General features: G+C 39.0%; 1 non-coding gene across 1 annotated transcript; it reads left to right on the top strand.

Annotated features, from left to right (window-relative positions):
- Nucleotides 1-34,644: 34,644 nt before the first annotated feature.
- On the top strand, nucleotides 34,645-34,751 carry LOC132638983 (small nucleolar RNA R71). Its single transcript, XR_009582035.1, has one exon. It is a non-coding gene; the product is annotated as a small nucleolar RNA R71 (small nucleolar RNA).
- The last annotated feature ends 109,428 nt before the right edge of the window (nucleotides 34,752-144,179 follow it).

Here is a 144,179-nt window from a genome sequence, read left to right as displayed (position 1 = left end):
TGCTCTGATTGATCCAGGTTCTACCTTCTCATATATTACTCCGTATATCGCTGATTGTGTTGGGGTGAGACCCGAGCCAATTAAACCTTTCGAAGTATTCACTCCGGTTGGTGATCCTGTAATAGCGAGGCAAGTATATAAGAATTGTGTAGTCATTATACGTGATCGTCAGACAAAGGCTGATTTGATTGAACTTGAGATGATAGATTTTGACGTAATTATGGGTATGAACTGGTTGGCGTCATGCTATGCTAATGTTTGTTGCCAGACAAAGGTAGTTCAATTCAAATTTCCAGGAGAGCCCATACTCGAGTGGAAGGGTAATACAGTTTCCCCAAAGGGTAGGTTTATTTCCTACCTTAAGGCGAGAAAGATGATAGCCAAGGGTTATATTTGTCATCTAGTTCGGGTTCATGACACGGAAACGGAAGTGCCAACTTTCCAGTCGGTTCTGGTAGTGAATGAATTCCCAGATGTGTTTCCCGACGAGTTACCAGGTCTTCCTCTAGAAAGGGAAATTGATTTTGCCATCGATGTATTGCCGGACGCCAAGCCTATCTCTATTCCTCCCTATCGAATGGCTCCAGCAGAGTTGAAGGAGCTAAAGGCACAGTTGAAAGACTTACTCGAGAAGGGTTTTATTAGACCCAGTTCATCACCGTGGGGAGCACCGGTCTTGTTCGTGCGAAAGAAAGATGGGTCGCTACGAATGTGTATCGATTATAGACAGTTGAACAAGGTGACTGTGAAGAACAGATATCCCCTTCCCAGAATCGATGACTTGTTCGATCAATTACAAGGTGCTAAGTGGTTTTCTAAGATAGACCTAAGATCGGGTTATCATCAAGTGAGGATCAGAGAAGAAGACATTCCCAAGACAGCCTTCAGAACGAGGTACGACCATTACGAGTTCCGAGTGATGTCGTTTGGGTTGACAAACGCCCCGACGGTGTTCATGAATTTAATGAATAATGTGTTCAGGCCGTTCTTGGATCTTTTTGTGATAGTGTTTATCGACGATATCCTGGTATATTCTCGCACAGAGTCAGAACATGTAGATCATCTAAGAATTGTTCTTGGCGTTCTTCGAGATCGGGAATTGTATGCAAAGTTTTCAAAGTGCGAGTTTTGGCTAAATTCTATTGCATTCCTGGGTCATATTATTTCAGATGATGGTATCCGAGTCGACACTCAGAAAATAGAAGCTGTGAAGACTTGGCCAAGGCCTACGACGCCCACAGAAGTTCGTAGTTTCCTTGGGTTAGCAGGATATTATAGAAGATTTGTAGAGGGCTTCTCATCTATTTCAGCCCCGTTGACAAGGTTAACCCAGAAATCGGCTAAATTCCAGTGGAGTGATGCCTGTGAGCGTAGCTTTCAAGAGTTGAAAAACAGGTTGACCTCAGCACCAGTGCTAACACTTCCAGAAGGATCAGATGGCTACGTAGTATATTGTGATGCCTCCGGTGTGGGATTAGGCTGTGTATTGATGCAGCATGGGAAAGTCATTGCATATGCCTCAAGACAGTTGTGAAAGCATGAACAGAATTATCCCACTCATGATCTTGAATTAGCCGCGATCATTCATGCATTGAAAATATGGAGACACTACTTATATGGTGTGCACGTGGACATCTATACGGATCACAAAAGCCTTCAATATATTTTCAAACAGAAGGAGTTGAACCTGCGGCAAAGGCGATGGTTAGAATTACTGAAGGATTACGATGTGAACATTCTGTATCACCCAGGAAAGGCGAATGTAGTGGCAGATGCACTTAGTCGCCGATCGATGGGTAGTTTATGTGGAGTTCCTTCGGAAAAGCGAGAAATGGTTCGTGAGGTCCATCGGTTATCAAGTCTTGGCGTACGGCCAATTGATTCAGGAGATGCAGGTATTAGCGTTAATAACCCCACAGTTTCATCATTGAATCTAAAAGTGAAGGAACGACAATATGAAGATCCTCAGTTAAGCCATTATCGAGATCTAGCTCATGAAAAGGGAAAGTCTCCATTCGAAGTTTCCATAGAAGGGGTCCTTAGATATCAGGGCAGGTTATGTGTACCGGATGTGGCAAACTTACGCCAACGAATTTTAGAGGAAGCACATTATTCCCGGTACTCTATTCATCCAGGTGCAACCAAGATGTACCACGACCTTAAGTTGCTATATTGGTGGGATGGCATGAAGCGAGACATAGCGGGGTTTGTAGCCCAATGTTCAAATTGTCAGCAAGTGAAAGCCGAACATCAAAAGCCAGGAGGTTTATTGCAAGCAATGGAAATTCCTACGTGGAAATGGGAAGAAATTAATATGGATTTTGTGGTAGGATTACCCCGTACGCGAGGGAAGTATGATTCTATATGGGCGATCGTGGGCAGGCTCACAAAAACAGCTCATTTTCTCCCCACCAGTACTACGTATTCAGCGGAAGACTATGCTAAATTGTATCTCAAGGAGATTGTACGACTTCATGGTATTCCTTTGGCCATTATCACGGATAGAGGGGCGCGGTTCATAGCCAAGTTCTGGAAGTCCTTTCAAGAAGGTCTAGGTACTCGAGTTAAGCTCAGCACGGCGTTCCACCCACAGACCGACGGGCAAGCCGAGCGCACTATTCAGACCTTAGAAGATATGCTACGGGCATGTGTATTGGACTTTGGCGGTAGTTGGGATGAGAATTTGCCTCTTATTGAATTTGCCTATAATAACAGCTATCATTCCAGCATTCAAATGGCCCCGTATGAAGCCTTATATGGAAGAAAATGCAGATCTCCAATTGGATGGTTTGAAACCGGAGAAGTACAATTGATAGGCCCCGACTTAATCCAACAAGCGGTTGAAAAGGTTAAAGTGATTCGAGACCGACTATTAACAGCTCAAAGTCACCAAAAGTCTTATGCGGACAACCGCCGACGGGATTTGGAATTTCAAGCTAACGATTGGGTATTTTTGAAAGTCTCGCCAATGAAGGAAGTGATGAGATTTGGTAAAAAGGGGAAATTGAGCCCAAGATACATCGGACCTTATAAAATTATCCGTAAGGTGGGTCGAGTAGCCTACGAATTGGACTTGCCTTCAGAGCTCGAATCTGTGCATCCAGTGTTCCATGTTTTGATGCTCCGCAAGTGTATGGGAGACCCAACGAGCATAGTTCCGATTGCTGATGTGCAAGTAACAGAGAAGCTAACATACGAGGAAAGGCCCATTGCCATTTTGGATAGACAAGTACGAAGGCTTCGCAACAATGAGGTTGCTTCAGTCAAAGTTCTATGGCGGAATAACAATCGGGAAGAAATGACTTGGGAAGCGGAAGAGAAGATGAAAATCAAATATCCGCATTTATTCCACTCCCTGGAAGAAACTCAAGAAGAAACGTCGACGATATACGGTATGTATACTTTAGTTTTAATGTTTTTGGTCGTGCGTGGCCGTGTATGTGTTGATATTGTGATATAGCCCTGTGAGGCGATGATATTATGAGTCGTTATGGTAAATTAGTAGTGCCCAATTTACAAAGGGAACTCTGGCAAAATTTTTCTAGAATCCCCGAGTGTCGAACATTCGAGGACGAATGTTCCAAAAGGGGGGAAGAATGTTACACCTTGGAAATTTCTCCGTACTTGTATGAAGAGTGGAACGATGAAAAGTTCAGTAAATGATGTTTTATTAAGTCGGGAATGGCTAATTAAGAAAATTTTGGAAATAAGAAAGTCGCGGAAAATTTCCACCCAGTGGTCGTGTGTGGCACTATACGGCCCGTAAAGTGATTTATGGACCGTATAGTGCAATCGTCTTTCATTGCGTCAAAAATCTCAAGTTTCTGTTAAGTGTTGAGATGGTTAAAAACGACCCAGGATACGGCCCGTAAACTGGTTTACGGACCGTAAACTAGGTCGTAAACCACCAGGTCCCTCAGCCAAGACTTTTTGTAAATGTTGATATGGTTAAATACGACCCAGTTTACGGCCCGTAAACTGCAGTTTACGACCACTGTTCACCCGACGAGAATTCATTAAAGATCAGATTTGGGGATTATTAAAAGAGACTTAGACATCATGTTCTTCCATTATTCATCAACACAACTCAAGAGACCTCTAGAACTTTCCAAATATTTTCTCCACAAGAATTCAAGAGAATCACAAGGAACATCAAGATCAACACCACCAAACTTATGAAATCAAGTGTAAGAACACCATAAAAGATCATCCAGGTCAAGAAATCCCACAAAGGGTGGAACTAGGGTTTTGGCTAAGTGAAGAATCTCAACTTAAGGATTGTTCAACCTTCATCCAAAGTAAGTTTTATGATTATTCCATATTGTTTGAAGTATTGGAAAGCTTAGACACTTGAAATGTAGAAGGACATAGAAATGGGTCATTATTGAGTGAATAGTGTTGTAAATGAATGCAAGTGGAATTGAACTGCGAATATTGGAGTGTTGTGAGTACAAATACATTATGAATGATGTTTACATCATGAAACAAGCGTTAAACGCATGAAAACGCAAAGACGAGTCATAAGGCTAAAAATGGGGAAATTGGAGGAAAATGGTGGATTTGCTAAATGTACGTAAATGACGATGGTCGATTGTGATATTATGAGTAATGTTAGGAATGTTAAGAGTTGAGATAAAGCATGAGAAAAGTAGTATGAACGAAGGAAGCATTGTCCGACTTTCCTACAATTAGCGATACGTTCTTGTAGTTAGTTACTAATGCTGATCCAAATTCTCTTATGAAAGTAACGACGTGATATTGAAGAAGAGGAAGTGAGCGATAGTATAGCTAAACGACCAGGTATGTGAGGCTAGTCCTTTCCTTCTGATGGCATGAATCTTGTAGTATGAAATTGCTATTCTCTTCATGAGTTCCTATAGTCCGAAAGGCTAAGAGTCTAACTCCTTAATGTCTATATAAGATGAGGAATACGATATGATGATGCTAGTATAATGACGATGTTAATTATCGCTTACACTCACCTTATGTACTAGTTCCTTCAAGGTGAGGCAGAGTATCAATAGTTGTTCCATAATGGAATCGGGGGATCACGACTTTACGTCACCCCGATAGAATAAAGTTGATCTTGAGCCTTATGCATGTATTACAATGAGATAAGTATTTTATAATGAGTATATTATTATTATGAGAATTTTATGATAAGCATCACATGAGCATTTCACACCGTGCCTAGTTGGCCGGGCAGTCACCGCCAAGGCGGGCAGCTATACGGATACACCATGACCTTCGAGCATGGCCAGACACCACTAGTGGGCGACATGAGATGGTACCCCGGACGCGGGCTAATATTATTGATTATCACACCGTTCCGACATGGACGGGCAGCTTACATATGATGCATATATGTTATGAGGATGAGTATGAGTAAGATGGCACGCATGATTTCCTTTATGATTATCAGACAGATCCAGATATTTCATGTTGATGTGATCACTATATTGTTGATGTTTTCTTTCATTGTTTATGCTTCTCATACTCAGTACAACATTCGTACTGACGTCCTTTCTTCGGACGCTGTGTTCATGCCCACAGGTAGACAGGGAGGAGCGCTTGGTCCAGATCCCCAGTAGCTGTCCGCTGATAGATAGCACTCCATTGTTCGGAGGTGCTTATGTCTATTCTTTTGGTGTACATTTATATATGCATATTTTGGGCATGGCGGAGTCTTGTTCCGTCTATGTATTCATTATGTAGTAGAGGGTCGTAGATACGCAGTGTGGGTTAGATGGTCTCACAAGACGTTTTCATATGCATGTATATTATTTTGATGGCCGAAAGGCAATTGTATATAAAGTATTTATGTTTGCTTAAATATAAGTTTTCTACGATTAGTATGTCAAATTGATAAAAGAGTATTAAATGAGCGAGATAAGCAGTAGAGTGAGCGGTGCTCGGTAACTAGTTCCGGGTACCCGTCGCGGCCCCTAACTGGGTCGTGACACGGAGATTATGACCGAGGCCAGCCCAAGAGGGCTAGATCAGCTGGTCATTCTGGGGAGTCTCGAGGCGGACAACCTCAACAGCATACTAGACAGTCTTCTCAGCCAGCGCGAAGCGCACCCCCACAGTCTACTGGTGAGAGATTTGATAGCACAGGATACTCAGGAGCAGGACAAAGCTCTAGAGCCTCGGGTTCGCAAGTGAGTAGAGGTTTCAGTCAGTCAAAGCCACCCATGCCTTGGTGTTCTTATTGTGGAAAGCCTCACCTAGGGAGGTGTTATCATGCTATGGGCGCCTGTTTCTTTTGTGGTCGTCAGGACCATGTCTTGAGGGAGTGTCCGTTTAAGAATGGTCTCGGTGGTTTAGCGCAGCACACCGGGTCACTTGCTGGTTCATCTTCCCTTTCTGTAGCTATGCGCCCTATGGGGCGGGGTATGCCGACACCAGCGGGCCGTGGTAGAGGTCATGGCGGAGCTCCCGGTTCTAGCGGTCCTTCGAACCGCTTATATGCTTTGGCCAGCCGACAGGACCAGGAGGCGTCACCAGACGTAGTTACAGGTATAATACTCATCTTTTTCCGAAATGTGTATGCGTTGATAAATATATTTTTCCCTGGTTGCTAGTGGAATTGGAATGAAACCCAAATCGATAGAATCATTCGAGGTAGCTATTTATACAGCTAAAAAGTGAGTGTTAAGAATTTAAAAGGCTAACTCGGTAATTACATAATCAGAAAAATAAAAGACCCTCTTTAGATCGGAGTGGGACCCGCTACGAGAACTTTCTAAAAATTGTTAAGACCCCAACTTGCCCTAGACTACGTGAGAAGGGTTGTACGGGGAAGTGGGTGCAATTATACCAGCATTAACGCATCGAAATGCATTAAAGTTTTGAGGTTAAGTGTGCTAGGGCCAGAGCAATTTTGGGATGGGTGACGTCCCTAGGAAGTATAATAAAATCTCCACAAATATAGACATAAGGGACAAATAGTAAATTTGGGGTACCCTAAAGGAAATTAGAACATGCGGAGCGAATAGAAACCTTAAAGAGGTCGGGTAGATTAAGACAGAATAGGCCGGTGAAAAAAGAGATAGAGCGACGCAGCTTTGGAATAAGAGTAAGTTTGAATAAGCGTTTGGAGAATGTTTTGTAAGCGAAATGGTAGTAAATGTATGTGTATGCATATGACATCCCATTTACCGCTAAGGCAGATGTACTAATGCAGGAGCGACTCATGACAAATGAAAAAAATGCCCTAGCGGTCCTTCCTTCGCGGGAGCGGGACCGCTGGCGGGATATACCTACCGCTTCAGCGGCAACACTGGCAGTGACATTTCTTTGATGCCCACTCTCTAGAACAATTCGTGGAACCGCGTCGAGAACTTATCAAGCTAGAGTCAATCCAAATACACCCAATATTCACAACATTAAGATACCAATTGGACACACCAAGATACCAATTTAACCGAAGTAGCACGATTAGAAAGAAAGGAGGGAAATTTTCCTAAATGTCCTATAACCTTATGTGGATGGGCACGGACATCTACGTACCATTCCATGAGACTCTACTAGACATTGATCTTATACTTGTGAGATCAGTAACCTAGGACTCATACCAACTTGTCACGACCTATTTTAGGATCGCGCGGGCACCTACCAATCCCACCTCGGTAGGCAAACCCTCACCTAATAACCAAACTCTTTCATAATCGCAAAACATGATTGATTTACCCTTAAGTTAAGACATAAACGAAATGCGAAAATAAGACCAATATATATGTAAATAAAGTGGAAGTGTTTACAAATAAATTTTAATAAACCCGACTCCTTTCCCATGACCTGATCTAGACTAGTACAAGAGCGACTAAGATTGGAGATGATATTCAATCAAATATAAAAGACTCAACCTCTATCTAGGAATTAAAAAAATGGAGGTCTTCAAGATAGGCACCGTGCATCTTCGAGAAACTCCAAATCAACCAATTGCTGTAAAACCTCTACACCCCGAGAGGGATGTTGTCACGACCTGAGCCGATGAGCCGTGGTGAGTGCCCGAATACTACTTACCAAGCATCCCTAAACTCATACTTGCATCTCGCTGAGCAATATGGTGACCCATATAATTTATAATTGAGCTATACTAACTCCTGTATGCATCAAGAACTCGAAATCAGTATATATATACATATACATACATGCTGAGGATAACAGTGCAAGACGATTAGGCTGCTACATATGCCGTACAATAAAATAAGAACCGACAAGGCTACATAACATCTCAACTACACACAACTATCTACAGACCTCTATGGAATACTAGTTGTAGAACGGACAGGACAAGGCCCCGTCATACCCAGATATACGTGTCAAAATGACATACCAAAAGGGACTGCAGCTCCGAGCTAAGTGAAGCGCATCGTCTGTAGCTGAGCGGAAGGCCTACTGAGCTGGATCGCCTGTCTGGCTACCTGAACTTGCGGGCATGAACGCAACGCCCCGGCAGAAGGGACGTAAGTACGAAACAATGTACTGAGTATGTAAGGCAAAGGATATGTTATATCCCGTATTTTTGCACATTCGGATAATTTGAGATAATTGTTACTAGTAAGAGATAAGGAAATATTTTTGATCTTATTTAATACATAAGTTGTTCATGAAAATATTGATGCGGAAATATTGAGGAAGGCAAAGGGCGGAAATTTGGAAAATAGTTTCATGAATTACAAAAATTAGTCATGAAATAATTGGGCTTGGAAAAAAAAAAAAAAAAAAAAGGCCCAAGGTGGCCGGCCATAGGGGACATGGGCCAAGGCCCATGTGAAGGCTAAATTAGTAAATAAAAAGAGAGAGGGCCACCATTAATGAATGAAAAGCATGGAAATAATGTGTGTTGTGTGTGGCCGTGTGGGTATGGGTATAGCATTGTGGCCGTGTGGTGTTGTGTAGCGGGAAGAGATGAATTAAATTTTATTTAGTATGTTAGTTGTGTTGTTGTGGATCTTATGATGCAAATGGAAGTTTAATGGTCCAAATTGGCATTGAAATTGGTTGTGGGTTGTTGTAGGAAATTAATATGGTTTTATGTAATTGTGAAAGTGAAGTTGCTAAAGTATGAATTTTTGTTGTAGTTTATGAATTTGAAAGAAGGAAATGTGTTGTTGTAGCTTTTGTTGCATTTGGAAGGTTTCGGATGAAGTAGAGTATTGGTTGAATTGTTTTGAATATTGTACGGATTGTTTGAGGTATCCTTGAATAGTGTTTGAATGGTTTCGGATTAGTACTTGAATGTGCGAGCAAATATGAATTCAACATAAATGAGATGTCGTTGAAGTTGTAGGAAGAATGTGCTAATGTTAGTATGCGTTTTGAATCGATTGTGGATATTGCTAGAATAATTGTTGGTATTATTGTTGATATTTTGGTCGAGTTAAATTCTCGGATTTGTTGTTGTATGTTTGGCCGAGTTGCATTCTCTGGGATGTTGCATTTACAGGGGAAATGCTGCCGAAATTTCTGTAGATTAAGTGTTAGGTTTAGAATTGGACTCTAAGTGTTTATGGCTAATGTTTGGTATATATGAATATTGTTGTAGATCTTGCGAAGCGAAAGACTTAAGTTCGGATTAGCATAGAAAGCGGGAAAGGTATGTAAGGCTTACCTTTGTTTCTTTGGCATGATCTTTATGAAACGAGCAAATGACGTATATGTACGATTTTAAAGAAATTCCTGCTCTTAGAGCCACTAGGATGGCTAACGTTATTGATTTCCATAACCTACCTCATATGATTTTGATGCGTATTTATGATGTTCGAATATCTACTTGATATGTTTCCGAATGGTATTCGAAAGATAAACGATATGACTAAAGTCTTGATTTTCCAAATGCTAACACGTTCGACTATTCCATTGTGTCTTTGATATATTTTGATATGTACATATGATTCCAAAAAAATATATTTGATTTGATCTATACGATATCCGAAAAATACTTGATATGATAATTGCTTCGATTTTTCAAAAATGGCTTCTGAAATGCTCGTAGAAGGTTCTGTACTTCAAACGTCCATAACTTTCTCATACTAAGTCGGATCGACCCAAAACTTGTTTCTGAGCCTTCAGGAGTCGGTAAGTATCTTGTCTATCGAGTCTTGATTTATGTGCATATGGTTTCGCATTATTCTATTCGTGCAAGCCTCTGTTTGGATTTCACTGAGCCCGGGCCAGGATATGTTATCGTGCGCACTCCTCTGCATTGTTCACCGAGTCCCTCTCACTTGCGGGCCGGGACACGTTATATGTATATGTATATGATGATACGGGGATGGTGGCCAGGATGGCATATGATGACTTTATTCACCGAGACCCGCAATAGAGGGCCGGGACACGTTATATGTTTATACGGTATATGATGTTGACATGCATGATTCTATCCACCGAGTCCCTTAATAAAGGGCCGGGACACGTTATATGTATACAAGTTACATGATGTTGATATGCATGAATTTACCCACCGAGTCCCTCACTAGAGGGCTGGGACACGTTATATGTACATATGGTAAATAATGTTGATATGCATGACCTTATTCACCGAGTCCCTCACTAAAGGGCCGGGACACGTTATGTATATATATAAATTTGTATATATGTATGATTCCTGATTTGAAATATACTACTTCATTACATAAAGGAAACGTATTGATGATTTCACACAGTTATACTGGTTCTGTATCTCATGCCTTACATACTCGGTACATTTTCCGTACTGGCCCCCTCTTCTTCGGGGGCTGCGTTTCATGCCCGCAGGTACAGACGTTCACTTGAGTGACCCGACAGCTTAGGTCATCTATTCTGCTGCTCAGGAGTGCTCCTTTGTTCTGGAGCCTATATTTTGGTACAGACTCTTCTGTTGTCTATATGTATGTATATGTTCAGGGGTACGGCGGGGCCCTGTCCCGTCATATGATTCTGATATGTTTGTTAGAGGTCGTTGACATATATGTGGGTCATGGGTCGCTATTGTTCGGTTATGTCTGTGATTTGCATCTAAACGGTCCTATTTGCTATGACATCCTTAACGGCTTGTACGTATATATATACTTATGTATATGCTTTGAACGATATGTTCTATGATAGCCTTGGCGGCTCCTGTATGATGTGTTTGATATGTGCGACCGGTTAAGATAACATCTGCCCTTAATATCTGTCATAATTATTATATGTTGGATGTGGATAAGTCATGGATAGGCTGATTTGGTAAGTAAGTGTGTATGGGTGTCCAGCTCGGGCACTAGTCACGGCCCACGGGGTTGGGTCGTGACAAAAGTGGTATCAGAGTGGTTTGTCCTCGGAATGTCTACAGGCCGTGTCTAGTAGAGTCTTGTTTATCGGTGTGTTGTGCACCACATCTATAAACAGGAAGCTACAGGACATTTAGGATGTTACCTTTCTTTCGATCTTAGATCGTGTGATAGCGCTGTATTATTAGGATGGTTCCTTTCTGACGAAATGTTATGTTTTCAGCGATGCCTCCGAGAAAAGCGACGACTGCCCAAAAGGGCAAGTCAGCAGCAGTTGGAGAGACTAGCCAGGCCCAGAGAGTTACCAGGGCCCGTGCCCAGACTATGCCCGAGGTTATGCCCCAGTCAGCGGGTTCTGCTACACCCCCACCATTAGAGGAGCCTGGAGCAGCAGCCGTTGCCGCCATGGATCAAGATGCGGCTCCACCACTAGCTCTAGAGGCTCCAACGCCCGAGCCACTAGATCCTCAGCCAGGAGCAGAGAACAGGGCGATGAGAGATGCTGTACAGTTATTGACGAGGCTAGTAGCAGGGCAGGCTCGCAGACGCGGGCTAGGGGTGATGATGTGGATAGACGTGACAGTCTGAGGGTTCGTGATTTCTTGACCTGTAATCCCTCAGAGTTCTACGGGTCCAAGCCCGAGGAGGATCCCCAGGACTTCATTCGACAGATGCAGCGTACGCTGAGACTAGTCAGGGCTTCTGAGACAGAGTCTGTCGAGCTGGCTTCACATAGACTGCGGGATGTAGCGATTAATTGGTACGAGTCCTGGGAGCTGTCCAGAGGCGAGGATGCTCCTCTAGCTGTCCAGAGGCGAGCAAGGGTTGACAGAATTTTACAGCTGAGACAGAGGGGCAGGAGTGTTCGAGAGTACAGTCTAGAGTTTGACTCCCTAGCCAGATATGCGCCCACCATCGTGGCTGATATGACTAACAGGATGCACCGATATGTGATAGGGTTGGATGACTACCTGATTGATAGTTGTATGGCAGTGGCATCTCAGCTTGGGATGGATATTGCATGGCTGCAGGCATACGCACAAGGAATGGAGGATCGATATAGAGGGCGTCAGCCCGATAGAGATCGTGATAGGACGCAGCCCAAGAGGGCTATATTAGCTGGGTATTTTGGGGAGTCTCGAGGCGGCCAGCCTCAGCAGTAGTATAGCAGACATCCTTCGCAGTCAGCACGGAGTGTACCCCCACAGTCTACTGGTAAGAGATTTGATAATACAGGATATTCAGGAGCGGGTCAAAGCTCCAGGGCCCCGGATTAGCAGCAGAGCAGAGGGTTCAGTTAGACGAGGCTATCTATGCCTCACTGTCCTCGGTGCGGCAGGCGCCACCCGGGGGAATGTCCTCTCGCCACCGGTGCCTGTTTTTCTTGTGGTCGCCAGGGCCATGTTATGAGGGAGTGCCCGTTTAGGGGTGGTCCAAGTGGTTCAGCCCAGCCCACTGGGTCAGTTGCTGGTTCGTCTTCCCCTTCTGTAGCCATGCGCCCTACGGGGCAAGGTATGCCAACACCATCGGGCCGCGGTAGAGGTCGTGGCGGAGCTCCCGATTCTAGCGGTCCTTCGAACCGCATATATGCTTTGGCCAGCCGGCAGGATCAGGAGGCGTCACCAAATGTAATTACAGGTATACTACTTATCTCCTTCCGGAATGTATATGCATTGATAGATATATTTTCCCCCCTGGTTGCTAGTAGAGTTGGAATAAAACCCGAATTGATAAAACCGTTTGAGGTAGTTATCCATACAGATAGAAAGTGAATGTTGAGAATTTAAAAGGCTAACTCGGCAGTTACATAATCAGAAAGATGAAAGGCCCTCTCTAGCTTGGAGTGGGGCCCGCTACGAGAACTTTCCGGAAACTGTTAAGACCCCGACTTGCCCTAGATTATGTGAAAAAGGTCGTGCGGGGTAGTGGATGCAATTATATTAGCGTTAACGCATCGAAATGCATTAAAGTTTCGAGGTTAAGCGTGCTAGGGCCAGAGCAATTTTGGGATGGGTGACCCCCCTGGGAAGTGTACTAAAATTTCCACAAATGTGGATATGAGAGACAAATGGGAAATTTGGATAACCTAAAGGAAAATTAGAGTATGTGGAGTGGTTAGAAACCTTATAGAGGTCGCGTAGGCTAAGATAGAATAGGTCGCTGAAGAAGAAGGAAGCGCAACGCAACTCTGGAAATCAGAATAAGTTTGAATAGCGTTTGGAAATGTTTTGTGAGCGAAATGGTAGTAAATGTATGTGTATGCGTATGACATCCCATTTATGACTGTATCGCTCAATAGGTGAAGCCTGGCAACTAGTGTTACGATGTACGGAAGACATTAATTGGACGGAATTCAAGAGACAAAGCGAAGGTATGGTACAAAGGTTATGAAATAGACTGATATTGATTTCACTACAGGTAAGATTGGAAAATTCTCATACAACGATAGTTGGAAAAGAAAGAAAGTGAGTAAATGGAAGGTAAGGAGATCAAAATGTCAGAAAAAGTAATAGGTAAGAAACATGATTGAGCAAAACCTCCAGAAGAGCCGACGGGCAAGCATAAAACCATTTGCGTAGAAAATATAAGGGACAGGTCTGTAAGAGGACTAGAATGTGATAGTATAGGACAAAAAGAGAAACAAACTTGAGGAAGGTCGACGGTGGAAATAGGACAAGCATATGGAAGTACGGTGGATATTTTAATAAGTTGGCGATAGCCGACTGACTACTTATCAAAGGAAGGATAATTCCACAGCCATGTTGGTATAGTTGATTTGAACATAGAGAAGCCTTTCTGGAGGGTGACTTAAGGGTGGAACCGATTCGGGGCGAATAAAAGTAATATCTTACGAATTTCAGAGCTGATGCTACAAACAATAAGAGAAGAAAGCTATTCCCCAAGAAAGAGATTAAGGATACTGATGACTTAATTGAAGGGAAAAAAGAAGAAGAGAGTGGTTGGAAGAAAGTGACTGGAGACGGATATGCACCAAAAGGTTAATGACACTGTTAGAGATAAGGACAAAGGTGAGTCAAAATGGAAAAAGTAAGTGTTGGAAATGGATGCCCTTATAAGTACTCTAACTAAATACGAGAACGTAGTTAACAAGGAGATAGATAGGATAGACTCCATAATGAAGGGACTACAATTGTAAAAGGATCGCGGAAAGCGATGGGTACTTAAAGGGCATAGACATATATATAGACCCTCTTAATAAAGGGGGGGAGAACATACTAGATTTGAAACGAATTATGATGATCTAAGTTCCAGAAAAGAGCGATAAAGAGAGAAAGAAAGGTATACAGGCTAAATCCACAAGGTTAATGAAGAGGATAACAGATCCAAAAGACGCCTCGGGTGACAACAGTTATAATGAAGTAACAACAGTTGGTAGTTGATAACTTCCCGAAGAAAGGAAGCGCACTGCTTATATGAATAAAATATAAAAGAAGCCACCGAGTGTTAGAAGATAGTTCATGGACCATTAATCATACTAAACATGGGGGTATACGCTATGGAATTGAAAGAATAATTAACATGAAGCTATACCCAATTACAATTATAAAGAGTCCACGCTGGAGAACCATCAAGGAGTGACGATTAATGAAACGATCACCAATCCAAGGAAGTTACAGACAGGGATACTGGCATCGAAGAATGTGGGGAAAGGAAATGAGGAAACGTTGCGGCAAGAACCCAAAAATGTTGCGAATTAAGAAACTAACTAGGCTCAAATCATAAGTTGTCATGAGTATAGTCGGACTGCGAAGGATTAGAAGTGGCAAAGCAATATCATGTATATACATTTTGGATACCGATAAACTGGCCTTGGAAAGGAACATAACCATTATGCTCGTAGCGACAAAGTCATGATTGGATAAACACTTTGAGTGTAAAATTAAAAGGGAAAGCTCAATTTAAGATATAATAGACTCTATCAAATTGTCTGTAGTATTGGTAAGTCACCCATGAATCAGAGATATCACCGAATTAGAAGTGGTACATCTAGTCTTCCACGTGCCTATGCTTCGCGAATGTGTTGGTGACCCTTCCCAAGTGTTTATATAAATGACATCTAAGTGACAGAGAAGCTACCATATAAGGAATAGTCTGTGTCCATAACGGATGGTCAAGTGATAAAGTTATATGCCAAAGACGTGGTTCCGGTTAAAGTATTGCGGCCAAACAATAATAAAGAGGACACGATCTGGGAAGCCGAAAGAAGAAATGAAGAAGAAGTATCCCCACTTGTTTCTTATGCCTACAGGTAATCTAAATTCCCTAATTGGTTATATTGATTGGTGAATGAATTATATGTGCTGTCCATAAAAAGAAACTCCCCCGAAATGCTTGCAAGAACCTATAAGACTAGTTTAACATTCGAGGACGAATGTTCTAAGGGGGGGGGGGGGGGGGATGTTATATCCCGTATTTTTGCACATTCGAATAATTTGAGATAATTGTGATTAGTAAGAGATAAGGCAATATTTTTGATCTTATTTAATACAGAAGTTGTTCATGAAAATATTGATGCGGAAATATTGAGGAAGGCTAAGGGCAAAATTGGAAATTTGGAAAATAGTTTCATGAATTACAAAATTAGTCATGAAATAATTGGGCTTGGAAAAAACAAAAAAAAAAAAAAAAAGAGGCCCAAGGTGGCCGGCCATAGGGGACATGGGCCAAGGCCCATGTGAAGGCTAAATTAGTAAATAAAAAGAGAGAGGGCCACCATTAATTGTCATTTACCTTCAAGAAGATTCAAGAAAAAAATTTGAGAGCAAAGAGAAGGACATTTCGGCTAAGAACAAGATTTTTTTTTGAGCCATCAATCTTGATCCAAAAAAATATATTCTCCTTGTATTCCTACTAATTCAAAGGTCCTCTTCAACGTGGTATAATTGTTAAAGCAAGAAAGCTACTCTTTGTTGCTAGTCCAAATTCTAGTCAAGTGGAAAAATTAAGGGAAAAGGTGAGAATTCATATTCTTTTATATGTTATGCAAGGTTTATGTATGTTGTAGTATGTAGAAATGAATGAAAAGCATGGAAATAATGTGTGTTGTGTGTGGCCGTGTGGGTATGGGTATAGCATTGTGGCCGTGTGGTGTTGTGTAGCGGGAAGAGATGAATTAAATTTTATTTAGTATGTTAGTTGTGTTGTTGTGGATCTTATGATGCAAATGGAAGTTTAATGGTCCAAATTGGCATTGAAATTGGTTGTGGGTTGTTGTAGGAAATTAATGTGATTTTAATATGGTTTTATGTAATTGTGAAAGTGAAGTTGCTAAAGTATGAATTTTTGTTGTAGTTTATGAATTTGAAAGAAGGAAATGTGTTGTTGTAGCTTTTGTTGCATTTGGAAGGTTTCGGATGAAGTAGAGTATTGATTGAATTGTTATGAATATTGTACGGATTGTTTGAGGTATCCTTGAATAGTGTTTGAATGGTTGCGGATTAGTACTTGAATGTGCGACCAAATATGAATTCAACATAAATGAGATGCCGTTGAAGTTGTAGGAAGAATGTGCTAATGTTAGTATGCGTTTTGAATCGACTGTGGATATTGCTAGAATAATTGTTGGTATTATTGTTGATATTTTGGTCGAGTTAAATTCTCGGATTTGTTGTTGTATGTTTGGCCGAGTTGAATTCTCGGGGATGTTGCATTTACAGGGGAAATGCTGCCGAAATTTCTGTAGATTAAGTGTTGGTTTAGAATTGGACTCTAAGTGTTTATGGCTAATGTTTGGTATATATGAATATTGTTGTAGCTCTTGCGAAGCGAAAGACTTAAGTTCGGATTAGCATAGAAAGCGGGCAAGGTATGTAAGGCTTACCTTTGTTTCTTTGGCATGATCTTTATGAAACGAGCAAATGACGTATATGTACGATTCTAAAGAAATTCCTGCTCTTAGAGCCACTAGGATGGCTAACGTTATTGATTTCCATAAGCTACCTCATATGATTTTGATGCGTATTTATGATGTTCGAATATCTACTTGATATGTTTCCGAATGGTATTCGAAAGATAAACGATATGACTAAAGTCTTGATTTTCCAAATGCTAACACGTTCGACTATTCCATTGAGTCTTTGATATATTTTGATATGTACATATGATTCCAAAAATTATATTTGATTTGATCTATACGATATCCGAAAAATACTTGATATGATAATTGCTTCGATTTTTCAAAAATGGCTTCTGAAATGCTCGTAGAAGGTTCTGTGCTTCAAACGTCTATAACTTTCTCATACTAAGTCGGATCGACCCGAAACTTGTTTCTGAGCCTTCAGGAGTCGGTAAGTATCTTGTCTATCGAGTCTTTATTTATGTGCATATGGTTTCGCATTATTCTGTTCGTGCAAGCCTCTGTTTGGATTTCACTGAGCCCGGGCCAGGATATGTTATCGTGCGCACTCCTCTGCATTGTTCACCGAGTCCCTCTCACTTGCGGGCCGGGACACGTTATAAGTATATGTATATGATGATATGATGATACGGGGATGGTGGCCAGGATGCCATATGATGACTTTATTCACCGAGACCCGCAATAGAGGGTCGGGACACGTTATATGTATATACGGTATATGATGCTGACATGCATGATTCTATCCACCGAGTCCCTTAATAAAGGGTCGGGACGCGTTATATGTATACAAGGTACATGATGTTGATATGCATGAATTTACCCACCGAGTCCCTCACTAGAGGGCCGGGACACGTTATATGTACATATGGTAAATAATGTTGATATGCATGACCTTATTCACCGAGTCCCTCACTAAAGGGCCGGGACACGTTATGTATATATATAAATTTGTATATGTGTATGATTCATGATTTGAAATATACTACTTCATTACATAAAGGAAACATATTGATGATTTCACATAGTTATACAGGTTCTGGAGAGTTTCTATTTTTGGCTATGATCCCCTGTACTGTATCTCATGCCTTACATACTCGGTACATTTTCCGTACTGACCCCTCTTCTTCGGGGGCTGCGTTTCATGCCCGCAGGTACAGACGTTCACTTGAGTGACCCGACAGCTTAGGCCATCTATTCTGCTGCTCAGGAGTGCTCCCTTGTTCTGGAGCCTATATTTTGGTACAGACTCTTCTGTTGTCTATATGTATGTATATGTTCAGGGGTACGGTGGGGCCCTGTCCCGTCATATGATTCTGTTATGTTTGTTAGAGGTCGTAGACATATATGTGGGTCATGGGTCACTATTGTTCGGTTATGTCTGTGATTTGCGTCTAAGCGGTCCTATTTGCTATGACAGCCTTAACGGCTTGTACGTATATATATACTTATGTATATGCTTTGGACGATATGTTCTACGATAGCCTTGGCGTCTCCTGTATGATGTGTTTGATATGTGCGACCGCTTAAGATAACATCTGCCCTTAATATCTGTCATAATTAATATATGTTGGATGTGGATAAGTCGTGGATAGGCTGATTTGGTAAGTAAGTGTGTATGGGTGTCCATCTCGGGCACTAGTCACGGCTCACGGGGTTGGGTCGTGACATGATAACTGAAATTGAACTGGAAACAATACAATCTGAAGGCCTAAGAATGCCCTGAATATCTCACCTGACCTGTCTCATATGAAATGCAATATAATGCTATTATATATCTCACTGACCAAGTGGCCAGGCAACTGAAAAATCTCACTGACCCGTCGGCCAGGCAATCTGTCTCACTAACCAGTCGGCCAAGCAATCTATCTCACTGACCCGTAGGCCAGGTAATCTGTCTCACTGACCCATATGCCGGGCAATATGTCTCATTGACCCGTAGGGCAGGCAATCTGTCTCACTGACCCGTAGACCAGGCCATCTACTCACTGACCAAGTTGCCAGGCTAAAGAAAATTTCTCACTGACCAAGTGGCCAGGCTAAAGAAAAATATATATGTATATCATGCAGTATATTATGCATATGCTAAAAAACACTGATACTGTAACATGTTTCTTCTATCTCTCTATAAACTCAAGGACATAAGGAGGGGATATGGCGCCTCATAAAGAACAACATAACACTTGGAAACTATGCCACAATATGACAAGCTCTACTTTGACAAATCTCTACTCATAAGGTTCTTTACGCTCCCACCATATATGCAGTCATGCCAAGAAAAGAAGGAACAACCTTAACATACCTTTTCAGTCGTCTTAACTTTAACTGCTTAACGGTTATCCTCCCAAGCTAGTAAATCTACATTAAAAAGAATTCATACTATTATTAGGCTTATCGTCACATGCTTGTCTTAAGCCTTCAAATTAAATCCTCTTCGAATCTGTCGAAATTCGGGCAGCATCTCCCCTATATTATTTACTTCCTCCAAATTCCGAAACAACTCCCAAACATCATTAACAATACACCCATAATGTAATCAAGATACTACATGACAAACATATACAAATCCGTCCAAAACTTCCTTCGAAAATCAATCCATAAGCCAACAACATCAACATATCTATCTACGACCTTTATGCCATGTTTTCCCTTACTTTTAACCATTAAAATCCTCAAAAGAAACGACTTAATATCAAACTCAAGATGAAAAACATACCTTATAAATTGAAGAACTTCACCTCACACAATTCACCCTAAAGCTTATCCACCACAACTTCAATTAGAAGTATGAACAAGCTACTTCCATGAACTAGTTAAGGATTTTATGGCTTGATCTTTTCTTGATTTGATTTGGAATGGTTTGGAGTGTTAGAGAGATCTCATAGGGTCTAGAAGGTTCGGTTTTGGTGAAAATATTAGCCCCAAAGTCGTGGCCCTTCTTTGATTCGTCGAGATTCGTGGTTAATCTTACAAACCCGGGCTTAATTTGGTGTAGGAAGCCCTAAATTTGCTATATCTTGGTGTAAGAATATTGGATGAATGTTGTAGGAGCTTCTAGAGAAGTGTGGAGATGAGAAGTGGTGAAAAATGAGGTGATTTAGGTGACTTAAGGGGGTATATATAGTAGTCCAATTCGGTTTGGGCTGATGGGCTGAAATTGGTGGCCTTTTAAGTGACTTCTAGAATTTTTGCGTAGGTTCGCGGGCTTCTTGCAGTGCACTTTAAAATTCCCATAACTCCCTACTCCGATATCGTATTGATGAACAGTTTGTTGCATTGAAAACTACACTCGACGAACTTCATTTTAGGCTGTTGAAACACCTCAAAACTCTTGACATACCAGGAGATATACCCCTTTAAAGTTGGCCCAAAAGTTTTGTCCAAAATTCTGCCAAATTTTCAATAAACTTATTTTCTTCGGTTTGCTTGATCTGGAATCTTCTGAAACTTTCCATACATGATATTTATCATTAATTATACTTGATAGGGTCAGGTCTTTTGGTTCTAAGGTTATCCTTCCCGGTTACGATGTTACACCCCGGAAAAAAAAAATCGCGTTATCAAAACTGTAGACGGCTTAGTACGGGCCAAAGGGCCAATACAGCACGAACGCGCCCCCACGTGGCGCTACGCGCTGAACAAAAATTGAAAATCAAGTTCGGAATGAAGGTTGGGTTATAAGAAGGTAATAATAGGATATATATGACATTTGGAAGCCACATGGTGTAAATTAGTTCATATGTTAATTGACGAAAAGCCCTCGCTGCCGCGAGCTAAGTGGGACCCACATGTCGGAGTTTTATGAAAGATGTGAGAAGGGACATGTGAGTAGTATATGGAAAGTTGAGTAAGTCTTAAGAAGGATTCATAAGCCAAAAATGAGTATAGACCCTCCAAAGGGATGATTCAAGAAAACGTTTTTGGGTGATCTGACTTGGAGGGGCAAAAGCGGCATTATAAGTTTGGAATTTGGGAAAACCCCCAGAAATAAAAGTTGTAGAAAATTGCATTAGCTTTCCAACCATAGGTCGTGGGCCCTTACAAAATATCTGGATCAAGAGTTATGACCGTTTTACTGAACGAACATCCAGTCAGAAAATTTAGACCTGCGTGAACGCGCAGAAGGAATTTATTTAAACCTGCGCGAACGCGCCCAAAGGGGGAGCGAACGCGCAGAAGAAATTTTATGTCGGTTCCAGCCGAACCTGGAACGTTATTAAAAGGGGGTTATCCCCCATTTTTCAGATCAACACACATAAAAAACACTCCAATATTCCAGAAAATTCCCCAACTCCCCACCACCAAATTTTAGCCCAAACCAAGTATAATTTCCCAATTCCAGTCCGGATAGCGTATAGTTTTTGCTGCAAAATCATATAGCGGGCGTGTGGTGGCCTGAAATTAGCATGAAAAGGTGGAGATACAGCAATATTAAAGGGAGAAAGGTATGAATCTCTTCCTATTTGTGTTAATATCAGTTTATTTACGAAGAAGACGTGATTAAATGATTGTATACTGAGTTAATTAGTTATAAAAGTTGTAAAACAGCGTGTGGGCTGTTTTATGAGATATTTTGGAGTTGGAAACATTATAATTGATGTTGGTATTGTTGTTGGTTCCTGAATTAAGAATTTGGGCTAGGCATATAAACAAGGGAGGTGCTACCCGATTCTCGGCAGAAAATAAAAATAGTATAAATTGAAATATGGTACGAATGTGCGATGAAGAGGCTAATGTTTGTGTAAATCCTCTTAAATGTAGAGTTGCAAGCTTGGACAAATAAGCGTAGCTTAGGAAGCGGACAAGGTATGTAAGGCTTTATCCTTCCTTCTTTGACATGTCTTAGACATAATAGGGTTGGATACGGGCCTCGGGGACGATTCCATTCCTAGAAATCCGAGTTTGAATTTGACCCGTTTTCATTCAATAGAATTGAATCAAAGTCTTTATGCCTTGTTGGAATAAGTGTTGAAACACCTATAATTTTCCCAAATGAAACCGAATGACACTAAGATCTTCAGGAGTGATTCCATAAAGTTTAATGTACGTAATTTGTGTACGCCACCTCGACTTGACCCGAGGTGGACCCACAATCCCCGAGACCTACTTGTGTTGTCCTATTTGGTTCATTTCGTATAATAATTAAGGAAAAACTTTTGGCTATTGTTCCGAGTTCGTTGTGATTATGTATTTATCTGTTGAGTCTGAAACGGCAATTCGTATACTTATGGTTTCCGAAGTTCGGTTTAATATGTTCCCGAGTGATACTTGGAAGAAAGTCTGATTTGACTGTTGTTCCGGTTTTGAACTAACAGTTCATTTTGATTATCCTATTGGGTCGTGGTAAGAGATTTGTATGCATATGGTTATTTACGATTCCGCCCGTGCATTCTTTTATTACCTCTTTCGCCAAGTCCCGGGCCGGTTATATTATTGTGCGCACTATGTGATACTGACCACTGGACCCCTGACCGCGGTGTGTACGACATTGACCGCTGGACTCCTGACCGCGGTATGCCGCATTTGTGACACTGACCGCTGGACTCCTGACCGCGGTATCTGCGACATTGACCGCTGGAATCCTGACCGCGGCATGTCGGGTTTGGGATATTAACCGCTGGGTACTTGGCCGCGGTATGTGTGATAGTGACCGCTGGACTTTTGGCCGCGGCAATTGTGTGTTTGATTTTCTATTTGTATGAGACGGAAATGTTTTTCGAAGGAAAGCAAAGCATTTTAGCATTCTGATTGCCGTATTTGTCTTCCGGAACCTCTTATGTATGATTTGTACGTCAGATGCAACACTTTGGTATTCTGGCTATTGTGCTCACCCTCTGTACATTGTACTTCGGTTATGACTTCGTTTTCTGTACTTCATGCTTTGCATACTCAGTACATCTTTCGTACTGACCCCCTTTCTTCGGGGGCTGCGTTTCATGCCCGCAGGTACAGACTCACGTTTTGGTGACTCACTGGCGTAGGATTTCCATTCTGCGGTTCCGAGTGCTCCCTTTGTTCCGGAGCCGACATTTTGGGTACATACTCTTCCGATGTATATGCTTATGTTTATTCAGGGTACGGCGGGGCCCTGTCCCGCCATCTGATTCTGTTGTTCCGTATTAGAGGTCTATAGACATAGACGTGGGTAATGTACAGTTTTGTTTGGACGCGTTGTGTGATTGGGTTTGGGTGGGTCATCCGCCGTGGCAGCCCTATCGGCCGCGAGCATGTATACTTTGGTTCGTTATGTATAGTATGATAGCCTTGCCGGCTTCTATGCAGTATATATAGTTGCAGGCACCAGTGTGGAGCCACGTCTGATATTCATTATGTACGAGTCGTCTGTATGCTGAATCTGGTACATGAGCGCGTAGGGGTGCCCAGCTCGGGCACTAGTCACGGCCTACGGGGATGGGTCGTGACATACGACTTACGAGATCATAATTCATCCTTTACTTTATTGTTACGTACTTCCCATGGCTTTTACCTTTCAAACTTCACGGGACGTCTCCGATACTCCATTAATACGGTGAAATATGTTGCGTGCTCATGCCCTGAAAGTGCGAGGTGTAACAAATGTAGCAAGAGTAGTATCAGTACAACCCTAGTACTAGTAAGCATCATAGGCCGACAATGGTTAGAATAACATAACAGTAATAGAATCCACAAATAAACATAGTAGACTATCCTAAGTCAATTTATACATATAACCTACCACTAGTCCCAACAGATATAAAGGCTTTTATCTCATTAACGCACCTTTCGTAAACCATTTCCTTAACTTATATTATTACTCATACTCTAACTCATCTATATACTCATTTGGTAATCATGCTCAAATTTCACAAGTCAAGCTACCATTACAGTATTCATAGTTACTTTAAGAAAAGCTCCCTCGTCATTGTGGTATTCATAGCTCACCCAAGCCCAAGAAACCATACACATCCAAATTAGAGTCATCTAGTACCACCCTTAATCAATCTAGGGTCACAGCCTATGGTTATAGCAGCTAAACCCAAATGTGCCAAGTTCGAGGGTAACCATTCAAGACCAAAGTATAACTATGATATCTAATCCTTATCTAGTGACACATGAGGATTCCAACACGATCCCTATCAAACAATAGCCATCCAATCAAGCTCAACACACAAGAAAGATAACCAAATGCAATGGAGGTGTATGAAGTATGAATGCAATGCATATGCACCGTACACATGTACTCCGATGATGGAACATCACATCTCGGCGGGACTTGCGAAGTCCATGTACCAGTCACTTTGCACACAACCCATAGATGACTTTATATCCAACCAATATGCCTCATATCAGTCATTCCGCACACAACCCAAAGATGACTCAATATACAATAAGTCTCAGAATAGTACCGGTCACTCCGCACACAACCCAGAGATGAATCGTATCAAATGTGTCTCAATGCATCTGTATTTCCTTCTCACTTTCCATCCTTAGTGCCATAACAAGGCAATATCAATGTATCGTGGAAATGAGTATGAATACGATGCAATGTAATGTCAAATAACCAATTCAATCCCAAACAGTACCACATGGCACACGAGTAACATCAATAATAAGGCTACACAATAAGCCCCATAATGAAATCACAATTTTCATCTCAACATCAAATCAAAGTAAGGTACCGCAATATCATAATCATGATATATCACTAATTACCAATATCCAACGTCTCAACATCGCAACGAGCCAATAAATAAATAGAACAAGATAAGTCAACAACGCAACAGGGTCGCTAGCCCTCGAGTCATACAACAAGGCCCAGTCTGTGGAAATATCCAACTCAACTACATACCCGAAGGTTTACGTGCATTATCCGACAATATCATCTAAACATACGATTTGCTAATCGAAGTCTCACCATAAGGTAATCAAATTCAACAACTATGCCAGTAATACACACTAGCCACTTTTTATGATATGCAATCGATCTAAGTATCCATCCTAGTCTCTGAAATACTATACATGCATTCTCCGCTTCATCTAGCACGCGTATACGAAAGTCTAACCGGAGTCTACCAAAAAAGAAAGTCGTTACCTACCTCAAGGCTGAACAGGTGCACGAATATCCGCTTGAACTGCATCTTCCATTCTTGCAGGGATTTTGTAGGCCCGAGAAGTCTAGGAATGAGGGATAATTCCAAGAAAGCAATAATTTAGGAATTTAGGGTCATAGGGGTAAAATTGTCATTTTATGAATATCATTCTTGATTCTTAATTAATGCTATTTTACCTCTTTTTATAGAAATCAAGGTGTATGTATGTCAAACTTACCTTACAAGTTCATATTCCTCATTATCAAAGCCTGACAAGTTAACCCATTTGGACATATAAGGGTTTAGGCTTAGAACTTGTTATTAATCTAGGTATTGCAATAAGTAATTTATCTTTGAGTTACTACTTACTCTAGGTCAACAATATCACTATTACCCAATAGTCTCTTAAGAATTTTGAGAAAGAATCTTCATTTAATGATTTGCTATAACCGTAAATGGTGTAAGAAGAAAGAGAGAATTAAATGGAGTTGAAGTGAGGGATTTAAGGAGGTTACTTTCCTAAACATTCAAGTCTCTAGGGTTGAAATATCCTCAGGTGGCGGCTGCTGCTTTGGGAAATGAGAGTTTTTAGGTCAAGTCCTGAGAAGGGGCTTTAAATAGGTCAACCACTGTTCATTTACCGCTTTAGCGGTCAGTTAACCGCTATAGCCGTACTTCTTTGGCGACATCTAGACCGCAGAAGCGATCCACCAGGACTTACCCACTTCTGCTTTAGCGGAGTATGGGTCGCTGAGGCGTGACCGCTATAGCGGTCAGCCTAGCGCAGAGGCGGTCTAACTGGGTCCAATGATCGAAATTCGATATTTTAATTCCTACTCACTCGACAGGTCCAGTTAGGCTAGATGTTCACCAGGGATAAGTAACGAACCGAACAAGTCCAGGATGTCAAAGTTGTGAATCTTTCAGAATTACGATAACGACTAAACAGGTCATTACATGGGGTTGAGTACCCTAACAGGTGCCGGATGGCTCAACTCAGTCTGTCCTACAGGATCCGTACTGGAGAAAGCCCATGTGAAATGTGTCTCAATCACAGAGAGACGCGTGGCTTTCCTTACACGACGCTCCTCGTCCTCTATCTGCTCCACCCTTCCATCATCATCATCATCCTTAGTCTGTCTCTTGCCCTTATCTCGAGGTTGAGACTCATCCCTCATCAGCCTCCCTACCGGGACTAGTGATGCCAAGTCTATCTCTTATGCTGGAGGAGGGTTTGCAAGTGCAGTCCCTTTTTTCACTTGTAAGCACGTCGTTCTTCAGCTGAATTATCTCACTCTATACCATCCCAAGTCACCAGCGGGAGGAAATTTCTCCAATTCTAGAACTCGACTCTCACGACCATCGATCCGAGAGGGAATTTGCCGATGTGAAACAGTGAGAGACTCTCTCAAGGGATCTAAGGCCTTCTTGATTTCTTTGGCCACAAACCCTTCCAACTTTCGCAGTCGGCTGACGATCTGTTGATCAGGTCAATTTGCTTTGATGAAAGAGTCGTGGAAGTTCTATATAGTTAAGGGGATCAAGACACCCCCTAGCAGGACTGTGGGTGCTTGAGTGGCTGTGGAAGCAGGAAGAGCTATGGAAGTAGTCGGACTGGATGTGAAGCAGGAGTCTCTGATGCAGCTGATGCTGCCATGGCAGCAATATCTGGAGTCTCTTGAGTGGCCTCAAGCATAGGCTCATCCTGGTCCTGTGGATCTGACTGAGGCGGTATTGGTGGCAATGTAGGAACCATAGTCAATAACGAAGCACATCGATTCTTATCCTTACTCTTCATCAGGTCATAAAAATGCTTAGATTGGATTTTGTGTTATCTATGGGGATACAGCTGAACTCTCATTCTGAGGCATAGTCCGGTGATAAGACAGGGTTACACCAATGAAAGGTCAGGTTGCTGTGCACGCTGGTAGATTTCCCCCACAATAAGTTTGCCAATATCAATAGCATAGCGGGACATGACGGTTACTACAAGAATTACCCGTTCAATGGTGAGCTTATTATCAGACTGAGTGGGGTAGAATCGACTGATGGGGAAACTCCACCAGAATGTAGCCTCAAGGGAGAGCTCAGCCTTTTTAATCGAAATCTTGGGGTTGGTGGGACAACCAAGCTCTCCCCATGCAATTACTAAAGCTACACATGGTAACTTTCTAGTTGATCCTCCCTTTCACCTCATAATCTATAGTCAAGCTCGTCCGTATTTTCAAGTGGCATGAAATTATCCCCAAAGTAGAAGTAGTTGACGGCTCTACTGGAGATGTCAATTCTCAACCCTCAGATCGTAACCTTTGTAAGCCTTACCGATTTTTTTCTATTAAACTAGTTTGAACCGTTTGTTTGTCTTGGCCGCATAGGACGCGTAGAACTCCCTGAAAAGGATAAAAAAAATACTCCCCAGGGGGATGGCTGAGGAACTCCCATTTGCGGAATCCAATAATGGATAGGATGTTTTGGAACCTCTCCAACCCATCGAAGCGGATACACCTTTCCTCATAAATGCTTCTTCGTGGGCTTCCCTGCTTTACTTTATTATATGCCATGCTCAAACATTTCCCTTGAACCTTTCACAAAATAGCGAACTGTATTCTATGACCTTTCTTTCATTCGCAATTCATTCTGCCTCATGGCCTCTTCCACATTTGACCCTTCTTGAGTTTGTTGTCCCGGAGGGCTGGAACTCTGCCCACCTTCATGATTAGAACTACCATTAGGTGAGGAAGATTCCCCCCATCAGACTGGGGGATGCCGGAGTTTTTTCTGCCCTTCTCTATCTAGTGACCTTGACTAGAGGTGTGTCATCATCTATGTCCTCTACTTCAGGGTCGAGGTGCTGGTCACGAAGTTTCGATCTGATCTATGGTTGACCTTTGCCCCTACCCTGTGCAGTTGGTTATGCACTACCCCTTCTCACTTGATTTTTCGGGGCCATACTTGTGGAAGATACACTTAGTAAACCAGCAAATAGCAAAGAAACTATTTTTGTTTTTTGTTGTTGAAAACAATAGAAGAAAGAAAAATAAGCTAGAACTCAAAAAAAATACAACAGTTGGAGTTAGGTGGAAACAGTGGCCCATAAAATAGTTCATGGACCATGAAAAGTTTTACGGTCTATGAATCATACCATAAAATGGGAACAATAGACACAACTTGGAAAAGAATATTGATGGTGGGGTTTTACGGCCCGTAAATCTCACCGTAAAAGTGAAACAATGAGCATCTTTTAAACAACTTGGAAAAGCCTAATGACTGTGGGATTTTACGGCCCGTAAATCCCATTGTAAAAGTGAAACAGTGAGCAATTGTCTTTTATGGTGTTTCATGGTAGATTTTAACAGCCCGTAATTAAATTTACGGTCCGTTAATTCCGTCATGAAATCCATTTGCATAGCAGGATATTGGTTGTTCTTCCAAGAATCAATTCTTTGAATTATTCCTTTCACAACCCTGTTATCATCACAAATCATTTATTTTAGCTGCAAATTACACCCACACCACATTCAAACTCACATAATGTCGGGGGTTACTCAGAATTTACCCCCGTTTTAAAATATAGTTCTCTCAAGCATTCAATTAAATAGTTGATGGGCATAACGATCTTGGACTTCAAAGTTGAAATTTTTGACTGAAATGCCCTCCTACTCAATGAAATTTGCGATAACCTCATCCCCCATGAGTCCCACTAAGCACAAACACATCATTACCCATAACCCTTACCATACCAAATACGAATACGACCAACAAAATAACAACCACAAACAAACATTCACACTTATGCACATCCATCAGATGTTGTTTCTCACCACTATACTTAGGCGTCGTATCATATGAGAAAAGATGGTAAAAACCTCAACATACCTTATAGACTCTAAGTTGCTTAATTGAATTGGTCACTACTTGAAACGCACCACTTTGTGTGTGAATATGATGCACAAATGATGAGAGAGAGAGAGAGAGAGAGATATTAAGGAGGTGTATATGGACTGAAATACCTTGGATGATTAATATAAGGGAGAAGAAGGTGGAAAATTTAAATTGTGAAGGAGTGGGAGTGTCCCACGATCTATTTGGGTATTTAAACGCTCAGCTTTACAGACCGTAAATGGGTTTAAGGACCCATTTTACGGTCAATTACCTGAATTACTTAATGACGTGGCTGATTAATTTGACGGTCCATAAAAACCATCATGAAATGATTCACAGACCGTCAATGATGGCTAAATCAGCAACAATGAGACCTCTTTTCATGCTAAAATTTACGCTTCAATCTATGGTCCGTAAAATATTTCACGGGCCATAGATTCAGGCGTAAATCCATTCCAGTAAGACCTGCATCCATACTTCATTTGACAGTACAGTTCAAAGATCGTAGTTCATTTTACGACGGATTTTGCGGTCCGTTAATAAAACTTCTGCAACCTACATATTTTTATCCAATTTCATCCATTTTCCAATTCGTTTGAGTCCCACACGAATAAACATCAAAATAATCCAAACAAAATAAAATCAAACTACATGAATTTAAACTTAGGTTGCCTCCCAAGCAGTGCTTGATTTAACTTCGCGGCATGACGGTATTACCACCTCACATGGGATTAGGCGAGGATTTGTGCTTCAAGCGGTGCCTATCAACAATTTGGTCACCATCAATACAACCATGATGATGCTTCACCATTTGGCCATGCACTTTAAAAGTTCAAGTCCCATCTTCGGACACCAATTCAATTGCACTATGGGGTGAAAGACTTACCACTTTGAAAGGCCCGAACCATTTGGATTTCAGTTTGCCCGGTAAGAGCTTCAATCTTGAATTAAATAATAGGACCTCATCATTGGGTTGGAATTGCTTTAGGTCTTTTTATCATGATAATGCTTCATCCTCTCCTTGTACAAGGCTTCACTCTCATATTCTTGTTATCGAAATTCATCCATTTCATTAAGTTGAAACAACTGAAGCTTGGTTGCCTTATCCCAATCCAGATTTAGCCTCTTCAATGCCTATATAGCTTTGTGTTCGAGTTCGATTGGCAAATGGCACGCCTTAACAAAAACTAGCCGATAATGTAAAGTTCCAATGGGAGTTATAATGTCGTTCTATATGCCCAAAGAGCAACATCTAACTTCCGAGACCAATTGGTTCGATTTGCATTAACCATTTTGGCAAAAATACACTTTATCTTCCAATTAGAGACTTCCACTTGGCCACTTGTTTGAGGGTGATTGCGGTAGCCACTCTATGCTTGACACCATATTTCTCTAGTAGTCCCACGAAGGCCTTACTGCAAAATTAAGAACCAACACTACTGATAATTTCCCTCAGCGAGCCAAAGCGAGTGAAAATGTTCATCTTCAGAAAGCCCATGACACTCTTTGCCTCATTGTTGGGTAAAGCCACTGCTTCTACCCATTTGGAGACATAATCAATGGGCACCAGGATATACCTCATTCCACCAGAACTCAAAAAGGGACCCACAAAGTCAATCCTCCATACATCAAATAGTTCCACCTCTAGCACAAAGTTCATAGGCATCTCATTCCTTTTTGCGATTGCCCTTGTCGTTGGCATTGGTCACAAGATCTGGCCATCGTGTTTGCATCATGATAAATGGTTGGCCAATAATACCCACACTCAAACACCTTAGTCGCTGTTCGATTTATGCGATGATGACCCCTAACCGGAGAGTCGTGACAAGCCTTCAAGATAGCCATAACTTCAATTTCGGGAATGCAACACTGAATAATATTGTCGCTGCACATTTGGAAATAATAAGGCTCATTCTAATAGTAATATCGACACTCATACAAGAAATTCTTCTTTTGATACGCTTTGAACTCTTCAAGGATTAGATCGGTGACCAAGAAATTTGTTATATCGTCATAACGCAGTGCTACGTCACAAAACACGACCAAGAGCCTCTTATTTGGGAAAACATCATCAATTTCGAGCTCTCCCATTGGTCTACCAGCTTCTTTAAGCCTAGATAGATGATCCGCAACTTGATTCTCTAAACCTTTCTGATCTTTGACTTCGAAATTGAATTCCTGCAACAAGAGAACCAATTGAATCAATCCTGGCTTGACATCTTTCTTCACCATCAAATACCATAATGCAATATGGTCAGTGTACACCACCACATGGGACCCCAACAAATAGGCCCAAAACTTCTCAAAAAGCATTAACAATAGCAAGTAATTCTTGCTCAGTCACCCTGTAGTTCATCTGAGCACCACTAAGTGTTTTGCTAGTATAATAGATTGAATGCATGATCGTATTATGACTTTCACCAAGCACCACTCTAATAGCAAACCCACTAGTATCACACATGAGTTCAAAGGGAAGTGATCAATCAGGTGATACAATGACGGGAGCCGAGCCGCTCCTTAATTCTTCAAATGGTTTCAGGTACTTTTCCTTAAAATCGAACTTAGAATCTTTTTCAATAAGTTTGCACATAGGATTGGCTATCTTCGAGAAATCCTTAATAAAACGCTGATAGAATCCGGCATGTCCTAGAAAGCTACGAACTCCCTTGACAGAGATAGGTGAAGAAAGCTTGGAAATAACTTCAATCTTTGTTTGATTGACCTCAGTTCCCTTTTCGGAATTTTTTTGACCAAGGACAATCCCTTCCTTCACCATGAAGTGACATTTTTCCCAAGTTATAACAAGGTTGATGTCTTCACACCGCTTTAGCACTCAACCAAGATGGTCAAGACAATCATCAAATGAGTCACAACCATAGAGAAATCATCCATGAATACCTCCAAGAAATCCTCAACCATATCAGAAAAGATAGACATCATACATTGTTGGAAAGTAGTCGGAACATAAGGACATGTGAATGTTGTCTTCTATTGATCCTTTGAGGAAATATTGATCTAGTTGTAGCCAGAATATCCATCCAAGAAACAATAATATGACCTTGCAACTAGCCGATCAAGCATTTGATTAATAAAAGGCATAGGGAAATGGTCTTTGCACATCGCGGTGTTGAGTTCTCCCAATAGTCCAGCATACTCTCTACCCGATAACCATTCTGCTAGGAATAATCTTGTTCTTTACATTTGGCACAACTTTGATTCCACCCTACTTTGGAACACATTGTACAGGACTAACCCATCGGCTATCCGCAATGGGGTAAACAACTCCGGTGTCCAACCACTTGATAATCTCCTTCTTGACCACCTCCTGCATAGGTGGGTTCAGTCTTCTTTGATGCTCAACACTTGGTGAACTATATTTTTCAAGTTGAATTTTATGGTCACAAATTTCGGAGGGAATCCCCCGAATATCTGCAATAGTCCACCCATTGGCTTGCCAATATTCTCTCAAAACATCAAGTAACCTCTTCAGCTGCTCATCATTCAGCAATAAAGACACAACAAAGGGCAATAGATTATCTAGACCAAGGAACTCATATCTCAGATGTTATGGGAGATTCTTGAGCTCAAGCTTCGGCGGTTTAATAATAGATTGCTTGGCTAGAGGAATAACTCGATCAAGAGACAACTTCTTCGGTTGTTAAGAATAAAGGCTAATTCTTCAAGCGAATTCATTGTCTCCACATATCCCTCCACGTAATCAGCATCAAAATTAACCAAGATAGCCGCTATGGCTTTCCCAAGGTACTTGTCCTCCATTTTGAATTCAGCAGCCTCATCAACCACATCTATTGTGTCAATCACAGAAATGATTTCATAAGCACTTGGTAATTTCATCTCTTTGCTCGCTTGAAAAGTTACCTCCTCATCATTCACTTAAAAACTTGATTTCATTTTTTTCGGAATCCGTGAGAGCCCTTCCGGTATCAAGGAAAGGTCTTCCCAATATGATTGGAATATCTTTATCCACTATACAATTAAGAATCACAAAATCCATCGGGAGAAGAAATTCGCCAATTTGAACAAGAACGACATCAACAACCCCAACCGACCTCTTTATCGATCGATCGACAATTTGCAACCGCATGCTACTTTGCCTAGGCATCCTAACCCCGATTTTCTTGTAGATAGAAAGCGGTATTAGGTTAATGCTAGACCCATTGTCACAAAGTTATTTTGCAAAATCATGATGACCAATAGTGCAAGGAACAGTAAAGGCCCCTGGATTTTCTTTCTTCTGAACTTTGGCTCTGGAGATGATAGACATAATATGGTGAGTGACACTCACTCACCATATCATGTTTGATTGGTCACTTCTTCATCAATAAATCTTTCAAATATTTAGCAAAACCCTACATCTCTTGGAAAGCATCAAGGAATGGATTATTCATTGATAGCTGCTTTAGTTGATCATAAAATCATTGGCACTTAGCCTCCTCGGTCTTCTTCACCAACCTTTGAGGAAAGGGAGGTGAATATTTGAAAAGTTGAGTTAAGGGCCTAAGTTCTCCCGTTACCTTACCTTTTCCCTTGTCATTGCTCACCTCTTGAGCCTTTGGAATCTTCGAAACATGATCAGTTCAACCACACAAGGAGTTTCATCTTGCACTTTCTCAACGAGACTTGGCACCTCAACTAGTTCCTCTTCATCTTTTTCTGCTTTAGGCTCCTTTTCAACCGCTTTCGCACCCACACTTTTCTTTATTTTCCCACTTCGAGTAGTGATAACATTGCACTTGGCTATCTAATCACCACCACTACCCTTTGGGTTTGGTACTGTATCACTCGGGAGTTGTCCCCTTCCTAGAGGATATGGCTCTCTAGAAAGATCTCTCATTTGACATTCAAGCTCCTGACGGTCTTATTAGACTTATCCTATTTGGATAACACCTTCTCAAGCATGCTCTCCAATTTAGAACTCCCTTGATCATTTGATTGACCCTTTGACGGAACATAGGAATTTGTACTCCTATTCTCGAAGTTGTTATTGTTGTTCTAGTTCCCTTGGTTCAAACTACCATAGTCATTTTGCCCATATTGATTACCTTGCCTTTGTTGTTGAGGTTTCCACTAATTCTGGTTTTGACATTCGGACCCTTGATAATTCTGCCTTAAGTAACCCCGTGCGAGTTGTTAACATAGTTGGCATCTTCATATTGTATTGGCGGTCCCTTTTGATATGGAACCTCTGGAGCTTGATACATTCCCTTTGGCAAAGTCTGCAAGTCCTCAACTGCATTCACCTTCTTTGTCTCCTTCCCATCAAACCTCTCGGTCAGCAAAGTAATATTGGTTGCAAGTTGAGCCAGAGTTTGGTCCCTCTCTTGGTTTTCCATCATAATATTGTTGATTAACGGAGCCCCATATGCTACAACATACGTGCCACCTGAGTACCATGCTTGATTATGTGTTGTCAATCTGTCAAGCAATTGAGTGATTTGGGCATAAGTGTTGTCTATGAAACATCCATCGACTGCATTATTGGCCACAAATTATGTCATCGAATCTAACGCTGTGTAGAATTCTCCATTAATATGTTCTTTGGCTATGATTTGGAGACCGCATCAATTACTGCTTAAACCTCTCCTAAGCTTGATACAGTTGTTCCCCCAGAAGTTGCTTAAACTCAAAAATTTTGTCTCTGAGTTCCTATTACACCTCAGAAATTTCCCCGTGAACGTACAATGAATAGACTAATGAAGAATACGAGTATACGATGTTTTAATCAGAAGGGAATGACGTTTGACGACCCTAAGTAATATTTCAAAGGCAATGGGAATAAGAGATAGGTTATGCTCCACAATGACTGATTATATGTTTTGAAGACGTGAAAGTTGCAGATTTGCACTTTGGCCCAGTTGATCGTAAAATGAAATACGGACCGTAAAGTGGTATACGACCCGTAAACTGCCATGTCGTATTTCAACTTACAAAACTTCAACTTTCTGCCAAAGACTTTAATGGTTAAAAACGACTTGAAATACGGACCGTAAACTGAAATACGGCCCGTAAACTGAGTCGTAAACCACCATGTCCTCAGCCTGACTTTCTGGTTCTGTTATGCTTAAATACGCCCGCAGGATACGGACCGTAAATTGGAATACGGACCGTAAACTGGGTTTACGACCACTGTGCACTTCAACTACTGTTCATTCCAAATCAGATTTTAAGTCATTAAAAGGAGACCCAAGCTCATTAAATTTATTTCATTTCCACGATACTTCTCTCTAGAAACCTCTAGAATATTCTCCACTCTTCATCTACAAGAAAACAAAGGAAATAAGTGATCAATATCAAGCATCCAAGTGAATCAAGTGTATGAAACTCATCAAAGTTCGTTCAAGTTATGAAATTTCAAGAGAAGCAAACTAGGGTTTTGATGTAAGAAGAGTAATACCACTCAAGGCTTGTTCCTACAACATCTAAGGTAAGTTTTATGGCATTTACATGTTATTTAGGGTATGGAAGAGTTGAAACACTTGGATTATAGAAGGATGTAAGAAATGGGTCATGAAAGTGTGAATAGTAGCAATGTTGAGTAAAGGTTTGAATTGAGCCATAATCATTGATAATTTGTGATTATAAAAATGTTACGAATGACATTTAGAACATGGAGTAAGTATCCTATGTGAGAAAAATGCAACAATGAACCATGACCATGATTATGGAGAAATTGAAGACAAATTGTGAAATACAGATATTGTAATCGAATGATGAGTGTTGTCTATCATATTGAGAATGTTGTTATGAACGTTGAGAGTTGATATAGAATGTGGGGAAAGTAGTATAAACAAAGGAAATGCTATCCAATTTTCTCTAGAAATAGTAGCGCATTCTTATAGACGATTAACTAACGTTAGCGCGAATTCTCTCTTGAAGGTAGAAACGTGTTATCGAAGGAGAACAAGCAAGTGATAGCTTGGTTAAACGTCAAAGGTATGTGAGGCTAGTCCTTTCTTTCTAATGGCATGAATCCTATAGCATGACTCTCTTTCCCCTTCATGAGTTCCTATATTCCAGAAAACTAAAAGCCTATGTCTATGAATAGCTATATAAGATAAGAGACATGTTATGAGCCCTATGATGATATGATGATCCTATAATGATAATGATGTTATTTATTTCTCACACTCACCTTATATGTTAGTTCCTTCAAGGTGCGGCAGAATGTCAAAGAATGCTCCAAAATGAAATCGGGGGATCACGACCTTACGTCACCCTGATACAGTGTAGTTGTTCTTGAGCCCTATGCATGTATTATGATAAACATATTATGATAAGTATATTATGAAAAGCATACTATGATGAGCATGTATGACGATGATATAACACCACGCCTTTATGGCCGAGCAGTCACCACTAGTGGGCGGCATGAGATGATACCCCTGACGCGGGAGGCCTGGATGCAGGCTAATGTTATGATTATCACACCGATCCGATATAGACGGGCAGTTTATACATTATCACACCATACCTATATGGGCGGGCAGCTTATACATTTATGCATATATGATATGGCGATGAGTATGAGTAAGACAGTATGCATTACTTCTTTTATATTTGACAGTCAGATACAGATGTTTCATATTGATATTTCCTTTGTATCATTGTCTTATTTCATTGTTTATGCCTCTCATACTCAGTACAATGTTCGTACTGACGTCCGTCTTCTTTGGACGCTGTGTTCATGCCCACAGGTAGACAGGAAGGTGAGCTTGATCCTAATTCGTAGAAGCCAGTAGCTGATTGAGAGCACTCCATTGTTCGGAGGTGCTTGTGATAATTCTTTTGTGTATATTCGTGTATATGTATTTTGGGCATGACGGGGTCTTGTCCCGTCCTTATGTTTAGCACTCCAGTAGAGGCTCGCAGATACGCAGTGTGGGTTAGATGGTCTCACGAGAGATTATTATGTATATATATTATTTTTATGACCGAGAGGCATATGTATATAAAAGTATTTATGTTTCCATATGAAATATGAATTTCCTACAATTTGAGTATAAATGTGATAAAAGAGCATTAAATGAGTAAGATGAGTAGTAAAACGAGTGGTGCTCGGTGGCTAGCCCCGGGTACCCGTTGCGGCCCTTAGCTGGTTCGTGACAGTTCCGCTTTCTTGCTTGGAAGAAACCACTTCTTGAGAAGACATTCACCAGCTCACCCCAAGTATGAATATGATTGTGGGGAAACCTCTCAAATCAATCCCTTGCTTCACAGGCTAAAGAGTATTTGAAAATTCTCAATTGGCTAGAGTAACACCATTCTGGGTATGTGTCTGGCACATACCTATGAAATTCTTCAAGTGTTGATGTGGGTCATTGTCGGTAGAGTTTCAAAAATACCCTTCGAGCTTAAGCAATTGGTAGATAGAACTATCAATCATAAAACTTGCGGCACCGACCCTTGGAGGAACAACAGCGGATGCATATTCAACCTCCGACATGAAATCATCAAACATATTCTCGTCTTCAATAACTTCCTGTGGTTAGGGAACTACATGTCCAACTCGACCACCATTCACTCCACGTCCTCCTCCTCCTCCAGCCGTAATCACTTAGTTCACAACAACAACAAACAAAGTGTGATGGAATTTAAAAAGACTTGAAGTAAGCCACACAATATTTAGTAATTTCAAATCGTATTCCCAGCAACTGCGCCAAAATTTGATACGCTCAAATTACACCTATCAAATGGTGTAAAATGGTTACAACGTGCATTCCAACCTGAGCAAAATCTACTGCACAGATTCACGGACCATAAAAAAAATTACGGTCGAAGCGTAAAAATTCAAGAAAATTTTAGTTTTACGGTAAAGGCTACAGATTTACAGACCGTATATCATTTTACCGTTTGCAGATTATTTCATTGGGGGCAGCTTTGTCAAAATAATTTTCACGATTTGGACCATTATAAATAGTTGATGTAGGGTTCTTGTGGACCATTCTTGGTGAGATATTTGACGTGTTGTTCTAAGGCATTGAATACGTCATTGTTTTGAAGCTTTTGAGGACAAGAATACATCTTTTCATCGTCTTTCCTATTGTAAGCTTTAATGACTCGTTTAATGCTTTGTTTTACATTAAAGACTATGAGTAGCTAATTTTAATACTAAGGTTGTGGACCCAATGATGGGTGTTTAACATTGAATATATGTGTTTTTACTTATTTCCTATTCAAAATTAAAGTTGGTTGATGGTTGCAAACATTAACCTAATCTATAAAACCTTGTTTTACTTGCGAAGGAGAATTAGGGTTGGTAGGAATGAGTAACAAGGGCGTTAACCCTTGTTTAATAAACTCACTTAGGGATAAGAAGAGTTTACTTGGCACAATTTAATCGTTCTTAATTTCAACTCTTTTATATTTTTGAAGATCAAAGAGAGGAAATACTTTCTAACTATTTGGAAATAGTAGGAAGTCATTTAGAGATTAAGTGCATGCCATACAACAATCCATTAGAAGTATATCATATTAACATCTATAACATTACATCTCATCTAAAGGGAACACAACCTTGATTTATTAATCCAATTAATTACATTCAAATCAACATAGCTAGTATCTTTAAGAATTATAGAAACTCTCTTTACAAACTTACCGGAATACGAAGTAAGACTAAAAGTTAAGTAACACTCTACGATAGTAACCTCTTTACACTTTATTCCCAGTGGGATTCGAACCCAACCTAGTTAGGTTACAATATTTGACAACGTCCGCTTTACACCGTTTGTTAGATGTAATTTGAGCGCATCAAATTTTAGCGCCTGAATCCCGCAGGGAAATAAGTAAAACTATCTAATGGATTGTTGTATGGTATGCACTTAATCTTTAGCGTCCGCTTTACATCTCATCCCATTAGATGAGATGTAATGTTTTAGGTGTTAATATGACACTACTGGAAAATGGGCCTCTGGCAACACTAGGGAAACCGTTGCCATAGACAAAGGAATCGTTGCCATTGACCTATGGCAACGGATTACCATGCGTGACATCTGCTCGCGTGCCGATAGATCTATAGCAACGGTTCATGGGACGGTTCTAAAACCCGTTGCTATAGAATATTCTATAGCAACGGTTATTTGTCTATCTGCTGCGACATATTTTCTTTGTTAATTGGAACGGTTAAAAACAGTCCCCATAGACTCTTGTGCAACAGTTTGTTAGGCTATTGCAACGCCTAATTGTGGTTATTACAACGGTTATTGGACTTTATGCAACAGTCATTTTCCTACTGCTACGGTTTTTATTGATTATAGACAATTCAAAAATGTCTATTGCTACGGTTTTCATGACCTATTGCAACGATTACCATGTTTTATTTGGGTCTTGTTGCCACGGTTAGGTAAGCTATTGCAACACTTTAATTAAAATAACAACCTTGTTTAAAAATAATTTATAATGCACTACAAATTATATAAAATCACAAAATGAAACTTTTCATAATCCATATTGTCCACAAGCTAGTTTTAATATCCATAAAAGCAAAATGTTAAAACCCAAATACATAAAAGTTTTACATTTAAAGAGTTTGCATGAGTTCCAAAATGTCAATAGCAAAATATTCCTAGAACATCTAAAGCTTCAGCAAAAATCCAAAAATCTTCTCAGGTGATGTCTTCATTGCTTGCGTCTTCCCTTTCTTCATTTTCAACACCTTCAAGAAAATAATAATCAATGTCATAACTCTTTTCATTACTAAGGAGAGACTAATAAGAGCCCATTTGGATTGGCTTATGGCTTTTGACTTATAAGCCAAAAGCAAGAAGTTAGAAATTCTAGCTTGTGGCTTTTGGCTTATTTTTGTCATATTAGCTTAAAGACAAGTACTTAAAAGTCCTTATTTATTTTACCCAAATACTACACAAGCGCTTAAAAGCTATTTTAGCTTAAAATCGCCTAAAATAAGACAATCCAAATAGGCACTAAGAACAATGTTATAATAATCACACAAGAAAGATAATAATGAATGCTTTTAAAGTGCAGCATCATTTTGGGCTCAAGATGCATGGTAAGTCTCAAGGTGAAACATTTGTAGTATCTATGCTTTTAAAGTGCAGCATCATTTTGGGCTCACGATGCAACATCTTGCTTGCCTCAAAATGTAGCTATCACTTGCCATAAGATGCCACAATTGTGAACCAGGTAGCAGCAAGCAAACTTACTCAAAAATAAAACCTTTCATCTTCAGAAAAAATGCAACAATGCTTCAGCTAAACTCAGCCAAAATAGTAATAGCAACCCACAATAGGCAGAACAGCAGTAGCAGCTAACTTAGGAATAACACTATAGTGACATAGTAGTTTATAGAATAACAGAGATAATACGTAAAAGCAAGAATGGCTCAAAGGATGTGGGATAAACTTAGCTCTAAGTGCAGCAAGCCAGTAAGCACAACTTATCCAATCTCAGCTTCCTTTAGACGGCCTTAGAAGTGTAGAAGATTTCTCCAAGACTCAACAATAACTCAGGAAACATTTGGGGATTAGAAATTTCCCCAAGTCATGCAAAGAAAAAGGGGAAGTGAAGGATGAGTATCAAGCACTACATGTCTATTAACAAGCTAGCAACAATGGGAGCATAAAGTAGTTGATTCATTTGATAGATGATCACAGTTTGATCCAAGTTTGAGAAAATAGTTTTGAATAACAAAAGAATTGAAGTTGTTTTTTGAAAGTAACATGAACTATTAATCAATTCATTATTCAGCAGTCAGTCATTTAAGACCCTTAGCACATGAGAGACAGTTAGCTCACAAGAGATGCCATAACTCGTCTTCCAACAATATAGAGGTGACTATTACTTAAATGCAACTCAACAGATTGAAACATCTCAAAGAGTAAGGAACATGCATAGTAAACTCACTGGACATTTCTTCTTATAAACACAACAACTAAACTAGGCAGTCCATCAATAGGGGCTAGCATGTGATCATTAAGCAACTACTGAACTTAAAGAAATAAGGGAAATTCTGAACATGACATACTGCATAGATATGGTACGCAACACTGTAATCACAACAACAACAAATCAGTAAATTCTAACTATAGGAACTTGTTTTTCTCAGAATTTACATTTGCTAACACACCTAGGTTGGAACAAACTGTTTCACAGCCCTATTTTGCAAACAGCAGGAAGAAAGTGCATCACTTGATTATAGCACTCTAATCATGATTATTGTTAACAGACACAAGACTAAATACACATTTCAGAAATCATTCAGACTTCAAAAGAACAATTTCTAAGTGATATATGATCATTTGAGATACTTGACAAAACAGGGAGAAGACTAAGCTGAATTTACAAATTCTGGACTGAAACAGGAACTTTAAAAGAAGTCCCCTTTTTTAAGAATTCAGACCCTTGAGAACATACTTAGCCAGACTGAGGTTTGATATTCCAGCTGACTCTAAACTTTAAAACTTCATCCAATATTTCTTAAAAGAGAATAGGCACCAAAGAGAGATACACAAAATAAAGTCAAACACAAGTAACATGCAGCCTTGAACATGCTACAAAAACAGCCAGTTTTCTAGCTAAACCTCTTACAACGTCTGAAGGCCTAACAACATTGAGCAAATACTCTCCAAGTCTTCACTGCTTCCGTCCTTCCTTTGTTCATTTGTTTCACCTGCAAATTCAACAATTCAATGAATAGGAAAAGGGAAACGAAAACCCATTCTTCTCAATGATCAGTCATCCAACACTCTTGTACATAATGACACCAACAAGTTTATATAATAACCAACACATCATCTCATGCCATAAGTCAAAGACACCAAATTCAAAACAATTTACAGAGCCATAAATCAAATCTTTATCAATTAATGAAAGCAATTCCCTACATTAGGTAAAATGATCTTAATAAAAATCGCTAATTGTCTGGTACCTATTAGCATCCAACTTCATAGCAGATATATCATATTGACATGTAGTAGAATTACTTCAACCAAAATAGAATAAGAAAAAGGAGTACATGAACTATTAATCTAATCTTGTGAATGTAATATTAACTGGTACTTCCTCATGTAGGATCTTTTGTTGTAATAATGAGTGGATAAACCGGTAATTACTATAGAGTATTATCCTTGCAAATTAGGACTGCACAGTCTTGTACAAGGTCATGATTTAATTTGAATTTCAACATTAGAAAATTTTGAGCAAATGAATTGTGTTGTATAAGCACTATTGAGCTGTCTCCCTTCTCTTAGCTCAAATTTCCCAGTCTGAACATGCCCCCCCCCCCCCCCCCCCAAACAACACATCTCTCACACATACAGAGAAATAGAAAGGAGCACTATGGTAACAGATCCAAAGGCTTCACCGACGAGAAAATGCTACACTATTAAGCATATATTAGGCAGACAGAGATGAGAAAGACACATATATATTGAAAAGAAAAGTAATTCATAATAATACTTTCCCGAATAAATATTTTTAATTACAAAAGCTTTACATGATTTATAGTAGTACTTGTTACGTACATGGTTAATTTCTGATCACGTAGCACCATCATATTTTGGAACAAATGAATTACTATTCATTTATCACCATTCACCAGAAAATGAAATGAAGTAAAATTTAGTAAGACAAATAATAAAAGTACCTTGTAGATGCTAAGAGCCCAAGAAGTGCAAGGATGTAATTATGAAGACCCAAAAATTCATTTTCTCGGGTTCAGGTGGTTGTGCGAATTGACAGGAAACTACATCTGCATGTAGAAAATTCAGCATCCTAGAGAGTTCAATCACATTATCGTTTTTTCCCTTAACTTTTGCACTGAGAATCAGGAGAGAAGTAAAAGAATTAAGCCAAAAGCAAGTTTCCGTACGAACAACACTAGATGTTAAATTGATTAAATTTTATATCAAGAACTTAAAAAGAGCCTAAAGTATAAAATGCTAAAATCAAAAGAAACCCTTTATTTAAAGATAAAATGAGTACAAACTTGCAAACCTAAACACTAAAAGGTGTAGATAAAGTAATAACTATAAACCACATGTTTATTGCAAAGACGCTACAACAAACCTTGATCCTTTTGTACCTCGTGTATAATTCATACCATTCAATGTAATTTGAATTCGTCAGGCCACTGCATCAAAAAACAAAACCAATTGACACTTATCAGTAAATATGAAACAACATTTTCATTTATTTCTTTTTACAGATTTCAACAAAAACTATAATTCATTGTCCCTTTTCCATCTAGGACTCCAACAAAAGATCTTGTGAAGATAAAATTAAGACCAAATACCACTAAAATTACATATAACTTCATGTCTCCTGGACATCAAAGAAGAGTTTTGTAAAATAACATTTGGATGTAGATAATTAGTTGCTTCTAACAAATTGTTCGCCACTTTTGAGCACACATTTTCATCGTCTTATGGCGACTATATTACACTTTGTTTAAGATACTTTCCTCATCTAAATACAACCTCAATCGCTTTGAAGTTGTGTAATGTAAGCCAATTAAACGCGTAGGACAAAAGAAAGAAAAGACACATTTTATACAGCGAAAATGAAAAAAGTAACCGGTTGTGAAAAAATAGAGAATCTCAACAATTTGAGTCACTTAACCAAAGAAAGGTGACTGCAACAACTATATAGATTAATATGCTTCCTTGTTTTATCATTTCGGAACAGTAATTACTATACACTGAGTCAATATTTTAAGGATATTTCTACTCATCAAAAAGTAAAATTCAATAAAGTAGTGGAAAGGATTGGTCAGATATTACTTACTTAAACCACCTATGCAGTAATAAGATAGCTTAAATTACATATAATATATAGTAGCAACATAATAATGAATGCACGGATACAAATGAGTGCAGTACTCAGATGGAATTCTCTATCCTCAATTTTCCAGCCAAATTGAATCATATAAGAAAATTTTAGCTTAAGGAGTCTATAATCAAATGAACTCTGCTAGTTTAGCTAGCCAGCAAAACCACATCAATGTGAAACTAAAAACAATGATGAAAATAATTTTGGATGTGAATTGCATACTCACAAAAGGACATATTTTCAAAGAAGAATGGAGAGGCAAGTTTATAACAGTAATAGTAAGTCTTTGAGGCCTAGCACAATCAGCTGCCTCTAGCATGGCTTCATACAAGTTTTCAAGTGTTTTGTTCCCTATATGGCCAGCTTAAAGTTGGTGAATCAAAAAGGGGAAAAAGACAGCTAATTTTGATGTTGGAGGAGTATTCCAATTCTCAATCATTCGATGAATAGGAAGAAGAAAAATAATGGGATAACTACTAGTAACTTTACATATAAAGAAGCAAGCATTTTAGACATTAAATTTTCCATTCACAAGACTAAGGTACTTGCTATGAAATGGATTATAGATGAGCTATAAAAACAGGTTGCGCTAACAACATAACAACAAGATGGACGGGCTACTGAGAAATTTGTTGTAATTGAATATAATATTATGCATCCAGCTGAAACAATACTTCTATTGTGACACAGAGTGAAAAATAATACAAAATTTTACTTTTAAGGGATAAAGTTTAGGCGCACCAGAAAAGAAACCTTTATCATTAAAGGGCAGCCGCTATCTAAATTAAGCGCATCAGAAATTAATAAACTGTTCACATAACACACGGCAGCCAACTATTCAAAATCCTTTTTTCAACATTTGTTACAACCACAAAGGATGAAATGAGTTGGATTTACCTTGAAGTTGATGCATGAATTCCCGGCCGACCCAATGTGTTACTTGATTAATTTGGCCACTAAAACCTTCTTTAACTTTTCATAGCATATATATTGTCTCTGAAATTCAGATTGTAGGTATAAATTCTTGGACTATTACTAAAGCAGGGTAAAACAAGCAATAAATATGACTCTTCAACTCTAACTTAAAGCGAAAAGATAATACAGGCTGAAAGACATAGAATTCACTTTTTTCTCTATCTAGTAAGACAACAATATTCAAAGCCAAGGCACAATAAACCAATAAAATGTATTAGAACTGAACATTATGAACTCAAGTAGATGTAAACCTTATAAGGTAGATTAAATGAACAAACTCTTCTCTTGATTTCTCTCAATTTAGTTGAACATCCAAACATACGTAAAAGTGAATGGATATTTTTCTAGCTACCACAAGTTCGGAATAACATAGTATTATAAAATGTATTACCACATCCACCCTTTAATGCCCACTTTTGGCTAAATAACAATGAGATGTAGGAGGGAGTTTAACAACTTGATTAGTTAAAGCCATAATAAAATTCAAGTAGCACAAAAAAATTTCAACTTCAGGCTTCATTATCATAAAATATATTACAAGAAAAAGGAAGAACTTATCATAAGGAGCATTTAGAACCAAAAGCAAAAAACTGTAAAAGTGATCCACATTTTTACAGAAAAGAATAGTTTCTTTGAGACAAATTACAAAGTATTGGGAATATATGTTGTAGAAATTGAAGATTTATCTTCAATAAAAATTTCCAACCTCCTAAACAAGTGAGAAATAAAAAGAACAGGCACAATACATAAGGATAAGGAAAAAATATAGTAGAGAAAATAAAATGGAACAACAGATATTTAATCCTTGGTACCCTAAAGTCCTAGTGACATGGGTTTCACAACTAATTCCTACTAGGTCTTCTCCTTTTATCAAGCACATACCAGATTCCATGGTTATGTGTTAGAGGAAGCAATGACGGGTGTTGTGCAAGTGACGGGTGTTTCCATGGCGCTGCATCTTCTAGATCTGTTCGCCAAAAAGGTAATTATGTAAGGGTTTGTGGCCAAGAGCAACGAGGAAGCTCTGCGGAGGCGTGTGCCTTGCCAGAGATGTGGCCGTTGCTGGATCTAACCGGACTGGGTTTGTCGGCAGGCCTATGCATAGAGAAAATCGACTGGGTTTTCATTGATGTCTTCGAAGTAAGTAGAACCAAACTTGGGCATTGTTTTGCCTTTTCCTTTTTAATTTTAAGAGATTGTGGGTTTTCCAAATTAGGGTGGGAAAATAAGGAGGGAAGATACAAGCGTTGCAAGATTTTTTCACAGAGAACCGTCCCTATAGGTTTGTCTATTGTAACGATTACGATAACCGTTATAATAGAAAATTATGTGGCAACGGTTATTTGGATATTGCAACGGTTTTATTGTAGAAGTGTTCTAATATGTCTGAGAGTTTATTGCAACAGTTATATCAGTTGCAATAGCACATCTACAGCAACGGTCACAAAATCGTTACCAAAGAAACTATTGCCGTAGGCCTATTTTCTGGTAGTGTGATATACTTCTAATGGATTATTGTATGGTATGCACTTAATCTCTAAATGACTTCCTACCATTTCCCAATAGTTAGAAAGTATTTCCTCTTTATGATCTTCCCAAATATAAAAGATTTGAAATTAAGAATGATTAAATTGTTCCAAGTAAACTCTTCTTATCCCTCGGTGAGTTTATTAAACGATAACGCCCCGTGTTCTTGTTACTCATTCCTACCAACCCTAATTCATCTTCCCAAGTAAAACAAGGGTTTATGGATTAGGTTAATATTTGCAGCTATCAACCAACTTTAATGAATAAGAAATAAGTAAAAACCAACAACCCATTATGCATATATTCAATATTAAACTGTCACGCCCCAAAACCCACCCTAGACGTGACCGACATCCGACGTCATGAACAACATTGGAAGAACATAAAAGATGCAATAACAGTACTTGAACCCGCCAGGTTCAATATTCACCTCCAATAGTTTATAAAATAAATGAAAAAAAATCACGAATATATGAATTAAATCAGCGGAAATTTTTATTAATCAAATACTTAGTCAAACGTAATACGTGCCCGAGAGTTAATCAATAACTCAACAACTACCCACAAGAATGTATACTATGGAGCTTCTTAGATAAAGGAATAATAGTTCGACTCATCGGGACGAATCCCGGAAAACTAATAAAATGAATAAACAAATAAATAGGTTGTCCCACGAATGAACGTGTGGGCTCACCAATCAAAAGCAACAGCGAGTCCTTCCTACAAGCCCGGAGTATCAAGAGCCTGCTCTTCTCCGTTACCTAACATACCATCAAAAACAACAATGGTATGTTTGAGTACTTCGTACTCAGTGAATGCCTCGGGGACAATAAGTAATAAGAAAATAGAGTACAATAATACGTAAAGAAATCAGTCCTGAAAATCATGTGAAACCAATGCACAACACCAACAACAACATACCCAATGAATCCCATAATGTGAAACCAATGTAAGAACAGTTATTCAGTTTGTGTGTCTCAATAAGAATTATCAAAGCCGATTACGAGGCCTCTTATCAAGGTACAACTTCAAATAAGCCTTTCGATTGATCATAATTAACAAGAACAATTCCATGAGAAAATAAGAATATCACACATGCCAATATAGGCCCAAGAATCAAGCACATTAAAGGGGTGACCGTAGAGGTTCCCTTGTCACAGCGCACCACACCGAAATATGAAATTCAACGGTGGCTATCCTTCCTCCCTGATAGCTAGGCATAATCACACCCCAGGTAGCGAACCCGGAAGTGTCCACTCTTTCTCCCGAATGGCTAGGCATTATCACACTAGGATCCATAGTGACCACCCTTCCTCCCGAGTAGCCAGGCCAAATACAACAATCAAATTCATAGCATAGAAGCTGAATTATAGCATAGAAGCTAAGTCATCACTTATATCAGGTAGTCACATCAGCATTTAGCATTCAAGTTCCAAAATTCGTTATAGGGTATTTACAAGAGCCAATTAGTCTTTCAAGTATCAAGTTCAATCATCCATTAAGGGAATTTCTAGAATCATTTACTAACCCTTTAGTCTCATCATTAATCATCTCTTATAGAGGGAAGCAATCATAAATACATATATAGAATATACTACAAACAAGGTATAATGTGGGCTTGTCTCTCACGCACACCAACCACAATCAACTCATATATTTAGTTTTCAATAGGATGTGTACAATTCACCTTTGTAGTCAAAAAGAGTTTTTGAAAAGAGACATACCTTAATATGTTAAACAAAGTTTAACAATTCATTTTTCTAGTGAAGAACACCCAAACCCTATCTTGAATCACTTTAGGAAGAATTATGTTGCAAACCCTAGGTTTTAGTCACAAGAATCATGTTAAGAATCATAAGTTTGATGTTAGGACTGATAATCAACGATTAAGATGTTCTTACATTAGTGTTGGAGCCTTAGAGAGAAATTTTCGTCCTTAGGGTTTTTGAGAGTGAAAAGACTGGAAGAAAACTAAAATTTTGCAACTTATATAATTTTAGCTCGTCAGGCACATTTTATGGTGCAAATGATAGAGCGTCGAACAGATCGATGGAGCGTCGATCTGCGCCGTCAAATGGTCTTTATGCTAGGTCAATTCTTCGGTACAAACGACGGAGCGTTGAATAGATCGACGGAGCGTCGATCTGCTCTGTCAAAGTCATGAAATTTCCAATGAGCAACATTCTCTTCCTTACTTTCTACGATGCAAAGGATGGAGGGTCGAACAGATCGACGGTACAAAGGACGACCATCAAACCTCCTTTTTGCGAAACTGCAGTGAATTTTCATTTTGACCATCTCCTCTTAGGTCTTTAGCCTAAATTCATGCACGTAACCCACTACATAAGGTTCCAAAGGACTCATACAATGCTTTCACACTCTATACGGATTTACGGGATGTTACATAAACACCCATTCACATAACACCCTTCATTGGGTCCATAACTTTAGTATTAAAATTAGTTACTTATAGTCTTTAATGTAAAACAAAGTATTAAAAGAGTCATGAAAGCTTACAATAGGAATAAAGAAGATGAAAAGATGGAGTATTGTCCTCAAAATCTTCAAAACAATAAGTATTCAATGCCTTAGAACAACAAGACAAATATCTCAACAAGAATGGTCCACAAGAACCCTACATTAACTATTTATAATGGTCCAAGTCATGATAAATACCATGACAAAACGGCCACCCAACGAAATGATCTACGGACAATAAAATGACATACAGTTCGTAAATCTACAACCTCTACCATAAAACTAAAATTTTCTTGAACTTCTGCGCTTCCCTTTGACGGACCGTTAGTTGATTTACGGTCTGTGAATCTATGCCGTAGATTTTCTCAGGTTGGGATGCATGCTGTAACTGATTTACATCGGGCTTTGACAGGCTGTAGAATGATTTACGGTCCATAGATTTCAGCTGTGAATGCCCTCATGTTGAGATGTACACTGTGCTTGGTTCACTCTGCGATTGACAGGCCGTAGAATGATCTACGGTCCGTCTTTTCTGCCATGAATCTCAACCTTCAATTGACTTCTATTTTTCTTCACATTTTTTGGGATATTTTGACGTAATTTTCCCCACTTTTGCCATTCCGACTCTCAATACTTGAAACATCACAAAAACACATCAAAAAGACACAGACATGCTTGAAAACAAGTAAAACTCGCCGTTAAAAAGCATCAAATGTGTTGTAACTCCATGGTACATCAACCATACCAGTAGCAGTCCACTGAATTCCTTCTATGTTGAAATCTCTGGGAAGAACATTCTTGGCACTTTCTTGGATTAGGTTAAGCAACTTGTTCAACTGTTCTTCTTTAATTCATCTATAATCTGATTCTTCAATTTTGCAATAATTTCTTAGTTGACATGATACATTCAATGACTTGCACTCCCATGCATTCATTCTTTCCTTCGGGTATTGGATCTTGAGCTTGACTTAGCTTGGTTCAGTGGTGGCTTCATCAGATGTTCTCCCTGTGTGACTTCCAACTTGTTCAGTGATAAGCGTACATAAGACTTTGCTGCATTCCCTTTTCTTCAAGAGTGAATAGAGTTATTGTTTAAGCCACATATTGTGATTTGAGCAAGCACTATCCATATATCTTTTTTAGCTTGCTTTCTGTAACTCTTGCTTGCAAGAATAATCAATGATTAGTTTTAGGTACCGGGCAAGCTTGGATCCCTTTCCTTTTACAATAGGATAAATCATATCCTTCTTTGTCCATTCAACCAAAGCCCATGTGAACCTATTTCTTACACATGTTGTAGCCTTCTGATTGGCTTGGATTTTTTTGTTGCAATCTTCAGATTTCTTTCCTTATATTTATCTCCACTGGGCACTTGATCCTGCAATGTCCCAACTTACCACAAAGAGTACACAATTCCGCATCTGAGAATTCTTGTTTGGCCGTCCTATCAAATCCCAATCCCGTGGTTATATTATGTGTTTGACTAGTGAGATTTTAGAGCAATTGCGAAGCTTGAGTCCAAAGTCTTGCTTTTTCAAGATCATGCTTTGTTCCATGAAATTTGGAATTAATTTCTCTAGATTTTTCTTTCTGAAGATGCAACTCTTTTTAGTTCAGATTCGACCCTAAGTTGTTCACTGCTTATCCCTAATTTTCCCAATTTAATTGTTAGCTTAAGAACTTCAGATTGAAGAGCCAACACATGTGAACCAAGTTGAGCAACCTGTTCTTTCAACATACAGTTTTCCTTTTCAGTCTTGTCTTCACAAGCTTCACTATTCATTAGCTGATCTTTTAAGATTGTAAATTCACCGAGGTACTCAACTCCTTTTGTGCTCATCTCTTGGTATTAATCAATTAGGGTGTTCATCAAAGCCATTAGTTTCTCTCTTGAGAGCAGATCCAAATTGCCTTTAAGCCCATAGGTACTTCCCTTGATATCCTCCTCAGTAGAGATTCTGAGTCTTCAGTAGCCATGAGAGTAGTGTGGTTAGCTTCATCTTTAGATTCAACATCAGAGCCCTAGGTCCACCATACCTTTTGTGATTTCCTTTTTTTTGTCATTTATCTGCTCTTTCTTCTTTTCCTTCTCTACTTTTTCTCTTTTCCACTCTATTTCCCATAATGGACAATATTTCATGAAGTGATCAGTCTTCTCGCTTGTCAAAACTCCTTCCCCTTTAGAAGAATTATTTCTTCCATATTTATTTTCCTTTTTGAGGAATTTGCGAAAGTTTCTGGTAATGAAAGTCATCTCATCATCTTCTTCTTCTATGACTTTGAGTACAAGAGATCTTCCAGTGCCTGCTTCTTCATCTTTTGCATTCTCCATATCCATCTCAAACATTTCCAAATTCCCTACTAGTTCATCTAGAGATATGATTTTTATGTCATTTGCTCACTTATGGTTGTTACCTTCAGCTTGAATGACTTGGATAGAGTTCTTAAGATTTTATCTAATGAATCTTTAGTAATGATGGGCTTTCCAAGGGATATCAATTTATTCACAACGGAGGTGTACTTGTGAGCATTTCTGAAATTGTTTCTCCAGGCTTCATCCTGAAATTTTCAAAGTCGGTAGCCAATATAGCCTTTATGAATTTGCTTACTTGAGTAGTTCCTTCATAATCATTCTTTAGGGCATCCTAGATTTGGTTAGCAGTGGTATCCTGAGATTCTATTGTACTCATTCTAACGGTTCGATTTTTACACGGTGTTAAAGCATAAAAGGCTACTACGAACTCGCTGGTGCTCTTTCGGACTTTGTTTCGAAATAAAGAGTCACCACCTAATTTATAGGAAATTAGGAAAACCAGTTTTGAAGGGTTTATTCAAATACCGTGAAAAAACCTTTGTAATCCAGAGTTCTAGGTAAGGGTTCTGATGATCCCTTGGGGAAGGTGTTAGGCGCCCCAGTATTAAGGATCTGTACTATACGGTTGACCTTCGAATTTTAGTGTATGAGTATTTGCTAAAAACTGCTTATTTTGTGTTTATTTTCTCAAAAAAAAGGACTGCCAATAATAGGTTTGCATATCATATATATTTGAGATTTTTTTTGGATATATTCCCTTTATATACAGGGTATCATAGTTTTGGGTTTATAACATCTGTATATAAACAGTCTCCTTTTATGTATAAGGAGTACATTTACTTTGTGAAAGAAGTATAATAGAAGTGTTTGTTTTATTAAGATTAAGTCCATGTTATACACATACACTGGCTAGGGTCACTCCATATTGGCACGTTCAGTCTTATCCGGAACTTTATATTACGAATTGGTTCTTATATGTTATATGTTAAAAGAAGTATATCCCGTCTATAAATGCCCATCTTTTTGGGCCTGTTCTCGGCCAAAATTATGCAACATTTTGAAGATCTTTTGCTATCCTTAATTTTTAGGAAAGGAGTTATATTTTTGTTAAAAATCTGGTCTTTTACTTAAGAGTCAAGTATAGAACTGATCCAATTTGTCCATAATTTTATCGCAATTAAGGAAAACTGTTTAGGCCCCAAACCGTTTGCGTTGAGCTTCCTTTTATATGACTAAAACCGAGTGAATTTTGTAAAAAAAAAAAAGTTTGTAATAAGAGTCATTTGAGTTTGACAACTAGTTTTGGAAATGCCTTGTTTTGTCAAAAATGTTGCTAACTTTGAGTTAGAAAAACGGCATCGAGATTTTGACATCCCTAAAATTTTTAATATACTTCACATATAGAGTTGGTGAATGAGTCATGCCATGAAATTCTCTCTCTAGATGAAACCCTAACCCTAGCCGAAATCCTAATTAGTCTTCATACTTTTCCCGGCCATTATGGCCACTTTGGCCACTGGACAGCTTCCACCGGAGGTTGTCCAGCCTTCTCTGACACCATCAACATCCAATGCACCACCCATGCTACCAATATCTTATGCCAATACCCTAAAACCCCCGCAACACAAAATTACTTTGCCTACCATTCCTCAAAAACTTGTTACGTATCTGCATGGAGAGCCTAGGGTCTTGTTGGATAAAGAAGAGATAGAGAAGATGATTTTACATGAAAATCTACAATATGCTATGGTTGGAAATTTTTCCTATAGGTGGCCTGACATTAAAGAACTTAGGAAACTAATTCCAAAGCAATGTGAATTGAAAGGATAATGTCCTATTGGATTATTAAGGAATAGATATGTTTTGCTTCATCCAACGTTGGTAGAAGATTATGTTAACCTCTTGTCAAAACTAGCATTCTATATTAATCACATGAACTGGTGGTATCCCATGAGAACATTGAAGTAGGATCTATGGTTTGATCCTTATGAAGAAACTACAATAGCAATTGCATGGATCTTCTTTCCTTATCCGCCCCCAAACTATTTTGTTAAGGAAGCAGTGTTTTCATTGGCTTTAGCAGTTGGTAAGCCATTACAAGTTGACATGGCAACAAAAAATCAGACAAGACCGAGTTGTGCAAGAGTAAAGGTTGAAGTTGACCTGCTTAGTGATTTTCCTCAGAGAATCAACATTGGTATGAAGAAAAAAGGTATTGGTGAGATTATTGATAAATGGATAAAAATTAATTATGATCATCTACCTAAGTATTGTAAAAGATGTAAGTTACAAGGTCACAATGAGACTGATTGCTTCATTATTCATCCTGAATTATATCCCAAAGAAGAATAACATGAACCAGAGAAGGAACAAGGTGTTGATGCAAAGAATAGTCAATCCAAAATAGTTTTGGAGACTAAAGCTAAAGGTAAAATGGAGAAAAGTAGTAAAATCCCTGGTAAAAATGAGATTGTTGATGCTAGAGGTAAACATGAGGAGAAGAAGTTTCAGAAGAGAAGATATAGGGGTGGATATAATAAGCCTATACAAGGATGGAAAGCCAAGGAAGATCAACACAAAGTTGATGATAAAGGAGCTAATAAGGACGTAGCAACCGCTAACATGTTTGATGCTCTAATGAACACTGAAGATGACAGTGAGGAAGTGCTGACTAATGGATTGAAAAATAATGATGACAAGGGTGATTCAGTACATGTTGAGAAGATACCTGGTGAACAACCAAGAGAGAAACCAACAGAGGTGAAATATGATCCAACAGAGAATCCTAACAATAATAAAAAACAACAAGTACAGGCATCAACACAAGAGAAAGAGAAGGAATCTGCAAAACCTTGGGTGGAATCTTCCTTTGGAAAAATATCATCCAATGGTAAAGTTACAGGAAACGCATTAGAGCAGCTGAGTAGAGGATTCTCAGGATAATGCTTTCAAGGATAGTAGGGATTATCAATTTGAAGCAGTTGGTGGTTTAGAGATGATTATCTTTCAGAATTCAACATGTAAGAAAGGAATAATTGAGGAAGATGTAGAAAGTTGCACTGAACTTGGCTCAGTTTCTACTAATTTGGCACCTGACATTCCTCTGACTATTGTTGGGCCTGAAAATGATGGGAAAGGTGATGTAGAAGATATAAGTAAAAGAAAAGATCCAGATAAAGAGAAGGATCCAGACAAAAAGGATGAATATGCTATTATGGATCCAGGAATTCCAAGTTTTCAAGATGTTATTTCAGATACAGTAGAGGGAGATAGCTCTTTACCACATATCAGGGATTTGCAGGAGGATTCAACTATGGATCACAACATCAACCAAGCTGCTAGAGATGGGGATTTATCACCCAAATACATTCAGACATTAAAGAGTGGTGGAAAGAAAATTAGGCAGAACAATATGTTTCCACTACAGGTAACAACAAGGAGTAGTAAATCTAAACCATCCAATAACCATTGATTGATAAAATACTATTTTGGAATATAAGATTAGTCAACACTCAAAATTATTTTGAGAGGTTAACTGAGCTTAATAGGAGGTATCACTAATCACTCATAGCACTTATGGAACCTTTCCATGGGCCTGATGAAATTGAAAGTTATAGAAGAAGGTTAGGCATCCATAATTCAACGGTTAATATCTCAGAGAAGATTTGGATTTTTGGACTGATGATTGGCAAGCTCAGGTTATTATGGATTCAGTGCAACATGTGACTATTAAAATGACTCATGTCAACTTGCAGCAAGAAGCTTTTGTCACTATTGTCTATGCTAAATGTACTGCTATAGAAAGGTTGGAGTTGTGGGATTCTATTGACCAAGCTACACTAAACATTCAAAGAGCATGGATAGTAGGGGGGGGGGGGGGGGGGGACTTTAATGTAATTCTAAAAGCTAATGAGAAACTAGGGGGTCTTCTTGTTTATTTGTTTGAAACTGCTGACTTTGCTCACTTTGTTAATAACTGTGGTCTAATGGAATTGAAATACTCTGGTAGTAGATATACTTGGTGGAATGGCAGAACTGAAGAGGATTGCCTTTTCAAAAGACTTGATAGAGTATTTGGAAATTAGGAGTTCATGGATCTTTTCCCATCATCTGAGGTCTCACATCTTATAAGGCATGGATCTGATCATGCCCCTCTCCATATTGTGTGTAATACACAAAAGGAGGTGGTTGTTAAGCCATTTAAGTTCTTAAATTTTTGGTTTCAACATCCAAAATTTCTGGAATTGGTTCAAGACAACTGGAGTTTGGATTTTGCAACAAATCCATTTTCTGAATTTCAAGCTAGAATGAAAAAGGTGAAAATGGATTTGGCAAACTGGAGTAAGGATACATATGGCAATATTTTTCAAAAAATACCAACCATAGAAGATACTATCAAGGTGAAGGAACTGCAGTTTGATCTAAATCCTTCCATGTTGAAGAGAACAGATTTACATAAAGCTCAAGCTGAGTTAAATATCTACTTGCACTTTGAAGAAGAATATTGGAAGCAGAAGTCTGGTATGAGGTGGTTCAAGGATGGTGATAGAAATACTAATTTCATTCACTCCTATGTCAAATGAAGGAGGAAGAAATTGGCTTTGCAGAGGATTCCAAATAGTCAAGGGGATTGGGTTTCTTCTAATGATGATATAGGGGAGGAAGCAGTTACATTCTATCAAAATCAGTTTAGACAGCTGGATACAAGCATTGATTATGAGATGTTGAACAAGATTGCTGCTCTAATCTCTATAGAACAAAATGAGTCTCTTATTGCTCTCCCTAGTAATTAAGAAGTCAAGCTAGCAGTCTATGGTCTGAATGGTGACAGTACAAGTGGCCCTGATGGTTTCTCAGGCCATTTTTTCCAGGTCTGTTGGCATATTATAGGGGAAGATGTCACTAAAATGGTTAGAGCTTTCTTTTATGGGCAAGAGTTGCCTAGATTCATTACTCACACCAATCTTGGCCTAATTCCTAAGAAGGAAGTGGTCAATACATTTGCAGACTTAAGACCAATAACCCTTAGCACTTTTGCTAACAAGATCATCTCCAGAGTCTTGCATGAGAGGATTGTGACAGTACTGCCTGACATTATTGCTAACACTCAAACTGGTTTTGTCAAAGGTAGGAGCATTATAGAGAATGTGTTGTTAGCACAGGAGATCATTAGAGACATAAACAAGAGAAACAAACTGCACAATGTGGTAGTGAAGCTTGACATGGCTAAGGCTTATGATAGGGTGTCATGGATCTTTCTAACAAAGGTTCTGAGGCAATTTGGCTTCTCAGGGGTGATTGTAGACTTGGTATGGATATTGGTATCAAATAATTGGTATTCAGTGCTAGTAAATGGACAATCTCATGGATTTTTTCACTCTACTAGAGGCTTGAAGCAGGGTGACCCCTTGTCACAAACTTTGTTCATCATAGCAGCTGAAGTCTTGGCCAGAAACCTGAATAGTCTACATGAAAATACTGCTTTTAAAGGATATGGCATGCCAACATGGAGCCCTCAGATCAACCATTTATCATATGCTGATGATACCATACTTTTTTGCTCAGCTGATCCTATGTCATTGAACAAGATGATGAAGATCTTGAGGGACTATGAGAAGACATCTGGTCAGCTAGTTAACAATGACAATAGCTCTTTCTATGTGCATAATAAAGTTCTTGTAGCTGTGGTTAACAGAATTAAAAAGAAAACTGGTATGAGGAAAGGTTCTTTTCCTTTTACATATCTGGGATGTCCAGTATTCTATGGTAGAAGGAAAATTGTCTATTATGAAAGTCTGATAAAGAAGGTGATGAATAGAGTGATGTCTTGGCAAAACAGGCTACTATCATTTGGTGGAAGGTACATATTAATTGCACATGTTCTACAAACAATGCCAGTCTATTTATTATCTTCAATGAATCCTCTGAAAGGTGTTATAGACCAATTACATAAGATCCTTGCCAAGTTCTTTTGGAGTAATACTGCAGGTGTTAAAGGCAAGCACTGGGTGGCTTGGGAGAAAATGTGTTTGCCAAAGTGTGAAGGTGGTCTTGGCTTTAGATCACTGCATGATATATTCAAAGCCTTTTTTCCAAAACTCTGGTGGAATTTTAGAACTGACATTTCTTTATGGGGAGCCTTCATGGGTAACAAGTATTGTAAGAAGTTGCATCCAGTTATAGCACAGCCTAAAGGAGCATCAAATGTGAGATAGAAACTAGTGGCAGTGAGAGATGATGTAGAACATCAGATATGGTGGCAATTGAAATGAGGTACTTCAAGCTTCTGGTTTGATAACTGGACAAAATAAGGTGCTTTGTACTTTGTTGATAATGACCTGGTCATTGATGAGGAGATAGAGGTGAAGGAATTTATATCTGATGGGGAGTGGAATTTGCCAAAATTACAGGAATTTCTTGCTGAAGAAACTGTGGAATACATACAACATACCATTAGTCCAAAGCTGATTCAAGCTGATAATGATAAAGCTTGGTGGATGGGTGAAACAAATGGAAAATTCACAATCAAAAGTGCATGGGAGGAAACTAGACTAAAGCAAGATAGTCTTGAAGCTTATAGATATATCTGGTTGAAGGGATTGACTATTAAAATAAGTTTCTTTTTATGGAGAGTTTGGAAGAGATGCATAGAAACTGATGACAACCTTAAGAGAATGCACATCAATATTGTCTTAAGGTGCTGGTGTTGTCAAGACCATAAGCAGGAAACCATGTCCCATCTTTTTTTAACTTCTCCAATAGCTTTCAAGTTTTGGAAACAGTTTGCTTCTTGTGCAGGTTTTAATATAGAAGGTCTTCATTTGCATCAGATCATTATACTATGGTGGAAAGCAAATGCACCTTTAAAGTTACAAGGGATATTTCAAGCCATGCCAGCCATCATTATGTGGGAGATTTGGAAAAGAAGAAACTCAATCAAACATGGAAAACATACATCATATAGTAGAATGGTATACCAGGTTCAACAAGCAGTACATCAACTGATCAGAGTGAAGCATCCTTGGCTATGAAGAATTCAACTAGACTGGCCTGCTATTATAGACCTGTTGAGTAACTACAAGCCAAAACTGCATTATTGTAAAGTTATATGGAAAATGCCACAGCATGGACTGAAGTGTAATACAGATGGAGCTTCTCAAGGTAATCCAGGAATCAACTTATATGGATTTCGCATCAGAAATGACAGAGAAAATCTTGTTTATGCTCAGGCCAAGCAGATTGGTTTGGCTTCAAACATGATGGCAGAAACAATAGCTATCCAGGAAGCTATGAAGTATTGTCTAGCTAATAACATACAGAATGTTACCTTGGAAATTGACTCATTGGTTCTGAAAAACATACTGCAAGATGTGTGGAAGATCCCTTGGAAAATTGTAGAGAAAGTGGAGCAGATTCAGCAAATACTGGAACAGCTGCAGGTACAAGTTTTGCACACATTTAGAGAAGGAAATCAGCTGGCATATTTCCTAGAAAATGCAGCACTTGAAGTAGAGAATCAGCTGGAATATACTAGCTTTGAATCATTGCCAGTAATAGGAAGGAAGATACTAAATTTAGACAAGGCATAAATTCCATCACTGAGGATCAAAACAAGGAAGATTCAGCCTACTTGAAGATGAAGCAGTTATTTTTCTATTTTCTGATTACAAATTGTAAAACTATCTCTGAGTATGCATACTCAAAGATGGGGAGCAAATATTATTTTCTGTTTTCTGCTTTTGCTGTTGAACTTGATTATTACTAATAAAACATCAGGGGGCCATGTCTCCTGATAAATTTTGATTAAAAAAAAAGGGTATCAATTTACACTTGAAATAGTTTTAGGAATCCCTTTTTATACTTAGTTTTGAAAACGTTATGTTTGCCCGTGGGTTTTAAAAAAAACGCTCGGGGACCTAAAGTTATCTAAATAGCATATGAACTGTTGTCCCGGCTAATTCCAACCATAAAATATTTCCACTATAATATGAGTTTGATACAAGGTACAAATACATCAAAATTGAAATGAAAATCATATACAACAATGTAAATGGAGCCAAAGTTAGACTACGGGCATACCAAGCCCCCCCAGTTAGCCATTTTCACCCATGGGTGGGCCTTCTGCGCGCCTCGCTATTTTCTTTATCTTCACGGACTTGATTTTGAATGAATTTCCTATTGGGCCTTAGGGCCAATAGGTGGGCTTGACTGGACCCGATTGGTCATGAGAGTAAAGGGGCGAGAAAAAAAGAAGGGAACCGGTTAGACACTGAACTTATCAAACACATATTCATAAACATATACATATTTAACAAATATATGTGACCTATACTTACCCCTTTTGCTTCTAAAATAGTGTTCATTTTAATTCAAGATTCGGAATGATATGAGGACTGGATCCTAACCCTGTGTCCCTAATGTCGTACAAGTTCCAAGGGGCTTCTATGAACCCCAAGCATGGCAAACACCGAGAGGAATAGGACAACCCCGAACTACCACACCTTGCCTTGGATTAATGAAACTAATAAAGAAACTAAGAGAGTATAAGGCACTGGCAGTGCATTTTATCATTAGCACTCATAGAAAGTCACAATGTTCTTCAACGGAGAATGATAAATTGTGCAGCACACAACAATCATGAAGTTCCGTCATCAATCAAGCAATGGCATGTTCATATTAACACATAGGAGGTAAGTAAATGAGTCGGGCAGTTCAAACAAGTAGTAGCAGAATGGAAACAATCACTTTCAGTATGAAGCACAGCCTAGGTGGTATTTGAATGTGATAGAAAGTTGAGGCAATTTGAACTATGATGCATAAAAGGTTGTAAGCTAAGCATGGACCACAAGATGAAATACATGTCAGTTACAAACTGGGGAAGCAACACAAGCAACATTAATCTTAAAAACAAAAGGGGAGAACACAGTCACTCAGGCTAAGAATTGAGACATGGCATACAGATGGGGACAGGGCAAGAACTATCAGACAAAGTAATCTGCAGTAACTCAGTTGGCATGGAAATATTATCAAATGAGTAGGAGTGATTTTATAGGCTTTATAGAATTCACACTTCAAGCTTACAGTGACAAAAATAATCATTCAAATCAAGTTTTAACCTTAGGAGGCATCATTTCAAATAGATAGGCAAAGGCAAAGTCAAGGTAATAATCCAAGGACTCAATAGGTTGTGTGTGTATATGTGATCAAGTTCAGTAAGCAGATACTAGCAAAAGTATTCAATTCTATTCACATGAGTTCAGAGAGCACATTTTAAGAGAAGCCATGGTTCAAAGAAGTAAGAGGGAAGGGGCATACAAGATTTGTTACCAAAGAAAGGAAGACAACATCTCATGCTAACTCTATTTCTGTTTAGGCAGATTACACATGCTTAAGAAAAGGGGCAAGGACATTCATGTGATAGGTGTAGTAAAAGTGATGCAAACAAACAGGGAAGGCAAACAACAAATACCAAAACTATGTCATGCTTGAACCAAAATCCCTACAATATGCCATCATGATGCAGGGATCAGCTATGTGAGAACTAACTAAGAGCAGTAGTCAAATATGCAGGCAGTATATAAAGGTCATGAATCACTCCAGGGGGGGGGGGGGGAGCGCAGAAGTCATAGATGATCAATATGGTTCAAGTCAACAACTACGTGATAGGTACAACAAGGTGAGACAAATGCCCTAATGCAAGGCCCCAACAGTGGTTGATGGAAATATTCTTGATATTGGACACTTAAGTAAACATTGTATGTATAGAACATAGGTAAATCACCCTTACGTCACTTGAAACTCTCAGAGAAGGAAAATCATGATAAGAAGAGGACACACATCACATATGACAATCACACAGATCTTCCTTCAATGGCAAAAGCAAGTAGAAAAAGTGTAATAGTATAATATTTTAGTGAAAGCAAGCATAAAGTGATCAGTTTAACATAAGCAAGCGATGATTTAGATTGTGATGAAGCAAACAGGAGTAGAACAGGGCCCTAGATATTCAGGTTTCAGGACTGCAAAGTAAACGAACTAAGGTACAATGTTATCTGATTTCTAAAGCAAACATGACTTCATGCATGAACACAGAGGAGGCATAATAGAAACCCTTTCATGGGACACAGAACTAGATTTAGGTCATACTTACGCATAGGAGGGAAAAACAATCAAGGCAAAGGGTCTGCTAAATGGCATAGAACCAACATCCATTTTACTTGAGTAGGAGCCATGTTAGCTTAGGACAGAAAAACTAAGGTATCAAGCTTATTTTAAGCATGCAGGCTGGAAAATCAAGATATCATGTTTAAGCAAATGAATATAAGAAGCAACACAGAGCATGGTCCAGATTTCAAGCAAAACCAACAAACATTTTCAAAGCATGAAGACTAGGCAAGTTGTCTAAACATATAGGAATGCAGAAGAAGCAATAGCTTAGGAGATCACTAAGTGACACAGGGTTGTATACTCATAAAAATGCACCATGACAGCCTTAGTACACCTTGTAATATAGACCAAGGACCTTACAAGAGGCTAAACAAACAATACGGTATACATAATGAGAGTAAGTCATCCTAGCAGGCCATAACCCCTCAATAATAGACTAGCATAAGAGGCAAGGTGATAAGAATTTTAAAGGAGAAGCCTCATACAATCTTTAAGAGCCAGAACCAAGCAGAGGCAAACAATTCTTTAAATTTTTAATGTTGTTTCAAGCCAACTGATCCCTCTATTACCCAAATAAGTAGAATTCACACAGTACATAAAAAACACAAAGAGGATATGTCAAAGCAAGACTATATCATTTAGAATTTAGATTCACACAACGATTTCAGCCCAGCATGCCTCATTTAAACTCCATAATTAAGACACAAATAGCACAAGATAGCGCACAATAGGACATTGTGAACAAAATGACTTGAACCATCAAAGAGCCAAATTGGAACTACCTTATAATATGATTAAACTGTTACACCTCGCATTTTCAGAGCATGAGCATGCCACGTACTTCATCATATTAATGGAGTATTGGAGACGTCCCATGAAGTCTTAGAAGGTACAAGCCATGGGAAGTTCGTAACAATGAAGTAAAGGATGAATTACGATCTCGTAAGTCATAACTGGGAAGGACAACCTTGAAACCAAAGGACATGACCATTATCAAGTATGATTAATGATAAATATCATGTATGGATATTTTTGGAAGATTCCGGGACCAAGAAAATCAAAGAAAATAAGTTTGTCGAAAGTTTGAAAAAAAGTTAGCAGAATTTTGGATAGAATTTTGAGCCAAATTTGGAGGGGTATATATCCAGGTAAAATAGGAGTTTTAGGGTGTTTCAAAACCCTAAAATGCAGTTCGTCGAGTCTAGTTTCCAACACAACAAACCTCTCATCAAAATGACATCGGAATAGGGAGTTATGGGCATTTTAAGATAAAGACTTCAAGCGGCCAATTGGCTTCGACGGGTCCAACTTGAGAAGGTCGGTGGAACCGACTTATGAGGGGTATAAATACCCCCATAAACTCCATTTTTTCAGAATTTTACAATCTCAATAGTCCTAGAAACTTCCCAACACAACCCCCAAACATTTATAGCCCATTAAATCAAGAATTTAACAAGATTACACCAAACTAGTCCATGAAAGGTGATTGTTCTTGCTTCTACTTGATGTTGTGGTAAGTTTGGTCTTGAAGAAAGTTGGTGTGGCTGAATTTCTTCAAGTACAAGGTATGATATTCATCCTATCTCTTATGTTGAGTTGATTTAAAGGTTTAACAAGTCTTAAAAGTTAAATAGTTATGGAGAAAAGGTCATAAAGTGTTGTGTTATAGTTGTTGTGTTTATGGACTATTTTGAGCATGTTGTGGCCATGAGGCTAGGATGATTTACATGTATAGATATGGTATCTAATGTTGTTGGTGTGTTGATGATATTATGCTCCTTGATTGGGAAGAAAGGAAGGGTGTTTTGTTGTTGCATGTTAAACACATCGTGTGGGATGTTTTATGGAATATTTTGGTATTGATGATGATGTGGTTGATATTAGTATTACTATTGTTATTGTTGTTGTTGGTTGCTGAATTGAGATTTCGGGCTAGGCATATAAACAGAGGAGATGCTGCCGAAATTTCGGCAGATTCTAGAAAGGTTTAGTTGAAAGTTTAGCATAAGTATACTACGATGAGTCTAACGATAGTGTGAATCCTCTTAAATTTAGACTTATGAGCTCGGACGAATAAGTGCAGATAATTGGAGGCTGACCAGGTATGTTAAGGCTCGTCCCTTTCTTTCAAAGGCATGATTACTTTGTTATGATTCCATAAATGTTTCCATAACCTCCTTGTTTTCAAAAGCTAGAAGTTCATGATTCTTAAAGCTTCTCATGATGTTAAAGATGAGAATAATCCTATGATGATTATAAAGATGATGATGATTTTATGCTTAAAAGTTCCAAGCTTATGATTTCAATGTGAATATGAGAATGTTGGCTATTTCATGATTTTCTCAATTTTATTCATTTTTGTTGATCTCACCTTATAATGATTGTTCCTTCAAGGTGAGAAAGAGCGATGCTTATTATTCCATAATATAATCGAACGTTACCGACCTTACGTCACTCCGATAGAGTCATAGTGTTCTTGGGCTCTCATGCATGCTACTCATGTTATAATGTAATTATATATATATATATATATTTACATAACCGAGTCCCTTACTAAATGGTCGGGTACGATATATATTTATATAACTGAGTCCCATAATAGGCCGGGTACAGTATACAGAGTATATATATGCATGATTCACCACATAAGGTACAGATGCATTGGTATCCCTTGATTATCATACTTTTCTCCTATCATATTTTCACTCAGTCATGATCTTCATTACTGTACTTCATGCTTTACATATTCAGTACATTTTCCATAATAACTCCCTTTCTTCGGGGGCTGCGTTTCATGCCCGCAGGTACAGACACTCAGTTTGGTGATCCTCCAGCCTAAGACTTTTGCTCAGCTGCTTGGAGAGCTCCATTGTTTCAGAGCTTGAGTCATTTTGGTACAGATCCTTTGATATATACTTATGCATATCCAGGGGTACGTCTAGGCCCTGACCCGTCATATGTCACTGTTATATTCTTAGAGGTCTCTAGACATGTGTGGGCGGTATATATGTTTTGGTCAACTATATCGATGTAGTTCATTTTTGATACTCTTGTATATAGTGGCAGCCTTGTCGGCTTGCATAATTGGTTGTATTTTGGCTAGCTGTGACTCCTCAGGGGACAGGTTCATTCTGATATTTGACCTTGTGAGTCTACAACACGCTTTTACAGATTTTCATATTGTCCTTGGTTGCAGTCTGATTATATCTAGCAGGTTCGTATACGAGTGTCCGGCTCGGGCACTAGTTATGGCCCGTCGGTCTGGGTCGTGACTAATGTGGTATCAGAGCAATTCGTCCTAGGGATTGTCTATAGACCGTGTCCGTAGAGTCTTGTTTATGGGTGTCAAGCGCGCCACACTTATAAACAAGAGACTGCAGGGCATTCAGGAATGATTCACCTTTCTTTCTCATCTTAGATCGTGCCGTAGAGCTAAATTATAAGATGTGATGTCTCTGATTTTAACCCTAAATATTTTGATTACGGATAAGCAGTTGATTATGCTGCTATGAGGTAATTGATGAGAATTGAAGTTGTCACTCCGGACGGTATGTTTCTTGTCTTATTGATATTGATAGACTTTGATATGAGAACCTGAGGTAAATGTTATGGGTATTGTGATCGCCCTGCGAAGCATTGGATGTGTTTTCTAGGCTGTGTGCAGGAATGAGGCAGTAGGAAGTATAGAGGAAACTCTATCGAGATTTTTACAATTTGAATTGTTTGAATGTCTAGGCTATAGAGAAAGGATGAAGGGAAAATGTGACAATCGGATATTTGGTAAGTCATGATTGAATGAACCATTATGAGATGCTTTCAAAGAGAAGTTTTAGAATGATTTTAATTTAAAGGAAGAACCCTGGAGGGGAGAAATGATTAGTAATTCAAGGAGTTGGAATGAGTGCATTCGAGATTTCAAAAAATTGAGATTTATTGAAGATATAGGGAAAGTTGACATTAAGAATTCAAATGCACTATTATGATTTATAGATTGGTGAGTAAGAGTTATAGAAAAGATATTGATATGGAAAAGGAAGTTAACCAGTAGGGGAAAGCTTTACCCTAGAAGTTTATACATACATAAGACCAGGACGGGTTGATGACAGGCGCACAGACTCGTTTTATCGGACTCTCCTATATGATGTGAGTTTACATTGGGATTCAGAAGTCACCAGTCATTCGACTTCAAAGGGGTTTCTGAGTATTTGATAGTTGGTACTATTCTGAGAATCATTACGACTAATTTACTTCGGGTATTAATGATGACCTTGAACTCAAGAATGAGAAATGGATAGGTAAGTCGGAATGTAATTATGATTGTCTTCCAGATTGCTTATATGACTTCTAAATGTGATGTTGCGTGGCCCACGAAGGAAGTAGAGATTGCATCAACCTTAGGAATATGTGGTGTATTTCAAGCTAATCCTTATGAGAAGGATTCACCTCAATTTTTTTTATGGGTGTTGTGAAGGTTATTTGACGATAGAGAAATTAGGTGCGATATCGGCTTATGTGTAAGGAATGAAGAAAGTAGGTATACAAGTGAAGATAAAATATCGCAAGGATCGATTCGGTTGCTACAAGAAAGTAAATGATGTGACGTTGATTATTTTAGACAAAGAGGCAGGGTGCAGGTATGAGTAAAGATTTTTAAATAAAGTTATATCGCCAGGAGTTACAATTAGGACGTAGGAAGGTATGCTAGGAAAGCATACAAATTTATACATACGGAAAAAAAAATATGAGAAACCAGAATAGCCCGAGGGAAATTAGAAGCATATGAGCTTTAAAATTAGAATTCTCTTGCTAGCAAGACAAAAAGAGAGGGCAGATGTATTAAAGCCACAGATTCAGGATAATATCAAATGGTAATGGGATATCTTGCAAGAAAAAGGTGTTGAAAAGCAAAAAAAAAAAAAAAAAAAAAAAAAAAAAAGAAGAAGATAAGTCACGAGTGGCTACATCGAGTATTATGTATACCCTTATGATTGATGTTATGACATGTTAAAAGTATTGATTGTGTTGTATGTCAAAATTGAGGTAGCAAGCGCTACAGAGAGAACTAGGATTGGGTTTTCTCGAGGACTAAAGTCGGATAGCGGTAACGCGACTAATAATATAAGAAGGAGCATTAGGAAAAAGAAGGTTATGATATCATGAAGGGGAGAGAAACTTGGAAGACAAAAACGTACACCCATTGAGGGTCAAGTAATATAGATTTGAGGAAAAAGTTAGGATGAAAGTAGGAAAGCAGACGATAGGATCAAATTTAAATAAATCAATGGGAGATAGAGTAATGTTATACTTGACAAAGAATGTACGTGGGAACCCTGGAGCCAACCTATACTTCTTTATAATTAGAACCAAGGAGGTTGCAAATAATAAATAAAGGTGCATCCTTGAGAAGAAATAAATAGATCTTATGAGAGCGACGAGGGAATTTTAAACTCCTCAGATTTAACTAGGAGAATGGATGTGAACCCATGATTGGTACGCCTATTTAGGGAAAGAAATTACCTCAAGAAAATATTTTCAGCATCAAAAGGGATTCTCAGTCATAACGGAACACTTCAAGGTTTCCTAACCTAAGAGTAAAGGATGACTAATGGAAATAGGCGTTTTACGAGTAAAGGAAAACAAAAGAAAATATGAGGATTGAAGGAAGGAGAAGGTGTGTCAATGAAATGGTTAAGGGGAATTATGTGGCCGCCAACAACAAGGAGAAGGTTAGTGAATCAGTAGGCTTGCCCAAGGGAAAACAAATTTAAATTATAAGACAATGGTTGTGTGAAAGATGCAAAGATGCGATCATGAAGAAAAACCAGAAAATTTGAGATATATATATATATATATATATATATATATATATATATATATATATATGTGTGTGTGTGTGTGCACAAGTTGCAGTATCATAAAGGAAGATGAAGACTCGATGAAAGAAGAAGGAAAGGGTGTACTTTGTGAGGATTTCACAATAAGAACAAGAATCGACAAAACACTAGAAGGACTATGATGCATAGCTCTGATGCCAACAAGTAGTTAAGGAGAATTACGGGACAAAATGAGATAAGCTAGTGGAAAGACAATAAATAAGGCATTTGAATTATATCTGATATGTATAAGTATTTTGATTTGATACAAGAATTCAACTAACAAAAAGGAAAACAAGTTAAACCATGCGATGAAAAGTACTCCGGCATTATATGGAATAGAGGATTTGAGCATGACACGTACTTCACCATATTAATGGAGTATCAGAGACATCCCATGAAGTTTTAGAAGGTACAAGCCTTGGGAAGTTCATAACAATGAGGTAAAGGATGAATTACGATCTCGTAAGTCGTAACCGGGAAGGACAACCTTGAAACCAAAGGAAATGACCATTATCCAGTATGATTAATGATAAATATCATGGTTGGAGAGTTTCGGAAGATTTCAGGACCAAGCAAATCAATGAAAATAAGTTTGTCGAAAGTTTGGAAAAAGGTTGGCAGACTTTTGGACATACATTTAGGTCACATTTAGGGGGGTGTATCTCTAAGTATATTAGGAGTTTTAGAGTGTTTCAAAATCCTATAATGAAGTTCGTCGAGTCTAGTTTCCAACGCAACAAACCTCTCATCAAAATGACATCGGAGTAGGGATTTATGGCCATTTTAAGATAAAGACTCCAAGCTGCCAAATGGCTTCCGCGGGTCCCACTTGAGAAGGTCGGTGGAACCGACTTATGAGGGGTATAAATATCCTATTAACTCCATTTTTTCAGCATTTTACATTCTCAATATCCCTAGAAACTTCCCAACACAACCCCCAAACATTTATAACCCATTAAATCAAGAATTTAACAAGATTACACCAAACTAGTCCATGAAAGGTGATTGTTCTTGCTTCTACTTGATGTTGTGGTAAGTTTGGTCTTGAAGAAAGTTGGTGTGGCTGAATTTCTTCAAGTATAAGGTATTTTCTTCATCCTATCTCTTATGTTAAGTTGATTTGAAGGTTTATCAAGTCTTAAAAGTGAAATAGTTATGGAGAAAAGGTCATAAAGTGTTGTGTTGTAGTTGTTGTGTTTATGGACTGTTTTGAGCATGTTGTGGCCATGCGGCTGGATGATTTACATGTATAGAGATGGTATCTAATGTTGTTGGTGTGTTGATGAGATTATGCTCCTTGATTGGGAAGAAAGGAAGTGTATATTGTTGTGTTATGTTAACAACATCGTGTGGGATGTTTTATGGAATATTTTGGTATTGATGATTATGTGGTTGATATTAGTATTAATATTGTTGTTGTTGTTGTTGTTGTTGGTTGCTGAATTGAGATTTCGGGCTAGGAATATAAACAGAGGAGATGCTGCCGAAATTTCGGCAGATTCTAGAAAGGTTTACTTGAAAGTTTAGCACAAGTATACTACGATGAGTCTAACGATAGTGTGAATCCTCTTAAATGTAGACTTGCGAGCTCGGACGAATAAGTGTAGATAATTGGAGGTTGAACAGGTATGTTAAGGCTCGCCTCTTTCTTTCAAAGGAATGATTCCTATGTTATGATTCCATAAATGTTTCCATAACCTCCTTGTTTTTAAAAGCTACAAGTTCATGATTCTTAAAACTTCTCATGATGTTAAAGATGAGAATAATCCTATGATGATTATAAAGACAATGATGATTTTATGTTTAAAAGTTCCAAGCTTATGATTTCAATGTGAATATGAGAATGTTGAGTTATTTCATGATTTTCTCGATTTTATTCATTGTTGTTGATCTCACCTTGTAATGATTGTTCCTTCAAAGTGAGAAAGAGCGATGATGATTATTCCATAATATAATCGGAGGTTACAGACCTTACGTCACTCCGATAGAGTCATAGCGTTCTTGGGCTCTCATGCATGCAACTCATATTATAATGTAATTATATATATATTTACATAACCGAGTCACTTACTAAAGGGCTGGGTACGGTTTTTATTTACAGAACCGAGTCCCTTACTAAAGGGCCGGGTACGGTATATATTTACATAACCGAGTCCCTTACCAAAGGGTCGAGCACGGTATATATTTACATAACCGAGTCCCTTACCAAAGGGCCGGGCACGGTATATATTTACATAACCGAGTCCCTTTCTAAACGGCCGGGTACAGTATATATTTGCATAACCGAGTCCCTTCCTAAAGGTCCGGGTACGGTATATATTTACATAACCGAGTCCCTTACTAAAGGGCCGGGTACGGTATATATTTACATAGCCAAGGCCCTTACTAAAGGGCCGGGTACGGTATATATTTACATAGCCGAGTCCCTTACTAAAGGGCCGGGTACGGTATATATTTACATCGCCGAGTCCCTTACTAAAGGGCCAGGTACGATATATATTTACATAACCAAGTCCCTTATTAAAGAGCCGGGTACGATATATATTTATATAACCGAGTCCCATAATGGGTCGGGTAAGGTATACAAAGTATATATATATGCATGACTCAACACATAAGGTATAGAGTCATTGGTATCCTTTGATTATCATACTTTTCTCTTATAATCTTTTCAGTCAGTCATGATCTTCGCTACTGTACTTCATGCTTTACATATTCAGTACATTTTCCATCTTGACCCCCTTTCTTCGGAGGCTGCGTTTCATGCCCGCAGGTACAGAGACTCAGTTTGGTAATCCTGCAGCCTAAGACTTCTGCTCAGCTGCTTGGAGAGCTCCATTGTTTCGGAGCTTGAGTCATTTTGGTACAGATCCTTTGATATAACCAGGGGTACGGCTGGGCCCTGACCCGTCATATGTCACTGTTATATTCTTAGAGGTCTCTAGACATATGTGGGTTGTATATATGTTTTGGTCAACTAAATCGACGTAGTTCATTTTGGATACTCTTGTATATAGTGGTAGCTTTGTCAGCTTGCATAATTGGTTATATTTTGGCTAGCTGTGACTCCTCAGGAGACAGGTGCATTCTGATATATGACCTTGTGAGTCTACAGCATGCTTTTACAAATTTTGGTATTGTCCTTCGTTCCAGTCTGATTATATCTAGCAGGTTTGAATACAAGTATCCAGCTCGGGCACTAGCCATGGCCCGTCGGTCTGGGTCGTGACATAAACCTATCAACGTACTTTACTCATAAACAATCAATATAACCAACTAATCAATTTGACATTAATCAAACATTCTGAATATTCTAAAAGGGATCTAATATCCTTCTTCACAACCTTCAATTTCAAAACGAAAACACAATAACATTAACCAATACCATTTACACAAATCTAACAATCCCAAACATCAACCAATCAACAATTAATATCATAGCAACCAAAGCTAAAGCTAGAATACACACTAACACTAATACTAACTAAAAACGGAGAATAAACTAAATATTAACAGAAATTAAAGGGAAAAATCAATAAACAAAATAAGAATTACCTTTTGTAGGCACAGCCGAATCAAGAATGGACTTGAAGAGCTTCTTCCCTCTTCTAAAACTCAGCCACCAACACCAAAGCAGCGTAAATAAAAAAAAGATTTTTTTTTTACTCAGAGGACATTTTAAAACCTCAAAAATGCTAAAAATTTACACTCAAAGAGCTCTGAAATTGAATATTTTCTAGCGTAAAGCTCTTATTTTTGGATTTTCACCCTTTTAAGCTTGTTTCCGCTTGTGAAAACTTCTCCTTGAAACTGAATATGGGGTTCTATTTATATAACCCAAGAAACCACACTTAATCCCTAACCACCGATGTGGTACAAAATAGTTTTAACTAGTTTTACACTCAGATCTATCAATAAAGGGCTACGACTCAAAGATAGCAACAATCAACGGCTGCAACTACTCCTAAAAGCTGTAAAAATGAATAATAATAATAATAATAATAATAATAATAATAATAATAATAATAATAATAATAATAAAAGAAAACAAGGATTGTACCTTTAAGGGTTCGTTTGGATGCGAATTTGTGATAAAAATCCTGAAAAGGACGGAGCATTAACCACGGCTCATACACGCCATTTATCACCAAAAAAGGTAGAGCAGTGGCAGGGGGTAGGGGAAGACAGAGAGGCGGCTAGGGTTTACCCCTAGCCCCTCTTAGAACTTTGCAAATGAAGTCCTCCGTTCCTTTGTTTTTTCAAGAGAGAGTATTATAAAGGACGTAGGTCGGGTCAGCCCTAAATGGGCTGGACCTGGCCCTTTATTTTTATTTTTTAATTCAAAAAAGTTTTGTATATTATAAGCGTATATCAAATGTCTACATATCCGTGGGGCAGAAAAGGAATTTTAGTAAAATAGGTCATTATTTAAAGTATGTAATAGTAACAAGAAATAATTAAAACGAGGTCAAACAAAGACGTAATTATATTAACAAGCGGTTTTGACACTAATTTTGCAGAAATAGCCTTAAATTAACCCTTAATTGAATGAAGGTTGCAATTATGACCAACCTTTGTAATCAGTTGCAGAAATATCCTTGCAATTAACCATTTGCAAATATAGCCTTATTTTGATAATTAATTTATCCAATTAAAGTTATTTTACATTAATGTCCTTAATTAATTTGCCCATGGCTTGGACATTTCAATTAAGGCCATTTACAATTCAACATTTGCAAAATTGACCCCAGTTATATTGAACCATGAATTGGCTAATTATGATGTGGTCATTTATGCAAGAATAACAATAATTAAACTAAAATCACAATTTTAAAACAACTTCGCAAAAATTGGCACAAATATACACACGTAGTAATAATTTAGAGCTTGAGGGGTAAAATTGTATATTCTATTAATTATTCAAATTGCTTGGATATAAAAATAAAATAAATCGCTTTCTATCCATTCTTTGATTTCGCTGGATTAAATGAACAATTGTTTAAAATTGTCCTATTGCTGGCAAATTATAAAAATGCTGTAAAGATGCCGATAATTTTCTGAATAATTAATAGAGCCTTAAAGGTTGCCCTATTAATTTATAGAAGTAAAATATTAACCTGAATAATTATTAAAAATTATTCAGAATTTTTTGTGAGCGTGCAAAATTATCTTATTTATTATCCAAGGACCCTGAGTAAATAAAATAAATTGCGGGAGGTCAAAAATCAAGTGTCAACAGCTACCCCTTCGGTGTTCGGGGATGGCGAGATCATCTTTGAGCAACGAAATTTGACTAACCCTGATTTTGACCGACCCGATTCATTCTACCCTTTGAATTTTCACGCAAATCACATATGTGCGGCCGGACCCGGGCTGGTGGGTTTCCTACATATCTCGGGCTATATGAGGATTCAGGCCACTTGTAGTTCGACTCTATTAAAGACTTTTAGGTGCATAGAAGAAGAGTCCTGAGATCACCGGTGTTGTGCCCGATTTTTTTTTCTCGGACATTTTATTGGAGTGTGGCGGACTCTCTAGTCTTGAGACCGCCTACATATCCCTGACCTCTAGGAATCAGGCTATATATAGTTCGACCCGCCGGAGAAGAGTATGTCCCTTATGTGGGATTACCATGGGGTTTCCCGGTGTGTACCCGATGGGTCGCGATTTTTAGGAAAAGAAATCAAAAGCGAACAAATTTTGCTGAACGTGGGAGTGGGTAGCTTTCAGTCCTGGCCGGAGAGCTTGACTATCATGGGCACCCTCTCTTGATCGGCTGCGTAAGAAACGTTCCACGTTTGCTCTGCAATTTGTCTTGATCCTATTTAGCAGGTAGGCTCTCTTTCCGAGATTGTACACCTGCTTCCGAATTTCAACAATGTCGCAGATGTCTTCATGATATTCGTATGAATTGACCCCTCTGCAGCAAAAGTAAACATGCAATGGCAGTATGTAATAAAATGAATGGCCTTTTCAGCAGTATGAATGAATGAATGAATGGCCCTCTCGGCAGTATGAGTGAATGAATGAATGACCCTCTCGGAAATATGAGTGAATGAATTAATGACCCTCTCGGCAGTATGAGTGAATGAATGAATGACCCTTTCAGCAGTATGAATGAATGAATGGCCCCCTCAGCAGCAAAAAAAAAAGTGCAATGGCCCTCTCGGATGCAGAAAATAAACGTGTAATGGCCCTCTCGATAGTAGAAAATAAACGTACAATGGCCCTCTCGGCAGCAGAAAATAAACGTGTAATGGCCCTCACGGCGACAGGAAAGTAAAGAATTTAAAGGAACTTAAAGAATGGAAGAATTGAAAGGAATTAAAAGATACAAATATGGCCCTTACGGCTGGATGATCTTCCTTTCATCTGTAGTGTGGGTTGTGACCCTTGCAGCCGGATATGTGTCACGACCCAACCCCGTAGGCCGCGACTTGTGCCCAAGTTGGGCACTCTTACGTACCCTTATCCCAAATTCGCATAATAACAGAATAAGCAGCTGTAATAATTAAATGACATTGCTAAATAGCGTATAGGAGTGGATATAACGCACGATGACCGATAAGGCCGTCACAAAATATATAAACAACCCCAACGTATGCAAAACACACAGAACATATACCCAACCCACATCACATGTCTACAGACCTCTACAGAACGAAAATATAATCATAAGACGGGACAGGGCCCCGTCGCACCCCTGAATGAACATATACATATGTAACAGAAAAGTCGGTACCAAAATATGGCTCCGGACAAAGGAGCACTTCAAGCAGCTGAGCAGATAACCTAGGCGGGCGGGTTAGCCAAACGTGCGTCTGTACCTGCGTGGCATGAAACGCAGCCCCCGAAGAACAGGGGGTCAGTACGGAAAATGTACTGAGTATGTAAAGCAGAGACTGTAATAAATAAAATTAAAGACAGAACAGAATGTACGGAGAATGAACAAGATACATAGGAAATCAAAAATTTCATATCAAAAGTCATAAGTAATGCATGCAGAAAACATATGCCAAAGCCGGCCCCGCTATGGGACTCGGTGAACAGAACATGGGCGCCCCCGTCTCCGGCGCCATAACACATCATACTTCAGAGTAGGGAATATCTCCGAAACACATCATAACATTCCAAACGGCCATACCACATCACATCATCAGATATCAATATATGTACATGGCACATCATACTCCAGACCCATGTACGTGTCATACCTGCCTCCTCACATCGAGGCACGGCGAACAATGCAATGGAATACGCTTGATAACATATCCTGGCCCGGGCTCAGTGAAGGAAGCATTGAGGCATCCACGAGTGGAGTAGTGAGAAACTAAATGCAATACAAAATATCATACGTTCCCAGAGACTCAATAAGACATATCAGATGACCAATCGAAATAGTGAAATCGGACAGAATCATAATAAGTATATTTCAGATGTCATGATGGAGTACGGAGAAATAATATTTCTACGATCGTTTTCATGTTCCAAATTAGTTTATAGGACTTAAGGGATTATTTAAAATAATTTTTATTTAGTAGTTAAAACATTTCTTTGAAAGCCGCTCGAAGACAAGTCATAGATACGAAAGAGGTAAAATCGGGAATAGTGGGCCCACCTCAGTCAGTTGAGGTGGCGGACGTAAATTACGTATGCTAAACTTTATAATATCATTTACGAGGGTTTTAAGATAATCGGGTTTCATTTGCAAAAGTTGTGGAGGTTTAGATCACTTTTCTAGTCGTTTGGAAACTAACCAATTCAATTCTACTGAAAGAAAAGGGGAAGATTTCGGACGTGGATTCCGAAGAGTAGAGTTGTCCCCGAGGTCCAAATTCAAGCCTAGTGTATCTAGGACATGCCAAGGAAAGAATAGGGATAGCTTTACATACCTTTCTTGCCCTTTACGCTTGTCAAAACTCCGATCTCGTTTCGTCAAAAATCTGCAAATGGTCACTTTTACCAGTTACTATTCATGAGACTTAAAATTTCAACCTTGGTTTACTACTTGTCTACCGAAATTTCGGCAGCACCTCCCCTATAAATGTGACACCCCGAGAATTTAACTCGGCTCAAATATCAACAACCACAACCACAACAACATCAACAATTGGCTAGAATCACATACTAACATGAATAGTCATCTTTATGCATAAGCGACGACTTGCAACACATTTCACATTTTTAACCCAAGATGGATGTTTTCCTACTTATTCGCAAAATATACAAATTTTTTTCATCGAAACCATAATTCACCCAACACTTCTAGTTTTTGACCTACTTATTCATAACACATTTCCACCTTCCAAGTTCATCAACCAAAATCCTAATTTGCACCTTAACATCTTCATTATCACAATAACATAAAATCATTCCAAAATGGCATAACCTTCTACATTTCATTTCAACACCAACCTAAACCATTTTGCCTTCATTAACATTATAAGGATCACAATAACACAACTAACTTATTAAACAAAACAACTCCATCACCATTTCCCTTACATATAAGCCACGGCCAACATGCAAATTTCAACTTTATTCAACTCTCATTCAACTTTCATTTCCAGTACAAACTCACATTAACCACAACTATAATACAACTTAAAATTCAACATACCTACACTAAATATATTCGGCCACTTGCACACATGCACTTCCGCCATGCAAACTTCCATATTTCTATACATTCTACTCATTTACATATACTACAACACAAACAAACCTTCATAACATAAATAGAAGGGATGGATTCTTACCTTCCTCTTCAAGCTTCTTCACTCCACCAAATTATCCAAACGACGAAACCAATGGGCGATCTTCCGAAATAATTATACCAAGTTGTAGAGGGACCTTGAATTAGTAGGAATATAACAAGAAAACAATTTTTGGAGCAAGATTTTGAGGGGTGAATTTCCTATGGCCAAACCTGAAATGGTCCCTTTGAGTGTTCTTGGTTTTCTTTTGTTTTTCTCTCTTTCTCTTGTCTTGAAAATTCTAGAAAATTAACAAGCCTTGCCCCTTTTTATTAACTAGTTGGTCACATGATTAATCACATGACCAACTTGTTAAATTTGGGCCAAACAAGGCCATGGCCGGCCACCCTTCATGGGTTGGGCTTGGCCTTCTAATAATTTTTTTTTTTTGGCCCAATGACTTATGGATCAAATTTTGTAATTCCCGAAACTAATTTCCAAAATTCCAATTTTGCCCTTGACCTTCCTCAACACTTCCACATCAATATTCTTCATGAACAACGCACACATATCTTACTTCAAATCATCATGTGACCTTATTCCTTACAAATCATAACTATTTCGAATTTTCCGAACATGCAAAAGTACGGAGCATAACAATATGCCCCTTTATTTTTGTCATGAACCTTTTGGTTGAATATGTCTTTGTCATTCGCTTCGATATTTTCGGCCTGATGTCTTTGTTGTTTTGCTCTTTGTGCGGCCCTTTTGGTCGACATGCCTCGAGGTTCATTCATTTCCTATGCTTTAGTTAGGCGTATCCTTTGCCATTCACTTGTGGTGTTGTTCTCTCCAGACTAGGCCTTCACAGTTCTGTCGCTTTCATGACGGTTAAACGGTTTGTTCTTGCTGGGCTAGCCTTTGCAGTTTTGTCCTTTTCCTGTTAAGACTTGCATCCATAGAAAAATTATGAGTTTCCTAAAAGGCCGATCAGCATTGTTGTCCTCCCGTCTGGTGGCTTCTATGGACGTCCTTCTGAACCCTCTCGGCCTTGGTATTCCTAGAGACGGTTTTGGAGCGCGCTTATATTATTGAGTGTATATTTTTTCTCGAAATCTACAGTACAAATTAGCAAAGCATATTGTTCTATATATATATATATATATATATATATATATATATATATATATATATATTTTTTTTTTTTTTTTTTTTTTTTTTTTGAAAATCTTCTGTCATGACATGTGACTTTGAGTGCGGTCTTCCAGATCCCCGTAGAGGTACGACTACTGACTCCAAAAATTGGTGGAAGAATCTCAAGACCTTTCTCGAAAATTCTGTCTCAGTTTGGGCTAGCCGTGAGCGGCCCCTGATACTTTTCATCATGCAGGAATTTTTGAGGTTCCCTAAAAAATGATGCCCCAGTGTAGGGTCTTATTTTGCTATATGCCTGGTGATTGTTCTTGATAGGAACTTTTTAAATCCTCTCAAAAATTCTGCCCCAGTGTGGGGTTGACACTGGTCGGTCCTTGTGTCCCGGTCTTCGTAGTTTGATCTCGCTGATTCTATCACACTTCATTGCCTCTAGGTTTTCTTAATGGTTTCTGTTTTTTTTTTGTGACGACCGAGCTCGAAAGCGCCTATGTATCCTATCGCAGTGGGACTTTAGGTCGAACGTAGTTCGGGATAAAGTAACTGTGTTTTGATTTTTTCTAATAAAGCGACCGGGTTCGATATGGACTTCCTACATATCCCATCGTAGGGAAGTCAGGTCATTGCGTAGTTTATTACATAGATGATTTGTTTTTCCCCTATTCTAGTATGAGTACAATAGAAGGTACGATTACAAGGAAATAACAATGCGATTACAAGCAAATGAAATCCTAAATGTAGTATCTCTTGAGCGCATCTGTGCTGATGGCCTTGGGCCACTCTTATCCATCCATCTCGGCTAGGACTATGGCTCCTCCCGAGAGTACTTACCTGACCATGTATGGCCTTTGCTAGTTTGGCGCGAGTTTTTCCTTATATTCTTCTTAGTGAGGGAAGACTCAGTTGAGCACGAGTTGTTTGATCTGGAAGAGTCGATCTCTGACCCATTTGTTGAAAGCTCGAGACATCCTTTGTCTGTATAGCTTTCTGTGGCATACTTCCACCATTCTCTTCTCCTCTATCATAGCCAGCTGTTCATAACGATTTTTAACCCATTCTGCATCTTGCAGCTCCACCTCTTGGATGATCCAGAGTGAGGGGATTTCCACTTCTGCGAGTATGACCACTTCTGTACCGTAGACAAGGAGATATGGGGTTGCCCCGGTGGAAGTGCAGGTGGTAGTTCGGTATCCCAACAAGGCATAAGGTAGCGGTTCGTTCCAATCCCTATAGTTGTCGATCATCTTACTCAGGATTCTCTTGATGTTTTTATTGGCGGCTTCTACAGCCCCATTCATCTGTGGTTGGTAGGCGATAGAGTTCATGTGTGTTATCTTGAATTGTTCGCAAATGTCCTTCATCAAATGATTGCTTAAATTGGCACTCTTTTCTGTTATGACGGACTTTGGTACACCAAAGCGGCATATCAGATTGTTTTTGACAAAGTCGGCCCCGACTTTCTTGGTCACTGACTTGTGGGAAGTGGCTTCCACCCATTTGGTAAAGTAGTCAATCGTGACTAAAATGAAACGGTTTCCATTGGAGGCCGGGAGCACAATGGGTCCTATGACGTCCATCCCCCATGCTACGAAGGGCCACGGTGAGCTCATCGCGTGCAACTCGATAGGAGGAATCTTGATTAAATCCGCGTGTATCTGGCATTGATGGCATCTCTGCACGAATTTGCAAGAGTCATGCTCCATGGTCATCCTGTAGTATCCTGTCCTTAGGATTTTCTTTGCAAGGATGAATCCGTTTATGTGAGGACCGCATGCCCCTGCGAGCACCTCCCTCAGCAGTTTTGTAGCTTTTTTCGGCGTCCACACTCCTGAGTTAGCTGAGGTCGGGTGTCCTTTTGTACAACACTTCCTTGTTCAGAAAGAAACTATTGGCTAGTCTACTAATAGTCTTTCTCTGATTTGCTGAACTCCCTAAAGGGTACTCTCCCTTCTCCAAGTATGTCTTGATATCGGCGTACCACGGTTGGCCATTCGGCTCGGCCTCAACATAAGCACAGTGAGCCTGTTCTTCCCTTATTGTGATCTCCAGAGGGTCGATGTGAGCACTTTCGAGGTGCTGGATCATGGAGGCTATCATAGCTAACTCATCTACAAACTCATTTTGGGCTCTCGGGGTATGCCTAAAGTTGATGTTCTTGAATATCCGACATAGTCTTTGCACCAAATTCACATACGGGAGTATCTTATCGTTTTTGGTCGCCCAACTTCCGTTTACCTGATTTATGAGTAAGTCAAAATCTATGAATACTAACAACTCTAGTATGTTCATGTCCAGCACCATCCTGAGGCCGAGGACGCATGCTTCATACTCTGCCATGTTGTTAGTACACCTAAAGTTGAGCTTCGCGGCCATCGGATAGTGTTGTCCTGTTTTTGATATCAACATCACTCTGATGCCTGATCCTTTGAAATTGACCGCCCCGCCAAAGAACAACTTCCACCCTGTGTATGGTTCCGTGAATTCTTCCTCCATAGCTAGTACCTTCTCATCTAGGAAGAAAGCCTGTAAAGGCTCAAGCTCGTCGTCGACGGGGCTTTCTACTAGTAGGTCGGCCATGTCTTCTCCTTTGATTGCCTTTTGTGCTACGTATATGATGTTGAATTCACATGACAACATCTGACATTTAACCAACTTTCCCACGGGCATCGGTTGCCTGAAAATGTATCTCAATGGATCCATTAGGGATATGAGGTGGGTGGTGAACACCGCTAGGTAGTGCCTCAGCTTCTGAGCGATCCAAGTCAGAGCACAACAGATCTTTTCTACGAGCGTGTACTGCGCCTCGAAGGATGTAAACTTCTTGCTCAGATAGTAGATGGCATGTTCCGTTTTGCCTTCTTCGTCGTGCTGGGCCAGCATACAGCCCGAAAGCATTTTTTGATACCGACAGGTACAGTAAGAGAGGATTCCCTTGCCTGGGTGGCACCAGAACGGGGGGATTGGAGAGATATCTCTTCATTTTGTTGAATGCCCCTTGGAATTCCTCCGTCCAGTTCGTGGGAGCCTCTTTCTTGAGCAATTTAAGGATTGGCTCCTATGATCACAGTGGACTAGGCTATCAACCTTCCCAAGAAAGTCATGACCTCCTTCTTGGTTTTGGGCGTCGGTAATTCCTGATTCGCTTTGATTTTGGTAGGATCCAATTCAATGCCCCTGCGGCTAACTATGAATCCCAACAACTTTTCGGCGGGCACTCCAAATGCGCACTTAGCAAGGTTCAACTTCAGATTGAATTTGTGAAGCCTGTCGAAGAATTTACGCAAGTGTATAGTGTGTTTCGAGATTTATTTTGACTTTATGATGACATCGTCCACATAGACTTCGATCTCTCGATGTATCATATCATGGAATAGGGTAGTCATGGCTCTTATGTATGTGGCGCCAGCGTTTTTGAGGCCGAAAGACATTACCCTGTAATGATAGACTCCCCAAGGGGTGATAGAGTCTTTTGGTAAAACGGGCGAGAAAAATAGACTAAGTACAGAAATATGGGCTATTGTTCCACGTGGACCGCTGCGGCGATCGCTAAACCGCTATGGCGGTCCACTGACCGCTATAGCGGTCCACTTTATTTCTGGCTCAAAATTTCCAAATCATTCCGAAATTGATTTTTCCCACTCTTAACTCTTAAAACACCTCATGGAGCTTATTATTTACAATCCTTGACCTAGATTGGGCATGGTTTCGCAAAATATTAAATAACGACTAGACGGGTCATTACACCAGATACCAATTAAGCTACCGTTCGTCCCCCAATGGGTGGGGGAGGTAAGGGTCACTCTCCTGGGTCATCCCCCATGAGAACAGGGTTTCGAGCCATTGCTATGGGGAAAGAATGAACGACAAACAAAACAACAAAAAAAAATGGTTTCACTGCCACAGCTGCAGCGGTCCAAGCGCCGCCAACAGCGTTAAAACAAAAAAAATAAAAAATAAAGGGAGGGTGAACTCTCCCCTTCCCTCATCCCCCATAACCGAAAACCTCTCCATTTCCCACGAAAATTCTTCCCCCTATACACTTCTCAACCCCTCATCTCCCTCCCCACTCCTTTATAACCACCCTACCACTTACTATTTACCAAAATCCTTACACAATATCTTGAAAGCAAAGGTTTGTGTTATATCAAAAACATCATTTTTCCCCCTGTTAGGCTTGCAGATCTCCCCCCATTTCAAGGTATATGCTCTCCTTTACTAACCTATAACTTGTATATGGCTATTTATTTCAAAAACTCCATGCTTAACTTGCTAAATTAGGAAGAAATTTGGTTTTCTAGACAAAAAGGGGTTTTTGGTCCTTGGGGAGGGTAGTTCCTTAGATCATGGAGGGTTAATTGACATTCAGAATGTCTTAGCAACACTTTATACTGAAGATCTGCTAAATATAGGGTAGTTTATGTTGGGGTGGGATGATTTGTAGTGGTGCACATTTTGGTGTTCTTGCTCAAAATTTTGGTATTTATGGTAGTTGAAATAGGGTAGAACAAGTTATAAAAATCATGCATGCTATCATACTACTTGATCCTTGACAACAATGGGGAAACCATGGTAAAATTTGAGTTTTTGAAAACAGGTTAGGGTATGAATTTTTCGGACTGGAGAAGGTGGGACCGCTGGGGAGGTCCTTCCACCACTATAGCGGTACCGCTGTAACGCTGGAGCCGTCACTGGGAGCAGCCAATCGAGTCTGGGTGGTGGCCGCTATAGCGATGACTTGCTCGCTATCGCGAGCCCACTACAGCGACAAGGCACCGCTATGGCGACTCCAGCGGCCCTCTTACCGCTATAGCGGCTTCGCTGCAGCGGCCATACCACCGCTGCAGCGGAGCTGCTTCAGGCAGAATCGAATTTTTGGCTTTTTCTACTATTACATGCATGGCCTATCCCCATTAATGCTTTACGCCACACTATTATAACTCCGCTTTTAATGTTTGCGGGTTAAATATCTCACTTAATCATGGCAGATCAAAAACAACAACAATAAGAAGGGCAACAACCCCGGCTCCCCCCGCATATATCAGGTTCCCCAACAACACTTGCAAGCAGCGTTTCATGGAGTAGCGGATCAAGGGTCTGCTTCATGAGAGAGATTTTTTTATCGACCGGGTCAAAGAAATGGCCCCGGAATTTACCAGACCCTACATCATATTGGTTGGGCCCAGCTAGCTAAGGAGCCCGGTGATGTCAACTGCAACTGGGTCAGGGAGTTTTAGGCTATGCTCCCTACTGTGGATTGGACTACCCCGAGGCCATCAACGCCGTTCATGGGCTACCCAACCCACCACAGGATGAGCTTCGAGCCAAGGATGTTGAAGGTAACAGACCGTGGCTGGTAAGTATGTCGGTACGAGAATCAAAGAGGCAGAAGGCTACTTGGGTTGTCTCACGATTGGCTATAAAGAGCCGACACTTTACTACTGAGGCCCAAACGTGGCTAAACCTTGTCGCCCATTTGGTTCACCCCTCGAGCAATACTACTGATATCACTTACCCACGGGCCCTCGTGGTGGCTTGCATCCTGGATAGTGTGTCCATGAATGTGGGTATGCAGGTGATTGAGGAGTGGCGGGGTTTTATAGCCAAGGCTTGCCCGAGCTTGATGTTTCCCTTCCTAATTACCCATCTCTGTCGTAATGCCGGGGTGCCTATGGAGCTTGGGGATCGCATTATGGAGTGCAATGTTGCCTTTGACCCACTGAAGGTCAAAGGGCCACAAGGCAGGGGCAAGAGGAAGAGGACTGGCTCAGATGACAGCGAGGACAGCATTGGCCCACCGTATGGGAGCGATCAATCACAGACCCCGGGTAAGTTAGAGCGCATGGAGGCTGATATGGCTGCGGTGAGGGCGGCCATGATGGGTTTTGCACAGCCTTTCAAGGAGGCCGGGTCATCTAGCAGTGCTGCGGGTACTAGCTACTTTACTACTGAGCAGATGAAGAGTTACATAGAGACCCAGACCAAGATGGGAGAGGCTGTGGATGCCTTGCAGGGCGCCTATGGATCCTCGGCTCAGGCCCACGTAGATCTCCGGGAGGATTTGGACAAAGAGAAGAAAAAGAGCCGGGCTAGGGACAAGGTATTTGTGAAGATGTGGAAGGGCATCAAGAGTGTCTTGAAAGCCCTAGTCCCGAAGGTGAACCCTCCCAAGTTGACTACCAGAGACGCCTCTCAGTTCTCTTTCCTCAGCGAGTCCAGTCTTGGTAGCGAGGACTCTAGTGACTCGGAGGGTGGGGGCGATGAGGCGACCAGCCGAGGAGTGGTTTAGAGATTCCCCCCCCCCCCCCCCCCCCCCCTTTTAATCAGTTTTGGTTATCATTCCCCCTCATTGGGCTTTGCTGTTTAGACAATTTATTGCTTTGGTCGTGTTTGACATGTTTGGATACTGTTTATTTTGGTTGTTTTGATGCGGGTGCCCCGGTTTAAGGGTGCTCGTATGACAATTGCCCTCGTGGGGCGGATGTTTTTATGGATATGTCTATTTTGGAAATTGATTTATTCTTGTTTTGTTGATGGACTACACAACTTATCAAAACAGGAGCGAAGGGAGAAGGCTACTGGTCAGATGGTACTGCAGTGGCAGTCACTTCACCGCTGCAACGGTACCGCTATGGCTGTAAGTGCTCCGCTATAGCGGCCCTGGCAGAAATTTTGGGCCCGTTGTAGCGGTCTCTGTACCGCTACAGCAGTGCTACAGTGCCAGTGACTGAATAGTTTTTGTTCTTTCCGATATCCCAGCCCAGATCGCGTAGAGGTTCACTAAATTGCTTAGCACATAAGTATGAATGTGATATTAACTTCGCTAATGGTCCCAGAATAATCACCCAGTCTACAACACCAACATTACTATGAAACTTCCACTTGGTCACACAATTATTGACGCACCTACTTATGGAAGGTCTTTCTTGAGTCGAAATAGAGAAACACCAATTGGAATCGACAGATACCAATTAGCCTGTCAAGATACCAATTGGAATGGACAAGATACTAATTGGATCCAACTAGGGAACGACATATTGGGGTGGCATGATAGAATGAATGAAAAGAAACTTCTAGATGCCCTATAGCCTCTTGCGGAGGGGTACGAACGTCATCGTACCATTCCGCAAGACTCTACTAGACATTTGCTCTTGTACTTGTGAGACCGGTAACCTAGGGCTCTGATACCAACTGTCACGACCCAAACCACGGGTCGTGCGGGCACCTACCATATTACTAACCTAGTAGGCGAACCCTTACCGATGAACCCAACCCTTAAAACACTTGACAACCATCTGTACAATTTACAGAATATAAAGTAGACACTTCTTACAGACTCGTTTCAAATACAACAAAATATTCGAAAGAATTCCCCGGGATCTAGTCTAGAGAGGTACAAGAGCTCCTAAAATACAAGAAGACAAATAAATGTCACAGCCTTCGCCGGAAGTGAGATAGGCGAAGCTGCAGGAGAATATCCGATAGATCCACGCGACGAAACTTTCGCCAAGACCTGCAACACATCTACACCCAGAAAGGGCGTAGCAAGAGTAGAATCAGTACACCACACATACTGGTCAGCATCATAGGTTGACTAAGATTAGTTCACGCAATACCATATAAAGTCAATAAGCAATTAAGTTATTGAACCTCAAGATTGTAAATAAAGATTACTACAACATTAACTCGAGTGCCTTGTTGCCCTCGAAGCTCACTTCTTTTATTTCATATAAGGTGTTCTACTAAATCATAACCATTCCCTACCTTCATCCAACCTAGTAACTCTCGCTTTCCCACTCACCATATGTTATACTTTGACCCTTGTTGTTAAAAGAGTTCGCCTACTCACATTACTACTATAATACAATGTATCCAGGAAAATAAATCACTATCTGACAACCAACACTACACTTGCCTTGTGTAACCACCTCTCCACCAGACTCTCAACAACACACATGAAATAAATGAGCAATGTTAAAGACAGTAGCACACATATGTTTAACATAAAATCATGAGATGTATTGCAATGCATATGTGATGCAGGGCCCAAACACACTGTACTATCTGATGTCTTTGTTCAGTAGTCATGACCTGCAGGGGAGCCATGGTGTCCATGTACCACTCATTCCAGAATACTCCTCGGACCCAAGCACAAACCTCCGCCCAGGAACGAACCTCGGTCGCGGATCAAAAGCATATATATATATATATATATAATTCATGTACTCAGATCAACGGCCACAACACCGGATAACACAATACCCATACTCAGCCTTGCCTGTTACCTGTATCTCCGCACAAACCATGAAATGCAATGCACGAAACTACATGACAAATCAATCATAATTCTAGCCCTTGATGAGCGTAATGTCAACCCAACTCAATATAATTCTTTTACTATGGCCTCTTATTTTCAAGAAAACACCCTTATGAACGTTCAACAAAATAGGACATACAGACGGAATTCATCCCCTTATAGGGTTGCATAAAAGGAAACACGAGGTATCTCCCTAGTGACAACATCACTTCCTATTAAACTAAATCATTATTATTATAGCCCTAATTATACCATCACATTAACAAGTCCGTCCACCCAAACTCCGTGTCCGAAGACCTAAGCATTCATTCTCCCGTCAACTCTAAATGTATATACGATTCGCTAATCAAAGTCTAACTAAAGTAAACCATAACCTACCTCTTTGACGAATAGATATTTGATTTTCTAAGAATTTATCGTCTGCTTAGCCTTTATCGGATTCCAGGAGTGATAATGTTCGTAGGGAAGGGTGGAAAAGAAATTAGAAGGGTCTCTTTTTTCTTAGGGTCCATCGTTTTTTTTCATGAGGAATCCTAGGAGCAACCCTTGAGAGTCCTTTGTTGAAAAGGGAGAAAAAAAAAGACTAAGTACAGAAATTCGGGCTACTGTTCCGTGTGGATCGCTCCGGCAGTCGCTAAGCCGCTATAGCGGTTCGCTTTATTTTCTGGCCAGAAATTTCCAAATCCTTCTGAAATTGATTTTTCCCACTCTTAACTCTTAAAACACCTCATGGAGCTTATTATTTACAATCCTCGACCTAGATTGGGCACGGTATTGCGAAATATTAAATAACGACCGAACGGGTCGTTACACTAGGCAAGTTGTCTAAATATATAAGAATGACAAGAAGCAGCAGCTTGGGAGATCACTAACTGACACAGGGTTGTATACTCATAGAAATGCACCATGACAGCCTTAGTACACCTTATAATATAGACCAAGGACCTTACAAGAGGCTAAACAAACAATATGGCATACATAATGAGAGTAAGTCATCCAAGCAGGCCATAACCCCTCAATAATAGACTAGCATAGGAGGCAAGGTGATCAAAATTTTAGAGGAGAAGCCTCATACAATCTTTAAGACCCAGAACCAATCAGAGGCAAACCATCTTTTACATTTTTAAAGTTGTTTCAAGCCAACTGATCGCTCTATTACCAAAATAAGTAGAATTCACACAATACATAAAAAAAACAAAGAGGATATGTCAAAGCAAGATTAGATCATTTAGCATTTAGATTCACACAACAATTTTAGCCCAGCATACCTCATTTAAACTCCAGAATTAAGAAACAAATAGCACATGATAGCGCAGAATAGGACATTGTGAACAAAATGACTTAAACCATCAAAGAGCCAAACTGGAACTACCTTATAACATGATTAAACCAATCAACTTACTTTACTCATAAACAATCAATATAACCAGCTAATCCATTTGACATTAATCAAACATTCTGAATATTCTAAAGGGATCTAATATCCTTCTTCACAACCTTCAATTTCAAAACCAAAACACAATAACATTAACCAATACCATTTACACTAATATAACAATCCCAAACATCAATCAATCAACAATTAATATCATAGCAACCAAAAATTAAGCTAAAATACACACTAACACTAATACTAACTAAAAAGAGAGAATAAAAAAAATATTAACAAAAACTAAAGGGAAAAAGCAATAAACAAAATAAGAATTACCTTTTGTAGGCACAACCGAATAAAAAATGGACTTGAGGAGCTTCTTCCCTCTTCCAAAACTCAGTCACCAACACCAAAGCAACGTAAAAAAAAAAACTCTTGACTCAAAGGAGATTTTAAAACCTCAAAAATACTAAAAATTTATACTCAAAGAGCTCTTAAACTTGAATATTTTCAAAGTGTAAAGCTCTTATTTTCGGATTTTCACCTTTTTAAGCTTGTTTCTGCTTGTGAAAACTTCTGTTTGAAATTGAATATGGGGTTCTGTTTATAGAAATCCAGAAAACTACACTTAATCCCTCACCACCGATATGGTACAACATAGTTTTACACTCAGATCTAACAATAAAGGGCTAAGATTCAAAGATAGGAACAATCAACTACTGCAACTACTCCTAAAAGCTGTAAAAATGAATAAATAATAATAAAAGAAACAAGCAATAAATTCTCCGTCCTCTTCACTGTCACAACCATTCCTCATACACGCCGTTTATCACCAAAAACGGTGGAGCAGTGACAGGGGGATAGGGGAAGACAGAGAGGCGGCTAGGGTTTACCCCTAGACCCTCTTGGAACTTTGCAAATGAAGTCCCTCCGTTCCTTCATTTATTCAGGAGGGAGTATTATAACGGACATGGGTCGGGTCAGCCCTAAATGGGCTGGACCTGACCCTTTATTTTCTTTAATTCAAAAAGCATTTTGTATATTATAAGCATATATATACGTATATCGAATGTATATATATCCATGGGGCAGAATAGGAATTTTAGTAAAATAGGTTGTTATTTAAAGTATATAGTAGTAACAAGAAATAATTAAAATGAGCTCAAACAAAGACGTAACTAAATTAATATGTGGTTTTGAAACTCATTTTGCAGAAATAGCCTTAAATTGACCCTTAATTGAATGAGGGTTGCAATTATGACCAACCTTTGTAATCAATTGCAGAAATATCCTTGCAATTAAGCATTTGAAAATATAGCCTTATTTTGATAATTAATTTAACCAATTAAATCTATTTTGCATTAATGTCCTTAATTAATTTTCCCATGGCTTGGACATTTCAATTAAAGCCATTTACAATTCAGCATTTGCAAAATTGACCCCAACTATATTGAACCATGAATTCTCTAATTATGAGGTGGTCATTTATGCAAGAATAACAATAATTAAAATAAAATCACAATTTTAAAACAACTTCGCCAAAATTGGCACAAATATACACACTTAGTAATAATTTAGAGCTTGACGGGTAAAATTGTATATTCTCTTAATTATTCAAATTCCTTGGATATAAAAATAAAATAAATCACTTTCTATCTAATTTTCTTTGATTTTGATGGATTAAATGAACAATTGTTTAAAATTGTCCTATTACTAGCAAATTATAAAAACGCTGCAAAGATGCCAATAATTTTCTTAATAATTAATAGAGCCTTGAAGGTTCTCCTATTATTTTACTGAAGTAAAATATTAACCTGAATAATTGTTTAAAATTATTCAGAAATTTTTGTGAGCGTGCAAAATTATCTTATTTATAATCCAAGGACCCAGAGTAAAAAAATTTTATTACGGGAGGTCAAAAATCAGGTGTCAACACTCATCTGATCCAAGCCCACAGATTAATACATTCTTGGCCTTAGCAATATTTTCTATGATTTTATAGTCACCCTCAGCGTACTTACTCTTTTCCGCTTTCACTTCATCATCAGCATCCTTCAAGGGGTATTTAGGTCCTTCAATAACCTTGTCCTAGACCTTGTAATCCTCAGCTTGTAGGTGATCCTCTATACAAGTTTTCACCCATCCATAGCACAGCCCATTGAATAGTGAGGGCCTTCTATCAGATTATCCTTCACTGTGTCCAAGAGGTGGTGCAACCATCCATAGTAGTCACTCTTTTCCTTTTTCACTTCATCATGTTTCTTTCTTTAGGTGTTAACCTTTTAAAGAAAGTCTGCTCTGATAACTTGTTGTGCTGCACGACCTACTTCTATGCTTAGTAATACCAAATTGTTGCCTATGGGATAAAACATGTCACTCTATCTGTCCCAAGCTAGCATTTGCAAAATAGTAAAGAACGGTAAAGTAACAATACATCAATTTTTACATGGACCACAGCCGGCTCACAAGGGTGAAAAAACCACGACCTACACCTTTGTAGGATTTTCCCAAACTCCACTACAACTATGAACCTATGCAATTTAAGTTACAAACTCTGTAACCTAGGAACTAACCTCTAATTCTTGTCTCACTAATCTTCCTAGACTAGTAAACACCCTTCAAGTTACCCCAACATGAAGTTGAATTTGACTAACTATTTCTACTTATAATTTATGCTAACTCGAAAAACAATCTAATACACAAATCTAGACTCAAGAACTACAAAACATAAACTCTGTAGAAGAGCATCTTCAATCTTCTTTGTAGTATCAGGTGGCATTTTTGAAATCAGAACACTCAATATTGTATTGACTGTATTCGCTCAATATTCTGATTTCTTTCTTTATATATGTGCAAAATGTCTTCATGGCTTGACTTGAATGTTTATAGCTCCAGGTTTGCCCAAGTCGGTTGAACACAATCCTTAGTAGGTAAGGCCCATAATTAGAGTTAGGGTTTGAGTTGACTTAGGATTGTTGCTTTTTAATGTGGCTTCAGTGTCCTTGTAGAAGTCTAAAGTATCTTGATAAATATGGCAAGAAATCCTACAAAATTGTTCGCCAAGTCTTTACCATAAAATGGAAATCCCACTCGAAGTAGGACTGTAATCTAGAACATGTTCTTGAACCTGGTCCAAGTACCTGGTTATTTTGCCTTTGAATCTTCTCACTTGTCTGGGATGGAACATGTTCATAAACTTGTTTCATTCATCTTTGTCCTAGAACAGTCTTTGACTTAATCTTTGCTAGCTCATCCTTTTATCTCTGAAGAATCAGCTTCATCTTCATCAGGATAAGCTTAATCACACATTCTTTTTGCATCTGGACCTTTCTGGTCTTATGAACTTCTTCCCCCTGTCGTCTGTACTTGATCACCTCTGTATATCTGAATTCTTAAGAGCATATCTCATTCACCTCATTCAATGCATGGCGTATGGAACATCTTGATAGACCTGGTCCATCTATCTTTTTCTTTCTTTGATCTTTCGACTTCACTTGGCTTTGTATTGGAACATGTTGGAACACCTAGTTCATATGTTCAGGTGTTTTTCTTGTCTACAACTCTCTTAAGTGAATCATGTCCCCATACCTGGTTCATTTACTTCATCTATTTCGAGAGCTGGTTTATTTTATTTGTTCATTTACTTTGTCAATCATCAAAACACATAAGCTTAAGTCAAAAAACTGGTAGAGGATACGAGATATCCAGCAATAATTCAGTCTCCTGCTTTAGGAAGGTCTACTGGGATTTTAATCATGTACGATGAGGAGATCCTCTAACTTGAAGACATCATCAAAAATGCGCAGGGTATCCATGTCATGGTTCAGGTACACAATCCTCCCTCAAACTGGGTATTCTCTGCCATTTATGTGAGTAATAACTTTGCCCTCAGGAAAACACTTTGGGATGACCTTGTTCAAATTATTAACTCTTTCACTTGTAAATAGCTGGTAGTGGTTGACTTCAATGAGGTTTTGAGAGCCTTTGAAAATTTGTACCAAATGACATAGTGGATGTGGTACTAATACAGTGCCAGAAGTCATGCAATACCTGAAGGCTCTATCCAGTTGGCTAGAAAAGAATGAAGAAGAATTGAATAGCCAAGTGGACCGGAACAAAAAAAGAGTTTAAAGAATTTAATAATTCATGAATAGATTAAATTCCGAGTGCACCACTGGTATTAAAGGGACCAGATTCGAACAGAAATGTACAATTTCCATTCCCTCCTAGTGCAGCAACTAAATTGATTTCGAAAAAGTTCAAAATGTCGGATCTGCCCAAATATGATGGAATCACAGACCCTCAAGAGCATGTGACCTCATAAATTTGCACTGTTAAGAGCAATGACATGCAATCATACGAAATCGAGTCTGTCTTACGTAAGAAGTTCAGTGAAATGTTGTCTAAAGGGGCAATGACATGGTATTCCCTACTTCCGGAGCATTTGATCAATTCCTTCAAAATGCTTGCAGATGCTTTTATTAAGGCACGCGCTGGTGCGAAGAAGGTGTCCGCAAGAAAGGTGGATATCCTCAAGATAGCTTAGGAAGATGCGAAATTGTTACGGGAATTTGTTATAAGGTTCCAAAAGGAACGAATGCTGCTACCATCGGTATCGGAAGAATGGGCAGCAGAAGCATTAACCAAGGTTTTGAACTCGAAAAGTTCAAGCACTTCACTAAAATTGAAGGAGAACTTATTGGAATTCCCTGATAGAACGTAAGGGGATGTTCACAATAGGTACGAATCAAAAATATGGGTGGAAGATGATGAATTTGGATTACTGGCTAGATCAACGGGTCGAAATCGATACAAAGATAAACCTAAAATAAATACTGATTCAGATACAAGATCTTGGAAGGAAAGGTATCAACCTTATGGACAACATGAGAGATCTCGTTCAAGGTCGGAGCAAAGTTGTATTAGCCAATTCGAGAAACCAATTTTTGACAAATCGGGAGACCCGAGTCAAGGTAGAAGAGGGTTACAGACGAAGTCCATAGCAGTTGATTCAGCGACGAACAATATTGATAATCCAAGGTTATCAGAATATAATTTTAACATTGACTTTGCCGGGTTAGTCACGGCAATCGGGAAGATAGAGGGTGAAAAATGGCCCAGACCAATGCGGTCAAACCCTAGTTAGAGGGATCCGAATTTGTTTTGCAATTACCACGGGACTCATGGGCATCAGACCTTTGATTGTCGTCACTTACGTGATAAGGTTGCACAGTTGTTAAAGGATGGTCATTTAAGGGAGTTCTTGAGTGATAGAGCTAAGGAGAATTATGATAAGAATAGAGATACAAGGAAACATAAGGTTCAGGTTGAGCCGCATCATGTGATTAATATGATAACTGATGAACCCATTAATATTAAAATGTCCTTTTCAATAAAAAAGACAGGTTGTCAGAAGTGCACGATCAAAGAGCCCAACAACTTATGCAGAAGGACATAGTATCGATCACCAATGAGGAGGCGAAAGACTTAATTTCACATCCCCCTGATGCTCTGGTATTTCTATTATGATAAATCATTGTAGAATTACAGATGTTGTGATTGATCTAGGTAGTTTGACCAATGTCATTCAATGTGGAGTCATTGAAAAATTGGTAATGATTAGCGAGCTGACGCCATCCGCGAAAGTATTCAGTGGATTTAGTAAAGCAAGTAAAAAGAAAACTCTCGTAGTTCGGAGCCCAGCTTCAACAATACAAGAGGTGTGATAAAAAATATGAGGTTTTACGTTTGGTGGCATAGAATGCAAAGTTATCTTGGGGAGATCTTGGATTCACGATATGAAGGCAGTACCTTCGACGCTGATTAAACAAGTAGAATTTCCAACGTTGGATGGAATCGGATTTATCCGGGGAATAGCTATTAGTGAAAGGAATGTTCGGCATCAAAGTAGCTACGAAAATGGGAATGAAACCGATGAAGGGTAAGTTGCTTGTAGTCAAAAAGAAAAAAAAAAGCGAGGGTTATTGGACTAGACTGTGTGGTTTGATATACCCGAAACAAAATTGGCTAAACTCCCGAAGCGAAATTGGGTAAACTTTCGAAGCAAAATTGGGTAAATTACCTGTAATGGCAAGGATCCCGAAAATAAAGCATATGAAAGCTTACATACACTAGAGAGAAAGGATATTTGCATCACGTCGTTTGAAGAGAAGTTATTCAAGGTACGTTTTCTGATTTAGTAGCGTCGTTTTCTTTTAGCGCTAACATTTCATGCAGGTAAAAGTTGATTTCCACAGGAGAAAAGAAAGTGTTTAAAAACATGTAAAGACCATTCAGTGAATTCTGAAAACACATGCTTCACTCTTTTTCCCTTCAATTGGTTTTTATCCAAAAATGGGTTTTTTCTGCCAAGATTTTTAATGAGGCAGCAATGTAAAGCGTGTTACTTTAAATGGCAAGATAATCAGAATGGATGGGTTTGTAACGAGGCGTTTCGTCGTTATTGTGAATTTCGAGAAAACCCGCAACTTTGACCCTTTATAAATATCTTTGATTCAGTCATACTTCTGAAAATTGCTAACTTGACCGAACTTCATGCGCGTTGCATGAGAGTATTGAAATTGGGCCACCAGGCCCAGTGGAACTGCCACTGCAACTAGCACGCCGCTGCAGCGGTGGTGCTCTAACGATGGGTTTACCGTCGAAGCGGTGAATGGATTGGCCAAGGAACCGCCATAGCAGTTCCTATGCCGCCTTAGCGGTACTGCTGAAGCGGTTCTCAGACCGCCATAGTGGTGCCGTATAGTGATTTTCCTTATTTAAGAGTTCATTTCGGGATTTGACCTATTTTCTTAAAACCCTAAAGCTCAGCCGCCCCTCAAGCCTTTTTGGGAGTTCGAATTCAGATCTTCTTGGGAATGTTAATCTCCCTACCTTCTTCTAATCTCTTCTTTCACATAGCTAATTATTCCTAAGGTCCTCACCTAGAAGAAAATGAAAATGGGTATCACCAATTCCTAGACTTAGAAAGATAGATGGTTAGCATGTTCTTAATATGGATTTTATTGATTTAATCTCTCATATTCATCACCCTACAATGGTTGCTAACTTAGATTCTCATCTTCTTCCTAAATTTGTAAATGGGTTCCTTCCATGAATCTTGAAAATGGCTTTCTAAAGAATAGAGTTAAAAATGGTGACTTTACCTAGCTAGTTGCTTAAGTGGTTGATTTTATTAATCATGAATGGAGGTCAATAAATCATCTAGTTTTATTATGATGGGAAAACATTTCTTTAGTAATGGAGGCCTATAAAATCTAGAGATATTCTAAATTCCCAAACTTTATTTATCAACTCGAAATCTCTTATAAATGTTCTAATAGTGATTCCTACTCTTGGGTCTCATGATTGCTTCGAGTTCCTTCGTTCGGATTACAGCGTGATGAGCACATTGAAGATCAATGGATGTTCATAGCACCCGCTCGACCTCGAGGTAGGTTATGACTTCCTTTTTAGTAAACTCCGGTTAGATTTACATATTCATGTACTAGAGGGAAACGGAGAATGCATGTATAGGATTTTTAAGTTGGGATGGATTCTTAGGATGGTACTGTTGTGCGATTTGTGTGTTCGAACTTGTGGCTTGTAGACTTCTTAGGGTCATGTGTTGGTTTTCCCTGAATATTGGTGGACTTCTAGTGACTTGGGAGTTATCGGTACTTAGTTTACTATGCCCCTTTGATGAGGAATTCTCGTATGATGCGCATAAATTGTTCTACGCTATTAATAGTGAATCCTAATTTGTATTGAAACGGATAAACTGTACCAAAAATCATGAATTGATTCTAGACTGGGTATTAGTGATGCCTTGTAAGTAGAAGGTGAAATTATCATGTATTAATGTTGATAGGCAGTAAAAGAAGCGAGGTAATATTGTTTATGTAACTTGTCCGTGTTGAGTATCGGAGACTAATGATATATCTAGTTCATGATATTGCGGTAGCTTAATTGTTGATGTTGATATGAGGATAGTATTCTATATGGCATATGTGGCCTTTTTTATGATATTGTTGGTGTACCTTGCTTGGTACCTGTGATATTGATTTGATTATTGACATTCAACTCATACATTGCATGCATTCCCATCCTCCATGATATAATGTTGATAAATGGATGACACTTGAGGAAACACTGTGATGAGCTGGGCTCAATTTGGATGAGAGTGTCGTGAGGTTTGATAACCGATGGTTGTCTCGGAATCGTGATTGAGTGGTAGCAGTATCCGAGGTTGTTGCTGGATCGCGAGGTACATGGACACCGCGGGTCCCCCTGGGTGGTACTGATGAAAATCCTCCGTGGGTAATGATTCGGACTCTCGTCTGTCTGTTAGCAAAGATTCGGGATAAGTAGTAATTAGACTTCACGAGTCACCTTGGGTTGTGCTACCGAGACGTGGAGGTTTCCGTCCGGGACGAGTAGTACTTAGACTTCACGAGTCACCTTGTGATACTTGTGTGGAATTGCCTAGTGTATATTAGGTGAGATAAAGGAATGTGTAATGTAAGTTGGGCAACCGGATCACTAAGGAAGAGTTAATGAAATCAAGAATCTTGATGTTATGATGAGCGGTAGGTAATGTGCGTTGTTGCTCTACTTTACATACCATGCTTATTTGAGGACCCTTTTACTGATATGTCCTTCTAACGATTGTCGACCTATGATTCTTACTCTGTACGTGTTGTTTTTACTGATACTACTCTTACTACATCCCTTTTAGGGTGTAGAGTGTTTCAGGTCATTGATTGTGGAAATGTTTGGAAGATGCACGGTGCCCATCTCGAAGGCCTCCACCCACTTCATTCCGGGATGGAGGTTGAGTCTTAGAGTTATTATATGCTCTACATTTCTACTCCGTTATTATTCATGCTTTGTACTCCTTACTATATTATTGTTCATGCCTTACATACTCGGTACATTACTCGTACTGACGTCCCTTCTTGTGGACGCTACGTTCATGCCTGCAGGTAAACAGGTAGACGCGTCTGATCCCTAGGAGCTCCACCAGCGGTACATTAAGAGCGCTCCAGTTGTTCCGGAGCTTCAGTTTATCGGTACTACTTTTGTGTACATATTTACGCACGGCAGGACCCGGCCCCTCCTTGTGAATATATGTATCTTATCTAGAGGCTCGTAGACAGATGTGTACAGTCAGATGTTTCACAATCTTGTTCGTCGTTGTCGTTGTATAATATGTTAGTAAAGCTTATTGACATTTGTTTACGAGTATGCTATTGATGACTGTGTTGAGTAAAATATGACGGTATCGTCCATATGGCCCACTCAGTAGTAAGAATAGAATGCGAGATACGAGGTGCCCGGTGTAATAGTATCGGGTACCCGTCACGACCTCTAGTGGGGTCGTGACATCTATAAATCTGGGTAGCTTCCCTATCTACCTGTGGGCATGAATGCAGCGTCCAAAGAAAACGGACGTCAATACGAATATTTTAATGAGTATGTAAGGCATGAATGAAATGAACATAATAGAGAAGTCATGAGACATAAGATAAAGACATAATCTGCGTAACTTTCAAGAGTGGATACCTTTCATGCCTATATCATATATTATCATAATACATGTATCATTATAGCGCATACATCATTGTATCATATATCATCATAGCACATGCATCATCGTATCATATATATCATCACAGCGCATACATCATCGTATCATATATATCATCATCGTTAACCCTCATCCGGGTAACCATCATATGCCGCCCACTAGTGGTGATCATGTCCGGCCTTCTAGGTACGGTGGAATCGTAAGCAGCCCACCTTAGCGGTGACATGTCTGGCCATTTAGGCATGGTGGAATAACAAGCAGCCCGCCGTAGCGGTGACATGTCCGGCCATTTAGGCACGGTAGAATCGTATCATCGTTAGCACATCATAGACATAGCATTATTATTATCGTCGTCGTCATTATCGTTATCACTATTATCGTCGTCGTCATATAGTCAACATAAACTTATCATTATCATAAATATAATAGGCATATCATAACCTTGTCGTAAACTTAGCATCGTCATACATTCATCATTAAACATACATCTCATAACCTTTCATAGAGCATGCATTTGAATTTAAAGACAATCTATGAAAATCATATCATATTCATAGCATGAACTTCATAAAAATACCGTATGATAGACCTTATAATCTCTAAACATAGGCTCATCATTACTACTATCGTATCTATGGCATATTTCGTACCTTTATCTCATATGAAATCCTCTATGAACATAGACTCGTAATTCTTCCGGAACATTTGTCATAGGGTATGCATTAGAGCTTATAGACAATCTGTGACAATATCGAGGTGACACAAGGTCGAGAACCCCCGAATACATTATGGAGTGATCATATGCATTATATCTCATCTTGAAGGAACTAACATTTAAAGGTGAGTGTACACCATGAACAACATCAAGGGATCGTAAATAGGATCATTAACTTCATAGACATCATACCTTGCTTGAGAATATCTAGGCTTAGACTTATCATCACTATTATCGTATTCATGATCTATTTCTCATCTTTATCTCATGAGAAGTTCTTTATCAACTTTAACTCAAAGTTCCCGAAATGTAAGAAATTCATGGAGGGGTAGGGAAATAATATCATAGGAATCATATATGGGTCATTAGCTTCGTAGGAATATCGTATCATGAGCTTTAGGACTTCTAGACTTAGATTCATCATCGGTATTATCATGCTCGTAACATATCTCTTTTCTTTATCTCGTATGAAGCTCTTTATACTCGTAGATTCATAATTCCCGATGTGTAGGAAAATCATGGAAGGATAGGAGCATTCATACCATAAGAGTCATGCCTTAGAAATAAAGGACTAGCCTTACATACCTCTTTAGTTTAACAATTCCATCGCTTGATTGTTCTCCTTAAATGCTCACGTTTCTACCTTCAAGAGAATTCACATTCACGTTAGCTAATCGATTACAGGAACGTGCTTACTAAAGCTATAGAAAATTGGGCAGCATTTCCTTTGTTTATACAACCTTCCCCATATTGTATATCAACTCCCAAACATTTATAATAACGTTCACAATATCATAACCATCAATCGTCATTCATCTACATTACCCTCATTTCACAATTTCACTTCAATTCATCCATAATCATGGTCATAGTATACTAGTACGCTTTCTCACATATAATGCTTATCCCATGTCCTTAATATCATTTATAACATAACTATATCACAACACATCAATAATCATGACTCAATTCAAGCGATTACTCAAAATGACACTATTCCCACATTCATGACCCATTTTTCTATATTCTTTTACAATCCAAGTGTTTCAACTTTCAAATACCTTAAACAACATGTAAATACCATAAAACTTACCTTATATGGTGTAGGAATGAACCTTGAGTGCAAACACTTCACTTGAGCAAAACCCTAGTTTCACCTTCACTTGGATTCCTTGTCTTGGATGAACTTTAATGGGTTTCTTACACTTGATTTCCTTGGTTTGATGTAGTTGATCACAAATATCCCTTGAATTCTTGTGGGATAAATGTTCTAGAGAGTTCTAGAGAGAAGTGGTGTGAAGGGGAAAATGAAATGAAATGAAACTTGGTCCGTTATTAAATACACAAATCTGTCCCGACACATTTATACGGACACACATATGGTCCGTACAAATACGGTCCGTATGTGTGACCGTATAACGGTTCCAGTGGAGTCTCTTCTCTGGACAGGTTATATGGCCATACTTATGGCCCGTATCTTTTGTATGGTCCGTATAGTGGACCGTACAATCCACAGTTTTTCGAAAGTCGTTCTCGTTGACTCGTTTGATCTACAATCCTTATGGAACCTTCTTGACACTTTTTGAACACCTCAATACCAATCTAAGGGTCGTTATAACTCTTCTCCAAAGCATCACTAAATCATCATTAACTCGTTACTCATAAATCCTTTCCGATACATCTTGTATGTCTTGCCGCCTCCTAATGTCTTTGAAATCTCATTTAGAATCATCAAATGTTATTTATTACTTATCAAAACATCGCATACGTCGCGCCCTTCGTCAGTCTATTCACTGTGCATGAACGAAAAATTTTCGAGGTGTAACAGATTGTGTCGTAAGTAAGCTAACATAAGCCTGGAGAGGCCATGGAGCACCTATAAGGTTAAGAAAGACCTTTAACAAGTGTTAAGCATGTATTTAATGGTTTTTGGATCAAGCAAATCAAAGAAATTAAGTTCGTCAAAACTCGGGGAAAATTAGGCAGAATTCTGGACAGGATTTTGGCCAAAATTTCGGGAGGTATATCTTCTAGTATATATGGAATTATGGAATGCACAATCTATCTAAATTCAATTTCAGAGCGTCTTTTTCCAATGCAACTGATAGTTCACAGATCCGAGAAGTATAGTGCCATGTACGGCCCGTACAAAAATGTATGACCTGTACAAGTTGGGCGTATATCCTAGGTGGTGGCCGACATTTGGTTGCTTTAAATTCGTTTAAGGGGTAATTTTTCATTATTTCACTACCAAACTTCGACCATACACTCCCATAAACCCTCCCAACAGGTTACAAAGGTTCCATGGTGATTCCCAAATGATTACACCATAATCCCACACCAAAAGTCAAGATAGAAGAAGAATACTACCTCTTGGATATTGTAAAGTGATTAAGGGTTATGGTAAGCTAACGGGAGTTTGATTTTCGAGGTGTAGCTACTGTAAAAGGTATGCATATCATCGTTTTGCTTGTGATTAAGGTTGTTTTGGTGTTAGTTGATGCAAATGGTTGAGAAAAGTATAAACTAGCTGATAGAGATATTATTTAAGATTGATGAGTTCCATGGGCTGTTCATTGTTAATTTTGTATGGTTTAAGGCCAGAAATGTTGATGAATATAATTGTTAACATGTTAAGAATAACGGTGAGTTAAAGTAATAAGTTGATAGGTGGTGATATGCGTTAAACGGGTTCCAATTCGAGCTTGTCGCTCGTCGTGAAATGTTAATGTTTTGTTGTTGTTATATGGTGTCTTGTTATTGGTGTTTGTACTTTCTGGTTGGTCTGGTTTTTGTTATTGATATATGGAGTTGGAGGAAGTTCATGATATAGGGGAGATGCTATCAAAACTTGCTTAGACAATCTACTAGCTTAAGTTACGAATGTAATATTTGCGTAGTATTAAATCATGAGCCTCGTTGTGCTATTGCAGATTGAATTGTTTGGGGGCTACTTGACAGGTATTAAAGACTGAAGGAGGTTGAGGTATGTTAAGGAACTTCCTTTTTTCATTTGGCATGATATAAAGTGAAACAAATGTAAACGAAACGCTATTTCATAACGGATCTACTCCTAACAACTAAGTTTGTCCATGTTGTTTCTTTCTTAAGTGTTATTCTAAGCATGTATATATGATCCTTGAGTTCTATTGATGTATTTATGTCCATAACATTAATCGGAGGTGCAACGACCTTACATCACTCTGATAAGTTCATGATGTCTCTTTATGGCTCTCGCGCATGCTTATGTATATATATATATATATATTATAATAGTGATGCCCACAGTGGCTTGATGGCCTTATATACGCATATATATGTGGTACGACGGTGCCATAGGCGTACCTCTGATCAGGTAAATATGATGATGATTCGCACAGAGGCCTGACGGCGCTATATGCACGTGCATATACATATATATACTGTATTCATGCCTATCATGGCCCACAGTGGTAATACAGAGCCAAGGTTGAGTTTCTTATTCTTATATTACATTGATGTCTTTCCTTATGTTTTTATCTGCCTTACTTACTCGGTACTTTATTCGTACTGACGTCCCTTTGCCTGGAAATGTTGTATTTCATGCCTGCAGGTCCCGATAGACAGGTTGATGGTACTGCCAGTAGGTTGCCAGCTCAGCGAAAGGTGTTGTTGCTCTCCATATGCTTCGGAGTTGCTTTTATGAGTCAGTTTACTTATGTATACATGTTTATGGGTATGGAAGGACCCTGTCCTGACTTTATGACGTTTATGTACTCTTTAGAGGATTGTGGACAGATAGATGTCATGTATATAGATGTTTTGCATGGCCATGTTCGCCTATAGTTTGACATACGGATGTCCATGTCAGCCTTATTTTCCCGTATATCTTATGTATATCTTGTTAGGGTCATTTCATGTCGAGTATTCCTTATGTTTTATTCAGGTTGTCTCATGGCGACCCCCTGGCCCACTAATGTATGTTAGTAAGACTATTGTCACAACCCTAATTACTGATCGTGCGGGCACCTACCTTATTATCACTAGTAGGCGAACCCTTACCCGTTAACCCATTAATCATTAGCCAACTTCAACTTCTTTAATCATTTATTAACAGTCAATAGACAAGTGAATGAATCGATAAATAAAACAAGTCATAATTAATAGATAATATAAGTGTGAAAGTCTAACTATTACACCCCCAAAATCTGAAAGTCATCGTACAAAGAATCTAACCAACAACGTCTAAAGAATGAAGTATATCTCAAATATAAAAAATAACATTTGGAATGAAAGTAGCCATCTGGAAAGAGATATCTTCAGGTGGCATGGTTGGATGGAAGCTCACCCTTAGATCTGATCGAGCAAACTAGCTTCAAGCTAGAGATGTAATCTGGATGAAATCTCTGGAACACAATCTACACTCACAAAGGGTGCAACAAGGTAGTATCAGTACAAACACTATGTACTGGTAAGCATCATAGGCCGATTAAGATTAGTTCACGTATATAAGTATAAAATCAACAAGATAGACAGATAGGCACTTAATACTCAAATCTAAGTAACAGAATATCCCATAACAGAGTCACAACCTAAGATGAAGCTTCTAACCCACAAGTCCGTCAAGTTTCAATAATCTCCCCTGATAATCACAAGCCCAAGTTCGTTCCTTAGGTAGGGTTACTAATCCACAATTTTACTCAGTCAATGGTCATCATTATATTACAATAGGAATTTAACATCCATACCAAAATCATAAACAAACGAGCTAATAATAATGCAGAATAACATGTGATGATGTGCAATGCAGAATATGATGATGTGTAATGCAATGTAATGCAATGCATTGGCCAAATACACACTGTACACACATGCTATTGATGTCATAGCTCAGTAGTAATGACCTGCAGGGGACCCATGGTGTCCATGTACCACACGTTCCGGATTCACTCCTCAAACCCGAGTATAAACCTCCGCTCCGGAACGAACCTCGGACTCAGGCCACATCAATGTATCCCTTCATTTTCGGAATGAACCTTGGACCACGAGCCATAATCTAGGTTATATATGTGCCTTTCCATATATTTGTACGTAACGGTCTTTGTTGTCGTCTTATTATCCATGCTCAAATCATCAAAGACAATGTATCAAATAGTATCACAAGTTCAACAAGAAGATTATATCAACTTCTTCACTAATTTCACATCATAATGTATGTCTCAACGTATTAAAGTTCATTAGCATGTATGGACTATGAACAATTAGCAATATCAATGTCAAACACAAGGCATCATGCCATAAGTCTTCCAAACCATTTCCATCATGCATGAGTGTATGAATGCATAAATGACTGTAAACGTTGTCAACTAATGCAAGGCAATAAAGCAACAGTGAAGGTACAAGTCACAAAGCCACAAGTCATATTAAGACTTGGATCAACTCAGCCATGAAATGAATCATACAATCGTCTCAACCAACATAACAGTCTATGTCCCTCATTACTTCCACATGTAGCAAGTACACCTCAGAACTGAGTTTTGTCTAACTAAGAAGCTCCACTTTTCTATATATTATCATCAACAGTAAATCATGCATCAAGTTTTCATCTACATACCGTCATAAGTTTATATCACAATTCAAGCCTAAACTCATTATCCTTCCTTTCTCTGATAATACAGGTCACAATAAGAGAGAACTGAGTACAACACGACAATTTAGGCGATAAGTCTAATCACAATAATAGGGCAACAAGCCACCATCAACAACAATCAACTGAATAGAAATCCATCCCGAATCGCCACAGTATGAATACAACTACACCTTACATTTTCGTACATAAAGTAACGACGACGACCCACAAAATCAGATGTCATAGCAACCTAGCTAATATCCAACCAAAACACCATGTCCGAAGACCTAATCATGCTTTCTCCCGTCAATTCTATACAATACATACGTTTCACTAATCAAAGTCTAACTAAAGTAAGTCATAACCTACCTGGAATGCTGAGCAACAGTCTCGAATTGCCAAACCCTAGCCTTGCCTTCCTCTTTGGAGAACCTCAAAACGATTAACGTCTATCAAATATGAATTCTATGTCATAATACGAATCTAACGATACCCATATTGCCATAGTTTTACCCGAAACCCCAAAATGGACCCAAAATAGCTAAACCCGAGCCACAAGGGCAAAACTAGAATTTTATTAAAAATTCAGATACAATATAGTCAAAATAGTACTCAACGAGTCCAGCGATACCAGTATTGCTATACTTTTAGAAAAATACCCAAAATACCCCTACCATGTGAATCCGGGTTCGTGAGGGTAAAACGGGAAATTTAGTGCACAATTATGTTACCCATCATCTAATTAACCTTCAATCTTAATTTCATGAAAATCTATTCGTCACAAGATATTCAAATTCATCTTTTCTATTTTTAGCCCTAGGGTTGTTAACCGATTAGTTCTTCACAATTAATGCATTGGAATGACTATGAGATGATGATAATTGACATATAAGTAACGATACTAAGTTAGAATCTTACTCCAAAGTGCTTTTGAATGATTTTCCATTGTTATCTCCCAACCCTTCAACTATTGAAGGTTTCATCAATTCTTAGGTTCTAATCTTGCACCCACCATTAATGGAGCTTAAGCTTGTCATGGGATTTGAAGAAGGATTGATAAACAATCACATAAGGGTTTGCACTTACCTTCAAGGAAGAACGTCACCCTAACTCTAGGAGAATAGACTCTCACATTCTAAGTAAGTGTTTTTGGGTTTAGGATGGGAAAAACTTGAAAAAAAAGACATTAAAAATGGACCTACTGCCCAGTTGGGCCGCTGTGGCGCTCACCAGGCCGCTGTGGCCGTCACCAGGCCACTATAGCGGTCCTCTGGTCGCTGCCAGCGGCCAGCTGGAACAGCCCGAACTAAAACGGGCATAACTCCCTCATCCGGAGGCTAAACGTGTCGATTCTTTTTCCTATAGCTTCGTCATTTCAATACAGATCTAATGGTTCAGACCTCACTCAAAAACAATGTCGTATGCTCAATCTGGAGCCGTTTCTATCCACAGACCTTTGGCGAAAACACCGAATACGAGCGCGATAAAACCCCAAACCCATCTGAAACTCTTTGGAACCTCACCAAAACATGTGGACAAGTTCAAAATCATCATAATAACATGTTGGAACTTCCAAAACATTGAAATAGGGTCATCCTAACGCGGCGTTGACCGTGGTCAACTCTAACTCGTCAACTTAACTAGTTTCTCCATGAATGACTCGATTTACACTCAAACGTTGTGGAGACCAACCCAACGACTTCATTAAGTCATAGATCATACTAATGGGACTTGGGGAAGGGTCAATAAGGTTTAATGGGTCAAACACTATAACGACTAAAGGGGTTGTTACATCAGATACCAATTTACCCTTCGTTCGTCCTCGAACGAAGAAGGAGAGTACCCAGGTTGACTATAACCCAATAACATGCATCATAACCACATGGAAGCCTCCATGGTGCTAAGTGCGCCCTAACCACTATACATTCGTCTTATCAGCCAAAACCCTTTCTAACTTTATCACAAGGACCCAATTTCAATATTTCTGTACTCGAACCTACCACAGGAATTACTACAACACATAGGCATCATCTAACATATCAATGTTAGATCATACAAATCCCAATTTATACTTCTAATGATTAGAACTTCTCTAGACTTTTATGATCACCAACGCGATCAGCAAATCATTCGTAGATAAGTAAACTAAGATTTCCTATCTCAACATGCTTTGATAAATGCCAACTATGTCAATCTTTTACCTATCAATCATTCACGCCAAGTAAGAGTTTATCAAGGACTTACCCGAACCTCTCTGTTTCTATCACTTACTCAATACTACAAAAGGACCATGTGAACCCAACAATCGTTATCTATTCCACCAACTCATTTACTCCTTTTCCTCGAGACTAATTCGTTAGGACACTCTTCATAACATCTCGTCCTGTCGGAATTGTTTAACATCCCTAATTTCTCACATTATGGAAAATTTATTATTTATCAAGAAGTCACAACAATATGTCAACTCTTAAACAAATCTCAACTACCATTAATTTATTACTTATTCCTCATATCTATCTCAACAAACCAAGACTCAGCTACCCGCTTCACTAAGTTCATACTTAACCCCTTTTGGACTTAGAAAACTAATTAAACTAAGACTACCATTACTTTAATATGACGGAATTTAACTTAGAGATCCCAAAATAAACCTTACCTTAGCAAGATGCCGCACAACTCGGGAACACCAACCAACAAACATATAAGCAAGCTTAATAACCATATAGGTAAATACGAAAATATAGTAAAATAAATAATATCGTCTCTCACTAGCCATAAGTGACCCAATAACCACTAGAATCTTCATATCTGTTATCCAACCAATGTCCCCTATAGCCTATAACATAAGCGAACTTATCAAATCATAATAACCCTCGAGTCGACTTCACATTGTATAACCTCAACATAACTCTCAAATTATTAGCTCTTGTTTTGAATGATCCCCCTTTTTATCCTTAATCAATCTTAGTCTAGATTAGAGATTTAAACTTATGGTTTACTACTTCATGAAATCCCATCTTACTATTGGCAAGACTCACCCATTAAACTAATATTTAAAGCCTATTACTCAATTCTCAATGCTAAGGTAGAAACTCATCTTCTCCAACTAGTCCCCATACATTTGCACCATTAATTCAAGCCTAAGATGATAGATAATCATAAGATAAGGCAAGGGAGCTCACCCCCAGAAGAAACAAATTCAAATTAACTGTAACCGTCGACCGCTGCGGCAGTCAATTTACCGCTGCAGCGTCTCGCTATAGCGGGCAAGTGCCGCTGTAGCGGACCAACTCGAAACTCCTCCTTCTCTGTGGCGGACATGGTTCCACTATAGTGCTATCGCTACAGCGGTCCAGTTCCCGCCATAGCGGACACACTCAATCCCGTCTGACCGCGGCGGCGGTCAATCTATCGCTATGGCGGTCCCGCCGTATCTGTAATCCGTCCGCTGCAGCGGTACCACTGAGCCAGTAAGCTCACTAATTCTCATAGTTTTTCACTCTTCCACACAACACTTCATTCGAGGCCTAACAAATGCAAACCAAATATGCATATTAATGTAAAACACCATAGAGACTCACCCATGGCCTCGAAATCCCCAATGAAGGTCTAAATTCCTGCGTCACCACCTCCCCCCAATAGACTCAATACAACCAAACAATAATCGCAAACTTCTCGCGTAACAGTTTAGTGGACGGGTTTCCACCATTCGGGGAAGAATAAGACAAGGAACTGCAGATACCAATTGGAATCGTCAGGTACCAATTTGAATGAAGTAGCACGAAAGAATGAAAGAAGTGGAAGTTTCCTAGGCATCACATAGCCTCTCGCATATGGATACAGAGCTCTTCGTACCGATCCGCAAAACTCTACTAAACGCGTCCTTGTACAACCAGATGCACAAACCTAAAGCTCTGGAACCAACTGTCACGACCCTAATTACCGATCGTGCGGGCACCTACCTATTATCACTAGTAGGCGAACCCTTACCCATTAACCCATTAATCATTAGCCAACTTCAACTTCTTTAATAATTTATTAACAGTCAATAGACAAGTGAATGAATCGATAAATAAAACAAGTCATAATTAATAGATAATATAAGTGTAGAAGTTTAACTATTACACCCCCAAAATTTGAAAGTCATCGTACAAGGACTCTAACCAACAACGTCTAAATAATGAAGTATATCTAAAATATAAAAAATAACATTTGGAATGAAAGTAGCCATCTGGAAAGAGAGATCTTCAGGTGGCACGGATGGATGGAAGCTCACCCTCGGATCTGATCGAGCAAACTAGCTTCAAGCTAGGGATGTAATCTGGATGAAATCTCTGGAACACAATCTGCACTCACAAAGGGTGCAGCAAGGTATTATCAGTACAAAAACTATGTACTGGTAAGCACCGTAGGCTGACTAAGATTAGTTCACGCATATAAGTATAAAATCAACAAGATAGACAGATAGGCACTTAATACTCAAACCCAAGTCACAGAATATCTCATAACAGAGTCACAACCTATGATGAAGCTTCTAACCCACAAGTCCATCAAGTTTCAATAATCTCACCTGATAATCACAAGCCCAAGTTCCTTCCCTAGGTAGGGTTACTAATCCACAATTTTACTCAGTCAACGGTCATCATTATATTACAATAAGCATTTAACATCCATACCAAAATCAGAAACAAACGAGCATATAATAATGTAGAATAAAATGTGATGATGTGCAATGCAAAATATGATGATTTGCAATGCACTGGAAAAATACACACTGTACACACATGCTACTGATGTCATAGCTCAGTAGTCATGACCGGCAGGGGACCCATGGTGTCCATGTACCAGTCGTTATGAATTCACTTCTCGGACCCGAGTATAAACCTCCGCTCTGGAACGAATCTCAGACGCGGGCCACATCAATGTATCCCTCATTTCCGAAATAACCCTCGGACCATGAGCCATAATCTAGGTCACATATGTTCCTTTCCATATATCTGTACGTAATGGTACTTCCTGTTCTCTTATTATCCATGCTCAAATCATCAAGTACCATGTATCAAATAGTATCACAAGTTCAACAAGAATATTATATTAACTTCTTCACTAATTTCACATGACAATGTATGTCTCAACGCATTACAGTTCAGTAGTAAGTATAGACTATGAACAATTAGCAATATCAATGTCAAACACAAGGCATCATGCCATATGTCTTCCAAACCATTTCCATCACGCAAGAGTGTATGAATGCATAAATGACTGTAAATGTGGTAAATCAATGCAAGCCAATAAAGCAACAGTGAAGGTACAAGTCCCAAAGCCACAAGTCATATTAAGACTTGAATCAACTCAGCCATGAAATGAATCATACAATCGTCTCAACCAACATAATAGTCTATGTCCCTGTTTACTTCCACATGTAGCAAGTACGCCTCACAACTAAGTCTTGTATCATGAAGATGCTCCACTTTTCAATATATTGTCACCAACAGTAAAACATACATCAAGTTTTCATCTACATACTGTCATTAGTTTATATCACAATTCAAGCCTAAACTCATTATCCTTCCTTTCTCTGATAATACATGTCACAATAAGAGAGAACTGAGTACAACACGACAATTTAGGCAATAAGTCTAATCATAATAATAGGGCAACAAGCCACCATCAACAACAATCAACTGAATAGAAATCCATTCTGAATCGCCACAGTATGAATACAACTACACCTCATATTTCCGTACATAGAGTAACGGGGGCGAGCCCACAAAATCAGAAGTCGTACCAACCTAGCTAATATCCAACCATAACACCATCTCCGAAGACCTAATCAAGCTTTTTCCCGTCAATTCTATACAATACATACGATTTGCTAATTAAAGTCTAACTAAAGTAAGCCATAATCTACCTGGAATGCCGAGCAACAATCTCGAATTGCCAAACCATAGCCTTGCCTTCCTCTTTGGAGAACCTCAAAATGATTAACGTCTATCAAATATGAATTCTATGTCAGAATATGAATCTAAGGATACCCATATTGCCATAGTTTTACCCGAAATCCCAAAATGGACCCAAAATAGCTAAACCCGAGCCACAAGGGAAAAGCTGGAATTTTATAAAAAAATAAGATACAATATAGTCAAAATAGTATTCTACGAGTCTAAACGAGTCCAGCGATACTAGTATTGCTATACTTTTAGAAAAATACCCAAAATACCCCTACCATGTGAATCTGGGTTCATGAGGGTAAAACGGGAAATTTAGTGCACAATTATGTTACCCATCATCTAGTTAACCTTCAGTCAAAACACTATAACGACTAAACGGGTCATTACAACTATGGATTTACATTAGGGTGGTGCTCGACAATTAAGACCTGGGTGCCCGTTGCGGCCCTCCTGTATGGGTCGTGATAAGTCCCTCGCGAGTGATTCCCAAGGCTTCTTATTTGAGTTTCCAAGGTGAAATTGTTCCAGCCCGCAACTCGAAAAACTCTTCTATTTATATCTGTCCTTCCTATCACGAGATAGTATTCAGACTTATATGTATTTCCATTTAGACTTATGTAGTTTTGTAGTGGCTCTTGTACTATTACTTGACCGGATTCTTGGGGTTTTGTTTGTACTTCCGCACCTTCGATATTTATTATTTGATTTGAGACTGCTTGTATTATTTAATCTTCCGCATGTTAATTTTAAAATTGGTAAAGTAAGGGAAGGGTTCGCCCACTAGGGGCGTTAGCATGGGTGCCCGCTCGACCCACGAGTTAGGTCGTGACAAGAACAAAGTGGCCATGTTAGAGAATGATATGACCAATGCTCACGGCGAGCTTTCCAACATTGAGATTTCTCGTGATTGCCTCTGAGCTAGATGCCAAAAGTTAAGACTTCACCGTGATTTAGCTATCTTGAAGACCCGGAGGGAAACTCTTGAAAAGGAATGTTCCAGTGACTTCGACATTCCTACGTCCCTACTTGGCGCGGAAGTCGATTTGGAAGCAGTTGAGTTGGCTAATGAAGATATCCAAGGCATTGAGGGAAATTATACGGGGAGTGAATATTTTGACATTGCACCAGCTACAGGAGATGCTCCAAATGCTTAGCCCCTTTATTTTCTGTTTTAAGCCTCCTTTTTACTGAACTCTAATTTAATTTGTGAACCTTTTTAGATTAAACCTGGGCGGACCATGGGACTGGGCATGCTGGTCCCTTTCACGGGTTTGTAACAAATTTCAAGGTTGTTTTTTAGATTCTTGGACATATCTTTAGCTTTATTGAATGACCTAATTTTGCATCTCATAATTGTCAAATTCCAATATCTCTAATTGTTTCTGAAAGGAACCAACTCGAAATAAACCTTTCTTGTAATAACTGGACTCTTTCGATGAAAAAAACTCCTTGAAGAATGTTTACTTAGTCTTAGTTTGGTCATATCAAAAAAATTGTACTTCACTCTTTAAACAGAGATATTTTCGATAAACATGAAGCCCTACACTTTTGATCTTTCATAATGAGATTTTCAAAAGAGAATTTTAGCTTCAATCAGTTTGTACTTTCAGAAATGACATTTCTGTGCCATTACGTCTTTCCATTATAAAAACCATAACGACTGGCTGTTAAGAAGCATCCTTGCTTCATTTCTCGACCTCAATTTATCAATAATGAACTCTTACAAAATTCAGCTTTTGGTGAATGTCGAAGTTTCTTTATTCCCTCTTAGCTTTGTTCGTATTACCTTTTCCGAACTCTTTCAGTCTAATTTGTTTGGGGCATGTCACTTCCGAATGTATTTTTTATATGGTTTTATTACGAAAAATAACTTTTGAGTGTCTACTTTGAATAATTTCATTCGGGTAAAATAATTCTAAATGCGTTTGTTACAACCGGTTTTCATATTGGTCGGGCATAATCCTTCCGACTTAATTATTTATATAAAGGCCTTATACTTATGTTGATGAATTAGATGTCTCTAATTCATTTTGGCACATTTTCTTGAATGTAAGCTTTTCATTTGATAATTCATTTACTCTAACAGCATTTCAAAATTCTTAAGTATATGTAATTCTAAGTCATAGTATGATATTTGTAGAGAAAAAGTCTATTTGACTGATGAATTTCTCTCTGTTGATTTATAATGATGAATACATTAAATCATGGAGAGGGCTGACTAAATTATCCGGACTTCTTGTTTAACCGGTTTTAAGCCTGGCAATGAGTCCCTAGTACTACAACATTATTTTCAAGATAAATTCTCTAAAGAAAACTTGGGCATCTCCTGTCCCTTTCTTCGGTAGTCCCCATTACTCTATTTGGGTTTAGCCTCTCGATTTCATATCTAACACTGAATGAACAATCTACGATGCCTTTTTATCTTTGCAACCATATCATGACCAAATTTAGGATCGCGGGGGCACCTATCATTCCCACCTCGGTAGGCGAACCTTCAATCAAACAAAACATTTTCCAAGTAAAGAACAAAATTCATTTTCTTCAATATAAGAATAATTAACAGTGGAAATCAAATCAATTTATTAACCCAAATAGCGGAAGTGATGACAACAGATAAATAAATACAATGACTCACCTCTATTCCCACGACTTGGTCTAGACTAGTACAAGCGCGACTAATGTGAAATCGGAGTACAATATCGTAAGATAAAAGAGTGACCTGTACATATGAGTGCCTCTTAGGGCGGATGCCATGCATGCTTAGCTTTCTTGAAAAAAAACATTTCTTGTTCATATATATAGAAAATAGAACATATCATGTTGCCGAGGCGTCGGCCCGATCCATTTAGCCACATATGTCCCGCGTCCGGGATGATATCATGTCATATAATACCAACTGACCAGGTGGATACGCGTCTATAGCGCTCTGGCCCTCTTTCCCATATTCATATACATGTATCATGTACATATATCGTGTTCATGTATCATATACATATATCATATAAGCAGCATGCAGGAGAGCCCAAGGAAAGTTATATCTCTATCGGAGTGACGCAAGGTCGGTAACCTCCGATTACGTTATGGAATAATCATGATCTTCATGTCTCGCCTTGGAGGAACTAGCATTATGAGGTGAGACTGTCAATGAAAATAACATCAAGAGAAAACATAAAATAAGGCCATAAATCTCATAAGGTGTCAATCCATATACTTTGGAGTCTTTAGAAAATGGAGTCACTCAATGAATAAAATCGAGGGTCAAGAAATGGTTCATCATCTCATATTCACATAGAAACCCAGGGCTTGGAACATTTGAACATCAAATCATCATTATCAGTATAACCATAAAACCATCATCATCATAACATAATAGAAAATGTTCCCATCTTTTATATCACCATCATCGTTGTGAAAACATGTTCATCGTTGTTGTCATAAGGGCTCATGTAATCATAGACCTTTGGTTTGGAAAATACGGGCATTTTGGAAAACATTTACGGGTTATCGGTGAAGGAATCATGCGTTGGAATCATAGACTTCTAACTTTTGAAAACAAAGAAGTCTTGGAAGCGTTTATGAAATCGTAACATAGGAATCATGCCTTTGCAAGAAAGGGACGAGCCTTAACATACCTATTCAACCTCCTATTGGCTACACTTATGCGTCTGTGCTAGTAAGTCTACATTTAAGAGGATTTACACTAACGTTATCCTCTTTATCGCACACTTATTCCAAGTTTCAAATCAAACTATTCTATATTCTATCGAAAATCGGGCAGCATCTCCCCTGTTTATGTGCCTAGCCCGAATTCTTATTTCATCAACCAACAACAACAACAACAATACCAACATCAATAATATCATTTCCCATATCAAAGTATTCCATAAAACAACCCACACGCTGTTTTCCAACTTCCATAACTAATCAATTCACTATACAACCATTTAACCATTCTATCTTTGTAAATAAGTCAATATCAACATAAATAGGAAGAGATCCATACCTTTCTCCCATTAATATTATTGTATCTTCACTTTTCCACCCTAATTTTACGCCACAACATACCGCTATATGATTCTGCAAACAATAACTATACGCTATCCGGACCGAAATTTGGAAATTATACCTGGTTTGGGCTAAAAAGTGGGTGTGGGAAGGTTGGGGAATTTTCTAGAGAGTTTGGGATGTTTTAGGGTGTATTTGGCTGAAAAATGGGGGGTAACCCCCTTTTTATAACGGTCCAGGTTCTGGCTGGACCGACATAAAAAACCTTCAGCGCGATCGTGCCCCCTTTGGGCGCGTTCGCGCAGGTTTAAATTTTCTGACTGGACATTCGTTCAGGAAAAAGGTCATAACTCTTGATATCGTTATCGTGTGAGGGCCTACGACATATGGTTGGAAAGATATTTCAATTATATACAACTTTCATTCTTTGCATTTTTCCATATTCCAAACTTATAATATTGTTTTGGCCCCTCCAAGTCAGATCATCCGAAAATGTTTCCTTAAATCGTCCTTTTGGAGGGCTTATGCCCATATTTGGCTTAAGGGTCCTTCTTAGGACTTGCTAAACTTTCCATGTACTACTCATATATCTCTTCATATGTCCTTTATATAACCCCAACATGTGGGCCTCACTTAGCTTATAGTAACGAGGGCTTCGATTAAGCAACGTACGAGGTGCTTCACATCATATAGTCTCCAAATGTCATATGTATACTATTATTATTATTACACTCTTATAATATAACCTTCATCCCAAAACCGGTCCTCAAAATTGCTCAGCGCGTTCGCGCCTCGTGGTGGCGCATTCGCGCTGTGTTGTCCCTTGGCCTTCTACGCGTTCGCGCCACTCCTTGGCGCATTCGCGCAGACCATTTTCTAGGTCCACCAGCCTGATTTGTAACGTCGATATCTCCTTACCCCGATGTCCTATTGAGAAGCGGCTTGTTGCGTAGGAAACTAGACTTCCCGAGCTCCACTTTAGACTTTAGTTCCACTTCAAAACTCTAACTATACTAAAAGATATTCTTTCTCCCGGTTAGACCAAAACCTCCGTACCAAACTGTTACATCCGACATTTTTCGCTTATTCGAAAAATTCAAGATAAATTGACTTGTGATGAATAAGGCCACAATTGGACCTTACTTGGTTTGAATGTGTAGGTCATTAATTTAATGGTGTGGAATTACGAAAGGTGGCCAAGGGCAAAATTGGAATTTTGGAAACTTGCCTTATGAATTACAAGATGTAACCACCAAATTGGGCTCAACAAAATTAATAAAATGAGGCCCAATAAGAGAGGCCCAACCGGCCACAACCTTTTGACCCAAGCCATGGATTAATTAATTTCCATGTGGACTTATAAGATCATACTTATCCAAAGAAGGTTCAAGAAAAATCAAAAGAAACAAGAACAAAAGAGAAGAGCATTTCGGGTGGAAGAGAAAGAGAGAAAAAGAAAAGAAAGAAAAATTTTGGGAGCCAAATCCTTGGTTTAAAAATCAAATTTTTGTGGGAATATTACTAAGTGCAAAGCCCTCTACAACTTGGTACAATTAGTTTGGCAAGAGGACAACTTTGTAGCAAGTGGAAAACTTGAAGAAAAGGTAAGGATTTTACCATTTTTATGCCATGAAATGTATGTATGTATGTTGTAGTGTGTGGAAATGAAAGAAAAGTATGGAAATTTTGTGTGTTGGAAGTGCTTGTGTTTGGGCCGTGAGTATGCTTATGTTGCATGGTTTTGGTGACTTGAATTCATGTTAGAATCTAGTGTATTATGGTAGGAATTGTATTACAAATGAAAGTGGAAGTTAAGAATTTTAAGGGGGTGGCCGTGAGCATGGTTAGTCATGGAAGGTTGATGAATTGATTTTATGTAGTAGGTTGCATGTCATTTTAATGCATGGAATGTGAATTAAATCTTGTTAGTATGTTAAGGGTGGTTATGGAAAAATGGTTATTAAGTTGTTGTAAGAAAACATACAACTTTGTTATGGTTTATGTAAAAATGGAAATGAAAGTATCAAGAGGCAAATTATGATTATTGTTGATGAATTTGGAAGATGGAAATGTATAATTAACTTGTATGTTGAAAGTTAGGAAAAATTGGATAAGTAGTGGCTTAATGGAAAGTTGGTATGTTTTGCATATCTTGTGTATATTGTGTGGAAATGGTATGATATGCCTCCGACGTATGTTGTGATGATTTGATGGTTGATGAATATGAAAATGATAAGTTTGGTTTGGAAATGTAAGTTTGAAACGAAAGATGTTTCGTTATGTCGAAAGATGGCTAGTGATGCCATAGTGTATGTTTTAATGTCTATTGTTGTTTTGATGTCATTCTAGGTTGTTGTGTTGATGAATTGAGCCGAGCTAAGTCTCGGGGATGTCTTATATACAGAGGAAATGCTGCCGAAATTTCGGTAGGCAAGTATGTGTTAAGTTGGATTATTGAAAAGTTTGAAACTAACAAATGGTAAACTTGACCATTTCTAGATTTTTGACGAAATTGGGATTGACGCCAAGCGAGCGTAAGGCGCTATCGAGGTATGTGAAGCATTTCCCTTTGTTCCTAGGCATGTTCTGGATGTGATAGGCTCGGTCGCGAGCCTTAAGTACGACTCCGTTCCCCGGAATTCGAGACGGAAAACCGCTCCAATTCCTTCAATTCAATTGAAACTATTTTCTTACAAATTGCCTTTAAAGTGAGTTTTTGTACAAAACCTCCCTAAACGGAGTCGGAACACTTCCAAACGATTATGGATGACCTCATAAGGTCTATTAGCGATAATTTACATATGTTGCCTCGAGTTGGTCCGAGGCGGGCCCACAAGGCCCGATATCTTCTGTAATACTTTAAATACTTCCCTTTTTTTCCGATTTTCTCAGAAAACAATTGAACTATTGTTTTGATTATGATACAACTATTTTTATGCAATTCTTACAAAATGATTTCTGAACATCTGAGAATCTGATTCTGCTAATAATCTGTCGTGCCTTCCTAAGTAGGATATAGGCGCGTACTATGCATACTATCTGGATACTCTGATTTTGACTCGCCGTTTGGCACCCTTCAGTTTGATTGAGTCTGTATGTAAGTAGTTTCTCATTTATCGGTTCGTGTCTGTCTCAATGCATTCCTTCACTGCGTCCCGGGCCAGGTTCTGTTATCGTGCATATTTCTCTGCATTGTTCACCGCGTCCCTCGGCGTACGGGCCGGGATCTGTATGTCTGTATAATATTATGATTTGTGTATGGGGATGGCGGCCAGGATGGCATATGATCTGATCTGATTCTGTCTGTCCACCGCGTCCCGTACTAAGAGGGCCGGGTTCTGTTACCGCACCCCCAGACAGGGCCGGGATCTGTATGAATGTATGCGTGTGCCATCTGTATTTATATAAGCACATGCCTCTGTATGATTCTGTATGACTCTGTACTACTCTGCATGCATAATTCTGTCCGACATACTTCTGTCTGTCCGTCTGAAAGACGACTACGTCTGTATGTCCATATGGATTCTGATTCTGCTCGTCTGTCCGTATTATGATTCCGTTGGTCTGTCCGAACCATAATTCTGTTTATTTGTATGGTACACGGTTCTGTATGTCTGTCTGGATCATGACTCTGTCCGTCAGTCTGATTTATGGTTCTATTCGTTATATTTCTGTGACTCCGGTTCGGACTATGTTTATATCTGTTATGTTCTGCTTTACATACTCGGTACATTTTTCGTACTGACCCCCGTTCTTCGGGGGCTGCGCCACATGCCCGCAGGTACCGACGCACCAGGTGATACGCCGCCAGCGTAGGTTTCTGATTCAGCTGTTTTGAAGAGCTCCTTTGATCCGGAGCGTATATTTTTGGTATATATCTCCTGTCTTCTGTATACTCTGTATGTATGGATATTCTGGGTACGGCGGGGCCCTGTCCCGTCATATGATTCTGTATGTCTGTAGAGGCCTGTAGATAGATGTGTGGGTTACGGGTTTCGTCTGTATGTTAGCCTTATCGGCTTATCTGTATGTTTCTGTATGTCCAGATATATATATATATATATATATATGTTTGTGCGCGTGCCGTAGTTGTATCGGCCTACTTCTGTAACTTCTGTTTTAAAAAAAAAAAAAAAATCTGTATGATTCGAATTCGATCGGGTAGGTACGTATGGGTACCCAGTTAGGGTACCAGTCGCGGCCCACGGGGGTTGGGTCGTGACACAAACCTTGCCCAACTTTCCTTCAAAGCCTCAGAAGCTTAATTTCCTTAGTTCACTTGTTTTCCAGTCCTTCTATAACGTGTTACGCAAACTCGGACTCTTATAATTGTAAAACGAGCACCTATGATCTTGCATCTTCTCGACAATAACTCTGGTGTCTGCAGTTAAATAGCTAATACCTAACGAGTCTCAACGTACAGAAACTACAAGGTGTAACAATAGAAGCCGATAAGCAGACTTTTTGAGAGCACTCTATTATTCCGGAGGTGCCAGTGATTTGCTATTGTATATACATATATGTTTTGGGCACGACGGGGTCCTGTCCCGTCTATATGTTTAGTACTCTAGTAGAGGCTTGTAGATACGTTTGTGTGGGTAGTATGGTCTCACGGGTTCTCCTCATATGTATATATTATTTTGATAGCCGGAAGGCTTATGTATATAGGGTAATTATGTTTCCAAATGAAAAATGGTTTTCCTATGATTATGAGCAAATGAATATTAAAGAAGTGTATTATGAGTATGACGAGCAATAGAATGAGTGGTGCTCGGTGGTTAGCCCCGGTTACCTGTCACGGCCCCTAGTCGGGTCGTGACACAATCCTTCCCCCTTTAGGAACATTCATCCTCGAATGTTGGGATGTATCTGGGTAACTTCTGATCTTTTAGATTCTTGAGACATTTAACTCATTACACTCAGCTAGATCATGCTATTTTTCCATTCCTTTCATGCAAGAATGTTACATTTACTCTTGAACGCTTGACCCTTCTTTCCTTTTTTATTTCTTATACTGTCTCGTTTGTATCGCTGGTTACATAGAACCCTTCCATAGCATCGTGAATCTGTGGATTAATGTACTACTTCTAAAATTTTCTCATAAGCTTGTCCTTTCTTATTACCCACATATAATTTTGTTATACCAAAATATTACTGTCGAGTAGGTGTATCCTACTCCTGAGATGATCCTCATTTAGTCTCTTATGGTTTGACATGGCCTTATATACCGCAAACCACTTGATGTGTCGTACCATTGAGTCCTTCGTGCATAAGATCTTTAAAAAAACTTCTTTTTCACGTTCTATCTTTTTTGTGAATTCTCGGTAAGCTTTAAACTAGTAATCTATCCGGTAAAATGATTATTATCCTTTAAGCTATCGGATGATGAATCGGCATCCCCTTTCCACTACGTTTTATAATGCTTTTCCATGATCGTCATAGTCTTTCTACATGTATAGGTAACACAAGAGCTATAACTTGATAGACGGGATTCTTCTCATGTGCTCGTGAAATCTGGGGTTCTTATTGATTATATGGCATATAAACTTGACCATCTATCTGAAAAGCTATGACATAAGTAACTAGTTACATCCACGTTTTCTTGAGAGGAGGAGCTACACAGGTTTCCGAAACTGAAAAGTTTTAGTAGTCATAACTAAGGCAATATATTATGTTTCCGAACTGCTTTCTACATCTCATCGTTTCGTATAACCTTTGATAACTTATCCAATGAAGTAAGCGGTTCTTGTGGAGCTATTTATGACCTCCTCTGTAGAACCAGACTTGCCATATTCGTAGCCATCAATCCCTGCCTCTATATCGTAATTATTGTATTCTGCCTTAACCCACCATGATTTTGACATTTTATAACTTTTCTCTTAACATCGTCTTGTCAAAGTCATATCATTATGGTATACCTTTGATGTTCTGAAATGAAGTGGACAATGGACCTCAGTCCTATCCTTATCTCACCTCCTCCATGATACTAGAAACACGTCTTCGGTCCTGTTGTCTAGTACTCTTCTAATTACTTCAATCCCTTTATAGAACACTTCTTTAGATTAGACAAAATCTTCCTGTCGATATCCTCGCCTTTTTGGCTATAGAAGTAACTCCATTATATTATGGGTCACTATGTCCTTATTCCCTGCGTTTCTCGGCATATACTATGCTGTGGCTGTTATTGCTTCCACCTAATTACACTCTGTCTATTTGAAATTATACATCTGCTCAATTGTATCTTTATGCATTCATATTATTCTGCCACACGTAATCCTATCTCATTCAACGACTTATCTTACAATTTGTTGTTGCTTACTTACCAATCACTTGTGGCTTTACGAATAAACATATATTGGCTCTATCCTCTCTCACTTTAATTTAACCAAGCCGTCTTATGCGAAACTAATTGTTATTCACCTTTCTTACTACCATCAATAGCCATCAGTTTCTCATTGAGGCTTATCTTATCCTATTTCACTTGCAACTCAACCCTAGTTTACCTTACGATCAGGATTCATCGTACATGAAGTCCTGAAAATCTTCTATTGGCTCCCTTCTTTGTGTCACCATACATGTTATTGTAATCCGTCACGGTTATTCCGAATATTCAAATTTTTCATCATATACCAACTTACCTTATTTCAGCTCCTTCTTGTTTCGTCCTTCTCCTTTCATCATATTTACGTCTTACCCGCAAATTCGACATTGTTATTCATTATTTCGAATGGTTTAAAGTTATACTAACCTCTGTTATTGCTTCCATTCCGACTATTCCTCGGTATTGTGACCTTGTATCAGTACGACTTATTCAGATGAACTACACCATTTAGATATTATCATAGTCTGCTTTTAACTCTGAGTGCTATCACAATTTATCCTTCTCCATTTCTTTGTTAATGATCCTATCATTGTACCTTCATTTTATAACCTTAAGCAAATTTTCCTGTGGAGTTGTACCTTCAAATTTTTTTCCTATCATTCTATTTAACATCCCCGTGTATAATGCGTTCGACTGCGTCCGTCTGCATCCGTTGTCAATTCGTCTCTCTTCCTTATTGTTATACTCATGCGCCGTGCTTTAAAGTGGTTTCTAATCTCTTTCGATCACGACCTATCTATCTTTTTGTCGATAAACAAGGTACACTTCTGACCTGGTACTTTATCATCTCATCTTCCCCCCTTAAGGAAGTGGTTCAATACTTTATGTTTAAAATTCTACTCCTCTTCCCGTATTCCGTAGGTCCATATCCTTAACGGTCTACGATTGATCTAAGAGTAGCGATTCATCTTCTGAACCAATCTGTCGAGGTGCACATATACATAGAGGGTCATATAATCTTATGGGTATACTGTTCCTGAACGGGCTTAACCTTCCATCAAAGAGATCTTTATAAATTACTGTCGGTTCGTTTTCCACTGATCGTCTTTCTCCTTCTACTTGTTTACTCATTCAATCCGTGGAATGGTAGCTAGTACAAGATTCCTTCTCAGTAAAGTTCATCCTAAGCATCAATGTCTCTCCATTGAATAATCATTTGATCTTTTGGTAGGCCTCCTTCATATTACTAGTGTCACGACCCAACCCCGTGGGCCGCGACTGGTACCCTAACTGGGTACCCGTACATACCTACCCGACCGACTTTCGAATCATACGGATTTTTTTTTCTTTTTAACAGAAATTACAGAAGTAGGTCGATACAAATACGGCACGTGCGCAAACATACATATATATACATACATACCTGAACATACAGACATTTACATATAAGCTGATAAGGCTAACATACCGATGAAACCCGTAACCCACAGATCTATCTACAGGCCTCTACAGACATACAGAATCATAGGACGGGACAGGGCCCCGCCGTACCCAGAATTTCCATACATACAGAACATACGGAAGAACAGAAGATATATACCAAAAGTATATGCTCTGGATCGAAGGAGCTCTTCAAACAGCAGAGTCAGAAACCTACGCTAGCGGCGTATCACCTGGTGCGTCTGTACCTGCGGGCATGTAGTGCAGCCCCCGAAGAGCGGGGGTCAGTACGAAAAATGTACCGAGTATGTAAAGCAGAAACATAGCAAATATAAACATAGTCCGAACCGGAGTCACAGAAATATAACGGACAGACCCATAAATCAGACGGACGGACAGAGTCATGATCCATACAGACATACAGAGTCGTGGTTCATACAGATAAACAGAATCATGGTTCGGACAGACAGACGGAATCATAATACGGACAGACGAGCAGAATCAGTATCCATACAGACATACAGAATCGGAGTCCATACGGGCGTACCGAATAAAAATCCATACTGACATACAGACATAGTCGTAATTCAGACGGACAGACAGAAGTATGTCGGACAGAATTATGCATGCAGAGTAGTACAGAGTCATACAGAATCATACAGAGGCATGTGCTTAAATAAATACAGATGGCACACGCATACATTCATACAGATCCCGGCCCTGTCTGGGGGCGCGGTAACAGAACCCGGCCCTCTTAGTACAGGACGCGGTGGACAGACAGAATCAGATCAGATCATATGCCATCCTGGCCGCCATCCCCATACACAGATCATAATATCATACAGACATACAGATCCCGGCCCGTACGCCGAGGGACGCGGTGAACAATGCAGAGAAATATGCACGATAACAGAACCTGGCCCGGGACGCAGTGAAGGAATGCATTGAGACAGACACGAACCGATAAATGAGAAACTACTTACATACAGACTCAACATACAGACTCAATCAAACTGAAGGGTGCCAAACGGCGAGTCAAAATCAGAGTATACGGATAGTATGCATAGTACACGCCTATATCCTACTTGGGAAGGCACGACAGATTATTATCAGAATCAAATTCTCAGATGTTCAGAAATCATTTTGTAAGAATTTCATAAAAACAGTTGTATCACAATCAAAATAATAGTTCAGATGGTTTCTGAGAAAATCGGACAAAATAGAAGTATTTAAAGTATTACAGAAGATATCGGGCCTTGCGGGCCCGCCTCAGACCAACTCGAGGCAACATAGGTAAGTTATCGCTAATAGACCTTATGAGGTCATCCATAATCGTTTGGAAGTGTTCCGACTCCGTTTAGGGAAGTTTTGTACAAAAACTCACTTTAAAGGCAATTTGTAAGAAAATAGCTTCAATTGAATTGAAGGAATTGGAGCGGTTTTCCGTCTCAAATTCCGGGGAACGGAGTCTTACTTAAGGCTCGCGGCCGAGCCCATCACATCCAGAACATGCCTAGGAACAAAGGGAAATGCTTCACATACCTCGATAGCGCCTTACGCTCGCTTGGCGTCGACTTCAATTTCGTCCAAAATCTAGAAATGGTCAAGTTTACCATTTGTTAGTTTCAACTTTTCCATAGTCCAAACTTAACACATACTTGCCTACCGAAATTTCGGCAGCATTTCCTGTGTTTATATGACATCCCCAAAAGTTAAACACAGCCAAACAATCAACACAACCCAACAACAATATTCATAATAACGACAAGTAGCTCAAAATACATAATAAGGCACAATTTGCCAACTTTCCGTCATAACTTAACATTTTCCGTTCCGACCTTACACTTCCAAACCAAACTTATTATTTTGATGTTCATTACCCATCAAATTCATTACAACACGATTTGGAGGCATATCATACCATTCTCACAAGATATACATAAGATATGCAAACTTACAAACTTTCCATCAAAGCCACAATTTATCCAATTCTCCTAACCTTCAACATACAAGTTCATTATACAATTCCATCTTCCAAATTCATCAACAATAATCATAATTTGCCTCTTGATACATTCATTTCCATTTTTACATAAATCATAACAAAGTTGCATACTTTCCTACAACAACTTTATAACCATTTTTCCATAGCAACAAGAATCATTATCCTTTCATTCACTTCACAATAACACACTTAACATACTAACAAGATTAAATTCATATTCCATACTCAACATAGCACCACACGGCTACCTCCTATATTTTCCAATTTTCACTAATCCATTCCACTTTCATTTATAACACAATTTCCATCATGCTACAACTAAATTACAACATGAATTCAAGCCATCTTAAACATACAATTCATGCATAAATTCGGCCAACATGCATGATTTTCAACTCCCAAAATTTCCATGTTTTTCACTCATTCACACATACTACAACATACATATACCATTCATAACATAGCAAAAGCATGAAATCCTTACCTTTCTTCAAGTTCTTCACTTGGAGGTTAAAATTGCTTTCTTGCCACAATACTTATATCAACTTGTAGAGGACCTTGAGCTTAGTACTAATCTCACAAGACTTGGATTTTTAAATCAAAGATTTGGCTCCCAAAATTTTTCTTTCTTTTTCTCTTTTCTTTTCTCCTCAAACCCGAATGCTCCTTCTCTCTCTTTTGTTTGTTCTTATTTCCTTTTTCTTGAAGCTTCTCAATACTTATCCATTTTATATAATTTCCCATGGAATTTATTTAATCCATGGGCTTGGATCAATGGTGTGGCCGGTTGGGCCCTTAAATTTGGGCCTCACTTTCTTATTTTTTTTTTAGTCCAATTGGCTTTATTTTGTAATTCATGAAGCAAGTTTCCAAAAATTCCAATTTTGCCCTTGGCCTCCTTCTGTAATTCCACACCAACGTATTTATAACCGACACATTCACACCAAGAAATGTCCAATTGTGGCCTTATTCATTACAAGTCAATTTATCTTGAATTTTCGAATAAGCAAAAACGTCGGATGTAACAACTAGTTCATCGTTAGTGAAAAGCATTTCTTATATTGTTTTGTAACCTCAAACCTATTCACCTCCTATCCTTCTTGGATTTCATTTTTGTCTTTCACGATTCTTCGCCCCTTGTCTTTTTTTAAATGGTCTTCGTCAGACATCTCTTGCTTTCTCCATCAGCTACTTAACCTCGGGTAACTTACTCGATAATCCTACAGTCATAAAACCTCACGAAGGATATTCTTTGCATCTTGGTCTTACCTTTCACCTTATGCACTTCCCCGTAATAGTTCATGATCTTTATGTCCTTATACTCATATAACTTCATGACACCTTCGCCAATATTGAACTATGAATAAGAAAGCTTTCGTCAATCTATAATTGTTGAGTAACATACGCCGTCCTTTCGTCCTTTTCTAATCATTTTGTTGATCCCATTGATGTTCAAAACAATATAACTATCTTTATATGAGTCTTGCAATTTCACATCGTATCATTATGGACACTAAACACCGCAATCTTTATAATTTGTACTCTTTTCCTATTCCATCATTTATGTTTTACCTTTTAAGCTTATAGACCATTCGTATAAATAAAACTTAAGCGTCATACTAAAACATAAATGTATCCTTCACATACCTTCCATATAAAGAAAATACAACTTCCATCTAGTCACAGTGTTGCCTTATTAATCGGGCACCTCTAAAGTTGCTAACCAATCATAATATAAACGTGGTTGTTCATTATTGCCCGACTGGAAATCCCATCTAAATTTCTCCTTCTAATTCTACCCCTTCCTTTTGGGCCTTATCAGCCATGCTCTAAAGATTATCTTACAATATAACATATAACATATCAACACCACTCCAAGGATCTGTTATAAACGTAGGAAGTGGTCTAGTCTATTTCCTTCTTATTTGCGACTTGCTACCGCTCGAAAATCCTAGATACCTATTATTCTAGGCCCTCTGCTTCGGCCATCATCTTCATCCAAATCATTTCTCGCAAGCACAGGGGGAGTCCTGATTAACGGATGCCCAAGACTGCCGACTTACCAATCCCTCAGAGGACCCCACATACTCTAGCACTCTGTCATGGCACGGAGTCTGAAAATTAACTAACAATGTAGGAATCTGGATGGCTCTTCTTACCTCCTGCTGAACTGGGCTAAAAACGAAGTTAATAATACTGAAGCTCTACCTTACTATTCTAAAAGTGCTGGGGTGAAAGCCACCCCGAATGATGGCCCATCCGGGATCTCAGATGGATTATTCTCGATAGTAGGCATAGCCTCAGATGGGTCCTCCTCTATGGAGTAACTCACTCCCACTCCCGTCGTCACCTTAGCCCTCAGACCGTCTGTAATCTTTCCCGTAGAAGTCATCTTCTAACTATAAAACAAACAGAGGTTAGCGTTAATAACTTCATATACTATTACTCGGCTCTATAGCACAATGTAGGACAAGAAAGAAAGATAACCATCCTAAATTCCCTGCAGCCTCCTATTTATAAGTGTGGCACACAACACACCCATAAATAAGACTCTACTAAACACGGCTTGTAGACATCCCTAGGACAGACCAGCTCTGATACCAAGTTTGTCACGACCCAAACTGGAGGGCCTCAACGGGCACCCGGGCCTTACTTGTTGGGCACCGCCCTAATGTACATCCATGGTCGTACTAACATAAATAAGTGGGCCAGAGGGACTGCCATGAGACAACCTGAATAGAACCTAAGGAATACTCAACAAGAAATGACCCCAACATGATATACATAAGATATATACTGACCTACAAGGCCGACAGGGACATCCGTATGTCAAACTATAGGCCGACATGGCCATACAAAACATCTATATACATGACGTCTATCTACAAGCATTTAAAGAGTACATGAATTTCATAAGGTCAGGATAGGGCCCCGCCATACCCATAAACCTGTATACATAAGTAGACTGACTCACAAAAGCAACTCGGGAGCAAATGGAGTGCAACAACACCTTCTGTTGAGCTGGAAACCTACTGGGAGTACCGTCAACCTGTCTATCAGGACATGCAGGCATGAAACAAAGCGTCCCAAGGCGAGGGGACGTCACTGCGAATAAAGTATCGAGTATGTAAGGCAGATAACAACATAAGGAAATACATCAATGTAATAGAGGAATAAGAAACTCAACCTTGGCTCTCTACTGCCACTGTGGGCCATGATCTGTATGAATACAGTATATACGCACATATAGCGAAGCGCCATCATATTATAATATATATATACATACGCACATATAGCGCCGTCAAGCCTCTATGGGCATTATCATCATCATCATCATAATATCCACATGATCAGGGATGCGTCTATAGCGCTGTCGTACAATATATATGCGTATAAAATTCCATCAAGCCACTATGGGCTTCAATATTACAAGGGCAAAGGTGCAAATATACCCCTCAACTTTGCAATTTAGAGCAGATATACCCCTCGTTACAAAAGTGGTGTATATATGCCCCTGCTATTACAAAATGGTGTAAATATACCCTTTTTCACTGACGGGATTTTTAAAAAATCGTTTAGGTTATTTTTAATTAAAAAATGCCACGTGACTTTAAAAACAATTCTACCCATTTTTTTTAATAGACATATTTTTCTAAAGCCACATAATAATATTTTTTCTAGTGGGTCAGGTTTGGTTCGTTTAGAAAAGTGGGTAGTCTTATTTCTTTAAAGTCACAAAGATATTTTTTTAAACGAACCATACCTAATGCACCAGAAAAAAAATTATCATGTGGCTTTAGAAAAATATGTCTACTAATAAAAATAGGTAGACTTTTTTTTTTAAAGTCACGTGGCTTTTGTTTTAATTAAAAACCTAAATGATTTTTTTTAAAAACAATCTTGTCAGCAAAAAGGATATATTTTCACCATTTTGTAATGACAGGGGCATATTTGCTTCATTATGTAACGACAGGGGTATGTATACACCACTTTTGTAACCGCGGGGGGTGGGGGGTATATCTGCTCTAAATCACAAAGTTGAGGGGTATATTTGCACCTTTGCCTAGATATATATGCATGTGCAAGAGCATAAAGAGACATCATGAACTTATCAGAGTGACGTAAGGTCCTTGCACCTCCGATTAATGTTATGGACATCAATATATAAACCTCAATAGGACTCAAGGATCATATATACATGCTTAGAATAATATTATAAAGAAAGAAACAACATGGACAGTCTTTATTGTTAGGAATAGATCTGTTATGAAATAACATATCGTTTACGTTCGTTTCACTTTAGATCATGCCAAAATAAAAAAGGAAGTGCCTTAACATAACTCAACCTCCTTGAATCCTTAATACCTATCAAGCAGCCCACAAACAATTCTATCTACAATAGCACAATGAGACTCATGATTAATACTACATAGAGATTACATTCGTAACTTAATCTAGTAGCTTGTCTAAGAAATTTTGGACAACATCTCATCTATTTCATGAACATCCTCCAACTCCATATCTAACCAACAACAACCTGAGCAATCCAGCAAGTAAAAACGCACATAACAAGACACCATATAACAACAACAAGTCAATAACATTATATGACGAGCGACAAGGTCCGACCGGAACCCGTTTAACCCATATCACCCCTTATCAACTTCTTACATTAAATCACCATTATTATTAACATGTTAACAAATATATTCATCAATAATTCCAGGCGTATACCATATAAAATTAACAAGAGAACAGCCCATGGAACTCATCAATCTTAAATAACATCTCTATAAGCTAGTTTATAATTTTTACATCAACCAACACCAAAACAACCTTAATCAAAAGAAAAAGGATGATATACATACCTTGTACAACAGCTACAACTTGAAAATCAAACTCCCCTTAGCTTACAATAACCCTTAATCACTTTAAAACATCCAAGAGGTAGTATTCTTCTTCTATCTTAACTTTTGGTGTGGGATTATGGTGTAATCACTTGGGAATCACAATGTGTAATGATCCCGCTAGGTCGTTATGGGCATTTTGACCATTTTACCTTTGCTACTTGCTTTCCAAGACTAGAAGCGAGTCCAGTGATAACTTAAGGAGCTAGAATTCTGAAATAAAGGCCTTTGATTGCACTTGTGCAGCGGTTTGAAAACTTGACTTATTTCCGTTGGGGGTGACTTAGTAAATTTGACTTCCGTTGGGAATTCGGAGGCCACGGGTGAGTCCATAGCATGTTTTGACATTGATGTGCATGTTTGGTTAGTGTCGATAGGGTCTCAGATTGATGTTGAGTCTCGCTATGTCGAAGGAATTTTTGAGACCCTCTCAAAAATTTTCCCTAGTGTAAGTGTGTACTTGTTATTTCTCGATTTCACCACGCTTGAGAAATTTTTTAAGATCTTTCTAAAAAATTCTACCCCAGTGTAGAAATTTTAATCAGTCTATTCCTTAGAACTGATATATTTAAAGAATTTGTGAGGTCCTCCCAAAAATTTTGCCCCAATTTCCGTGTGGGGTTACCTTTATCTTTCTCTCGCAAATAATTTCTAAGGTTTCCTAAGGTTTATTGGGAATTTTGTTTGGAATGACCGAGCTCGGGAGAGTGCTTACGGATCCCGTTTTGAGAATCCGATTAAAACGTAGTTTGGGGTAAACATATTGAAATTTTTGGTGAGACCGAACTCAAAAGAGCACCTACGTATCCCAAAATGGGAATCAAGTCATGATTTAGTTCAAGATACATAATTTGGATTTTTGGGTTAAAGTGACCGAGCTTGGAAAAGCTCCTATGTATCCCCTTATAAGTACAGGGAATCAGGTCCTTGCGTAGTTCGTACATAATTTTGGATTCAGTTTTTTCTAAGAGAAATGCAAAATTACAAGTAAAGGGAATGCAAACAAAGAAAACCTAACTATGGAAATTCTAAATCTTCGAAGTTGTCTTCTTCTTCATATGTAGTATCTTTTAATGGCATCTGAATTTATCACTTTTGGCCACTCTTGACCGTCCATTTCAGCAAGTACTACGACTCCTCCTGATAGTACTTTTCAGACCATATAGGCCCTTGCTAGTTTGGTGCGAAATTTTCGTTGTATTCTTCCTGATTAGGGAATATTCTTTGAGTACCAATTGCCCGATTTGAAACACCCTAGTTCTCACATATTTGTTGAAAGCATGCGTTATTATTTGCTAGTATAGTTGACCATGGCGAACAACAATCATCCTCGTTTCATCTATCAGAGCCAGTTGCTCATACCTTTTGCGGATCCATTCCGCATCGTCCAATAACTTCTTGTATTATTGGAAGTGAAGGAATTTCTACTTCGGCTGGTATCACTGCTTCAATTCCATACACCAATAGGTATGGGGTGGCTCCAGTCGAAGTCCTGGCAATAGTGCGGTATCCTAGCAATGCATAAGGCAAGTGTTTATGCCAGTCTTTGTAGTTATCAATCATCTTTCGGAGGATTTTCTTGATGTTTTTTTTGGTGACTTCCACAACCCCATTCATTTGTGGTCGATATGCGGTTGAATTCCGGTGAGTGATCCAGAACTGCGCACACATGTCTTTGATCAAGTGGCTATTCAGGTTAGCCCTGTTGTCTGTTATGATTGATTCTGGGATACCAAATCGACATATGATGTTGTTGCGCACAAAGTCTGTGACAACTTTCTTTGTCACTGATGAATAAGATACTGCTTCTACCCACTTGGTGAAGTAGTCTATAGCGACCAAAGTGAAATGATGGTTGTTTGACGTAGCTTGCTCAATTGGTCCTTTGACATCCATGCCCCAAGCGGCGAATGGCCTAGGTGACGTCACAACATTTAGTTCTATTGGAGGGACCTTTATCAAGTCTCCATGAATCTGACACTTATGGCATTTATGGCAAATTTGCTACAGTCATTTTCCGTAGTCATCCAGTAATAAACTGCTCTCAAGATTTTCTTTGCTAGCATGAGCCCATTCATGTGAGGCCCACAGGTTCCAGCATGCACTTTTTCAATCAATTTTCTAGCTTCAACAGAGTCAATACATCTAAGCAAATCCCAAATCTGGAGTTCTTTTGTACAGGACATTCTTGTTAAGGAAGAAACCATTTGCTAACTTCCTGATAGTCCTCTTCTGATTTAAGGTGATTCCTTCGGGATATTCACCTTTTTCCAAGAACATTTTAATGTCAACGTACCAAGGTTATCCATCAGTCTCATCCTCTACAAAAGCACAGTGGGCTGGTTGATCTTTGATTTCGATTTTGACAGAATCAATGTATCTACTATCGGGATGCTGAATCATGGATGCTATTGTTGCTAATGCATCAGAAAACTCATTCTGGGTTCTTGGTATATGCTTGAACTTGATCTCTTTGAACCGATCTACCAATCTCTGCACAAGTCCAACATATGGTATGATCTTTTCATTTTCGGTGGCCCACTCTCCACGAACCTGATGAATTAGCAAATCCGACTCGCCAATTACATGAAAATCTTTCATATCCATGTCGAGAGCTAAACGTAGACCCAAGATACAAGCTTCGTATTCGGCCATGTTGTTGGTGCAATTAAAGCTTAACTTGGCCACCATTGCATAATATTAGCCCGAATCTGAAACCAAGAGGGCTCCGATTCTTGATCCTCTAAAGTTGACTGCTCCATAAAAGTATACTTTCCATCCTGACGCATCTTCACTTTCTTCTCCTTCAATTGTCATTATTTCTTTATCCGGGAAGTAAGTCCAGAAAGGTACTGGATTGTCATCTATCAGGCTTCCTGCTAGTAGATCTGCCAATTCTTGCCCTTTATCTACTTTTTGCGCGACGTATTGTATGTCGAACTCAATTCACAGCATTTGCCATTTGGCCAACTTCCCTAAGGGCATAGGCTGGCGAAAGATGTACCTTAGTGGATCCATTCTTGAGATCAAATGGGTCGTGTATGTAGCCATATATCACGACCCAATCGGAGGGCCACGATGGGCACCCGATGCTAGCCCACCCGGGCACCCCCTTAGCATACCTTTACATTCACATTTAGGTGAGCCACATAATAAATCATACAATTCTATTCATCAATCATACTAGTCCCATTGGACAACAATGCCTTTATATCAACATTAGCAACTATGCCCATATCAATGTACATAAGCCGACGAGGCTAACAAAATGACATCCCAAAATATAGGCCAACAAGGCCAAACACGTCTAACTGTATACACATGTCTACGAGCCTTTAAGGAGAATATATCATATCACATAGGCGGAACAGGACCCCGCTATGCGCATAATTATATACACAAAAGAATAAGTACCAAAAGCTTTAACTTCGAAGAAATGGAGTTCCTCTTTGTAGTCCTTAAGTAATGTAGCTACGAATCAAGTTTGTCTCCCTGGGCACCTGCGGGCATGACGCAACGTCCACAAACAAAAGGACATCAGTACGAAGAATGTACTGAGTATGTAAAGCATGATCAATATCAATATGGAAGCATAATAAGCAACATAAAGAATAGCATATGATGGGAGAAAGTAGAATCATCGTCATAAGCACTTACTTGCTTGTCATAAGGACTTTCCATTTCTAATGCGAGGTTGTGTACATACATCCATAACCGTTTCCGTATTCGTATCCGTACTCATTTACATTTCATATCCATAATCGTATTCATATGCCTATTCTTATTCCTATTTGTATCACGACCGTATCCATACTGTTTTACATATAATATACATATTTATATCATAGACATACCCAGCCAACAAAGGCTTCAGGGTTACACATACCTGGCCATACCAAGGCTTCAGGGTTACATCTACCTTGCCCTACCAAGGCTTCAGGGTTATATCTACCTGGCCCGACCAAGGCTTCAGGGTTATATCTACCTGGCCTTACCAAGGCTTCAGGGTTATCCGTACCAACAGCAGAGGTGTGCGCGCGTTACATAAATATATATATTCTACCCGGCCTTATAAGCTCGGGGTTCCATAATAGTCATAGCTCATAAGCATCTTTACTATTATCATCACTATCATTATCGTCATCGTTATCGTCATTGGCAGTGTCATTACCATTATAGTCGGCATCAAAATCATTGTCACTAATATCGTCAGTCATTACATCTATCTTTATAGACTTACTCATCATATGAGGAACTTAGTACAATCGTAACATATCGAGAATCATGAGCTTAATAGCTCGGAAGATGGAATAATTTGAAGGACATCATAGACTTATAGAAGATTTAAATGATTGGCCAAAGAACCATTCCTTAGGAAAGAAGGGTTAGCCTTACATACCTTTCCGTTCAACTATTTTACCGCTTGCACGTTCTCCATTAACGCTCACGTTCTACCTTCATTAAAGTCATACTATCATTAGAAATTGATAGCTAACATACATGACTAAGGCTAGAGAAAATTGGACAGCATCCCCTTTATTTATACAACATTGTCTCCATACCATATATCAACTCCCAAACGTCAACAATACATTCACAATATCATAACAGTAGTCCTTATTCATTCTACATTATCCATATTTCTCAATTCACTTTAAGTCATCCATATCCATGGTCACAACACACGATTACATTCTCTCATATACAATGTCTATCCCATGTGCTTAACATCATTTATAACGTATCCATATTCACAACACATCAAGAATCATGACTCAATTCAAACTACTACTCACAAACATCACTACTCTCACATTCCAGACCCATTTTCTATATCCTTTTACAATCCAAGTGTTTCAACTTTCAAACACCTTAATGTCACACCCCGACTTTACTAGGGTGTGATGGGCACCCGACCCCATATTCGGAGCCGAGCGAACCCGCTGACTCTTATTACATGCATAATATCTTTGGACTCTTAAATCGAATAAGAATGAAATACATAGTAAGTTTTCAGAATCTTTCTTTTCCTTCGTACTCAAATCAAATGGAATCTGTAATCACATGGACTTTATAACATAACATAAGATGACATATCGGCTGGTGGAGCCGTTTACAATACCGACACTCTATACCCACGACTCTGTCTGCAAAGTCTCTAACTTCGAACAAGACATCATAGCATAGTACTCTGACCCGGCAACACCCCAGAGCAAATGGAGCTTGCCAACTCCGCTGGAACATCTTCTATAATAGCTTCTACTCATCTGGGTGTACCTGCGCGGCATGAAATGCAGCCCCCTAAGAAAGGGGGTCAGTACGAGCAATGTACTGAGTATGTAAGGCATGAATAGTAACATAGTAAGGGATATAAATATGAACAATAACAGAATAGAAATATAAGGCATATCATGAGATAAGAGAGTAACGTGTACATCTGAGTGCCTCTTAGGCGGATGCCATGCATGCTTAGCTTTCCTTGAAAACATTTCTTTTTCATATACATAGAAAATAGAACATGTCATAGCGCCGAACAACGTCGGCTCCCCCACATAAGTCCCGCGTCCGGGCATCCCGCGTCCGGGATGATAAATTACGCCAACTGACCAGGTGGCAATGCGTCTATAGCGCAACATATGTCCCTTTCCCCATATTCCCCATATACATATACATATGTCATATACATATATCATATAAGCAGCATGCATGAGAGCCCAAAGAAAGTCATGTATCCATCAGAGTGACGTAAGGTCGGTAACCTCCGATTACATTATGGAATAACTATGGCCGCTTTGTCTCACCTTGAAGGAACAATTATTATAAGATGAGACGAGCAACGAATAACAGCATACATAAACCGACCCTGAAGGCTCAGAAACAAGTTTCAGGTCAATCCGATTTAGTATAAGAAAGTTATGAGCGTTTGAAGTACAGAACCTTTTACGAACATTTCAGAAGTCATTTTTGGAAAATCAAAGCAATAATCGTACCAAGTACCTTTAAACATGAAATCATTCTTATCATAGTTATCATAGAAATATTCTCATCCTCGACATCATCAATATCGTTGTAAAACATATCCATCGTTTCTGTCATAAAAGCTTACAATACCATAGACCTTTGTTTTGGAAAAATACGAACATTTTTGGAAAACATTGATGGGTTGTCGGAAAAGAATCACGCCTTGAAATCATAAACATCTATCTTTTGAAAACAAGGAGAATATGGAAACAATTATGAAATCATAACATCGGGATCATGCCTTTGAAAGAAAGGGACGAGCCTTAACATACCTGTTCCACGTCCTATTCGCTACGCTTAATTGTCCAAGCTCGTTATCGCTAGTCTACATCCAAGAAGATTTACATAATCATTAGATTCATCATCACACACACTTGTCTAAATCCTTCAAATGAATTCATTTATAATCTGCCGAAATTTCGGTAGCGTCTCCCCTGTAAATACACCATCCCCGAGAATCTAACTCGGCCCAAATCATCAATCAACAATCCGAGAATTCAACTCGGCCAAACTATCAACAACAATACCATCAATTATACCAACAACAGCAACAATCAATTCAAGACGCATTCTAACATTAACAACCTTTGTCACACAATTCAACGACATTTCATTTGTATTCAATTCAATCACATATAGTCAAGTTAACATCAATGATCTCACATCTAAGTACTAATCCGAAATCATTCTAACATGGTTCAAGAATACTTCAAACAATTCTCATAATATTCCAAACAACCCAATCAACATATTACTTCACCCGTAACCTTCCAAATTCAATAAGAACAATAACAACACATTTCTTTCTTTCAAATTCAAACACAACAACCCACTTACAATCTTCCAACCACATGTCTCACTTCCAAATTCATGAATTATATTTGCAACCTACACATTAGTAATTTCATTCCTACAAATATAAGGAATCATACTAATATCACATCAACGTCTTCAATAATGCACAAACGATTTCCACTTCATTTCAAACCATTAAATCTTCATTTAACATCATAGAATCCACAACACAACAATCCATAATACTAAATAAAATTAGTTCTCCACTCCTACACAACACAACATAGGCACAACTACAACTTCCACACCATAGTTTCATGAATTTCATTCATTTCCACATACCACAACATGCACAAATCATCCATAACATATGAAAGGGAGGATTGAATACATACCTTTTTCACTCAACTCCTTGACTTGGCTAAGGTTGTGAACTTGCACAAATAAATGATTTTATTGCTCCAACAACCACTCCATGTTAAAGAGGACCTTCCAATTGGTTGGAATACAAGAAGAAAATAATTTTTCCTTGATCAATTTTTGAACCCCAATTTTTTTCTTCTTGGCCAAATAGGCCTTCTCTTTTTTTCTTTCTCCTCAAGTTTCTTGAACTTTCTAGGTTGAAGATGAAAAATATGATGAGCTTGTCATCTTTTATGATTATGTATTAAGCTTCCATATGGGCCAAGCCCACTCCATACAAACGGCCCACTTGGCCTTTTTATTCAAGACTATTCTTTTTTTTTTCTTTGTTTTGTCTTGCAATTCATGAAAAATAAATTTTCATAATTCCAAATTTTCCCTTAGCCTTCCCCAATTTTTCCACATCAAAAATTTTCATAAGCAACATGTGTATTATACAAGATCAAACTATGGCCTTGTCCTTAACTTCTTGCAATTATCTTAAATTATCCGAATGTACAAATTGCAGGATATAACACTTAAACAACATGGAAATATCATAAAACTTACCTTAGATGGTGAGGGAATGAATCTTGAGTGGAAATACTTCACAATATCAAAACAATAGTCCTTATTCATTCTACATTATCCATATTTCTCAATTCACTTCAAGTCATCCATATCCATGGTCACAACACATGATTACATTCGTTCATATACAATGTCTATCCCATGTTCTTAACATCATTTATAACTTATCCATATCACAACATATCAAGAATCGTGACTCAATTCAAAGTACTACTCACAAACATCACTACTCTCACATTCAAGACCCATTTTCTATATCCTTCTAGAATCCAAGTGTTTCAACTTTCAAACACCTTAAACAACATGGAAATATCATAAAAATTACCTTAGATTGTGAGGGAATGAATCTTTAGTGGAAATACTTCACTTGAACCAAACCTTAGTTCTCCTCCAATGGAATTTCTTGTGGTCCTCTAACCCTTGGAAGCTTTCTAACACATAAACACTTGATTCTAGTCTTTGATCTTTGTGTTCTCTTGGACTTGAGTGGAATATGTTTATATAAGTGTTTTTGAGCTTTCAACACTTGTGGAATATGAAAAATGAAGTAAAAGAACCCAAGGCATCTATTTATACAAACATTGGAAATCAGCCCGTCGAGACTTCCACGGACACTTATACGGTCCGTGGAACATTTCACTTCCCGTATAAGTGGTCGTGGTTCACAACCAGGAGACCACCATCTCTGCTGGGCATTCTACGGACCATTATATGGTCCGTGGAAAGCTTCACAGTCCGCGAAACATGGTCGTGGAACTCACAGCTTTTCCGAAGTTGTTCTCGTCGTTTCGTTTGATCTCCAATCCTTATACAACCTTCTTAACACTTGTTTAATAATTTATTAGCCATACAAAAGGCACTATATCAACCTCTTAAAATATCACCACATAAACATTAGCTCAATCATAGCGGAATCTTTCCGAACACGAGTTACGTTTCGCTCTATTCAACGAACTAGACTTCACATATTCGTAGAACTTCAAAATCTTATTGTATGAATTTCAAGCTATCTAATCCTTCGCTTAACCTCGTAGGGATTTCATAGTCACCTTAAGCTCATATTAACCTATCCACAAATCAACACATACGGAATTTCTGAGGTGTAGCATTCTCCCCCCTTAAGAACATTCGTCCTCGAATGTTAAGTCGTCGGGGATTCTATAAAAATTTCACCAGAGTTTCCTCTGTAATATGGCACTATCATCCTGTCACAACAGCCCATAATAACAATGCCTCACAGGGCCACAACATAATAGCAATAGAAATTAGCCACACATGATCCAAAAGCATAAAAGCAAAACTTACATACCTTATGATCTCGACGTCTCATCTTGGACTCCTTCTAAGGGCTGAAATAAATGCGGATACTTGGATTTCATATTTTCTTCCGCTTCCCATGTCATTTCTTCTCGTTTATTGTTTCTCCATAAAACCTTAACTGAGGCCACTTCTTTGTTTCTAAGCCTCTGTACTTGCTTATCTAGTATGGCAATGGGTACCTCTTCAAAGGTCATCCTTTTCATCACTTGAAAATCATTTACTGGTACGATCCAAGTAGGATCTCCAACACATTTATGAAGCATCGAGACATGGAAAACTGGGTGAACTGACTCCAAATCAGGAGGTAAATCTAACTCATAGGCCAGTTTGCCTATTTTGCGCACAATCTCATAAGGCCCAATATACCTGTCACACCCTAATTTTGATAGGGCATAATGGGCACCCGACCCCATACTCAGAGCTGAGCGAACCCCTTTAACTCTCGTTATGTTCATAACCTCACTGGACTCTTAAGTTACGAAATGAAATGCACAATAGAAATTTGTCAAAACCATTCTTTTCGTCGTTCTCAAGTCAAGTAAAATCTGTAATCATATGGAATTTGTAACATAAAGCATAATGGTACGTCGGCTTGCAGAGCCGCTTACAAGACTGACATCTTATACACGTGACTCTGTCTGCGAAGTCTCTAACATCAATCAAGATACCATAATCAGGAATACTCTGACTCGGCAACACTCCAGAAGGAAACGGAGCTCGCCAGTCCAGCTGGGTCATCTTCTAGCAATGTCCTCTACTCATCTGTATACACCTGCGTGGCATGAAACGCAGCCCCCGAAGAGAGGGGGTCAGTACGGAATACGTACTGAGCATGTAAGGTATGAAATACAGTAAAGAGGATCATAACTAAAATGGAGATTTTTTCAGAAACAAGTATGACTGTTAAAAACATCAATACACTTGTCTTTTGAAATGAAAATCATGCATGTCAACATCATACATCATATATACATATAACGTGTCCCGGCTCTCTAGTGAGGGACTCGGTGAATAGAGTCATCATATGCCATCCTGGCCGCCACCCCCGTATCATCATATCATCATGTCATCATATATATATATATATATATAACGTGCCCCGGCCCTCTAGTGAGGGACGCGGTGAACAATGCAGTGAAGTACGCACCAGAACGTGTCCTGGCGCGGGACTCAGTGAAGGACATATTGAGGCATGCACGAGCAGAGTAGTGAGAAACCATATGCATATAAATCATTTTTTAAGACTCGATAGGTAAGTACACTAATCGACACTTGAAGGATCATAAACACGTATCGAGTCAATCCGAGTTAGCATAAGAAAGTTATGGACGTTATTCATGGGAGAAACCTCTATGAACGTTTCATAGCAATCCGAGACCGCCTATGAAAGTTAAGGACATTAATCCTTATAGAACCCTTTTAAGAACAGAAACTGTTTATGCTTTGCTCGTTATTCAATCATACGATAGACTCAATTATGCCAAGTATGCGAGTGTCAAGAAGTGAATAAGAATCGTAAACAAGCTCGGAATTAAAGAATAGAGTTACCCTAAGGTGCGTGTCATACCTTACTTAGCCCCTATTCGGCGACATTTAACACACACATATTTCATGAATTTCATCTATTTCTACATACTACAACACTCACAAACCATCCCTAACACATAGAAAAGGAGTTTAATTCTTACCTTTACCCTTCCACTTCTCAATTTAGCTAGGTTTGGTAAATTACACAAATGAATGCTTTGCTTGCTCCAACAACTACTCCACGTTAATAAGGGCCTTCCAATTGGTTGAAATGCTAAAAGAAAATTATTTTTCTTGATCAACTCCAAGGCATCAAATGTTTCTAGCCATGGCTGAATACTACTATATTGTTTTCTTGAAGTTTCCTGAATGGTGAAGATGAAGAATATGTCTTGCTTTGTAATTACTCATCTATATATATTTATATATATATATATATATATACATAGCCCATGAAAGGTGGACACATGCCCCCACTCATGGCTTGAGTTAATTGGCCAAGCCATGGGTGGGTCCCACTTGATCCACACGGCCATGGTGGCTATTGTCATGAATCTTCTTGATTTGTTTTCCCTTTTTATCCCTATCCTTTCTCAATATTTCCATACCACTAATAACCAACTTGTGTATTAAAATAAAATCGGAAGGAAAATAATAGCCTTGCCCTTAACTTATCGCGACTATCTTGAAATATCCGAATGTACAAAATACGGGATATAACATCCTCCCCCGCTTTTGAACATTCGTCCTCAAATGTTGAACTGATCTTATGGGGTCTTATAACATTTCGGGGAGATCTCTTTTATAGCTATCACATACAGTTCATTCATCAATCAACATATCCGCTTTAGAAATTTAAATTACCTGTAGGCATAGGGAATAATAGGCATACTTCTTCTTCATCTCTTCTTCGGCTTCCCAGGTCATCTCCTCTCTGTTATTGTTTTGCCACAATACCTTGACAGAAGCCACGTCTCTGGTACGTAATCTTCTCACCTGACGATCCAGTATGGCTATAGACCGTTCCTCGTAGGATAGCTCCCCTATCACCTGGATATCGTCTATGGGAAACACTCTGGTAGGGTCCCCAATGTATTTACGAAGCATAGACATGTGGAAGACTGGATGCACTGCTTCTAAATCAGATGGTAACTCTAATTCATAGGCGACCTTGCCAACCCTAGGGACAATTTGATAAGGTCCAATATACCTTGGACTAAGCTTTCCCTTCCTGCCGAATCTCATTATACCTTTCATAGGTGACATTTTCAGAAATACCCAATCGCCAACCTGGATCTCTAAGTGTCGACGTCGATTATCGGTATATGATTTCTGTCGATTCTGAGCTGCCAGTAACCGTTCCTGAATGAGTTTCTCTTTATCAACTGCCTGCTAAATTATATCTGGGCTGATTAACTTAGTTTCGACAACATCGAACCAACCGATCAGTGACCTGCACTTCCTGCCATACAGGGCCTCATACGGCACCATCTGGATGCCTGAATGGTAACTATTATTATAAGCAAACTCAATAAGTGGTAAATGATCATCCCAGCTACCCTTGAAGTCAATAACACAGGCTCGCAGCAAATCTTCTAGCGTCTGAATAGTATGCTCGTCCTGTCCATCAGTCTGCGGGTGGAATGCGGTACTAAGACTTGCTTGGGTCCCCAATCCTTCTTGAAATGATCTCCAAATGTCATATATGTGTTCTTGTGCTCAGGTAATATAATCTTCATCCCCAATCCTTGTATAACTCTGCTCTCCCTTGAGCTCATACTGAGCTGTCCACAGTCTTGATAGCGCGAAATTTTCCAGGGTGTAACATCCTTCCTTAACTCTTTCATTACTTCCAGTCATTTTCTTCCACTTCTTGTCCTCATGTACATGGTTGGAAATTAACTAGCACCTCGCTCTCATTTTGCCTACTGTATTGTAGTCCTGCTTACCATGCTATAAATATTCATCGGCTTTTAAGTATTCACTTTTTCTCGCTCCTTGTTTCCTTGCTAGTGGGAAATCACCTTGCTTATATACGACATACTCTTTGTGTTTATCTCTCAGGTACCATCTCGGGCTATCGTTTTTATACCTGTTAATCTTAGACGTACACTGCATCGACTCCCTATAGTTCATTAGTTCGACTCCCTGTTCCTTTACGTCTTTGTCACTATCCCTTTTAACCTTGCATTCTAAATATTTATCCAATCATGACTTTGCCGCTAGTGGGCATAATGGCTGCGTTTCTTAAACTATTCCTCTCAGTTCCTTTCCAAGACCCCTTCCATCGATTCAAAGTATGTATATACATAATGGTTCTTCACATTTTACTATCCTTCACAATACAGTTACACTTATGGCAATTCATAATCCGAGTTCAACTAATTTCATAGCTCTCAACATCTATCAATACAACCCCAGAAGCATAGGACTACGACAATTCTTCTATTATGACTCTCTTGCGACGCAAGTAGACATATCTTCATTTTCCTTGTATCGATGATCGTTTTCGTAAGTCGTTATTCCTTGTTGGCTTTCTGGTGTGACCTTCTTACAATTGTGGTTGGGCATGGCTTCGCGTTGACGGTTCATATAATTCCATAGCATATGCTCTCATATTCAGTATAATTAGTGGTCCATGAACTATTTTTCTAATATCCGGTGAAATCTTTTATTTTCATTCGTAGGAGCAGCGTTCTTTCTTTCCTTCAAAATTTTCCAAACTACCAATCGTTGTTCCTTTTATTACAATTGCTATCCTTTCTGGTGCAAAATTTCCTTTTGTCGTCATCCCTAGTGTCCTTCAGGTTTGTCGTCCTCTCTATCACCCTTTGTTAATTTAGCTTAAAGACCTTTCTTGCTCTTTTCATTACCCTTTAAGACATGTTGCTGCTTACTTAGGTACGACGCAAATTTGCCCGTTATGAGGGATTCAAATCATGGTCTAAACATATCATAGTTCATGTCGGCATGAAGTATTCTCTTAAGGTGTCTTCCATACTTTCTCCTTAGGTCTGCCTTATGGTACACTTATTGTCAATTCGTTTCTACTTCTTTCAGGTATCCTCCTGATATGCCGGGATGTTTTGAACTCTGGCCCCGAACTAATAAATTTTCCTCTTCTGGACCATGAAAATGTCGTGATTCCTTTTAAGTCTAATATAATATGTTCTTCCCCCCTTATTAAGGAGATCCTTATACGCCAATAGTCTTCGAGTACCCTCGTCTTCGATAATTATCTACCGCCCTTCATTATCTTCTTAAGGCCGGGGTTCCGTCATCGTATGGTCTGACTTGTCTATCTTCTTGCTACTTACACTCTCGTATTTAATTAAAATACTTATAAGGGTATCCAATTCCGGTGCCTTCTTTTTCGTCTTTCCATACCTCTGTCTTTTATGACTAACGGTGTCCTGGACTCACAAGTTCATGGGGACGACGAGATTCACTATGTCCTTTTATGAAGTCTTCGATTATACCTTACTCCTCGTCTTTCTCTGCGTATAACATATCGAAAACTTCTTACCATAAGTTTTTCTTTCATTCGCGCCTATATCGTCATTCTTGTCAATATTCCCATATCTTTCCATCCACTATTAATCCTTTCACCCATTTAGCTCACTTACTCATAATTCTTCTTAACTACGCGTTTATGTTGCCACTGTGCATCCATGTTTTTCGAGCGTCCTGCCACTTTTGCTCTTGGCACAGAATTCTTGCCGTTTACACTCTCTCTGTCCTCGTTCATCGAACCTTTATTTGTCTTTATGATGCTATGGCCGAGCGGTCTCGCATGCACGTTCCTTGCATTTCATTCCATTTTCTCTATAATCAAATCCCTCGGTCTTCACATGAATTCTCATTCTATGCCATTAATTTTCTAATCAATCGTGCAGACTTATCATCTTTGTTCTTATCTCGGTGAGTAATCGGTTTCCTACCGCTAACTCATTAAAGTATCCTTCTTACTCTCATGATTAGAGATTTTTAGTTACTTTCCTCCTAAATACTCTCTTTTCCCTCAATCAGCCCCTTGGTACACCCTTCCCACTTTCATTCTTAGCCTTCCTTGGGTTTCTTCCTCCTCGAGCACCTTTCTCCTCTTGTTATTTGTTGTATCGGTTCTGAAGTCCATGAAATATTACTTTAAACGTGCAAATCCGTTTCATTTCTAAGTCATTTTTTATAGGAAAGCTTCTCCATGTCCGAAGCTACCACATCAATATGGTTACACATTGTTCTTGTGCTTTTCCCGTCGTCCCTTTTGGAGGCTTTGCTCAATCATGTTTCTTACTTTTCACTTTTTCCGATATTTTGATCTCCTTGCCTTCCATTTACCCACTCTCTTTATTTTCCAAATATCTATGTATTAGAACTTTCCAATCTTAACCTATAGTGAAAATAACATCAGCTTACCTTGCAACACTTGTACCATTTTTTTTTTGTCACTTGAACTTCGGTACCATTGCTCGATTGATGCCTTCAACAGACCACTACGCCGGTTGCTGGGGTACCCATACCCGTTGATACAATCACATGTGGGATATCATACGCATTCATATATATATGTATATATAATTACTACCATCTAGTCTACAAAATATTTCCAAACGCTATTGAAACTCATCCTAATTCAAGAGCTGTGATGCACTTTCTTTCTCTTCACCGGTCTAGTCTGCCTCGTCCTACGCGACCTCTTAAGGTTTCCAACCATTCCGTATACTCTAATTTCCCTTAAGCTACTCTAGCTTCTCATTTGTCTCTCATATCTGGATTTATAGGATATCTTGCACACTTCCCAGGGGGTCACCCATCCAAAGATTTCTCTCACCCCAGCACGCTTAACCTCGAAACTCTGATGGAATTCGGTTTGTTAATGCTGGTATAATCGCATCCACCTCACCGCATGACCTTCATCACATACCTAGAGCAGGTTGGGGTCTTGACAACTTCTGAAACTTTCTCGTAACGTGTCTCACTCCTAACTAGAGAGGGTCTTTTACTCTTCTGACTATGCAATTACCGTGTTGGCCTTTTAAATCCTCAATATTCACCTTTCACCTATGTATATGACTACCTTTCATCCTAGATCTCCAGATTCCCATTCGTGGCGAAGCACCTGGGTCGCCGTTACTTGTAAATACTCGCTTATCAGCCTCTTTGGATTTCTACTCACCATTCTCATATAATAATCTACAGCAGAACTCATTGGTCGACATTCCTTGAATCACCCAATAGACCCTGCTCCTACTAAATCTCGAATGGAACCCATTTTAATCCTTCGAACTTCTAATCGTCCTTCTCACAATCATTCTTCATGTCATGCCAAATCCATGACTCATCTAAACAACACATCCCACTTATTTTTTGTTTACGATATTTCTTTTCCACGCTTCTTCCTGTTAGATGTACCTAACTAAATGACCTGATTTTGAAAAATTCTGGCAGAGTCTCCTTTACAATTCTCACTACCCAAAACCTGCATGCAGCAATTACCAGCAATGCCTCACAGGGCATATATATATATGACATATTCCAGCCACCCAGGGCCTCCAATTTCAGGTAAAAGAACAAAAATATCAGAACTTAACTCTGTGACTTCCCATATCATCACTCACCTTCTCCCATCGATACTGTGCTTCCATTGAGATCAAAGGTTAGTATAAGAAATCTCATTTCCTATGACTTGGATATCGCACGATCTAAGACAAAAAGAAGGTCAATAATTCCTAGATGCCCTGCAGCCTCCTGTTTATAAGTGTTGCCGGCTTCACACCCATAAACAGGACTCTGCTGGACACGACTTTGCAGACAACCCCTAGGACGAACTGCTCTGATACCAATTTGTCACACCCTAATTTTGATAGGGCATGATGGGAACCCGACCCCATACTCAGAGCCGAACGAACCCCTTTAACTCTCGTTATGTTCATAACCTCACTGGACTATTAAGTTACGAAATGAAATGCATAATAGAAATTTGTCAAAACCATTCTTTTCGTCGTTCTCAAGTCAAGTAAAATTTGTAATCATATGGAATTTGTAACATAAAGCATAGTGGTACGTCGGCTTGCAGAGCCGCTTACAAGACTGGCATCCTATACATGTGACTCTGTCTGCAAAGTCTCTAACATCAATCAAGATACCATAATCAGGAATACTCTGACTTGGCAACACTCCAGAAGCAAAATGGAGCTCGCCAATCCGGCTGGGTCATC

Source organism: Lycium barbarum, chromosome 4 (genome assembly GCF_019175385.1).
Source record: "Lycium barbarum isolate Lr01 chromosome 4, ASM1917538v2, whole genome shotgun sequence".
NCBI classification, from domain to species: Eukaryota; Viridiplantae; Streptophyta; class Magnoliopsida; order Solanales; family Solanaceae; genus Lycium; species Lycium barbarum.
Note: the sequence above shows the minus strand (reverse complement) of the source record. Positions and strands in the feature narration are given on the sequence as shown.